Here is a 144,179-nt window from a genome sequence, read left to right on the forward strand (position 1 = left end):
ATTGCTGCTGCTGCTGCTTGTCCTTTGAAGTATACAATATTTTGTAGGCTCTGCCCTTCAATGTGAAAGCAGGACATTAAAAAACAAATTGAAATTGACACTCAAGTTTTTGGGACAATATATCTTAACTGTGAAACTAAACAGATCTATACCTTCTCCTTCCTGCAATCAAACCACCTCACAAAAATAAGAAAACTAGCACAATCCAAACCCGATTAATAAGTCCTTAAAAGTTTAAAACTTTGAGAGGAAAGGGAAGGAAGTTTTGAAAGGAAGAAACACAAGAACAAGGAAGGGGGAAAGCTTTAAAAGAAAAAAAGCGGGGGGCGGGGGGAATCGGTGGGTCTCTCTTTTATTTGGTGACCAGCAAGTGCAAGAAAGTTCCTCTGTAATTTGTTCAGTTGTCTGTCTTTTGCACATCTGCATTCTGGCCAGAAGGGACTTTGAGGTTTTTCTGCAGCACATGAGCATCAGCGGGCTCTATCCTCTTATAGTAGTTCTTCTTTGTCTCAATAATCTCAAAGCCAAGCTTTCTGTAGAAGTCAACTGCAGACTCACCGCTGATCTGGACATGCCGATAGTTGTTGTCAAAACTGCTATCTTGGGCTTCCCTGGTGGCGCAGTGGTTGAGAGCCCACCTGCTAACGTAGGGGACACGGGTTCGTGCCCTGGTCCAGGAGGATCCCCCATGCCGCGGAGCGGCTGGGCCCGTGAGCCATGGCCGCTGAGCCTGCGCGTCCGGAGCCTGTGCAAAAAAAAAAAAGTGCCGTTTTTTTCACAAATGTTTAAGACATGATTTAACACTTTAGCTCCTACTCCTAGCCTTCCGTATGGTGCCAGACATCCTAGTGTCATGACGTAAATAAAGTCTCTTCTGATTCAGTGAAGGATCCACCCTACAGCATACTGCACCTACTGCAATATCATTGAAATAGGCAAGTTTTCCTAGCTCGCCAACCTCCAGCACATACTTATAGAACTTGTCATTGTAGCTGACTGGAAAGTTGACCTGGTTTAATCTCTTCAGCTGTTGAATATTGTGTGATGTCACATCTCCCAGCTCGATCCGGCCTTTCATCTTCCCCGCCAGCTGAGGCCGTTGTTACCCCCGATATCAACGCCGTTGTCGTCGCCGCCCTGAGCTCTCCGCGCCCGGAGCTCGGGCCACTCAACCGGGCAAGCCGGCCTCCTCGCCTAGGGCAGGGAGCTGAGCGGGTGACCGAGGCCGCGAGAGTGCAGCGCGTCTCTGCGTCTCCGGAGGGGGCGGGGGTACCTCCCGCCGCCGCGCTGGTGCAGCCTCTTCTCCACACGTGCACACGGGGCACTCGCCTCCCTCCGGCCACGCCGCCGCGCTGTCCATACATTATCTTAAAGTATCTTCCTTTCAAATTCCCCAATGCTGAGATAGAATAAGAAAATTAACGATGGCAGCGTGTTATTTAATTTGTTAAAAGCTTTCTTCAGATTGCATTTTTGATCTATAATGGCCAAAAATAGTCTCCAAAAAACTAGTTTGGGGAAATTTCGTCCAAGGCTTTCTGCAGTCGTGCAAACATTTTTGTTTCCCTTAAATTTTTCTTTAAAAATACAAATATTAATGCTTTAAAAAGTGAAATACACAAACAACTGTGTATGGTTTTCTTTTGTAAGCAGCAGTTCATACCAAACACCTGCAGACAATGCAAATACAAATACACAAAAAAGTAATTTTATTTTCCACTAAAAACTACAGTTCACTCATACTTGAGGATCTTCTATTGTTTCACTTAACTTTTCAAGTGTATGTCATTCATCTTATCTCAACTAAATCAAATTGCTTTAACATAGGGAGTAGCTCCAAGACTATGAATTAGAACACGAAAATGGACACTTGGCACAACTGGGAGATGATACTTCGTTATGCAAGAATTTATCACATTAATGCCAAGTGGAAAGGACTTCAGGAGTTATAATTTGTCTTCTCTTTCAGTTAAGTGCTTCTGTTGCTCAGATCATTCTTGCACTCTGATATGTCACTGTCTTGTGTGTAGGTGGTAGACACCACCCAGAAACCTTCATGGCATCCAGAAGCTGTTGCTTGTTGTTTTGAGGATGTGGGGTGGGGAGAAGCAATACTGACTTGCTAATTCAAACATTCTACCTTTTGGTTATCATCTATCCTGCTGGTTTCTTAAGGACAGACATCCTTACAGTAGCTCTTCAACATCATGGAGACCTCTCATCCATAAACAACTCTCCCTTCTCTCTAGCCATCTGCCCCATCTGTCTTTATTTTCTTATCCAGCTTGAAGCCCATGGCTGATTCATCTTTTTCGTAACTAATCCAACTCCCCTTCCATTGCACACATCTGACAAAACCCCAGGTTTAGAGAAACATGATCATCTATATCAGAGCAGCTGCGTCATCCTTGAAACCTTTCTTTCCCTCACCTTCAAACTTTAACCCATCAAGTCCTGTCCATTCAAATGCCAAAAGAAGGACTTCCCTGGTGGTCCAGTGGTTAAGAATCTGCCTTCCAATGCAGGGGACATGGGTTTGATCCCTTATCGGGGAACTAAGATCCCACATGTTGCGGGGCAGGTAAGCCCGCTCACCACAACAAGAGAGAAGCCTGAGCACCACAACGAAAGGTCCCACTGCAACGAAAGGTCCCGCCACAACGAAAGGTCCTGCCTCAATGAAAGGTCCCACATGCCTCAACTAAGACCCGACGCAGCCAAAAACAAATAAATAAATATTTTTTTTAAATGCCCAAAGAAACCTGCAATCTACCACATCTTTCTATGACCATTACTGTCCCCATAGTCCAAGCCACCATCGTCTCTTTCCTGAAGTATTGCTTTAACTCCCTAATTGGTCTCTCCACTCTTTCCTTCCCTATAGGCCACTCCCCTCAGGGCAGTGAGATGCTCCTATAAATTGTAAGTTACATCTTACAGCACTTCCTTACCTCTTTTCCATTCAAACAGAAACACAGAATCCTCAACAGGTCTTACAAGAGTACCCATAACGTGGCTATTTCCTACCTTTCCTCCATATGCCATATCCCTTTCTCTCTCCTTCACGCCACTAGAGTCTCATTACCTTTCTTTCAGTTCCTAGATGATGTCAAATGCTTTCTGCCTGGAAAGTTCTCTCCCTAACTTGTTGACTAACTTCTACCCATCCTTTTATTTTGGCAGAAGTACACTTTTTTCAGGACGATTCTCCTTGATCACCCAAAGTAAAATAACTTTCTCTGTTATGCCCTCTCATAGCACCTGGTATCAATATTTTCCTTTATTGTGCTTGTCAGGCTTTGGTTCCTGTGGTTAACTGTTAAATCTGGACACTTCAGAGGACTGGAAACTCCATGAGGGGCAGAAACCCTTTTTGTCTGTTTACTCTTGTAGCCCCAGCACAGTGCCTGAACACATAAATATTTGTGAATGACTGAGTGAAAGGAATAGGCTAGCAACAGGGTGCTGGTAGGGAAAGCTTCTATCCTACAGCCTCCTTCAGCCTGATGTCCTTTCCTTCAGCTCCTAGATTCATCAGGTTTACAGAAAGAATCTGCATTATTATCTTTGTTCCCCTGCTAGGATAGAATTTGGATTCAGATGCTAAGATATAAAAGGAAGGAACAAAATCCAACATGGAAAGAAATATCGAATAGAGAATACTCCCCCGAGTGGCTACACATCTTCACTGTAAGCAGTAATCTCAGTGAGCAGCTATGGAGGCTTGAGTTATTTACATATCTCTAATCCTCTTACCTTCTAACTGAGATCATTCCAATAGCTTTGCCTTTAGACTTCCAATTGCCTTATGCATTCACAAGTCATTTCTTTGTCAAATGCTGTATTGTAATCTCCTAGGGAGATTATAAAAAAAGTATTCATTCTTCTTTATCCTAATATAGTTTATCTGTCTCCATCGAAGTTGTGTTTTAAATTTTTCTGTGCTAATGCCTTCATGAAATTAATAGTAAATTTAAAATGAAATAGAAATTAAAATAATTAAAATTAAAACATCATCTGTAGGTCTGTATGTTGTCTACCACAGCTTGTCTGATTCAATGAGTTCAGACTTGACCACTTAGAGGAAGCATGTACGGTCTGTGGATTTTTTCATATAATTTCTCATCTCTTCTTTCCTTTTCCTCATGTCTGAGCAATTTCATTTCTTTCTAACAATGCAAGAATTAGGATGAAAAGATGTAAAAATGGCAATAATAAGTTTGCTTTCTCTTAGGAAAAATGTATCTCTCATCATACAGATGATGTTTTAAGAGTTGACTAAAGAAAAAAGGACTATTGATATAAAATAAGATTTCAAGTAGATTTAAGGTAGTCATGCATTTATTCATTCAAAAATGTTGAACAACTCTAATGAAATATTCTGTGGGAAAGGTGACATAAAGGTATTTAAAGCCATAATAAACAAAGACTAATTCTTAATGACAAAATCTCTGTGCCATGACCTCCACCCCATTTTAACTATTTTAGATAATTAGCTACATATTTATTTTGTAATTGTCTTTCTTGATTCTAATCAGAACATACACAATTTTGATACATATATTTATTAGGGAGCTATTTATGAGGGGGAGGGAGTCGAGTGGTTGTGATGAGGTAATGTAATGGATAGGCTTTGGGGCTTAGGTACTTGGGCCTATAATGGTCATTGCACCCATTTCAACCTCCCTACTTGACCCCAGATTTTATTCTTGTGTCCCACTCTGAGTACCAGGGGTGGGCCTCATTTTCCAGGAATAAATCCATACCCTTTCCAGTAAATGGCTCTGGAATTCAGGCGTAAATGCCATGTAGATTGGTTCAGGAATGAGTCAATGAGACATTGGAAAAGAAGTATGCTGAGGACTTCTGTGAAAGAATTTGCTTGCTCACAATAGATGTCTACCAGAAGTCATGGGTCCTCTTCTTCTGGACATTGTTGTCCAAATATGTTGGCAGCCTAAGGATGAAGCTTGCAAAAGAGGAGATCAGGTCAAATAACAAGGCAGAAAACAGAGCTGGAGATCTGACTGAACCACGCCTCACCTTTGCCCTTCCTAGACCTTATCAGTATGTTAGCCAAGGAATAGCCTTGACTTTTAAGCAATGTTTTACTTGAGATTTCTGTTTCTGGAAGCCAAAATAAATATTTCAATGTACAGAATCCCAATTTATACATTCTTAATATTGTTTTTATTTTTTAAACTTTAAGGTTGTTTTTCTGATTATAAAAATAATACGGACTCACTGTAGAGAATATAGAAAAGATCGAAAGATACGAAGAGGATAAAAACCATCTATAAGCCTATTAGCCCTAGATAATTGCTATTGATGTTTTGAATTAGTCTTCTCTTTACATAAACAAACTTACATATATATTTTACATATATATGTATTCTGCTAAATATAGATTTTTTTATAATGGTGTGTTTAACCAATTACAGTTTAAATAAATGTCTTATATTGATTGTTTTGGCAGTATACATGTAAAGGGTTCAGTGTTCACCAGTATGCTGGGTAGAACCCCCTGGATTAGGGCCTTACTAGATGGAAGTTATATTGCTGTGATAGTACCAATCCCTTCAGTTCTAAATGTCTTCTAGTTTCCATCATGACTTTCTGACCCATATGTTGACTGGAAGACTAGAAATATGGGGGTTTACTAGCTGTCTGTTGGTTATTGATTCCTAACTTAACTACACAGTGGGCAGAGAATGCGGTTGCTATGATACCAGTCCTTAGACATGTTGAGAAACTTGCTTTATGACCCAGTATGTTCAATTTTTGTAATGTTTCACATATTGTTGAAAGGAAAGTATATTCTGCAGTTGCTGAGTGCGATATTCTATATGTATTCATTAAATCAAGCTTGGTAATTGTGTTGTTCAAATCCTCTAGTCCCTTAAAGATTTTCTGATCACTTTGATCTGTGTGTTAGTTTCCTGTGGCTGCTGTTAACAAATTAGCACAAATGGGTGGCTTTAAACAACAGAAAGGTATTCTCTCCCAGTTCCAGAAACTAGAAGTCTGAAATCAAGGCACTGGCGGGGCTGCCTTCCCTCTGAAGGCTCTAGGGGATAATTCATTCTTTGCCTCCTCTGGCTTTGGGTGGCTGTAGGCATGTGGTGTCGGAGTGTGGCTGCATCACTCCAACCTCTGCCTCCGTGGTCACGCTGCCTTCTCCTCTTCGGTTTCTGTCTCAGATCTCCTCCTCCTTTCTCTAAAGAGGACACTTGCCATTGGTTTTATGTTCCGCCTGGAGAATCCAGGAAGCTCTCCTCATTGCAAGATCTTCAATTACATCTACAAAGACCTTATTTTCAAATAAAGTAACACATAGGTTCCAGGGATTAAGACACTGGAGATATCTTTTTTGGGAGCTACTATTCAACCCACTGCAATGTGATACAGAGATATGTAAAAATCACCTACTCTGATGATAGATTTCTCTTTCTTCATCTACTTCCGTCAACTTTTGCTTCATATATTTTGTGACCATATTTTTAGAGACACATTTATGACTCTCATATCTTGTGTATTGAGTGTTATCTAGGCACACCCACCCACCCACCTCAGAAGTCTATTGATGACAAACTATCAGCGGTTGTCTGAAAAAGACTATAATTGGTCTTTCCTCTTACATTCTTTACTTGCAGGGCATAGACTTCTAAGGTTGCCTTTTTTGCCTCCTCAGCATTTCACTCAGGTGTCTTTTACTTGAAAAAAATTTATTTTCATATTCCCAAAATGTCCCAGGGCCAGAAAATTAGTACGGTTCCAGGCCCAGAGAATCAAAACCGTGTGCTGATTCAAAAAATATATGCCATTAATTAATATGCGGGAGCATTGTCTGAAATTAAATCATTCTAAGTGATTGGTCAAAACATTTCATTTAGTGCAGAATATATTGGGAAAATATGTGTAGGGAAGATGAAACAAATGTGGACACTGAAGTATATCAGAGACAATTTCTCAGTGACTGAAGTGATTCTTCACTTCACACTAATTGCACATCTGTAGAAATAAAGATTCATTATTCTCGTATAATATACTGCTATTGCAGGGCTTCCCTGGTGGCGTAGTGGTTGAGAGTCCGCCTGCCGATGCAGGGGACACGGGTTCGTGCCCCCGTCCGGGAAGTTCCCACATGCCGCGGAGTGGCTGGGCCCGTGAGCCATGGCCGCTGAGCCTGCGCGTCCGGAGCCTGTGCTCCGGCAACGGGAGAGGCCACAACAATGAGAGGCCCGCGTACCGCATAAAATCTTATATATATATATAAATAGATAGATATTGCAGAGGAATCAAAAATTATAATAGAGTTACATAATCTTTCTTCCTTGTCCCTCAAGACTCTCATACATAATCTCAAATTTGTAGTTAGATTTGTGAAACAGCATACGGAGAGTGGCATTTTTAAGTTTAAAATTTCTGGCCTCAGTGTACGGAAGAGTTAAGGAACTTTTTTAAAGTTCTTGAATAGCTCAAACACATTTATTTTTTAAGCCACTCTGCTGTCTCGGTTGTTTTCCTCGATTTTGAGGGTTTGGGTCGTGTGGGCTGAGGCTCAAGAGCAATCCTGCCAAGGGCCGCCCTGGACACTCCCACCCGTTTATTATGGCGAAGCGGAGCTTCTACTGGCCCCCTAGCGCCATGGTCAAGCAAAAGCTGGGGCTGCAAGGCCCTCTGCAGTGCGAAACCCTGTAAATTGGGTGAGCGGGAGAACAACACCGGTGAGAGGGGAAGCCTGGGGCACACCGACCGAGGGGCAGGCTTCAAGCGCGTCTTCAGTCGCCCGCTCATCTCCCCGTAGTCCTGGTAACCAAACTCTGAACGCGCGTGCGCAGCCAAACTCCCTTATCACGTGAGGCCGGGCCGGGGGCGGAGCCGACGAATGCTCCTCCGGACTGGTTGCCCAGTTCCTCTCCGCATGGGACCAGCCGAGGCGGGGCGAACCTCTGCTGTACTGCGTTGGGGTGGCTCACAGCTCCCGCCCCTTTTCGTTTAGCTTTCTCGCGGCTGGTTCCTCGCACCACGTGCCCTCCTGGCCGCTCCCCCAGCTGCCCTTTCCAGCTGCCTGTTGGAAGCTGCTGTAAAATGTCGTGACGGGCGCTGCTGCTTTACGGCTGCCTCTCCCTAAGTGGAGCCCTGGAGCGCCCACCGCCGTCAGCCCTGTCTCTACGAGTCGGCCGGGCAAGATTGAGAGACCCGGCGCGCCGCTGCCCTCCCCGCCGCGCCCTTTCCGGCCCTCGGCGATGTGAGCTCGAGGAGGCTGCGGTGCCCCCCCGGCCTGGGGTTGAGACGGGCGGCAGGTGCCTGTGAGGCGGGCGGGTGCTGGGGGCCTGCAGGATGGAGGAAAGCATGGAAGAGGAGGAGGGGGGCAGCTACGAGGCGATGATGGACGACCAGAACCACAACAACTGGGAGGCCGCCGTGGACGGCTTCCGGCAGCCCCCCCCACCCCCTCCGCCCCCCGCTTCGATCCCAGCCCCTGCCCGAGAGCCTCCGGGGGGTCAGCTGCTGGCGATGCCTGCGGTCTCCGTGGACAGGAAAGGCCCCAAGGAGGGGCTCCCGATGGGGCCACCGCCGGAGCCGAATGGGGTGATCATGATGTTGAAGAGCTGCGACGCGGCTGCCGCCGTGGCCAAGGCGGCCCCCGCCGCCACCCCCACCTCCAGCATCAACATCAACACCTCCACCTCCAAGTTCTGTGAGTACAACCTTTCGTCTGCAGCCTTGGCTTTTCTCCTTCCCACCCGGACGCCGAATCCTTCTCTCTCGGCCATCCCGCTTCCTTTGTTTCAGGCCTGGGTCTCTCCTCCCCTCCCCGCCTCCCTCCCCCGCCTCGTTTGGTGTCCGCGGCCGGCGCCGGAGCGGCCCTGGCTTCTTGTATTACCTGGCCTAAAAGAGCAGCCTGGTTACGCACACAGCCCCAAGTTCTCCTACAAACGCGAGCCGTATCATGACTGGCTATCTCTCAGCATCAGGAAGCTCTTTTCTTCTCCGTTCCCCCTTAAGTTTCACCCTCAAACGTGAAGGGAAAATAAGGCTGTCCGAGTTTCGTTAGGGAGAGGCCTTCAGTTTGTTTTTTGCAACCAGGGGAAAAAGAAATCTGGCCACTTGTGTTTCTGTGCTTTTAGCCAGTCTGCGTTAAATAAGTCAGGAATTAGAAAGTTGACCTATATCTACGCTTCGTTCTTTCCCGTCTCCAGTGCACGCCTTCTGCATCCCGATAGGGAAATGTATGAGTTGCTTCTTGAGTAACAGCAGCGCAGTGGGAGCTGCGACATCCGTTTTGAAGCTAATAATGTATAAAATTACTTTTTCAAAGTCTACACTCATAAGAATAAGCCATTCGGTATGTGTCCAAATCTAAGATTGTGTTCAATGTTGAACTTTTATGTTAGTGATCTGCCCTAACGCTCAACTGCAGGCAGAAAGATTTAAGACCAAAATCTGTTTTGTAACCGAAACTATCTCCAACCAAGGATGTATGCTTCCACAGCTAGGAAGAAAAGTGCGTTTGCTTTAAGTGGTAATTTTGGGGGCTGGTGATGGTGGAAATTGACCGTCATAGCGAGATTTTTCTCTCCTATTAATAACTGCAAGTTTTGAATGGCATCTGGTAAAGAACTGGAGATTTCATTTCTAGTTGCTAATTTTATCAAGCTGTACCAGTAATTGTCCAGTTAGCTGTGCAAAGAAAATATCTGCCTTGGTTCAGATGTATAGTCATAGCCTTACACTTTTTTTTTTTTTTTTTGGAACAAGCACATAATCTTATTTATTTGCCTTCAAGATACTGCTTTAGTCAGAGACATTCATATGTAGGTATGGTTGGTAAGATTTGTCTACGATTTTTTCCGTATTATGTGTACATGAAAATAATGTTTATATTGTATAATTTGTGTGTTGAAGTCTATGTAGTGAAACCAGACCTGGGACACAGTGGCAGGGTGACTTATCTAAATGCTGAAGGAAGCTTGCTTTAGTGTTTCAACCAAGTTCATTTTAAGAGTTCAAAAAACAGCATACAGCTAAGAGCAAAAAATAGTGAAATTAGGAACAAAAGAAAGATTTGCCAAACCAAAAGATTGTTTTTTGAAATTAATAAGCTAAACGGACCTCTGATTTTTTAAATGCAAATACAATAAGTGATAACTGGGAAATAGGTACAAACCTGAGGTGTTTAAAAGAAGAGTTTTATGAATTGCTATCGGTTTATAAATTTGAAAGCCTAGAGGAAATGTGTAAATTCTTAGAAAACTACAAACTATGAAAGTTGGTAACAGAAGAAGTAGATCGCTTGAGCTAATAAATATTTTTTTAATTTAATTTATTTTTATTTTTGGCTGCGTTGGGTCTTTGTTGCTGCGTGTGGAGTTTTCTCTTTGCGGCGAGCGGGGGCTACTCTTCGTTGCGGTGCGCGGGCTTCTCATTGACAGTGGGTTCTCTTGTTGCGGAGCACAGGCTCTAGGTGCGCAGGCTTCAGTACTTGTGGCACACGGGCTCAGTAGTTGTGGCTTGCGGGCTCTAGAGCTCAGGCTCAGTTGTTGTGGCGCATGGGCTTAGTTGCTCCACGGCATGTGGGATCTTCCCGGACCAGCGTTCGAACCCGTGTCCCCTGCATTGGCAGGCGGATTCTTAGACACTGCGCCACCAGGGAAGCCCGAGCTGACTAATAAATATCTAAAAACTGAAATAGTAAAACGTCCCCTTTCAAAAACTCTGGATGAAGATAATCTTATAATTGAGGTGCAATGAGCTTTTAAATAACAATTCCTTTTTAAAAGTTGTTCTGGGAAATAGGAAAAAGAGAGAGAGAGAGAGATGCCAAGCTCATTTTATGAAGTTAGTGAAATCTTGATTCCAAAACTAGGTAAAGTTGATATGAGAAAGTTATACATCTGTTTTCAGTTATTAGCATAAATGTAAAAATCCCACACAAAATACTAGCTCTTCAAACCCAACAATGTGTTAAAAGAATCTTGATCCATAGAGTTTGTTTTAGGAATGTAAGTGTGGTTCAACATCCATTTATCTGTTAATGTAATTTATCTTATTAGTAGACTAAAGGAGAGTATATGGGTTCATCATTCTCTCTACTTTTGTATATGTACTTGAAAATTCCCATTAAAAAGTTTAAAAAAAATAGACTAAAGGGAGAGAATTCATCATTATTTCGATACCATAAAATTATTTGATAAGATGCAGCACCCATATATGATAAAAACTCTTGGCAAGCTTGGAACGCAGGATAACTGAATGATGGTCATTACCAAAAACCTACAGCAAATAATAATAATACTTAACAGAGAAATTTCAGATACATTTACTTTAAGGTCAGTAACAAGGGACTTCCTTGGTGGTCCAGTGGTTAAGACTAAGCGCTTCCACTGCAGTGGGCACAGGTTCAAACCCTGGTTGGGGAGCTAATCCTGCATGTGGCACGGCAAAAAAATAAATAAAAAGATCAGTAACAAGATAAGGATGCCCTCTGTCATTGTTACTGTTTAACATAAGAAAGGTTCTGACGAACACTACAGGGGGAAAAAATTAAAAGTATAAGTATAAGAAGGGAAGCAATAAAACTCATTATTTGCAGATAATATCACTTATCTAGAAGAACCATTAGAATCAAGAGAAGCTATTAGAACTAGTAAGAGTTTAGCAAGGTTACTGGACTTAAGATCACCCTACAAAAGTTAGTAGCATTTACTACACTAGCAATAACCAATTAGTAAAGGTAATCAAAAGTAAACATTGTAGGGCTTCCCTGATGGCACAATGGTTAAGAATCCGCCTGCCAATGCAGGGGACACGGGTTCAAGCCTTGGTCTGGGAAGATCCCACATGCTGTGGAGCAGCTAAGCCCGTGCACCACAACTACTGAGCCTGCACTCTAGAGCCCGCAAGCCACAACTACTGAGCCCACGCGCTGCGGCTACTGAAGCCCGCATGCCTAGAGCCTGTGCTCCACAACAAGAGAAGCCACCGCAATGAGAAGCCCGCGCACCGCAAGGAAGTGTAGCCCCCACTCAACGCAACTAGAGAAAGCCCGCGCGCTGCAACAAAGACCCAACACAGCCAAAAATAAATAAAATAAATAAATTTTTTTTAAAAAGTAAATATTGTATACAATAATAGCAAGAAAACTATAGTCTCTAGGAATTACTCTAAGTGCATAAGATCTTTAAGGAGAGAACTTTAATAAGGAGCTAGAAGAGGACCTAAATAAATGGGAAAACTTTCCATGCTTTTGGGATTGGATTACTTATTGTTGTAAGGAAGTCAGTTTTCTCCATTTTAATCTATAAATTTGATTAAACTGCCGTCAAAATTCCAGTTGGTTTGTCTGACAAACTCAGTAACCTGATCTAAAATTTATATGGCAGGTGGGATAAAGTCTGTGAATAGCTAAATCAGTCTTAAAGTTTTGCTTTCGTGGGGGCTTGCCTTACCAGAGGTTAAGATACTGTTTCAAAACTATAGTAATAAAAACTAGTATAAGTGCAAGAACCTAAAAAATACACTGGGGGAACAAATTGGAGAGCAGAGACTTACCTATATGTTCAGGAACTTAAGATCAAAGGTGGTATCATAAATCATCAGAGAAAGGAGTCATGTTGCTAGGAAGAGTGGCTTACTTTATGGAGAAAAACCTACCACCACAGATGGGATGAACTATGGATAATTAAAGATCTAAATGTGAAAGGAAAAGTTATAAAATTAATGGAAGACAATGTTGAAGAAGCTCTTTCCCTAGGGAAAGTTTTATCTCAAAACTTACAAAGGTGAAAAAGTAATGACTTTGATTATATAAAAATTAAAGGTTTTCATTCAGTGACAGACAGATGAAAGAATTAGGGAAGATATTTGCAGTGCCCAAAATTGCCAAGGGATTTAGCCTTGAATTTATTCAGCTTTTGTTTGTCCCCAAAAGCATTTTACCTTCATTTTCTAAGGATATTTTTGCTGGATATAGAATTCTAGATTGATAATCTTGTTTTGTTTTTGTTTTTCCTTTCAGTACTTTAAAGATGTCTTTCCGTTGTCTTCTGGCCTGCATTATTTCTTTTAATAAATGTCTGAATATTCTTATCTTTGTTCCTCTCTAGTAGTGTGTCCTTTTTTTCTGGCTGCTTTTAAGATTTTCACTTTATCTTTCACTAAATCAAATTTAATTTGATTGTGATATTCCTTGTGGTAGAGTTTTCTGTAGGCTTATTCTTGTTAGTGTCCTTTGAGCTTCTTGGATTTGTGGGGTTCTAGAATTTGTCAAATCTGGAACATTATCATTCATTTTATATTTTTTCAGAATTACTGCCCCATGCCCCTCAGTTGCATATATGTTATGCCACTTGTTATTGTACACTAAATCACTGAGGCTCTGTTCATTATCTTTTTCAGCTTTTTCACCCCCCTCTGCTTCAGTTTAGATAGTTTCTATTGCTGTGTTGTCTCTGGTGTCTCATCTGTTGTTAATTCAGCAAGAGTTCCAACTGTTTTTAACATAGACTGTCATTGAGTCCAGGTTTCAGTCAGTTAACTGAGCGAATTGTTATAACCATATCTGGTTTCTTGAGATACTGCAGTGAATGAAGAATCTTCAGTAAGTGTATTCCTTTTGATAACTTAAGTCTTACCTAAAGTTCTGTTTCAGTCTTTAGAATTCTTAATGTCTTCTGAGAGTCCACAGTGGTGTACCTCAGAGATATTATGGGTTCTGTTCTAGACCACTGCAGTAAAGTGAATATCACAATAAAGTGAATCACACGAATTTTTTCATTTCCCAGTGCGTATAAAAGTTATGTTTACAGTATAGTATAGTCTGTTAAGTGTGCAATAGCATTATGCCTAAAAAAAAATTGAACATATCTTAATTGAAAAATACTTTATTGCTAAAAAATGCTAAATATCATCTGAGCCTTTAGCAAATCATAATCTTTTCGCTGGTAGAGGGTTTGAAATATTGCGAGAATTACCAAAATGTGACAGAGATGCAAAGTGAGCAAATGCTGTTGGAAAAATGGCGCCGATAGACTTGCTAGACTCAGAGTTGCCACAAAACTTCAATTTGTAAAAAGCGCAGTATCTGCAGAGTACAATAAAATGAGGTATGCCTGTAGTTCTTTAGGAATGAAGGCTGGCTCCTGTTTGTTTAGATTTGGTGCTCCTTCCCCTGGGAAATTTGATTTATAATAGTTGGAGGTTTAGAGGCGGTGAGAGCTGCTTGGAGTAAGGCATGAGGAGAATCTGCATTCCCTTGCAAGGCTCCAGTCAGTATTACAGCAAGGGAGCAGGGGCTTCAGTCAAGTAAAGATTAGCCTCATATTGGGTGGGAGGGGTGCTTCTCAGGTAGGGAAGGCTCAGTGAGTTTTGTGAGGTCAGGGTTCTCAGATTGATCAAACTCCACCCCATTTCAGGCCTCAGGGTCTTATCATTTCACAATCAGTGCCCTAACTTTTACTTAAGAGATTGTTTTCATATGGTAATTCTGTAACTTGCAGAATCACTCTTTGATTTTTGGCTATATCAACCCTATACCTATAAGAATTAAGAGGTTCTTTTATGCATTCATGGATGCTCTTCTGTCCTCTGTTTATTGAGTTAATCATTTTCTTAAAGCTTTCACCTGTCCTCAGAATCAGCCCACTCCACAGTCCTTGTCTTTCTTATTTCCATCATAATGCACTTAGCAGTCTGCCATGCTGTTTTCTTCAAGAAGAACTTTATTCCAGGTATCTACAGGTGGTAAGTAATTCTTTGCTGCTACATGCCATGTACTATTAGTATTATGTTATCTAATGGTGGCAATGTCATCATTGCCTTTAAATCCAACTAGATTGGAAAACCAAAGCCAGGTTCCTAGCTTTTAAGAGTCTGTGTCCTGTAACTACTCTGGTACCAAATACTTTAATCAGTCAGTTCAGTGCAAGAAAATACTCTAGGTATCTAAAGCAGCAGGAGATCTAATAGAAATTGGGTCCACTGTAAATTGTCGGAAAGGTCAGAGGTATGAAGTCAGTGAGGCTGCTCGCCTAAAGCTGCATTCCAGAGGACAGGCTGCTGCTTCTGCTGCCACCACCGCCATTCTTACATCGTCACACTTGCCTCGCTCATCCTTGAAGTTGGTGACCAGACACGAACTTGGAGTTCGGCTGCCACAAATTCTGACGTCTCTAACCTTACTTGCCAGAACCACCGGCAGCAATAATCTGTCCTTTGCCTCCCTTTGGCCTTCCAAATCTCATTCAGATGTATCTCATTGATGGAATGTAATTTGGGAAGTGTAATCACTTAGTTCAGTTTTTCATTGCACATTAGTCAGCTTGATAATTACCCCCAAATTTCAGGAGCTTATGGACCAACAAAGGCTTATTTCTTGCTCATGTTGTGTTAGTGGCTGACGGTTGTGGCTTTTCATGTCATCTCATTCTGAAGCGCAGCTCTTTTCTGGGTCCTGTCACTCTTGGCAGAGACAAAGAGAAGAGAGTGGACAGCAACACACAATGGCTTTTAAAGCCTCTGCTCAGATGTAGCATATGTCACATCTGTTTGTATTCCAGATATATTAAACAGGCTAGAATGGTTCCCTGTCTGAATGTGTTGGGGCAGGTGGGACTGGAGCGTGAGGATAAAAGGCACTGAATGGCTAGATGGAAGGGGGGTGGGGTGGGATCTTGCCTTGACTGATGGTACTGTGCCATGATCTCAGGATAATTATGAATCCACTGCACCAAAAGCTTCTCCAGATGAATAAAAGCTTCACAGTATTTTTTAATTGAACTCAATGAAATTATTCTTTTCTTTAAATTAATGACTCAGAAGTATGTTAAAATTGACTTTTGAATTTAGTGAAAGTGTTAACTGACTTTAGTGAATCCTAAATAAAGTCGCTCTACTTGATCAGGTCCTACCTGCGTTTCCAGATTGGTTGATTCTTTTACAAGTGAATCAGTTAATGTATTCAGGCCTTAAAATATGCACTGTTCGCAGCATCCGTGGTGGTTATTTGGTATCTTCTTGCCTTCCAGCTTAGTGGAGTTGTGCTGCAGCAAGCATCACTGTGGTATCGATCGATTGTCCAAATTTCAGGATCTCATTGGGGATCTTGTCTTGCCGTTTTTTGACATGAATTGCACAAAGTGACAGTGATGAAACTGTAAGAGAAAGCCATTGTAATGTTTATGTAAGGCCCAGTCCCAAATCCCTAAAGAAAATGAATGCTGTTCACTTTCTCTTTAAACTGTAACTCTGTAAGCCGCAGACCGTATATAATCACGTTGTGAACTGTTAAATGCTATATAAAAAATGATTGTGGATATTCTTTTATAATATGCCTTGGCAGGGAAAACTGGCCTTCCATTTTCCTTCCTACTTTTGTAGTTGTTTGCCTATTAACCTCTGTAGTTAAGAGTATAGATAAGTAATTTGTAGTTGCAGGTGTGCTGACTAGAATGGCATTTTATCCAAACAGATATTTATTTATCGTCTTCTGTACGCCAAGGTAATATTTGAGACAGAGTTTAGTGTGGTGGTTGATGGACAGATGATTGTGATACATTATAATTAAGTGCTGTGGTAAAGTTATGTATGTACATGGTAGCATAGACGGAAAAAGAATCTTTGAAAATGAATAAAAGTTTGTTAGGAGGACTGAGGTGGCAGGGTTGGGCTTGAAGAGACTTCCTTTGCAGAGGGAGAAGCCTGTGTGGAAGACCCAGAGTTGAAATTATTGTAGGAACATAGGGTGTGAGGAGGGAGTGGCACAAATTAAACCTAGATCGATAGAAAGGTCTAGATGCGAAGGGCATGCTAGGTTAGAGATGGGATTTTCTTCTGCAGGAATAGGGGCCACTGAAGTATATTAAGGGAGTCAACTTGGTAAAATTTGTCTTAGCGTGTTAATATAGATTAGAAAGGAGAGAGAATGGAGGCAGAGAGACTGGTTAGGGGGTTTAATTATTGTAGTCTAGGCAAGAGATGACAGCCTGAACAAATAAAGCATTGGAAGAGAGGTGGTTTCCGACTTTGGAAACATTTGGGGACTACAGTCTTTAAAATTTGGGTGGGAAGAAGGGAGGATAAGGATATGGTAGGCGTATAGGTAGGGGTGTGTATGTGTCTTTTTTAAGTTGTCTGTGGAACATTTGGGTGGAGAGGTCCAGTAGGCAGTGGGTAAGCTGAGCTTTCTCATTTCATGCACTTTAGAATATTGGAAGTGCTGAAACAAAAATTTAGTTTCACCAGATTTGTTTTTACCTTTCTGAGGATTTGAGTTTCACCAAACTCTTTGGTCTTAGAACAGAACAGCACAGAACTTTGCTTTTATATAGGCTTATACTTTAAAAACTTAAAACTGTATGAAAAGATATATAATGAAAATCAGTGATTCCTTCCTTTGTTCCTTCCCATTCCTGGACCTGTGACCCAGAGTCAATTATTTTTAATTCATTTAGTTGTCTCTTCTGGTATTTATCCACACATTTCAATGTGTTAATATTGTTATTAATTAATTAGTTAGTTTTATATTACCTGTTGACCTGTTATTTCCACGATGTTTTAGTTCTCTTATACCTCTACACACCTTACCTCTTTAATTCTTTAAATAACACAATTTTTGGTTCAAAATAAACCATATTTACATTACAACTAAATAATCACTGAAGGGCCAGGAGTGTACTCAGATTACATTTTCTTTCACATCAAACTCTGCTATTAAGTTGCCTTGTTTATACTTGCATAGTTTTTGAAAAACTGATTCTTAAAGTTTTTCAACATCTTTATCACATCCACCATATACCTGTCACTGGTGTTTTTGAAATGCTCAGTTAATCAGTATTTCCTTTTTGTCTGCTTGTGGAGCTGTTAATCTTCTTGTTCCTGTTTATTTCTTAGGGCCCACAGTTGCCACTCATGGACTTCCCAACAGGTGGAATGATTGTTACTTGATGTCTTCCTTTTTATTTATTTATTTATTAAAAGTTTTGTTAAAATATAGTTGATGTACAGTATTATGTTAGCTTCAGGTGTACTGCATAGTGATTTGACATTTGCATACATCATGAAATGTTCATCACAATAAATCTAGTAACCGTCTCTCCCCATACAAAGTTATTACAATATTATTGACCATGTATCTTAAGCTGTATATATGGTACAACATATATACATATGTGATTGTTTTCAGTTGATGATCTCTTAGGTTTGAATGCCTTCTAACAACGATACATTTTTATTCCCCCCATCATGTTGAATGTTTTTGATGTTGTATTTTCCATCTTTTTGTTTTGTATATCCCTTAACTATTTATTGTGGTTTTAGATGATTTTACTACTTTTGTCTTTTAACCTTCCTACTAACTTTATAAGTGGCTGATCTACTACCTTTACTATATGTTCGTCTTTACTAGTGAAATTTTTCCTTTCATAATTTTCATATTTTGAGTTGTGGCCTTTCTGCTTGGAGAACCCCTTTATCATTTCTTGTAAAGCTGGTTTAGTAGCGCTGACCTCTTAGCTTTTGCTTGTCTGTAAAACTCTTTATCTCACGTTCGAATCTGAATGATAACCTTGTCAGGTAGAGTATTTTTGGTTTTAAGTTTTTTCTTTCATCACTTTGCAAATATCATGCCATTCACTTCTGGCCTGCAAAGTTTCTGCTGAGAAGTCAGCTGTGAGTCTTTATGGGAGTTCCCTTGTATGTAACTAGTTGCTTTTCTCTTCTGCTTTTAAGATTCTTTCTTTAATTTTGCAATTTCAATTATTATGTGTCTTAGCGTGGACTTTTTTCAGTTCAACTTGTTTGGGAGTCTCTGTGCTTCTTGGAATTGGATGTCTGTTTCCTTCCCCAGGATAGGGAAGATTTTAGCTACTGTTTCTTCAAACAAGTTCTTTGCGCCTTTCTTCTCCTTCTGAGACCCCGTAAAGTTAGTATGCTTGATGTTGTACCAGAGGTCTCTTAAACTATCCTCATTTTTTAAAATTATTTTTTCTCTTTTTCTGTTCAACTTGGGTGATTTCTACTACTGTCTTCCAGATCACAGTCTGTTACTCTGTGTCATCTAATCTACTGTTGATTCCTTTTAGTGTAATTTTAATTTTAGTTAGTTGTATTCTTCAGCTCTGTTTGGTTCTCAGGATTTTCCAGCTCTTTGTTGACATTCTCACCATGTTCATCCATTCTTCTGGGCTAGGGAGCATCTTTATGATCATTACCTTGATCTCTTTGTTGAGTAGATTGCCTGTCTCCACTTCGTTTAGTTCTTTTTCTGAGGTTTTGTCTTGTTTCTTTGTTTGGGACATGTTCCTCTGTCTGCTCATTTGGCCCAGTTTTCTGTGTTAGGTTGGTTACATTTCCCAATTTTAGAGAAGTGGCCTTATGTAGGAGACATCCAGTGGGTCCCAGTAGCACACTCCCTTCTGGTCACCAGAGCTATATGCTCAAGGGGTGCCCCCGTAGGGCTGCCTGTGCCCTTCTTTCATGGCAGGACTGCTACGGTGGGTGTGCTGGTAGGCGGGGCTGGCCCCCAGCCTGACTGTGAGGCCCTGCCTCATGCAGTGGCTGCCGGGCTGCTGGAGGGCAGGGTAGGCTTCCCAGCTGTCTGCCTGGCCCTGGGGCTGGGGCTGGCCTGTTGGTGGGCGGGTAAGCCCCCAGTGCCAATAAGCTAGGGGGAGGGTTCCAAAATGTCACTTGCCAGTGCTGTGTTATCTTGGTAGAACGAACTGCCCAAAATGGCTACTGCCAGCATCTCCATCCCCAGGGGGAGTTCCAGTTGCCTCCTGAGGAGGCTCTCCAGGATCAGCAAACGGGTCTCACCCAGGCTGCTTTCAATTTACTGCCTCTGTGCTGAGATTTGAAGTGTGTGAGATTTAACGTATGCCCTTTAAGAGCAGAGTCTTTTTCCTACAGCTCTCTGGCTCTCCTGGACATAAGCCCTGCTGGTTTTCAAAGTCAGATGTTCTGGGGGCTCATCTTTCTGATGCAGGAACCCTGGGCAGGGGAGCCTGATGTGGGGCTCAGAAAGAATCCTCGCTCCTTGGGGAGAACCTCTTTGATTGTGATATTCCTCCCATTCGTGGATCGCTGACCTGGAGTTGTGAGTCCTGACAATACCGCGTCTCACCCCCTCTTACTCAGCTCATTGTGGTTCCTTGTTTAGGTATGCAGTTGTGGAATATCTTTTCTGCTAGTTTTTAGGCCGTTGTCATAGATAGTTGCTCTGTAAGTAGCTGTAATTTTGGTGTATCCATGGGAGGAGGAGTGAGTTCAGGGTTTTCCTACTCTGCCGTCTTGGCCACCTCACTTCATGTCTTTCTTTTTACTGGTGTGTTCCCATGTATGTGTGTGTATGTACAGAACATATCTGCTGGCAGTCTGTTGGGAAAATGTGTATGGATAATAATATCAGGTCTTGAATATATAAAAATGCTCACTTGATTGGGTATAGAATTCTTACCTAAATGATTTTTTAAAAAATTTTATTTATTTTTGGCTGCATTGGGTCTTCGTTGCTGTGCATTGCAGCGAGTGGGGACCACTCTTCACTGCGGTGCGCAGGCCTCTCACTGCGTTGGCTTCTCTTGTTGTGGAGCACTGGCTCTAGGCACGCGGGCTTCAGTAGTTGTGGGACATGGGCTCAGTAGTTGTAGCTCCCGGGCTCCAGAGCGCAGGCTCACTAGTTGCAGTGTACGGGCTTAGTTGCTCTGCAGCATGTGGAATCCCCCTGGACCAGGGCTCGGACCCGTGTCCCCTGCATTGGCAGGCGGATTCTCAATTGCTGCGCTACCAGGGGAGCCCCCTAAGTAATTTTTAAAGTGTTGCTTCATTGACTTCAAGCTTGCAGTGTTACAGTGGAGAATTCAGGTGCCATTTTTATTCTTGTTATTTTGCGTGTGGTCTTTTTTTCCCTTTGGAAAATTATTGGGATGTTTTCTTAGGTAAATGAGTCAGTGTTTTTCTCCCTTTACATTTTCTCTCTTCTCCCTTTTCTCTGGAATTATTGGTAGTCAAATGTTGAATTTCCTGTTTTGATCTTCTAAGTCTGTTAACTATTTTTTAGTATATTTTATTACTCTTAATGTTCTAGGAGAGTTTCTAGGTGTTTACTTTTTTCTTTTCGATTTTTTTATGATAAAGGCATTTATGATGAGATAAATGCTTTTATTTATTCATTCATTCATTCATTCATTTATGGCTGTGTTGGGTCTTCATTGCTGCATGCGGGGTTTCTCTAGTTGCAGCGAGCAGGGGCTACTCTTTGTTGTGGTGTGCAGGCTTCTCATTGCGCCGGCTTCTCCCGCTTCAGAGCATGGGCTCTATGATGCGCGGACTTCAGTAGTTGTAGCACATGGGTTTGGCTGCTCTGTGGCATGTGGGATCTTCCTGGACCAGGGCTCGAACCCGTGTCTCCTGCATTGGTAGACGGATTCCCAACCACTGCGCCACCAGGGAAGCCCTTCTTTTGGATTTTTAACAATGGCTATATTTTTAATTTTAAGAGCATTTGGAATTCTCCTTTTTCATTACTGTTACTAATTTTTATCTTCTCAGCATAGTAATTATAGGTTTTTTAAAAAGTTTTCTTTTGTTCTTTTAGTTCTTTGCTTTTATCTTTGCAGTTTTTGTTTGTTTTGATCTCTGATGTCTGAGACTTTGCAAATATTCGTGATCCTTAGCTGTCTATTCGTATTTAAAAGTGAAAAAGGCTAATTGGTAGTTCAGTGTTTACAAGGGACCTTGCCAAGTGTAAGTGTTGGGCTTCACTTCGGGTTAATTGAATGCAAAGCTGCTATTCTTGGGGAACTGCCAAATAGTATGTGAATGTCTTTTCTCTGGGGCTGTTCCGTTTCTCTAGGGAAGGATCTTCTTCCTTTCTGGGAGAATGGTAGGGTTGGGTAGGTGGGGCAGGAAGTAAAGACACTTCTCCTGGCCGATGGCATTCTAGAATTAAAGAAAAGGAGCAGGGTTAGATGTTTGAACATTTCTTATTTTGACTTTTGACTTTACTTAAATCTGCCAGCCCTGTGCTTCCCACACACCCACACACCCACCCGCCACGTATCTGTCCTGGAGTCCCAAGCTTTTACCTTTCAGTTTCTGTGCAGGATAACTCTTCTCTTTTTTACTGTTTAGTCTACAGACTTGCAACCAATCTTCACCCTTCCCACTCCAGCCACCAGCTCTCTGCCTCTAAACCTCGCTCATTGTATCCTGTCCTTAGGTCCTGAATTTCTCAGGGTCCTGCAGGGCAAGATTAGCTCACTATTGGTGTTTCCACCTCAGCACACACTGACTTATGCTGCTACTTCAGAGTTACTTTCCTGGTCTTAATGCCATGGAGAGTTTGACTTGTTTAAGTCTTGCAGGAAAAACAGAATTTTAGAACTACGGCAGATGTGCAGTCAGCATGGTTTGTACATATGTAATCACAATTGAGCAGATACTTTCTAGTTGAGTATTGTGAGATTCTGGATTAGTTGGAGTTGGAGCCATAATGGATGTTTTGATAGCACTTGACCTTTTCATATATGTACTTTCATAACATGTTCATAGTGAGAACTGTGTCACAGGCTCAAATGTGATGTTGTAATTGTAGAATAATGTTGTGCAGTAACTATTCTAAAGTAATGTATTGATAGATTTCAATCTTGCTGGTAGGTCACTGCAGCTACTTTCTAAGATAGTAGTGATGAAGGAAGTTTCTACTGTTCTGTTTTTTCTTCAATTTGAGAAATGTGTCATTTCTAAGCAGTAGAACAACAGTGGAGTGTGTTTTCTATACAAGTTTTACAGTGTTTGGGGGAAAGAAACATGTCATTTGAAAGAAGGCAAAGCAGGTTATATGGTTTCATATAGTTAGTATGTTATAAGCCTTATCTGGACCAAAATGTTACCTAGTTATTTGTTTATATAAATGTAACTTACCCTAAACCCCAAACCCTATAACTTAGAAACTTCCCAAGCACGTGCAATTTAGAACTTAAAACTTAGAAACTCCCCATAGAGCATATAACTTTTAAAAGTTTTTAGCTTACTTCAGAAACAGTTGCTTCATTAGGACTTGACATTAGCTATATCATCTTTTACTGGCGAGTCAAAATATACCCAAGTAGCTGGCACAGCTTTTGTTTTTTTCCTCCTAATATGGAAAAGGATCTTTAAAGGATTTGGTCACCTCTATTACTATTTTTTTCCCAACTTGGCAGTTCTCTTAGGAGCAGCTAAGTGTTACTTTTTCCTTTGCCAGGATCAAATTATTTTCCTTTTGAGAGAAATAAGTAACAGAGATTTTGTTTTTTTTTAAATAAATAGTAAGACTCCATTTATTTGTTAGACTACACAGCCTTCTTCTGATTCTGATTCTCTTCCACTCTGATCTTTTTCTTTATTCCCAAAGGCTTCTCCCCATTCTGCAGGCTTTGTTCTTGGCCTTCAGCTTCTCTCTGTCCATTACTTGAAAGATTTCAGACATCCCCTTGTGCTGGAGGAAGAATAATATTCTACCAGGTGGTAATGTTTTGGACCACACAGATTTACAAGATTGTTATGGGCTTGCTGTGACAACAAGAAGTCGTAATTTTTCTCTTAGAGCACGTACCCTAGCCAGAGTTAAAAGGAAGGCCCAGAGCTTTTTTCTACTAGTCCATCTGTCAGATTATCTAATTGTAATTAGTTACAATTAATCTGAAAGGTCACTATGTTTGAGACACAATTTAGCCTGTTTAATTGGGCTTAATCATTTATTTCATAATTGCCAATACTGTATTCTTCTTAAGGAGCCAGTTCTTAATGAAAGTGGCCTTTTTGGTGGGGAGAAGGGACATGGAAGAGTAGAACTTTAATGCTTTTCGAACATAAAACAGTTCCTAGCTGCCCTTTAATTTTTTTTCTGTGCTACATTTACACCTTTGACTCTCCAGTTCGAGTTTTTCGGAACCAACAACCATGTGCTAGCAATGGAGAACAGAGGAGCACCTGTGACCCTTGGCTGTCCTGAGCTTGAATAGGAGCATCAGGCAGTGGTTCTCAAAGTAGCCGGCATAAGAATCACCTGGAGGGGGCTTCCCTGGTAGCGCAGTGGTTGAGAGTCCGCCTGCGGATGAAGTGGGACACGGGTTCGTGCCCCGGTCCGGGAAGATCCCACATGCCATGGAGCGGCTGGGCCTGTGAGCCATGGCCGCTGAGCCTGCGCGTCTGGAGCCTGTGCTCCGCAACGGGAGAGGCCTGCGTACAGCAAAAAAAGAAAAAAAAAAAGAATCACCTGGAAGGCTCAAATGGATTTCTGTATCATGTGTTACACGCTCCCCACTTTTCTGACTCCCTAAGTCTGGGTTGGGGCCTGGCAGGTTGCATTTACATTAAGTTAACAAGTTTCCAGGTGATGCTGATGCTGCCCTGGTATCAGATTTTGAGAGCCACTGATAGTAGGTAGTGGCCAGTCTTTGCAGTAGACCAAGAATGAATTAATAATACCTGCTATAGTTTCTGAATATATCCTTCCCTTACAAACAAATAACAAGAAAAAAAACTCAAAAGGAATATCTGGTAGGGCTTACCTGGTTTGCTTTAGCCTGTGTGAAACCAAATGCACTTCAATTTTTAATTCCAGATCTACTAATAAGTAGTATGCCTTGGACTTTTTATATTAAACATTTATTTTGACTTCCATTAAATTAATTTACTTCACATACATTATTGAATACCTATCATATGATAGTTTGGAGCTGGGGCTCTAGCGCTGAGTTCCTTCTCCAAGGGGCTTATGTGTAGTTTGAGGAAGATTGATAATAAACATGTAATGTGTCAAGTGTTGATAAGTTACTTGGATAACAAAGTATGAGAGTTGAACATATTTATTCCTGCCTGGTATGAATTACATATCCCTAATAGTTTCTCATTTATTAGCAATCTGATAGTATTTCCTGAACCTTAGATTCCAGCTATTCCATGTGTTTTAGATTTTATTTCACTTTATTTTAGTAAAGGTCAGTTGTAGTACTTTCTCAATAGAACTGAGGCTGTGTGAGCTTGTTATCTTAAGAGTTTCAAGGTTTAAGCCTTGTGGCGTGATGTTATGAGGGCAACCTGAGGGTTTTTACATTTTGTGAACTTGAATGTCTCTAGAGGGCATATGAATTCTCCAGCTCATTGAAATGCTCACTGCTCTTTTTTATTCTTATACCAGGCCTGTTTTACTCACTTATGTTAATGGCCTGGGCCTTGTAGGCATTTGAGTTTAGAATACCTTCTTTAAACAGTTTAAAAAGTAGTGCACTTTTTTCAAGCTGGAAAATCTAACCTAGGTAAAATGTAGTTATTTAATGGTAATTTCATTTTTGTTTAGGTCCCATGTTTCTTATTTTTTTTGGTTAGTCTGAACTTTTTTGTGGGCAAAGTTGAAAGCGATTGATTACATTTCTCTAGCTAGAGGATCTAGTTTTAGAATTCAGGACTGCACGCACGCACACACACATACACACACTTTGAGGCTGTGCATGTCAAATGTTGTATAAACCAAACAGCTGATATATTTTGTTTGTTTTAAGTCAGAGATTGGATTGAGATTAGCAAGAAATTCAATATCTTAACATTTTCTGGATTGTCATTTTAAGTGTTGACCACAGATTGGTATGAAAAACCTTCCTAATCTTTGGCTAAGTGTATGAATACCAACTAGTGCTCGTTCTTCGAACTCCCTGTAGCTCTGCAGATGCTCCTCTGTGTTCTGCTTTCCTTTGCTACTGTGGTGAAGATTGGGTGGCTCCTGAGAAGAAAGTCATGTTAGCCAGTGTCTTAGTCTGTTCATGCTGCTGTACCAGACTATCATAGACTGGGTGGCTTATTTATCTCACGCTTTTGGAGGATGAGAAGTCTAAGATCAAGGCGCTGGCAGATTCAGAGTCTGGTGAGAGAGCCTGCTTCCTGGTTCATAGAAGGCCATCTTCTCACTGGGTTCTCACATGGCAGAAGCGGTGAGGGAGTTTTCCAGAGACTCTAAATCCATTCATGTGAGGGCTCCGCCCCCATGACCTAAAAACCTCCCAAAGGCTCCACCTCCTAATGCCATCACATTGGGGGTTAGTGTTTCAACACATGAGTCTTGGGGGGACACAAACATTCACTCCGTAATAGCTAGCATGTAAGTGAATTGGTTTTCTGTTGTTTTTCAAGCAAAATATATGTGGAAATATAGCTTCTTTTAGGATTTAAGATTTTCTACTGTGACTTGTGCCTTTTTCGTTTTGGTTTGAAAGTCTGTTTTCAAAGATATTTAAAACCAGAGCAGTTTTTGTTTTTTTTTTAATGCCACATGAAAGACCTGAGAGGCATCAGAAATCATTGCTTCTGTGGAACTTCATTCTGTCCTTGCAGCTGCGGGACTTCACATCTTAGGTTCTTTTTCCTCTGTCACATCTTTGACTTGGAGATTTGCCAAAGTGAAACGTGTGCTTGGGAAGCAGGTGTCTCCCCAGCCGCAGCGCAGAGTGGAGTTAATTGAACCGAGTGGTCCAGGAACCCATAGAGTTGGTGTGTTCATTCTTGGCATTCAGTACTTGAAGATTTCTTTCTGAGCTTGTCACTTACCTTCCTTAATTCCCAGCGTTTGGCGTAGAGCAGGTGTATGATGTGGTTTAGGTGATAAACACTTGATAGGAGGTTCAGTAACCTAGAATCACATAGTGAGAAAGTTCTTTGTTTTTCAGTTACTTAAAAAAAAATTTTTTTTTTTTTTAAATCCTTCTGAAAGCAGAAAGGTGGTATTTTGGAGCTAGCGTGTAACACTTCTCAGCATCTGCCGATCTCCTTTATTCACAGGGAAAGCAAGCTTCACTCAGAACCTTTAAAGGCAGTAGGACCTAGCTAGAATTTAATAACACTGTGTTTATTTCTATATTGCACATGACACTACTTTTCTGTTTTTGATCAATTCTTATTTTGTTTTAAGTGCGAGTAGTTTTATGCACAAGGGGGTGATTCTAGGAAGCACCTGCAGGAGTGTGGAGACAGAGACAGGGATGGTAAGGAAGCCATAAAGAAGGCAACACTGCGGCGACGGGAGTGGAATCCCAGTGGGGACTTGGGAGTCAGTGCATACTCACCCAGAGTAAAGGGAGACGCTGGGTACTTACACTGAGTTCTCATTAGTCATTACTTGATGGTGGCTCCTGGGGGTGTTAATTCTCTAGAACTTCCAACTGGCCTCTCCTTCAGGCAGAGCAACCCCGGCAGCCAGAGAGAACACTGGCAAATAATGGTAGGTGTTGACAGTGCCCTTTGTGGATCACTGTAAATGGGTGGGGTACCAACAGTTTCAGCTTCACTCCCAGACGTGCTAAGCTTCTCCTACATCCTCGTCATCTTAGTCAACGGCAACCCCATCCTTCGGTGCTGAAGGCTAAAAACTTTAGAGTCATCCTTGACCCTTCTCTCACATCTCACATCCAAACCATCAGCAAATCTTGTTGGCTCTACCTTGAAATATATTCAAAATCTGACCTCTCCTCTTGCCCTCACTGCTACCACCTACTCCAATCCCCCATCATCTCACAGCCTTCTAACTTAGTTTATTGCTAGTACAGAAGCTGGAATGATCCATAGAAAATCAAAGTCAGATTACATCACTGCTCAGAACCTTCCACATGTCCTCATCTTAGAGTGAAAGGCAAAGTCTTTCCATTGCCCATAAGGCCCTCCAGCATCTGGCCTCCTTCTCCCTTTTGTGTGTGTGCCTGTGTGTGCACACGCATGTACAGTTCTTTCTGTTTTTAGTCTTATATGTAGTCAAAACATTCCTTTCCTCTCCATTTTCTTCCCTGTTTTTTTTTAGTGTGGGTTATGTGATTCATTTGTGAATTCGATTCATTTGCCACAGTTTGCCATTCCATCTTTACCACTACATCCTGGGTGAAATTTTGTGTTTTTTTCCATACAGTGAATGTACTTTTTATAGTGTATAGTTCTGTTGGTTTTGACAGATGCATGGAGTGGTGTATCCACTACTGCGGTTCCATACAAAAGAGTCCATTGTCTTAAAAATTCCTTCCTGCTTCCCCTTTGCAGACAGTCCTTCTTTCCACCTTCCAGTCCCACTGGCAATCACTGATCTGTTTTCCTCCCTATAGTTATGCCTTTATAAATAAATGAGAGTCTTACCATATGTAGCCTCTTTGGTCTGATTCTTTGATTTAGCAGAATACATTTAAGATTATTCTGTGTTGGGCTTCCCTGGCGGCGCAGTGATTGAGAGTCTGCATGCCGATGCAGGGGACACGGGTTCGTGCCCCGGTCCAGGAAGATCCCACATGCTTGCGTACCGCAAAAAAAAAAAAAAAAAAAAAAGATTATTCTGTGTTGTGTAAATCAATAGTTCACTCCTCAAGTGTCCTTTAAGTATATTTAAGCAAAAAAAAGTGAACTGATTTAAAGAAAATATTGAACAAACATGATATAGGTGGCACATAGACATGAGAAACGTCTTGAACCTGAATGACTAAAATTTGGAAATCAGTGTGATAGAAAGATGCTAGGTCAAGGCTTTGCTTTACCTGGTACCTCTGCCAGTGATTAGCTGTGTGCACTTGGGGAAGTCAACCTTCTGCTCTTGAGTTTCTGATAAAAATAAACAGTAAAATGGCTGATCCAGTAGTTGTTAGCTCCTACCATGGTTCATAAGACACAGGGTGTCTTAGGTGCTTTGGGTAGCTCTTTTTAACATTAGCATTTCATTGTTGTGAAGCACCCATCACCCCTGGATTTCACAGTTGTTAGGACAACCTGTTACAAATGCTTTATTAAATCTATCATGAAGGAATAAGAGCCAGCCATTAAGAATGAGGTACGCCTTCAATGTAAAGCTCCAGTTCATCCACATTTTTTTTCTGTTGGGCTTTTCTGAAGGATAGGCTAGGGAGAGCCTGAGTCAGAGCTGTAGTCATGTCCAGGAGGTACTGGTGGTACGATAAATCTCTGTGAGTTTTTAGCACTGTAGCATTTGGAATTTAATTTCCATAGTCCTTTCCCTAGGTAGATTTCCCAGAGCTGTCTGTAAAGATGGATTGGAGGTCATAGTTTCCCAGAACTTTATCGTGGTTCGTGCATAGGCCATCTTGTCACATCGTTGGCAATGTGTATTTGAGGGTCAGTGCATGTTAAGAACTCTCCACTGATAACGGAAAGCGGGAAAGGGAACCAGAGATAATTGCTGTTTTGTTTTTATTTTTAAAGATGAACAGAATCATAGTAATTCTTTTTTAAATCATAATTAATGGCTGCTTAAAATCCCTGGCCAGGTTGGGATTTTTGAAATTGGAAGTGGGATAATGATTGAGTTGTATTTAGGTGACACAGTGTCAGTGTAAAATCGGAGAGTCAGTGGGAGGAGTTCGAGAACGCAGAACTGATTTGTGTTTATCTTACATGTGGCACATGGTAATATTAATTTCACTTTTTACTTTTAGTAATGAATGTTATAACTATTGAAGATTATAAGAGCACATACTGGCCAAAATTGGATGGTGCCATAGATCAGCTTTTAACTCAGAGTCCTGGTGACTATATCCCCATATCCTATGAACAGATATACAGGTAAGTCAAGATTTAATTTGCTTGGGTTTTAGAGGGTATAGTGAAGTTTACAGCAACTTGAATTATGACAGTTTGTATGCATATAATATATGATACCTACATTAAGGCTCTGTAAGTTATTTATATGTTCCGTACTTGTGGATTGGGGGTTTGATTCATACTTTTTGCTTCAGAATTGGTTTTCAAATGAAGATAGTGTTAATCCTACCTCAGCCTGCCACGCCCACCATACATAATGCAGAAATTATAGAGGTCAGTGGAAAAAGACAAAAAATATGTAGTTTTAGCATCACAGGGAGATGTTAGCTTAATCTGTTGATGTTTGTGGCACACAAGTTTAACTATCTTTGGTTATTTTGTTTCCCAGCTCCTGGTAAATGGAAGTAGCAAGTCAGTGAGGACTGGGGTGGGTTGTGAGATCAGCCCAGTCACCAGAGGAGGAAGTGACAACTGTGCTGTTCTGCACAAGTGATGCACAAAGAGCTTACACAGCAAACGTTTTTGTTAGTTAGAAACCTGCTGATTGTCACTCTCTTCCTTATTTTGACATTCATTAAAACGAGAGAGAAACTGGCTTATAAGTAGTTATCGTAGTCAGACTCTCAGATAATCACCCAATATTAGATTATCTAATACTGATAAAACATTTAATAGAATACTCAAAAAGATTATTTGTAGCTGGTGATAATGTCTCTTCCATATGAACACTGATTGGGGCAGGATAACTTTTTGTTTTAAGAGTTGCAATTAGTCACTTTTTGAGGCCTGAATTAATTATTTGACCAGTGGTTACATATTGAGGGTATGCCTTAACCTTAGGTTGAATTAAGTGCTTCAACCTTAAAATCATTAACTTGGTTTTTCTGTCTCCCCTCCTCCCCACAGTTGTGTGTATAAATGTGTATGCCAGCAGCACTCGGAACAGATGTATAGTGATCTGATTAAAAAGATAACTAATCACTTAGAAAGAGTCTCAAAGGAGCTGCAGGTAAAGAACTTATGGTATTGGTTTTAGCTTCTTTGGGATTTTCTGACTGGTTGGAATTAGCTTGTATATTATACCTTTGGAGGCTTGTTCATTTGATTATGATATAAATATATAAATATTTTAGAGATGAATATTGATCAAATGTCTTATCTTTGGAATAGATTAATTTGAAAATTTGACATAAACTGTGGACATTTTTGAATTAAATGTATTTCCGACTTTAATTCTGTTTATTACCATGCAATATTTCTTTTATGTAAAACCTTATTCTGTTAACCTCAGTATTTGGTGACTTTTATATTATAAACGTGTATATTCTAATTTTTTTCTGGAACTTTTTTGAAAATTATTATCTTTGAAGTGTTATTTGCCTACCAGTTTCTAGTGTTTGCTAATATAAACAACTGAAGTCAGCATTTTGTTGATAAACCCTCTACAGATGAACATCATCCCAGCTGTAAAATCTGGGGCAAGTTGCAGGAAATATTTTATTTAAGGAAGCACTTGGCTTCTTGATCCTACTCTGCCCCTCCCTGCCTCAGTAAAGTTTCCAGTGCTTGAAGGTCAGGTACTATCTTTATTCCAGGACCAGATCACATTTTAGTTGTGGTGTAGAAGTTACAAGATGTGCAGAAAAGTCACTCAGCAGTAGATCACCAGGGTCCACACCACAATTAGGAAGTGCTCCAGCAATTCTGAAATATCTACAGTTTCTAGCAAGTGCTGGGTTGCTATTTGGATATTCTCCTCACTTACCTTGTGTTTTTTGTTTTTTTTTTTTTTAAGTATAGCCAGAGCTGTGTTTATCATAGCCAAATATATCTTTTTCCTGTTGTTAGTGTAAATTGTTTTCGTCATCTTTTTGCCATTAAATACAGAACCTTTATTCATTTAATAAATATATTTAGTGCTAGGCATTGTATGTAAACCATAGATGAAACCTGAGATCTGCGCATTGTAGCTTTGAATGATTTGCTTACTAATTCTTTTTTTTTTTTTTTAAATGAATTTATTTATTTATTTTTGTCTGAGCTGGGTCTTTGTTGCTGTGCGCGGGCTTTCTTTAGTTGCGGCGAGCCGGGGCTACTCTTCGTTGTGGCACGCCAAGGGCTTCTCATTGCTGTGGCTTCTCTTGTTGCAGAGCACAGGCTCTAGGCACCGCGGGCTTCAGTAGTTGTGGCTCGCAGGCTTTAAAGCGTAGGCTCAGTAGTTGTGGCTCACGGGCTTAGTTGCTCCGTGGCATGTGGGATCTTCCCGGACCAGGGCTCGAACCCATGTCCCTGGCATTGGCAGGCGGATTCTTAACCACTGTGCCACCAGGGAAGCCCTGCTTACTAATTCTTGACTCTACCCTCTCTCTGAATCCCCACGTTTGATTTACTGCTGAATCCTAGTTATGTTCTATTTCTCTCTTGGCTCCTGTCCACTTGGCCACCACCCAGTCCAGGCCACATCATCTCAAGTGTTTTACTAAAATACTCATCTTAGTTGGTGCTCTGCCTCTAGTCTTAACACATCTAACTAGAATCTTGCGTTTCAGTCAGAGTGACTGCTTCTAAAGTACAGCTCTGATTATCATATTCCTATTAGAATAAATTCTAAATTTCTTAATATGATTTAGGAAGCCTTTCACTTTCTGACTCCTACTTATTTCTGCAGCCTGATGTCTTACCTTTCTGCTCCTGCATACTGAACTTATTTCAGTTCCTTGAACATTTTAGGTACCATCTCACATCTTGGCTTTTGCCATGTTTACTTAACTGCCTGAAACATTGTTCCTTTTCTTCTGCGCTCTTATTTTCTCGGTCAGTGTGAACTTAACATTTAGGCTGCCACTTAGACATCATTTGTTTTGGGAAACATTCTCTGATACCTTGTTCCCCAAGTCAGGTTTGGGAGCCCCTCATCTGTGCTACTGTAACACCCAGTACTTCATGGTAGTTCATTGTGTAATTTCTGGTTTAGCTGTTCCCCTTCCCCACATTCCCCACCCCAGTATTGTGTCCTGAGAGGGCAGAGGAGCATGTCTGTTTTCATTACTGTGCTGTTAGTACCTTGCCCAGTATCTCATACATACTAAGCATCACTTGCTGAATGAAATGTATAGCAAATGAATGTTTAGAAATATTTACTCTCTGTTGGATAGTGAAAGCTTTTCTAGTAGAAATCCGAGTTTGATCTCGTTTTTTAACATGAAGTCTTGGTGGTCTTTGGGGTGCAGGGTGTACCAGAGATTTCATTAGATCGACAAAGAACTCATCTCAAAAAAGATTGTTTTATGAATACTGTTTTCCTATTATTAAAATAATATTAAATATTCTAAAACAGAAAGCGAACCATTTCAATTCAAATTATAAGGATAAAATAATTACTTGTCTTGCTTATAAAAGTTATCTATGAAATGTGAATTGGAAATTTTATGTTTTACACGTATGCTTTGCCATCCCGTGAGTCATTAATTTGACTGATAGAATTGTGATTTGCTAGTTATTTGTCATATTGCAGTTTCTGCTTGTGTAGAATTTTTTCTTGTACTTAATTTTGTAAGCACTATACGACTACATTTCATTCTTACAATTAGAATATTACTGTAAAATGTTTTTTAAAGTTAGAGGGCACTATAGTACTGCGTTATCAAGCTCAGTCTAATTGACAGTTTTGGAAGGCCACTTGGCTACATTCTCTGGCATAAATTTGCTTGATCAATTATCAGTAGTACAAAGGTAACCTGTTACTTGCCCAGGATGGGCTGCACAGGGTACTAATACTTGAGAGTCACTGAGGTTCAGAGAGTAAGTTTCTGAGGTTTTGGAGAGTGAGATCCCTGTCAGTGTCTGTAGAGCTCCTTTATTCTTTATCAGGAATGCATAATAGTTCATCGTACCTTGCTTTACTGATGTACCTCAATTTATTTAACCACTTTTTAATCCATGAATATTTAGGTTGCTTCCAGTCTTTTGCTGTTACTAACAGTGCTACAGAGAATAATCAATCTTGTAAGTTTTATTATGCTTCGCTTCATTGTACTTCACAGATACTGCATTTTTTACAGACTGAAGGTTTGTGGCAACCATGTGCTGAGCAAGTCTTTCGGCATCATTTTTCCAATGGCATTTGCTTGCTTCTTGTCTCTGTGTCACATTTTGGTAATTCTCACAATATTTCAAACTTTTTCATTATTTCTATATTTGTTATTGTGATTTGTGATCAGTGATCTTTGAATTACTGCTGTGACTTGCTGAAGGTTCAGATGACGGTTAGCATTTTTTAGCAATAAAGTATTTTATTTTTTTATTATTATTTTTAGCAGTAAAGTATTTTAAAATTAAGGTATGTACATTGTTTTTTTTAGACATACTGCTATTGCACACTTAATAGACTACGGTATAGTGTAAATATAACGTCTATATGCACTGGGAAACAAAAAATTCATGTGACTCGATTTATTGATATTTGCTTTATTGTGGCAGTCTGCAGTTGAACCTGCAGTATCTCTGAGGTCTGCCTGGCATGTCATTTACTATGTCCATATTTTGTGGTTCACAAAAGTTGTACCAAGTTATATGCTTCCACTGGTTCTATACGTTTCAGAGTGCCTGTTTTCCCTACCATTACTAATATGGCGTATTAGGTAACTAAAGAATTTTTGCTTTATACTAATAATAGAAATAATTCTTATAAAAATAACATAGACGGGCTTCCCTGGTGGCGCAGTGGTTGAGAGTCCGCCTGCCGATGCAGGGGACACGGGTTTGTGCCCCGGTCCGGGAAGATCCCACATGCCGAGGAGCGGCTGGGCCCCTGAGCCACGGCCGCTGAGCCTGCGCGTCCGGAGCCTGTTGCTCCGCAACGGGAGAGGCCACAACAGTGAGAGGCCCGCGTACCACAAAAATAAATAAATAAATAAAAAATAACATAGACAAGGGTGATAGCTCTTTTGATGCTAGTATTTAAAAAACCATATTGATAAATGTGAAGGTAATATACGATGTAAAACCGGGGAATTTAGCTTGTTTTTAGAATCCATACATGTCCTACTTTGAGTTCAGCAATATGGGACTATAAAAAAATCTTACTTTGAAATGATCTTTTTTGTAAAAGAATGTAAACTCGAACCATTGTTAAATAGCAGGGTAAAGTGGATAAAAACATGGGGACCTGGGCTCTGGTCTCAACTCTGCCACTCAGCAACTGTGTGCCTCTTGATTAAACATGCTAATATCATCTTGTGAATTTTCTCAACGTTAAAATGAAGTGGCTTTACTGAAACACCTGGTTGCTTTAAGCTCAGTTCTAAGATATTTTTTCTTTGCTTCCTGCTTGGCAAATGCTTCTTCATTCTTTTCTCAGGCTTAAACTCATTTGTGTCCACCTGTGTAAAATCTTCCTAGAACCCTCACACTCCCCTCAAACAAACAAGCAAACAAACAGGCCATTGGAACTTTTTCTTCTGTGCATTCGTAGCGTCTTGGCAATAACTCTGTATTGTTTTTGCGACCATGTCTGGCCACCTCACAGCCCTGTCCTCCTTTGAGGGCTTGTGTTTTTATCCTTAGTGCCTGGCAGTTACAGCTCAGCAAATGTTGAGTGAATGCTCAGCATCAAATTTGACCAGTGGGAAGAGTAGCATAATTAGCCTTGTATGACCACTAATCTTTGTGTCTCTAGGTGCTTAGGCAATGAATTTATTCATTGTTCAGTTAATCCAGTACATTAATTTATGCAGTGTTGCAAGTATGTGGCATAATCCTGGTGTAATCTCTACTTTATAGAGACCTTAAGGGCAGTTTTCATTGGGGACAGAACAAGAGTGTATGCCAGGCCCCATGAGCCAGAAAAGTTTTATTTGGGTGGAGTGTTTTGTTTGCAGTTGCAGCTCTGATTTTAGTAATGATATATTGTTATTATGAGCTAGAACAGGAGTGTGGGATGAGTTGAATTTGACAGATAATCAGAAATTTAGTGTTGGGGTTGATAAAATCAATGAGTTGAACCTTTAGGGCATCAGCCTCTTATCTCTCAAGGGCATCTTAAAATAGCTACTGGTGTGTGTATAGTTTACATGGCCCAGAGTGACTTACTTTTCTCTATCAAAAGCCATATATCAGTGTTGGAGGGACTGAAGAGTGTATGAAATAATGTTTCCTATTCCCCAGTTACTGATTTAAAAGCTAGAGAATACTGGTTTTTAGAGATTGTAAAAGATTATTTTAATTTGTTGAACCTGAATGCTTTAATATAACAACATAATCTAACTTGCTTCCTCTTTTAAAAAAATAAATATTGTTTTCATTTTGGAAACAATGACTTTTTGACCGGCAACTTAAAAATTTTTCTTGTTAAATTTATTAAACTACTTATATAGCTAAACCTACTTAGTATTCTGCTTACTCTTGTATTTTATTACATGTATATCTTTACTTTTTACTTACTACTAGATTGTTTGAACTGTGACATATATTTTGCGTTAGTTTTTTTTTTAAACCGTTACCTCCGCTTGTGCTTCACTCCTCTGTTCTTTAAATGTGGTAATGAACATCTCTATTTTATTTTCCTTTTTCCATGCCTCCAGAACCTCAAAATGTGAATTTCCAGTTCTGATTTTTTGATATACTAAAATTGGTTTATTAGTTCAGTAAACAATATTCTGGTCAGTTTTGGCAAATTCTGTTGAAACTTTTAGCAATCACTGTACTTTTGGTGAGGGCTCAAACCAGCTTTTCCAAATGCCTATTCGACATTTCAACTTGGATTTCTTCTTACAGATACTTCATATTCATGTCTGAATCTAAATTCCTCTTCTCTCAAATCAGTTTTACTCTCAGACTTGAGATTTTATATTCACCTTTGACTCCTTTTTTCTCCCTTACCTGTTATTTCCGGGTGATAGTCAAGGTTGATAGAATACGGCAATTTCATTTGCTTCTGTCCCCTTTCATTCCCATTGCTGTCATCTTTTTCCTTATTATTGGTTCATGCCTGCACTAGAGCAGTACTCTCCTAACTGGTCTGCCTTTCTGCAGTCTGTTCTTTTGACTGACTAATCCTCTAAAAATGCTCATTTTTGATGGGCGTACTTTCTTGTTCCCAAACCTTAAAGACTCCTCGTTGCTTTTCTCAATCACAGTTGATTTCTTGGACAGTATAAAAACAACTGAGCTGGTTGACTGGTTACAGGGCTACCTAGTGGGGAACTTAATGTAGCTAGCCCTTTCCTGTATAACTATGCAAGGTACTGTGTTAGGTACAGCCGTCGACATATGATTGATAAGGTAGATAATTTTAGACCAGCCCTCCTGCTGAGAACAATTTTTAAAATGGGCCAGGGAGCTAATAAAAAAATGAAGAATTGTAGGACCAAGACCTGGGAAGAGAAGGAAATCCAGAGACGGGAGACTAGCACTTGCGCCATGTCTCTTCTAGAGGCACCTATTTATTCTGGAAGAAGAGGCTACTAGGCTGAGGAATTTAATAGAGCTTTGATGGGTTTATGGGGATAGAGTAATAAAAATTGGAGGTCAGGTCCCACCAAACCTAAAGGATCACATCCCAGGTATAGTAAGAATAATAAGTTACAGACTAGCTTGTTGTAGCTGACACTTGATTCCTGACTGGATTCAGATGGTCTGGATTTGCTGGCTCCTCTAGTTGCTTACCAGAAGCGAAAGTAAATTCTTCCTGGAGAAAGAACATTATCCTAGACATCAAATTGTTTCCATAATTTTTCATAAACAGTGTCTGACGTTCAGTCAGAAATATGTAGTTATATTAGGAGGTGAGATGATCATAAAACCAAGAGAAATACATTTTTTAGACAAGAATTGGGAGAGTGCTTCCCTGGTGGCGCAGTGGTTGAGAGTCCACCTGCCGATGCAGGGGACACGGGTTCGTGCCCCGGTCCGGGAAGATCCCACATGCCACGGGGCGGCTGGGCCCGTGAGCCATGGCCGCTGAGCCTGCGCGTCCAGAGCCTGTGCTCCACAATGGGAGAGGCCACAACAGTGAGAGGCCCGCATACGGCAAAAAAAAAAAAAAAAAAAAAAGAATTGGGAGAATTCATCACCAGTAATCTCTAACTTTAAAGAAATACTGGAATGTTCCTCAGATAGAAAGAAGATGTCCCTAGATGAAAATTTGGAGAATCAGTAGGAATGAAGGAAAACAAGGATAAATATGCAAGTGTAGAATAATAATAGTGATAATGTCTTTTAGGGTATAATATAAATAACCCAAACACATGACAGTTGCATGGAAGATGGAAGAAGATAAAAGGATTTAAAATGTTCTAAGGCCCTTGCATTGTTGAGGAAGAAGTAAAAGTACTCATTTATTTCAGACTATGGGAAGACAAGGATGCAGTCTATAACCTTAGGGTAATCACTAAAAAAAAAAAGTAAAACGTGTAATTAACAAGATAATAGAGAAAATGGAATAATTTGAAAATAAAGGAGTCAAGAAAGGGTAGAGAAAGGTACAGAGAACAGATGGGACAAATAGAAGAATAGTAAGGTGTATCAATTACATGAAATGTTAAAGACAAAATGCTGCATTAAAAAAGTAAATAATTATTGGACTGAATGACATTCTGCAGCCTTACTAAATGCTGCTAACATGAGACACATCTAAAATATAAGGAGACAGAAAGATTGCAAGCAAGTGATGAAAAAAGATACACCATACAAACATTAGCCAAAAAAAGAAAAACAATATAGCTACATTGATACCATAAAAAGTAGACTCACAGCAAGAAGCATTATTGGATATAAAGAGAACCTTTTATTATGACAACGTTCGGTTACTAGGAAGATAATAATTCTAAATTTGTATTGACCCAAAATACCCAGAAAAATCAACAGATCCAAAAGGAGAAACAGACAACTCCACAATCATAGTGAGAAATTAACACATCAGTGGCTTTAGCATTTATCTCAAGAAATTAGAAAAAGAACAACAAATGAAACCCCCAAAAAAGAATTAAGTCACAATCTCTGCTAGTGTACCTTTGGAACAATAAGAAATATTCAGGGAACTATGGTACAAAGCAGAATAAAGAAAGTGCTGTATCAGACTAAAGGTGAAATGATCACAGACAGATGGAGGGATGAAGAGGAAGATGGCGTTAAAAATACGTCATGAAAAATGATATTTGGGGAGGGGGTGTTCTGAGAGAACTTCCATAAGTAAAGGCTTATGGGTAAGAGAGGTTTGGGTAACAAGGAGTGGTCCTATGCGGATAGAATGTGAGGTATTTGAGGGAGATTGGGAGGTGATAAGGATGAAAAAGGCAGGCTGGGGCCAAATTGTAGAAGGCCTTAAAGGCCAGGAGTTACATTTTAGGAAGATCGATACAAGACGGATTGGAGTAGGAAAGAATGAGATGTGATTACAGTAGACTAGATGAATTACAGGTCCACAGTCCCTTATCTGTAATTCAAAAATAGAAAAAAAGCTTTGAAAATGGATTTGTTTCCCTCTAAGTTTGGTGCCCAAACTCATTTGGAGTAAAATTTGATTTAAACTCATGTGAGGAAGGAACTTAGTTGGGAACATTCATGTATTTTCTCCCAGAAATATCAATGGATTGATATTCCCAATCTCTACTGGGTATTTTACATAGTATATGGTATATGTACCATAATACCTTCTAAATCTGAAATCCTCTGAATTATGGCACATCTGGCCCTAGGAATCTTGGATGAGAAATTGTGAACCTGTTGGCAATGAAAAGGGAGAAAGAGATGTCTGGGGCACATTGCAGAGATCAAAGAAACAGGATAGATAAGACAATAATTAAGTTGGAAGAGAGGTGGGATTAGAGGATTTAAAGATCATTTTGGTTTCAGTGGAATTGTTAGAAGTTGGTAGTGGGGACTTGAGAGAGGGAAGGAGAATGATAGTGGTTTTAGAATGTTTATTAGTTCAGCTAACATTTAGTGTCCACGTGCCAGGCATTGTGCTAGATGCAAAGGGTACAGTGATAAATAAGATGGATTTGTTCTTTGTACTGTTTAGGGGAAATGTGCGATGGTCATTTTAATATACTGAAATGTGATGAGTAGTAGGATAGAGATATGAAATGAGTCACAAGTCTTGCTGATTTTCTCCCTTGTAAAATGTCTCAAATTTGTCCCCTGCTACTTCCCTAGTTTAGGTCCTTAGTCGTACTTTCTTGAACAATAGAAAAAGATTTCTAGTTTGTATCTTGATCCTGCACCTTCCCTCAATCCATTTTGTTTATTTTTTAGACGTGTCATGTCATTCATTTTCCCAACCTTCTGCCTCTCCTTTTACCTAAAGAGCAAAGACCATACTCCTTCACAAGAATTTCAAGGCTCTTTACACCTGAGCTCAGCAAGATAGTGTAACAGTATTTTGCTTTTAAAATTTAAATGTGGGAGAGGATGTCTTTTTATCTTTGTGTATTTTCTTAGTTTCTTGTGCCACTATTTCTTTCCTCCCTTCCCTTTCTGCAGAGGGGGCATTCTAGTTGTCTGTTAGGGTTTTCCCAGTTTTTAACTTCTCTATTCCCGGTAGGCTTAACTAATCACTTTCTCTTCTTTGCTGCTGTAGCACTTTATTTGTGTTGCTGCTAGAGTACTTAGTTTAGCACTTGGGATATATTTAGTTACCAGCAGGATGTCACCTTTGCAACACTGGGAGCTGCTTCTTTTTTTTTTTAAATAAATTTATGTATTTTATTTGTTTATTTATTTATTTTTGGCTGCGTTGGGTCTTTGTTGCTGCGCACAGGCTTTCTCTAGTTGCAGTGAGCAGGGACTACTCATCGTTGCGGTGCACAGGTCTCACTGCGGTGGCTTCTCTTGTTGTGGAGCAGGGGCTCTAGGCACGTGGGCTTCAGTAGTTGTAGCATGCAGGCTCGGTAGTTGTGGCTTGTGGGCTCTAGAGCGCAGGCTCAGTAGTTGCGGCTCAGAGGCTTAGTTGCTCCGTGGCCTGTGGGATCTTCCTTGACCAGGGCTTGAACCCGTGTCCCGTGCATTGGCAGGCGGATTCTTAACCACTGCGCCACCAGGGAAGCCCATAGGAGCTTCTTAAGGGCATGAATCCTGACTTACTTGTTTCTCTTGGCCTGTGTGGTATTGAACTAAGTGCTCATTAGGTAAATATGCTGGTCTTAATGCTATTAATCAGATGTTTCCAGTCAGGAGTGTACTTCTCTATCCCATTGAAGTTAGCCTTGGTCAAGTGCTTTGGCCTGTGGATTGTAAGAGAAAGAGAAGTGTGCTTGGTGAGGCGTTTACCCAAAGATCTGAGCCTTTAAGGTCGGCAGTGCAATTTTCCATGTCTCCCTTTCTCTGCCAAGTGTTCTAGGTGGTAGAGGCTCCCTTAACCTGCGTCCCTGGGTGATTATAACATGAAGCAGACCCTCAAGATGGGCATGTAACATGGGAGAAAGAAAACTTTGCTATATATTTTTTTCTTTTTAAACACATTAAAAATTTTTGTTATTTTTTTATTGAGATACAATTCACATACCCTAACATTCACCTTTTTAAAGTGTACAACTCAGTGGTTTTTAGTATGGTCATGAAGTTGTGCAGCCATCATCACTAATTTCAGAACATTTTAGTCACCCCAGAAAGAAGCCAGCACTTAATTAGCAGCCACTCACTAATCTCCCCTCCTGTCAGCCGCTGGCAGTAACTAATCTACTTTGTGGATTTGCCTATTCTGGCCACTTGATAGAAATGGAATTAGTCAATATGTGACCTTTTGTATCTGGCTTAATTTACTTATTAGCATGTTTTCAAGGTTCATTCATGCTTATAGCATGATACTTCATTCTTTTTGGCTGAAAAACATTCCATTGTTTGGTTATACCACATTTTGTTTATCTAAGCTCTGTTTTGTTAAGTCACTGAGATTTTGGGGGGGCATTGACTGGTAAAATCAGTATATGAATTGATAATACTTAGAAGATTCTGTTTTATCTCACTACCATTTGGATAATTGAACTTCATGGATATAACATCCTTCACTCTTAAAACTGTTTTAAATGACACTTAGACAATTTGATTATTTTTGTGTACATCTGAATCCGGAATCCACTAGAGCAGTTGGGAGGCATTTTCTCCCCACGTAATGTTGATAAATTTATTGTATATGTTAATATACTTCATCAAATTGAGAGTATATTTTCACTTTGGCCAAATAAAAATATTCTGGTATTTTGATCTAGTAGCTTTATAGTCAGGAACCCACTAGCAAGTGTGTTTCTTCCAACAGTTTCTTTGTCAGTGGTTTGGAACTTAGACTGTACATTACCACCAAGAAACAGTGTTTAAACAGAGATTTTGGCTCCCAGGCCAGGACAATAACATTGAATTGTTAGGAACAGCACTGATAATACTAACCTGAGTGCAGGGTCCTGAGGAGGAGAGACCACAAAGACAGAAGCAGAAAAGGAAAATGGTGCAGTTTTTATTCTCAAATAAGGCAGAATTTAGAATAGTTTAAATGAGTATTTGTCAGCTATTTTAAAGGAAGTTAACTAATTGCGTTTAAACCATTAATTTAAATGAATTTAGAGTAATTTTAATGTCTTTTAAGCTAAATATATCAAATATATATTGGTTGAGTTAAATATAATTTAACTCTCAAACCAATTAATAATGGAAATTAATAGAAACTAAATCATAATCAGTCAGCATGACTTAACTTTGCTTCAGTCTTCATAGACGCCAGATTACCTGTAAAAGCTTTCTTGCCAAACTGCCAACAAATGAAACCAAGTTTATCTTCCTGTTTAAAATGGGCCAAGGATTGCTTTGCTATTTGTGTTTTGTCCAGTGGGTGGCAGCATAATTCAACTAGTTGTATGCAGTCATTTGAAAGCTTGTATACCTTTTAAAGGCTATAATTTCTATATCTGTTGAGCTACAAAGTGTGTTTAAAAAAATCTTTCATTCTCCGAAGATAATGCTGTTTACTCCTTGCTATAGTGAGGAAGATTTTTAGATAGAACATTGTTATCCTTTCTACATAGATTTCAAGTAAGGTAAATATCACTGCCAACTGGTAACTATCTCTTCACAGAAAGTCTTTCTTTTTTTTTAAAATAAATTTATTTATTTTATTTATTTATTTTTGGCTGCGTTGGGTTTTTGTTGCTGTGCGTGGGCTTTCTCTAGTTGTGGCGAGCGGGGTCTAATCTTCATTATGGTGCGCGGGCTTCTCGTTGCGGTGGTGGCTTCTCTTGTTGCAGAGCACAGGCTCTAGGTGTGCGGGCTTCAGTAGTTGTGTCACGTGGGCTCAGTAGTTGTGGCTCGCGCACTCTAGAGCACAGGCTCAGTAGTTGTGGCGCATGGGCTTAGTCACTCCGCGGCATGTGGGATCTTCGCAGACCAGTGCACGAACCAGTGTCCCCTACATTGGCAGGCGGATTCTTAACCACTGTGCCACCAGGGAAGTCCCCAGAAAGTCCTTCTGAATAAGTATTTGGAGATCTATTTTTAAGTCCAAACTAGAACTTAAAGTAGTTGTTACAGTGAAGTTGTTCTTAGAGAATTTGCCAGTGAGACGCCTTAACCCTCTATCAGTCTACAGGCTTCCATTCAGATCATAATTCTAATAAGTTTACTACCAGCCTTTGAAGGCAGGGTCTGTGTTTTCTTTTCATGTGTCCTTATAGAACTTAACATAATGCCAGGCCCCAAAGAGATCCAGTAAAAGTACTTACTAGTTGACAAAAATAAAAACCATATGCTTGCCTTACAGCTGAGATTATTAAAACCACCTACTTATTCCAGTTAAAACAGCATCCTTAACTCAGGAAATGGAATTTATGATGAGCAGGAGAGTCAAATCACTTAAATAATGAATAATTATTTGCAGTTGTTTATTATCAGAGTGTAGAGTACATTTAGGAGTTGTATTCTTTTTAAAACAAACTTTTTGTTTTGAGACAGTTATGTACTTAAATTGGAAGTTTTGCTCAGTGGTAAAAGAGATGAGGCATATAGGAGATTGAGAGGTCCTCCTATTTCATCTGACTTCGGATATTTTCTCTTATGAAGTAATCTTGAACCTTTTGTAACTGTTCTTTGTTACCTAGCTAGTCAGTTAAAAAGCTGAGATTAGAACCTAGGTTTATCTCATTGTTATGTGAGTAAGCTAAAGGAATACAGGATCACAGAAGCTTGGCTTTAATTTTGTTTAGTGTTCAAGTCCAAATAGTATTTGGAAAAGGAGGAAAGTCTTATCTTAGAAATAAGCGGGGAAGAAATTTCCGTATAATTGTAATAGTAATGATAGTAGCAGTTAACTTTGAAAGTTAAGAGACCTAAGAGAGAAATGTCTTCTACTGTCTTTTAGACTCACCTTGACTTTTTTATTGTTGCTTTTAATTAGAAAATCATCCGTACAGCTTATATTAGGAGCATCAGAGATGTGCATTATAGTTCCTACTAGCTCCCGAGATTCATTTACCTTCTACGTAACCTACGCTTTTTGGATACTTTACTATGGAAACAATATCTACACAGCAGGAATGGGAATGGATGAGAATATAATGCCAGATGTATGTATTTGTCTATTTGGAAAGAAATTCCAGTTTTATGTAGCATCTCTGTCAGCCTTAGGTGTAATTAGTGTTGCTTCTGGAACCTTGATAAATCTGCCTGTTGGCAGAGTGGTATTGCTCTGGAAAGTCATGGAATAAGTTGGTTAGACTAAAAGTATATTACACGCTATTCATTTTTGCTAAAGTTAGTCATGTAGAGGCAAATTTTTTATGAAAAGTAATTTCCAGTTTCATTCAGAAAATAATATTAAGAGAGCATTCAGATCCATTTGTATCGTATCCATAATGCCGAAGTCATACTTGGTAATATAGGAATAAATGTTAAAATGTTAAAAGATTATGAAGGAACTATTTGAAAACTTCTGGCATTTCTGTTTGACTTAAAAAAAACCTTTTCATTTGTCTGCTGTAATTCCCCATCTTTTTATGCACGTTTCCCACCTCTTCTACTGGGTCATAACATACATTAATCATAGTTATTTTAAAGTCTCTGTATGATAGTTCCAACTTGTGGGCATCTCTGTGTCTGGGCCTGTTGACTGCTTAACTCTTGACAGTGGGTGTGTTTTCTTACTTTTTTGGTGTTTCTAACTGAATGCTAGACATTGTATAAAAGCATCAGTAGAGACTGACATAAATAATATTTATGTTTAGTAATGGGCCTGCCACTCTTCTGTTGGGCTGTTGGTGTGAGGAGTTGAATCAGTTGTATTAGTAGTTGACTTGGGTTTGCGTTTTATCATTTCAATAACCAGTTAAGGCCTCAGATTCTCTAGCAGTGGACAGTGACTGCTCTGTTCCTAGTGTGAATCAGGAGGGGGTTTTCAGTGCTCCTGCTCTATCCTCAGCCCTTAGCAGGCCCTGCTTTGTGGTGGGGGCCTTTCTTTGCACTGTTGCCCTCTCCCAGCAGTGAGTGGATGGCTGTTGCTTGTTACTTGGTGCAAGGCTTCGGGGGTGGGGAGCAGGGTTTTTGGTTTGGGTTTTTTTCCCTGGTTCTCTTACTCCTGCCTCAGTCATAGGTAGTCCCCATGCACCTGAACCCTTGGAAGTGGGGCTTTCTCAGTGTTCTCATCTCCCTCTTCCTCACCCCATTTGCAGATAGCCTTTTCCTTCTCAGTTCAAGGTCTAGAACTGGGGTTGGTAAACTTTTGCTGCCAAGGGCCAGATAGTAGTTATCCTCACGGGCCTTGTGGTCTCTATTGCAGCATCTTTAACTCTGCTGTTGCAGCATGAAAGCAGCTGTGGACAATTCATACATGAATGGACGTGACTGTGTTCCAGTCAGACTTTATTTATAAAAACAGGTGGTGGGCCAGATTTGGCCTGCAGGCTCTGGTTTGTTGACCCCTGGTCTAGAGGTCCGGAGGGTTTCTTGCTTTCTCCCTACCCCTTGCACCTCTTGTCCCCTATACCCTGTGGCAACCAAATTTCGCCTTGCATCCATGGGGGGCTTTAGGAGTGAGCAAGTTTCCTGCACTTCCCTCAGCAGCAAGATGCTTCTGTTTTGTAGTAGTGCAGAAACCTGGGCATGAGTGGATTTTCTGCCCCCTCCTCGGTGATTGGTGACCTTTGCTGTGACAGGAGGGCTAGAGAATTCCCTGTCCATCCCCCCACAGTAGACAGTTTTTGCCTCAGGTAAAAGAAGGGTCACCAGGGTTCAGGTGGATCTCTTACCCCTTCCCTTCAACAAATGGCTTTTGCTTTGTAGGTGAGTAGGGGCCGGCGCATAGGCAGTTTTCATTCATGTCTTCCATAGGCAGCTAATCAGCAGCTGTTTACCCGTGATGGGCCCGCAGTGTGCGTGGGTTTCCTTAGGGACTCCTGCCCCACCCTCAAACCTTGACAGGCCTAGCACATCTGTGCCATAGAAGGTGGCTCTTTGATCTCTTTCACTGCCCTCAATTATTCATCTCAAAGGCCCAGTGGAAACCCATGGAAAAGAGCTGGGGAGTAGGTATGGACTGCCCTTGTGTTGAGGCTCCCAGGGATTCTGTACTGCTAGTTCACACTTGGCCTTTAATGGTTGATTTCAGCTTCGGTTGTTCTTGTACCAGCTTTTGTGGCTGCCATCACCAGAGAGAAACAGTTCACGTGTCCTTTCTTTCCTTAGAAGAGCTTGTAACGCTTTGGAATTCAGTTCACCTGGTTGGACATGGCAGTTGTAAAATGTAGTGACCTCAGGTCTCTGATGAGCTCAGAAAATTGATGATGTAGGTTAGTTAACTAGCTTTTTCTTACCATCAGGGCAGGACTGATGTTCTCTGGTGGCTTTCTGCATTCTAAGTGGAGTTAGAACTTCACCATTGCACTTTAATAACTTCATAATCACTGAAGTTGATAATAATCAAGAAGCTGTTAAATTAAAAAGAACAATTCACCTATAGTCTTAACACTAATATTAAAATGTTAGTGTATCATATTTTCATTGATTTCAGTATAGTTTGCAGCTGCAGTGTCACTATTGTCATGCAATAAATGCCTTGTGTAGGGTGGGTAATTACTGCTCTGCTCTTTCTTGGATCCTCTAGACTTCCTTCCCATAGAGCACCTCTCTTTCCTTTGAAGTGGTCTAAGGTACAGGCTTCTAAATGCTTAACAGCTGCTGGGCCAGCTGTTTAAAGAATCCCCTGAAGTTCTCTTTAAAAATATACACTTCTGGAAAGTTTCTGAGTCTGGACTTGTGGCAAAGGAATCTGCATCATTAACAAGCCCTTCAGGTGACTTGGAGAGCAGCATTCTTTGAAATTCACTGGCCTAGGCAAATGTACCATAGTTCCCGAAACTGGTCTCTCTCAAGCAACTAGTGGTGTCATTTTTTGTTTAAATGTAAGATTGTATTGTTGCTGATGACACGCAACACATTTGCACCACTGAAGTGCTAATCTGGAGTAGAAGTACCATGCAAACCTGGATAATGCAGACAGCAGAGCTTGGTTTTAAGTACCTAATGAAGAGGGACTGATGAAGTAGACAATGGTGGGGCCAGGCAGTCATTACAATCACGTTGTTGAAATACATTTGGTCTGTGAGGTGCCAATGATATATATAGCTGAGTGATAATAGCAGATTACAAAATAATTCCATATTTGTTATAAAACATACACACAGAAGAACAGAAGAAAATGTTGATGGTAGTTATCTACCATTCTTGGTAGTGGTTGTTTTCCTATAATTGCATTTTTAATTTTAAAAATTTCAGTGAACATGTGTTACTTCCACAAAGATATATGTTAGTGGCCTTGTTATGTTTATTAGATCCCTCCTTCCCATCTTTTCTTCCTCCTTATTTCATTATAACATATGAAAGTCATTTCTTTATTTAAAGGCAACTACAACGTTTTTGTGAACATAAAAGCAAATATTCTTAAATTTTTTTCATGTTTCATTTTGGTGGGATGGGGATAGGGCGTAGATAGAAGAGGAGGGATATAATTATGAAACTGTGGAACTTATTTCTATTTTACATCTGCAGTGTCCAGTTTGGTTACCATTTAGTCACATGTAACTTTAAAATTAAAATGACATAAAAGTTCACTTTCTTAGTTTGTTTTATTAAATACATTTCAGGTGCTCAGTAGTCACACATGACTAGCGGCTGCCATATTGGACAGTGCAGGTATAGGACATTTCCATCATCACAGGAAGTTCTGTTGGGCAGTACTGACCTAGACCATAGTATATTTGTCTGTTGGCTAGTAAAATTATTTAAACAAGTCATGCTGTTCTAAAAATTAATATATGTCTAATTAGAGTAACTGACCAAGCTTCCTTATCTAGCTTTCAAAGTTAAAAATAATTAAGGAATATACTTAGTAAGCAAATATATATATGTGTGTGTATGTATATATATTTTTTTAAGGGATATTTAGCAGATTGGTTCTATAAAACTCTTAAGTACCAAAATTATTTTGTTTTTATATGATGATACATGATTATCATCTAATTCTACTTCTTTTAAACTTAATTTTTCTTTAAAATTACTCTCTACAAAATAGCATCTGTATGAAGTAATTCATTGCAACATCTTGTGGTAATAAAAGATTAGCAACAAGCTATCAAATGGGGGACTGGTTAAATAAATAGTACATTCAAACATTGTACTTAAAAGAATAGATTTCTTTCAAAAGTGGTTTGAGGACCTCTAAGGGTCCCTGAAGTCTTTTCAGGGGGTCTGTTTTTCTAATACTACTAAGCTCTTATTTTCCCTTTTCACTGTGTGGCTGTTGGGTCTGGGGGTAAAACTGCTTGGTGCCTTAGCATTTTCAGCTCTACAGACTCACAGCAGAAAACAAAAGCATTGCACTTAAGAATGTCCTAGATGAAGCAATGAAAAATATGAATTTTATTGAATTGTGACTTTGCCTGTACTTAGAAAAATATTCTTTGTGAAGAAATGGGAAGCTGTATACTAAAGTAACAGTGATTGTTTTGAAAAATAGCGCTTCTGTGGTTATATGAGTTTTGAGCTAAGCTAGCTATTAAGCTAGTGTTTTCCCCTATAAAACACTCCTTTTATTTGAAAGAATGACTGACAAACTATGGTTATTTAGACTGGCGTTTAATAAACATTTTCTGAAAAATGAAAGAAGTGTGTCACTTCAAGGAAAACAACTGACGGTATTTGTTGCCAGTGAGAAAATTTGAGCTTTGAAGTGAAAATTAGAATTTTGGAAAACCTGTATCTACAATGATGATCTTGATAGCATCCCAGTACTTAAAAAGACTTTTCTGATGAGGTAGATGATGATAACTTTTTTTGATGTTGTATAGTGAAATGTGTCAACATTTAGATGTACATAACTCAGTGAGTCAGTATTTTTCAAATGACAGGTTTGTAATGCTATAAAATGTATCTGTAAAAGACCCATTCAAAGTAGAAGATAGAACAATGGGTTTTAATGTAATAGAGTATCAAGAATTCATTGATAGTTTCAGATTCATATCCCAACTAACCTTTACGAAACTACCACTTGTCAAGTTTCAGAGAAAAATATCTACAATTATTTGAAAAGGCTATTAAAATATGCCTTCCTTTTCTGACTACATATCTGTGTGAAGGTAGATTTTCTTCATTTACTTTAGCCAAAACATCACATCACAACTGATTCAGTACAGAAGCAGATATGAGAATCCAGCTGTCTTCTATTAAGCCACTCTCAAGAGACTTACAAAACTGTAAAAACAATACCACTCTTCTTACTAATTTTTTGGGGGGAAAATATAGTTATTTACATATAACTTAGTTTATAATATAAAATATTTAACTGTATTTTAACATGAAAATTGTTAAAATGTGATGAGCTTATTGTCATTTTAGAATATATTAATACATAGTCTTAAAACCCAGTTTTAGTTTCTAATATGGTAAATACTAATAGATACAACCTACATTATAAATAAAAGCTTTTTGGAATTTCCAGTTATTTTTAAGAGTATAAAGGGTTCCTGATATCAAAATGTTTGAGAAACACTAGAATAAAACAGTCTCCAAGCTACATTGTTAGGAAGAGTGCAGATCAGTATGATTGTAAGTTAGCACTTGTGTGAAAAAGGATATAAATGGGATTCTTATTTTTTTGTATATATGTAAAATTCTTCTGGAAGGTTATAAAGGAATTAAGTGTTGGTTTGTTCAATGCGGAAGGAATGAAAGGTAAATTCTTTACTCTAAACCCTTTTGAACTAATTTGAATTTTAAACCAGATGAATGAATTACTGATTTAAAAAAGAAGAAGAAGAAATTAAAACATTCCTACCAGCTATATTACAAATTTCAGGGAATCTAAGTCTGTTATGAGAAGTTGGAGCATGTTTGGAGTAATGGTTATTTTTCTGGCCAATTGCTTTTTCTTATTTTATTTGAGAAGAAAATGAAGCTTGCTTATTTTAGGGGTAAAAAATTTCATTTAATGTCCAATCCAAATACATTCATGGTAAAATTATGTAAATCAAATAGGTAGCAATTTCCACAATGGGACCCAAAGTATACTGAACTTAAGTTTTAAGGAGGAACAATTCGATTGGTTTTGTTACTAACAGGTATTTCTAGGTTTCTAGTAAAGAGCATGGATTTATTTTAGAAGACTATTATAATTTGTAGTCTGTCATTTAAGAGGTTTTGAATAAGTGCTGCATGTAATGTGGAAGTAAAAAAGCTAAGTAAACGTTCTGACATTTGATTCAGTACAAAAGGTACTTTTTAATACTCATAACCTTTGTGGCTTTGGGAAGTCTTGAAAAGAATAACTAAGGAATTCAATTTTATTTATTCTGTCTGCTATGAAGTGTGGCTTTTGATCAATGTTCATACTTTTAACTTTTAGATAGATAAAGTATCCTTTTATGAAAAAGGAAAATTATTTTAATGCAAAAACTCTTCAGATTTTCTTTTTTCATATCATACTTCTAAAATTTATTTCTTTGAATATTGAAATATCATTTCCAGAGTTCTTCGAAGCAGTTTAGAGAAAGATATTACATGTGATTCTGTTCATTATAGTGAAAAGTTTGCCCATAATGTGGAACTGTTTTCCCCAGTTTTTTTAGTTAACAAAGAATGCCTTTAATAATGTTAATAGGTTTTTCTGAAGTATTAAACAAATAGGTAGTTCATTCATAAAGGAGTTTACTCTTGCTACTTGCATGTGCATGTGTAATAGTTGACATTTTTCTAAGCACACATTATTTTCTTTGATTCTCAGCACATCTTGGAAATAGCACAATTAGTGTTTTTCTTATTTTTTATATGTATGGAAATTGAAATTCAGAGGGCTAAATGAATTGTCATATAACCTTGTTAAATGATAGAATAGCAATTCAGATTTAAGCAAGGCTAGATTAGATTTAAACACTTTAGATTTAAGTAAGACTGTCCTAAGTACAAAAAAAAGCACTTATCTATACCTACTATGCTCGGGTTCTGTGGTCTGCACTAGAGATGTAAAGATAAGACACAGATCTTGCCCTCTAGGGGCTGAAAGTTTAGTGACAGAGACTACCCAGTGGAGAAGTGAGTAAGTGTGGTGGTGCCCTGTTGAAGGGCCGTATATCTCAGTTTTGAAGAAGTGAAACAGATCTTGAAGGATGAGTAGAAGTTAGCCAGGGTGAGTATGGTTGAGGGTGGTGATAAAAGGCGTCAGGTAGAAGATACAGTGAAGGAGGCCTAAGCAGCATACGGACATTGTTTGGGAACTGTTAGTAGTTCCATGTGATGACTGTGCTGGGCTACACGGGAGAATGAGCAGGATGTGAAAGCAGAGAGGTAGATAGTGGCCTAAACTGGAAGTCTGAACTTTCTTCTAAAAGTTTCAGGGTGCTAAAAATTGATTATAAATAGTTGGAAGGACTGAGTTTGAGCAAGGTTAGAGTCTTAATTCTTGGGCTTATTAGCTGTAGGACTGTAATCAGTTGACCAAATATTTCTGAGCCCCAGTTGCCTCAGATGTTAAATGGAAATAATGTTCAATTTATTGCAGTAGGAGGGCTAAGAAAAATAAATGTTTTAAAAAAAAAAGCACCAAGTGTGCACCAAACCTGTATGTAAGAACTCAGTAATGAAAGATGAATTAAAAGTAAGGACAGCCTCACTGTACATATCTAAGCTTCTAAGTAGAACTGAAAAAAATGAATTAAATTTTATTTCAAAATATTATTGGACTATTTGGACATTTCTAAAACAGCTTAGCTGAAATGGTTTTATAATTTCAATGTTTAAATTTAATATTTAGGAGTCTTTCAACGTGGTGTTTCTTTATATACTTGTGTGAAAGCCAGACTTTGTGTATATGATGTGGTTGTCAGATGATGAGGCTGTCATGAGATAGCCCTTGTGTAGAATCAGTTTTGTTTGTGTGATGTTTTGTGCCATGCCCATTCCCCCAACTCCGTGGCCCAGGAATGAATTCATAGCTGGAAGACCTGGATCTGTCATTCTAATTTTAGGCAAATCCTTGCCCATTTGTGTGTTTCTTCAACATTAAAATGGTACTTAATTAATTTAGCTTTAGGGAATAAAATGAAATAGTACATGGATACGTTTTTGTAAAACACAGTATCTTAGTCTGCTTGGGCTGCCATAACAAAATACTACAGACTGAGTGGTTTAAACAACAGATATTTATTTCTCACCATTCTGGAGGCTGGGAAGTCCAAGATTAAGGTGTCAGCTGATTTGGTTCCTGATGAGAGCTCTCTTCCTGGCTTGTAGACAGCCATCCTCTTGCAGTGTGCTCACATGGCCTTTCCTCTGAGTGTGCTTTGGGGGAGGGGAGGGAGAGGAAGGGGAAAAGAATGAGCCCCTTGGTGTCTTTTCTCATAAGGACACTAATCCTGTAGGATAAGGGCTCTACTCTTATGACCTCATTTAGCCTTAATTACTTCCTTACTCTAAATAGAGCTGCACTGGTTAGGGTTTTAACATAGGGATTTGTGTGTGGGGACACACACACTCACATTCATTCCACAACGTGCAGTTAAATTGGAAGTGTTCTCTTTTGATGGCTTTATGACATGGTATTTGGTAACAATGAGTTAAATGCCAGTCATGTATTATATTTATTTTAACTGCTCTCCAGAGCTGCAGATGTATATGGACCATTTGAGTCCTGCTTTCTAGCCAATAGGTTTATAATTGGCTAGCTACAGGAGTGGTACAACCAAGTTAGTATCAACTTAGAATATTACTGTGCCTAAGGTAATTCTAACATGTCAACAGCCATTCTCATAGTATATTAAGCCTATATCACTTCCTTGAATTTCCCCCCCATTGCAAGCCCAAATATAGTTTGATTCCCATAGTAAATGTCTATAGTTTAGTGGTGATTTAAAAAATCATATCATTTATTTTAAGTGTAAATTCACCCTTTTACTTGTTAACAGAGCAAAGCCTTTTAACTGACATGGGAAGCTTACACACATTTTAAAGGCAGCTAAATCAAACCTCAGTTTTGCATAGCAGATATTGGAATAGAGATAGAAATCTTAACTAAACTTCAGGATACAAGCCTCCTCTTTTTCTTTATTGTGAATTTCAGTGTGAACTTTGATTGAGTTCTAAGTCTGTTTGCATTTTAGATTGTGCCGGAAGATCTTTACACCTGGTTTCCTGGAATGATCACATTTATGTTCTTTTTCACAGGCCAGCCCTCCAGATCTCTATATTGAAAGATTTAATATAGCTCTTGGACAGTATATGGGAGCATTGCAGAGCATTGTGCCTCTTTTCATATATATGGTAAGTTAGAGCTGTTTCCCCTTTGCAGATACCTCTGTTTATTGGTCTAAGTGCAGATAGATGCAGAAAGTTAAGCATATTCTATTTTTCTTTTACTATGTATTATGTTAGAAATGGAAATTAATCTATTTCAGCAATGTTCATAGTGTTGGCATAGAAGACTTATTTAGCCTTTCACTGTTTAAAAATTTCATAAATACCGTTGCTGAAACAGACAGTTAGGCATTAATAATCAGCAGTCACCCAATTAACATTTTGTTTCTGCCATATGGAAGATACTGTGCTTGGAAAATAAAGATATATCAGAAAGATTTCTTACCTTCAGAAAATAGAGAGTTAAGACATGTATCTACAAACATGATGTATAATAAATGCCAAGGAAGTAACTCCATAAAAAGTAGAACAGTAAAGTTTGCTTTCATTCTGTTAATCTCTTTCACTTGGAAAATTATGCCATGAGTACGTCTTGTAGTCTGTTGACTTTGTTGAAGTGTCCCCGCCCTGTCCCCCACCCCCCCACCCCCGCCTTTTAAATATATAAGCTATAGGATCTTAATGTTAGTGTTCCTGTTGAACAGGAAGAGCCCTTAGAAACCATTGTCCCACTTTCTCTTTGTTGATTAGATTAGGGAATGGTTGTTTAGGTTGATCCTACAACCTAAACCTAGAGAATGGGTTGTAGCCTAGAGATAAACTATGTGTGTAATACCAATCTTCAAAATGATTTATTCTCCATAAGATATGCTTTACTGAAAAAAACAGAACATTGGGAGGAATTTGTGTCATCAGTGGGAGACTACTATTTAAATAATTTATGGAGGATATTTACCGTAGAAAAATACGCAGTTAAAAATAATGACATGTCAAAAACCCTGCAGAAAGTAGGCATAGAGGGAACTTTCCTTAACATAATAAAGGCCATATATGACAAACCCACAGCCAACATCGTCCTCAATGGTGAAAAACTGAAAGCATTTCCACTAAGATCAGGAACAAGACAAGGTTGCCCACTCTCACCACTCTTATTCAACATAGTTTTGGAAGTTTTAGCCACAGCAATCAGAGAAGAAAAGGAAATAAAAGGAATCCAAATCGGAAAAGAAGAAGTAAAGCTGTCACTGTTTGCAGATGACATGATACTAGACATAGAGAATCCTAAAGATGCTACCAGAAAACTACTAGAGCTAATCAATGAATCTGGTAAAATAGCAGGATACAAAATGAATGCACAAAAATCTCTGGCATTCCTATACACTAATGATGAAAAATCTGAAAGTGAAATCAAGAAAACACTCCCATTTACCATTGCAACAAAAACAATAAAATATCTAGGAATAAACCTACCTAAGGATACAAAAGACCTGTATGCAGAAAATTATAAGACACTGATGAAAGAAATTAAAGATGATACAAATAGATGGAGAGATATACCATGTTCTTGGATTGGAAGAATCAACATTGTGAAAATGACTGTACTACCCAAAGCAATCTACAGATTCAATGCAATCCCTATCAAACTACCACTGGCGTTTTTCACAGAACTAGAACAAAAAAATTCACAATTTGTATGGAAACACAAAAGACCCCGAATAGCCAAAGCAATCTTGAGAATGAAAACCGGAGCTGGAGGAATCAGGCTCCCTGGCTTCAGACTATACTACAAAGCTACAGTAATCAAGACAGTATGGTACTGGCACAGAAAGAGAAGGATCAGTGGAACAGGATAGAAAGCCCAGAGATAAACCCACGCACATATGATCACCTTATCTTTGATAAAGGAGGCAGGAATGTACAGTGGAGAAAGGACAGCCTCTTCAATAAGTGCTGCTGGGAAAACTGGACAGGTACATGTAAAAGTATGAGATTAGATCACTCCCTAACACCATACACAAAAATAGGCTCAAAATGGATTAAAGAACTAAATGTGAGGCCAGAAACTATCAAACTCTTGGAGGAAAACATAGGCAGAACACTCTGTGACATAAATCACAGCAAGATCCTTTTTGACCCACCTCCTAGAGAAATGGAAATAAAAACAAAAATAAACAAATGGGACCTAATGAAACTTCAAAGCTTTTGCACAGCAAAGGAAACCACAAACAAGACCAAAAGACAACCCTCAGAATGGGAGAAAATATTTGCAAATGAAGCAACTGACAAAGGATTAATCTCCAAAATTTATAAGCAGCTCATGCAGCTCAATAACAAAAAAACAAACAACCCAATCCAAAAATGGGCAGAAGACCTAAATAGACATTTCTCCAAAGAAGATATACAGACTGCCAACAAACACATGAAAGAATGCTCAACATCATTAATCATTAGAGAAATGCAAATCAAAACTACAATGAGATACCATCTCACACCAGTCAGAATGGCCATCCTCAAAAAATCTAGAAACAATAAATGCTGGAGAGGGTGTGGAGAAAAGGGAACACTCTTGCACTGCTGGTGGGAATGTGAATTGGTACAGCCACTATGGAGGTTCCTTAAAAAACTACAAATAGAACTACCATATGACCCAGCAATCCCACTACTGGGCATATACCCTGGGAAAACCATAATTCAAAAAGAGTCATGTACCAAAATGTTCATTGCAGCTCTATTTACAATAGCCCGGAGATGGAAACAACCTAAGTGTCCATCATCGGATGAATGGATAAAGAAGATGTGGCACATATATACAATGGAGTATTATTCAGCCATAAAAAGAAACGAAATTGAGCTATTTGTAATGAGATGGATAGACCTAGAGTCTGTCATACAGAGTGAAGTAAGTAAGAAAGAGAAAGACAAATACTGTATGCTAACACACATATATATAGAATTTAAGAGAGAAAAAAAAATGTCATGAAGAACCTAGGGGTAAGACAGGAATAAAGACACAGACCTACTGGAGAATGGACTTGAGGATATGGGGAGGGGCAAGGGTGAGCTGTGACAAAGTGAGAGAGTGGCATGGACATATATACACTACCAAATGTAAAATAGATAGCTAGTGGGAAGCAGCCGCATAGCACAGGGAGATCAGCTCTGTGCTTTGTGACCACCTAGAGGGGTGGGATAGGGAGGGTGGGAGGGAGGGAGACGCAAGAGGGAAGAGATATGGGAACATATGTATATGTATAACTGATTCACTTTGTTATAAAGCAGAAACTAACACACCATTAAATAAATAAATAAATAAATCCACTCATGCTGCAAAAAAATAATAATGACATGTCTGTATGTTATTTTAGAGAGAATCTTTTCAACATACAATGTTAGGTGAAAAAGCAAGATGTAAAACAGTGTGTGTTATAGTTCATTAGCAAGTGTTTTCTTCTTCATTTTAGAGGAGAAAAAAGCATATCCAAAAAAATGTAAGAATATTTTAGAAAGAATATACAAAAGTTTTCGCAGTGCAGGATGGGGCCTTTGGGAATGCGACAGAAGTTCTGCTTGGGAGACTCCTTTTTATTGCATACCCTTTTGCGTGGTTTTATTTTGTAATTATGTGCATGTTTTATATATATATATATTTGGCTGCATTGGGTCTTCATTGCTGCACGTGGGCTTTCTCTAGTTGCGGCGAGAGGGGGCTACTCTTCATTGTGGTGCGTGGGCTTCTCATTGCAGTGGCTTCTCTTGTTGTGGAGCACGTGCTGTAGGCACGTGGCCTTCAGTATTTGCAGCACGTGGGCTCAGTAGTTGTGATTCATGGGCTTAGTTGCTCTACGGCATGTGGGATCTTCCCAGACCACGAAATGAACCTGTGTCCCCTGCATTGGCAGGCATATTCTTAACCACTGCACCACCAGGGAAGTCCCTTATGATTTTTTTAGAGAGAAAAAAACATGTTAAGAATTGAGAGAATCAGTGAGCCAACTTATTGACATTCATTCCTCTTTGTATTTTCCACTCCTGTGCATTGAGTTAATATTTAAACATGAACAAATTCAATCTTTTTTACTTGCCAATCATTCTAATTAGGATACTTTTGGCTGCAAGAAACAGAAAACCTGATTCAAAGTGATTTGTAAATGAGAAAGGTATTATCTCTTGTAATAAAACTCCAGAAATACGGCAGTTTCTGGGTTGGTTGAATCTGTGGTTCAACAGTGTTACCAAAGTCTCAGCTTGTTTTTTGTCTCTTTGCTTTACACATCTGTTTCATCTTGTTCTCCTCATGGTTGTAAGATGATTTTTACTCAAGCCTAGGTTTCCCTTAGTCTGATTGGGTTACCTTGGATCACTTGTCTACCTTTGAACCAAAGACCATCCATCCCTAAGGAATGCCATAAGCTGAATGACTTAGACTAATCATTAAAGTGAAATGTAGGGGAGTCAACCAGTGCATGCCCACTGCATGCTTTCAGCCTAGATCATTGATAAATAGGGTACCTTTCACTAGTGTTTCCTGCTGTTGCCTTTAGCTGATGATGTAGTCATTTAAAAGGGCATATTAAGTGCCTGTCATACAATATGGTCCATTGAATCCCTGTCTAGTTAATGTTGAGTATCTTCCCATGTTCTTTTGTATGATTTATAGCATTTTATCTTTATGTGCTTTTAACCCCATGCTAGGAAGACTATAACTAATAGTGGCAGGGCTTTTGTTTTCTGATGTTGGGTTTTTATGTTTTAATTGATGCCTTTATGAATTGTTTCCTAAAATAATTTATTTTTTAGTGCTTCAGTTCATTAGACTAATCATTTCTCTCTAATTGATGCACTGAAAAATAACTTATTTTCTTTTTCAGAATAAGTTTTACATCGAAACCAAGCTTAACAGAGACTTAAAAGATGACCTTATAAAGCTGTTTACGGAACATGTTGCAGAAAAGCACATTTACAGCCTAATGCGTAAGTAATTAATCTTACGGGGATGACATAACAGTAGCAGTGTTTTGGGGTTTTTTTTTTTGAATCAAAGAGCATTGGCATCTAAACCCCAATGTTGATGTCTTCTGAATCTTGTAGTGATCATAAAGCCCAATTCTATACAGAGAGACACTGAGGAATTGAAAATGTGACATGAAGATCACCCAGTGAGCTGGGAGCAGCCAGGTCATTGGACAGTGCCTTCATATCTGGCATGATACTTGCTGCCTTTTTTTTTCTCTGACATTGGGGGAAATATTAAGGAGTTCACCCGTAAATTTGTTACTGGTAATTCTAGAAGGAGTGTAATGTTAATATCTTTGAAATGGTAGCACAGTATCCTCTCAGTTTACTTATTTGTACTAAAAAAAAAGGTAGATGACAATTAAGCTTGTGAGAAAGTAAATCCTAAGTTAAATAAAGCATATGAGAATTAAACATATGTAAAGCACCTAGCACCTGTTACATGCTCAATAAGTATTTTCTTCCCTCTCAAGCTACTTCTCCCTCAAATTCCCATTTTCTTTTCCTTAAAAGGGGAGTTCAACTGGAAAATTTTACTTTTAAAGACTTTTCCTACAATGAATTTTAAGTGGAGAGGATTTTAGTGAAATGTTATACCTTCTTAACCTTACCTTTTGTTACTGAATGTGATTATTTTTCAGTTAATTCATCCCAAATTAATTTATGTACATTTTACGTATAACTTAACCTGTGAATTTATCATTTCCTTATAGCTATCAAATTTGACATAGGTGGTTATAGTTATGTAGAAGTTGTTTGCAAATGTATATATTTGACCACATAATGAATGTGTGATTGAACATAAAGAGTTAGTGGAAACAACACTTACTGAAAACCAAACGATCGGTCAAAAAGGAGGAGGAAGATGGATTAATAGAGATAGATAGGGTTTGGGGTACATGTTGAAATTAGAGAGAACCTTGAGTAGAATAGCCTCTAAAAACCTAAAATTTAGAATTTCAATTTTTAAACATGACATTTTAAAATATGATTTTTCTGCAATGCCTGGCATTGCAAATGTAATTCACGTTGCATGTTTGAAACTACAGAAATCATTGTTGGCCAAGTGAGATGGTGTTTCCATTTTTTAAAAGGTGGGGATAGAAGAAAACAACTTATATAATTTTACAAGCTGGCTTAGATGAAAATTATGCCAAGTTTCATGGGTATTTGGTTAGTAAATTACAGGTCTTTGAGAGATGAATTAAAAATGAGCCGTTTTGAGTCAGTAGTATCTGTCATATTCATTAAATGATGGAGTTCGTTTATATATGTTTTGTCTAGAGGAAGTATTTGTATCCATTTAACATATTTTAATAATATTTTTGTGTGACCATAGATAACCTAAAAGAAAACTGACTCTGTTGTCATGTTTAGTCAGGATCACATGGTTAGACAGTGTGATCTCTTGCCTTTACCTTTAGTAAGAAAAAGTACCTGCAGTTGTAGCATTTGGGAAAGTGAGTTTCTGACTCTGATCTCAGTTACTAGAATTACTAATAACATGTCTCAGAAAAATTCCAAGAGCCTCATATATGGGTGATTTGGGGGAAAGGGAAATGATTGAGGGAGTTAGAGAATATTTCATTCCCCAAATGTAAATCTTTTGAATCGTGACGTTGATAGGAAGTATTTATAGCTCACTCACTAAGTACCATGAATACTGTTGCTTTTAGAAAGCTTTACTTATTTTCAGAACCTCCATCAATTGAATCATTTCCGTTCGTGTTTCAACAGATACGCACATATCTACTTGTTAGATTGAGCTCTACTGCACTGGATTAAAAAAAAAAATCTTTAGTGTACAACTACTTGGTTTGCCCTCTTGGGCTGTTCTTTTCTTGCCCTTGTTTATTACCCTTCAGTCTTTGGGAGAAATAGTGATAGAAAGTGAAACCTTGACAATCAATAAAGTGTTGTATCATTTTTATAACCCATTTCCTCTCTATTTCAGCTTTACTTTTAGAAGCCCAGTCAACACCATTTCAGGTCACACCTTCAACTATGGCAAATATTGTGAAAGGCCTGTACACTCTCAGACCAGGTAAACATTCATCATTTCTTTAGGGGTTGGACTTGTTTGTTTGTTTATGGCACTTCCAGCCCTATCTGTGAGAGGATAGTGTTTCTATGTGTTTTCTGAGGTCTAATGGTATTTGGATTTGTTATAGCAAAAAAATTGAGTATATACTCATCATTGTGAAATGTAAGCTCAGGACCTCACTTGGAAATCTTTCTATGCTAGTGAAAACCAACTAGTTTGGGGAATACAAAAATAGTTTGTAGGAGACACTTTAGATAAAGTCGAATCTTATGTCTGGCATTAATCTCTTTTGTTGTTGTGAGGTTCTTCTTCACTTCTACCCCACATTGCAAATATGCACGGGTGTACACATTCACAACTCCATCTTGTTAGGCCTATTATATAACTTACAAGGAATCTAGAAGTGTTGGTAAAGTTACAGTCATTTCATAAGGATAGTTTGAAGAGAAAGATAGAATAGCAGAACCAAAAATCAAAGATCACTGTATTCAAAGGCATGGTTTGTAAATTATCTTAATGTATCTGTCTTATAATAAAAACATCTTGGGACTTCCCTGGTGGTGCAATGGTTGGGAATCCGCCTGCCAGTGCAGGGGACACGGGTTTGAGCCCTGGTCCGGGAAGATTCCACATGCTGCAGAGCAACTGGGCCCTTGTGCCACAACTACTGAGCCTGCGTTCTAGAGCCTGCGAGCCACAACTACTGAGCCCTCATGCCACAATTACTGAAGCCCATGCACCTAGAGCCTGTGCTCCACAACAAGAGAGGCCACCGCAATGAGAAGCCCGCTCACTGCAATGAAGAGTAGCTCCTGCTCGACGCAACTAGAGAAAAGCCCGCATACAGCAGTGAAGACCCAACGCAGCCAAAAATAAATAAATTAAAAAAAAAAAAAAACCCATTGTGAATTTAAAGGACTCTCAAGATGCTTTTGTATGTATCTTTCTGTTTTTAACCCAGAGCCTCAAACTTAGCATAGTTGTCTAGCCAATTAAAAAATGTCCGTAGGAGAGAGATTGCAGAAGTTCAGGGTAGAAAATCATTTTTCAGTGTAGAAACTTAAGGTTTGCTTTTTTGACAGCAATTATCTTTTTATGAAATTCTTTTGTCATTTGAGGATTGAATGAAATAAAACGTGATCTAAAGAGCTTAACATAGTACCTGATAATGTAATGAGCATGCTAATATTAACTGTTGTTACTACTATTCAGTTGGGTCCAGTGGTTATTTTATTTTAATTAATTGATGTCTGAATAGTTTACTTACTTAATTTAAAAGATATATCAGAATTTAGCTTGCTAAAATGGAAACCAGTTTAAAACTGATACTAGGGGTAGACTGTGATACCCAGAAGTACCGTCTTTCTCAGGCTACTTTCAGCAGTTAGTAACTTCTAGAGAGTCAAATGTAATGTTACTTAAATTTGGATCAGTTCTTGCTCTGTTCTTCATAATTTTTAGACAAATTATTCCTATAATTATTTATATAAAGTAGCAAAAGTGTTGCATGTGTCCAATAAACTGATATATTTCTTTTTCCAGTTTCTTAGAATTTTGAATTTCATTTTACTAAATGTGATGAAAATAGCTCATGAGTTTTTCTTTTAGTGCTGGCTTATGAATGATTTTTTTCTTTTGGAAGGCATCCAAATACAGTGTGACAGATTTCTAAATTCTCCCTCCCAAGTGGGCAGCTTTATCAGCTCTGGCTTTTATCATAAGTAACAAAATTACAGAATAAAACTAGTCATTAAGGGTAGAAAAACTTATAGATGCTTCTTTATCTAAATGCTATTTTTATCCAGGTTTGAGCTCTTGTAATAGGTTTCATACTACTTGTGAGGAGAATTCTGTATTTGAGAACTGTCCTTTTGAAAAGGTGAATTTTATCACAGACTAACCTTTTGCTGTCCTAGCTGTTTTCTGAGACACTATTAAACATACTTTGACGTTTACTTGTCTTGCGCGGGCCCAAAGCAGATTTATTCACCTGACAGATTATGGTTAAACTATTTTAAAAGTTGAATTTTAAATGTAAAAGTTTCTTTCATTGCAGTAGTTCTTAAGTGCTGATTTTTATATAATGAATGCATCTGAATCACCCAAAAAAGTTTGTTAAACTGTAGATTCCTGGGCCCTAATCCTTGGAGATTCTGATAACATCTATTATTTACATGTGTTTCTACCTAGTGTTTAGAAGCTCAGTCTAGGAATAGTTCCCATCATCCCATGCTGCACTTCTTCATTTAATACATGCACTTTTCATTGTTTCTTTTTCTTTATTTTATGCCTGGTGTTCCATAAAATGTCAAACTGGTTTGACTCCTTGCCAACTCTGACTGATGGGTTAGTGGTTCCCCAGGGCACTGAGTTGAGACTCTTTCTAAAGCCATATTTGAACTGAGCTTGAAGGAGGGACACTATTGAGAACATTTTGACATGAATTTGTACAAAGCGTGAGTGGATTGGCCTTGGTGGTGTTTGTGGTGTTGGTTTTTTTTTTTCCCCCCATCTCTAATTTAGCTATTCTTTTGGGTATTTTTTTTTTAACTTGCCAATGACCCAGCATTGCATAGCATTAAATGTGTTTTTTTCAGATTTAGAATTATTTACTTAGATTACAGTTTTTAAAATGAGCATGCTGGATTAAATAGAGCATTGACATTTTATGGGTTTTATTTATGGGTTTTATATATATACAGCCAAGATGTTTCCAAAAGATAAAATTTGAAAGGGCTCGATTAAAAGAATCCAAAAGGGCGTAGAGATGGGCAGTATTTATATTTAGTGCTCACTGAGTAGGGGAAGAGTATCTGATCTGTTAAAACGCTTTATAATAAAGATACGAATTTATCTTTGTCATGTCTGATGCACATATTTTCCTTAGACTTCTCTTTGTCTTTTTATTTTGATGAATAAATGTTTATTTTTCTGTAGGTTATTCTGTTGATCTTTTATCTTTTCCTTAATAATTTGATAACCATTTAATTCTGTTTTCTTTCACTGTTATATATGTTTAATTTGCTGTAATTTAATGTGAGTCAAAGTAGGTTTATATTTTAAAAGTACTTACCAGTTATCTCTCCCATCTCCCTCTGCATTTTTGAGGTACTTTTTTTATATGTCTGCTTACTACCACATGTACTATTCTATTTTTAGGCCAGTGTATTGTTTTAATTAATGCTTTATAGGGCTAAGTATTTCCACCAAATCCCTTCCCTCCAAGTCCCCGCCTGCTCAGAATTCTTTGGTTATTTCATTCATGTTTTCTTCCATATTTAGAATTTTTGATAAGTTTCCTTCAAAAATTCTCTAGGGCTTTTTGTTAATGTTGTTAAATCATAAAAAATATAAAAATATCCACTTTCTATAAATTCTATTTAGAAAGGAAACTTAACCTCTTTATCAGAAGGGGTTGCACTAGTTTTTTTCCCCATTTTAAGTTTGGTTTAATACATAATCTTGTTCTTTGGGAAGAAAACTTTCCCTTTTCTACTTAATGTAATTTGTCTATACGATCTCCTTAATGAATCTTTTCCTTCCCTCACAGAGTGGGTTCAGATGGCTCCGACTCTATTTTCTAAATTTATTCCAAACATTCTCCCTCGTGCAGTGGAGTCTGAACTTTCTGAATATGCTGCTCAAGATCAGAAACTTCAAAGAGAACTTATACAGAATGGTTTTACAAGGCAAGTTTTCTTTTCCTTTTGTGACAAAGTATGTCCATTTCCTTTGGCTTGGCAGGGGAGGGATGCCAGCGTTCTTAAAATGGGAGATGGCTGTGTGAGAGTCAAGGTGGTGTTGCTGGGAGAGGTGGTGAGCTCCCTCTGTGGAAGTGCTGAAGCTGGGTTTTGATTTTATGGGAGCTGCTTCACTTAAGTGGAGTTTGAAGAAGGGATTTCTCATTGGGTGGGCAGTTAGGCTGGACAGCCTCCAAAGAGCTCTTCCAACTTTGATCTGCTTATACTAGTTTTGAATATTTGGAAAAACCTTGTAGAAATTTTATGATCAGTTATAATGTACATTTATGACTAAACTAGCAAATGATTTTATGACTAAACTAACAAATGATATTGTAACTAAACTGGTGAAGAGCCTTCAGATTCTGTTTTTCATATTTCCATTTTCCCCCTAAATTCTAGTTGCTGCTTCTTAAAAAGTAGGTTATCACTTAAATGTGTCCACAAAATTTGCCTCCCTCGATTTTTTATTTTTTAAAAAATTTTCTCCTGTTTATTTTTTATTTTTGGCTGCGTTGGGTCTTTGTTGCTGCGTGCAGGCTTTCTCTAGTTGTAGCAAGCGGGGGCTACTCTTTGTTGCGGAGTGCGGGCTTCTCATTGCAGTGGCTTCTCTTGTTGCAGAGCATGGGCTCTAGGCGCGCAGGCTTCAGTAGTTGTAGCATGTGGGCTCAGTATTTGTGGCGCACGGGCTTTAGTTGCTCTACGGTATGTGAGATCTTCCTGGATCAGGGATCGAACCCATGTCCCCTGCATTGGCAGGCGGATTCTTAACCACTGTGCCACCAGGGAAGTCCAGCCTCCCTTGATTTTGCTATAAACACTTTGCTAATTTTTCTAAAATTTGCAATTCAGTATCACGGCTTTATCAAAGTGCATATTTTCAACCAAAATTATGTAAAAATTTTGTGATTCCCTATGGGAAAGCACCCTGTTGTGTCACCAAATCATTAAAGGGTACAGTAGTACTTTTTTTTGTTTGTTTATTTTTGTTTTTTTAATATCTTTATTGGAATAAGTAGTACTTTATAGTTTCATAATCCTGGCCCTCTCCTTAGCACTTTTACGTATCTTCTCTTATTTGAATCCCTCGCCATTAAAGGAAGAAAGTTGTAGAAAGGAAGACACCTGGGTTCCTCACTGAGGCATAGTTGTGACCACAAGGAGTAGGTTGGGTATTGACTCACTTATCTGGCTGGGGCAGAGGGTGGACACTGTCTTTCATAGACTCTGAGGCCATGCTCATTCTCAGAATACCAGCCTTGATCAAGATCACTGTTCCTAAGTTTCTAATTTCAGCACAGGTTAGGAAAGAAAGCAGATAATTTGTTCTCTGTTGACCCATGGATTGGCATTTATTCCCTTTTTGCCCTGGTGGCATCTTTATTCATGTGGTAGAGGGAGCACTGAGTAATCCATGGGTCATTACTCCCCTCACTGGCAGCTCACACTGGAAAGGTTCAGTCAGCCATCCCAGGGAAGCTGTGTAGACAGGCCTGCTAACCCTGCCTTTCCTATTTCAAGGAAAGGCCAGTGGGAGATTCTGCATGTAAACAGCTGACTTCTCTCCCTGATGTCCGGTGGTCAGGGGTCTCCTGACATCAATTGTAATATTTCTAACAATTATTTTCATACACTGAATGAGGCCACTTAATGCTATAGTAATTTTACTCGTTCATTTTTGAAGAGCTGATATATTTATTTATAGGGTTTTTTTTTAAAAAGGTATAAAAAGTACATACTGAGAAGTTTTATTCCCACCTGTCTCCTTGTCTCTCCCAGCCTTTAGGCAGCTGTTTTTATTAGTGTCTTATGATTCCCTCCAGTGCTTATTTTATATAGATATAATCGAATATAGTATATATTCTTATTTTTATTCCTTTCTTACACATTTCATTGTGTAGATGTACTATAACTTATTTAACCTGTCCCCCGTAGATGGCAACCTGAATTATTTCCAGTCTTCTGCTGTTACAGAGAGTGCTGCGTGTGTAACTTTGTACCTGTTGTCAGTACGTTTGGAGAATAACTCCCTTAAGTTAGATTGCAAGGTCAAGAGTAAATGCAGCGGTAATTTTGATTAAATTGGCAAATTGCCCCCCATAGGGGATTGTGCCATTTTGCATATCCACTAGCAAAGTTTAAAAGTGCCTGTTCTTCATGGCCTTGCCTGGAGTATGTTGTTACACTTTGAATTTTTGCCAATCTGGCAGGTGAAAAATAATTAGTCAGAGTTGGTTTCGTTTGCATTTCTCTTATTATATGAGTGAGGCTGAGCATATTTTCATATGTTTTATTTCTTTTCCTGTAAACTGTTTCTGGTTTTCTCATTTTTCTATTTGATGGTTAGTCTTCTTTTCCTGGTTTCTAGGAGCTCTTTCTATAGTGAGGAGATTGATTGTTTGCCCAAGATAAGAGTTATTTTTCTCAGTTTCTTTTGACTTCGCTTATGGCGGTTTTTTGTTTTATTTGAAGTCATGCAGACTTTTTTTACTTTATGTAGCTAACTTTATCAGGTTTTTTTCTGTGTGGCTTATGTATTTGGAATTATAGTTAGAAGTTTTTCCTTAGATGTTTTTAAATAAATGCAGAATACATTGAGTATACCTCTTATGTTTTCTCCTAGGCTCACCATAATTTTGAAGTCTTTTATGCTTTTTCTCATGTTTTATTTGAATGTTTGCTTTTAATTTTAGAGATGAGCTTACTGATGCCTTTAACAAATAAACAGCCTTCTGAAAACTTGTATTTCTGTGAAGCAGTGTAGGAAGATAGCTCTTGTAGATTTCTCTGAACATCTTGAATTCACCTTCCAGAAGAATGTGTGGAACTATTTAAACATATCCAGAGAGTTTTTTTTTTTGTTTTTTTTTTTTGCGATACGTGGGCCTATCACTTGTTGTGGCCTCTCCCGTTGCAGAGCACAGACTTCCGGATGCGCAGGCTCAGTGGCCATGGCTCACGGGCCCAGCCGCTCCGTGGCATGTGGGATCTTCCCAGACCGGGGCACGAACTCGTGTCCCCTGCATCGGCAGGCGGACTCTCAACCACTGCACCACCAGGGAAGCCCCAGAGATATTTTTGTAATCCTAATTTTGGAACTGGAATAAGAGAACAGGGTGCAGGACTGTTTGGTGTGTGGTTGCTTGGGATGACTGACTCCATAAATAGTCTCATTTAACATTGCCTTTGAAGGACTAGCCTAGCACTGTTCTGACAAGGCCAAGTTGGTCATATTCAGGGAAACGCCTTGGACTTTTGGTGTAAATATGAACTTTTGTTTCTCTTAGTGGAATTCTTTCATATGAAATTTAAATGCTAGTATTCCAAAACTTGATAAAATTAAAATGTTTTATTTTACAAACTGAATTGAGCCATTTCTAGAATTAAGCTAACAAATTATTATACATTTACTATGAGGATTAAAGGCTGCCTCGTGACTTATTCTGATGGGTGCTTTGCACAGAGTAGGCCCTGCTTTACCTGACATTCTGGACTCATGCTGGACTGGCTCAGACTGGTCAGAAAGGGTGTGCCTGCACCATGTACTTAGCAACTGAAGACAGTTTGCCTGTGCTTCCAGCACTTGTGTATGGACCTTCCATATTCTGCCCTGCCAAACTTGATGCTGCCTTTGACCATTATTTGGCTAGGATTGTTTTGGAAGAAATGATGTCCACTGATGCAAAAATATAGTCTAAGCTATCTAACAAAAATTCTGTTACTGGCTATCCTGATATGAGCAGTCATTTTATGGTTTGTATCTAGCCAATCACATGATTCCTGTTCAGCTTTGCAAACTATTTTTTTATTTAAGGCTGTGTTCCATTTATGTGATATAGGGAGTAAGCAGCGCACAGCTTTAATGTGGATGGCACAGAGAAAGTCTTTGAAATGTTTTGAAATAATATGTGAATATTATCAAATATATCCTCTTTTGCAGTTAATGGACAGATTCTCGTTTGGGCTGGAGTTTATGTGAAACATCTTTAGGTTCATGGAAATATAGCGTGGAGTTATTTCAAAGCTAGAAGTAACGTACAAGCTAAGAGCAATATTTTCTTTTTATGTATTACCTGCATAATTGAATTGCTTATTGGGGGAAGGGCAGGTTGGTGTTTGTTGTCAAAGATTACATTATGGAAGATAAGCTCGTTTGGGAACGTCTAGCATGCAGTCTCTCAGATGGAGCATCCTCATTCAGACCAGCCTATGGGCCTCTTCAGAGGGTCTACCAGATAGCTTTTAAAGGCAAGTAAAATGTTCTTGCTGAGTGATTGTTACCTGGATTTCTGGAACAAAATAGAACCTTGTTAGGAGTATTATTGGTCTTTTAGCTGAGAGGGTCACTCCTAGCTGAGAGGATTGGGGCTTTTTCATTTAGTAGCAGGGGTCTGGTTTTGAGGGCAGCTTATAGCTTTCTAGACTTGTAGCATTATTAGGTAATGTCTCTGGCAGCCTCTCGCATGCATACACCACACTTACATTCTTTGTGCCTCCTGTTGTTTTCACATCTGCATTTTTCTCCTGTTATTTTTGCATGTTCCATTTTTAAAAACATTTTGGGGGGTGGGAATGAAGGCTGTCTGTAGAAGTTGAGGTTCCAGATACAAGGTCCATCCTGTATCTTCCTTTTTGCTCAGCATTAACTTACTTGTTTCAGAATATTTGGTGAATGCTACTGTGATGATACTAGTGTAAGACTCTCAGCAGGCTTTGGCCAGATACTGTGTTAACAATAGAGGTGTTTAAAAGCAGTATTAAGGCGGATCTGTTTAGGGCTCTTTAGGCTGTCTAAAGCTAGTTTGTGCTAAGTTTTCCTCCAAATGCTCAGCCTAGAGAAGAACCCTGCAGAGACCCTTTGGTGTGTTCTCTTCCTGCCGGTCCTTAAGACTCCTCACCCAGCTCAGCAAGAGGTTTCTGTCCTGGTCTTGAGTGTAACCAGAGAAAGAAAGTGGGAAACTTTGGTAATCTGGAGGATTACACAAAAGCATGAAATAATTACTTGGGCTGCATTTTAATCCATCTGTAGAGGCTGTTTATGAATTATTCACTTATTAATTCAGCAGATATTTTGTATTTTCTATTATGTGCTAGATGCTGCTCTAGGTACTGGGTGAGCAAGACAGGCAGAGTTCCTGTTTTTATGGAGCTTATGCTCTGCTGTTGGGAGTTAAGTAACAAACGTGTAAACAGATTATTTCAAGTAATAATAAGTGCTAGGCAGAAAATGAAACAGATTATGGGATAGAGAGTGAGTGACCAAGGCATGCATGAGGGGCTGTTCCAGCTAACTTGGTGATGTAATGCCCCTAAGGAGGAGAATTCCAGCTAAACGTAAGGAGATAGCCATGTGGCTAACTCAGGGGAAGAGTGTTGCAGGCAGAGAAAGTAGTAAGTGCAGAAGTGCTAACATGTCCAAGGGACAGAAAGAGAGCCAGAGTGGCTGAAGTATAATGAACAGGGGTAGAAAATGAGCTTGAAGAGGTAGGCAGGAGCCATATCTCACAGGACTGGGAAAATGATTTTTTATATATATAAATTTATTTTATTTATTTATTTATTTCTGCCTGCATTGGGTCTTCGTTACTGCGTGTGGGCTTTCTCTAGTTGCGGCGAGCGGGGGCTACTCTTCGTTGAGGTGCGTGGGCTTCTCCTTGCAGTGGCTTCTCTTGTTGCGGAACATGGGCTCTAGGTACGCGGGCTTCAGTAGTTGTGTCTCACAGGCTCTAGAGCGCAGGCTCAGTAGTTGTGGCGCACGGGCTTAGCTGCTCCGTGGCATGGGGGATCTTCCCGGACCAGGGCTCGAACCCGTGTCCCTTGCATTGGCAGGCGGATTCTTAACCACTGCGCCACCAGGGAAGCCCTGGGAAAATGCATTTGAATTGATTTTCTTTAACTGTGATGGAAAGCCACTGAAGGGCTTTAATCAGGGGCATGAAATAATCTTATGTATGCTTTTACATAAGATTGCTCTGGCTCTTGTCTGGACTAATACTAAGACTCTTGCAGTGGTGTAGGGGAGAGATGATAGTGGTTTGGATTGGGATTGTAGCCATGGGGCTGAGGAGTGGTTGGTTTTGGATTATGTGCTGGGACAGAATGCTCCAGAGTGAGGGAAAGAGAGGAATCAAGGATGAGCTAGGATTTTGGCCTGAGTAATTGGACGGGTGGTGGTGTGATTTATTGAAGAAGTCTGAGGAAAGAGTGGGGATGGAGTGCATTCTGGCCGTGGTAAATTTGCAGTAGATGGAAGTCGTCCAAGTGACAGTGGCTGTGAGGCAGTTGGACCTACAAGCCAAAGTGTCAGGAGGAAATCAGAACTGGTGATAGAAATCTGGGAGCCATTGGCATATGGATCGTATTTCAAGTCACAGGACTGGTGTGACTGCTGGCCTAGACGAAGGAGAATTTTACATGGTGAAGAAAAAGTGGCCAAGGACGGAGTGTCGGGCAGAGCTCGGAGTGTTTCAGGAAGGAAGAGGTCAACTGTGTAGATGTTGCTAAGAGACCGGGAAAGAAAAAGCTAGTGGATTGGTTATTATTACTCATTACTTAAGCATTTTAGTCATTTGTCTGAGAAACAAAAATAGGATTTACAGATAGCATAGGACTTAATCAGACCTCTATTTTATTATCTCTAAAGTGGAACTAGAAATTCTGTGGGTGTTTAAGATGAGCTGGTTATTCTCTGTAAAGGTTCACGTTCTTCTGTCTGCAAGAAGGATATTCATGTCCATTAAGATTCTGAGATTTTTCAGAAGCTTTAAGCAGTTTCTGGTCCCGTAATACGGCTTTTAGCGGAAGATTTTGAATTTTTCTATTCCATATTTGAAATTTGCCCTGTTGTATGCAGGTCACCAGGGATGTCGATCGTAGAGCCCAGGTTTGTCTTCAAAGATGTTTTAGTCAATCGATTTCTAGGACCCAGGGTAAACCATCTTTATAGATAGTCCTTCCTTTATTTAATAGCTTTCTATATTTAAAAGATAGCACCTTTTAGCTAAGAATATTCAGGTTATAAATGACTCAGCTACTGTTGTAAGTTTAATGTCTGTTTTAAAATAGGTTGTTAGCATTGAAATACCTGCTCTGCTTCCATTGTCAATTTTGCCAATTCATTTCTCCTGCTTTGTTGTGTGAAGCTATCAGTCAGTTCTGTTGACTCCCTCTTCTTTTTTTTAATCCCCAGAGGTGACCAGTCCCGGAAGAGAGCTGGGGATGAGTTGGCTTATAGTAAGTAATGATGTTCCTTACCATCCTTGATGGTTTTGTGATGTAAGGCAGCCACTGGTTATAATGATATCCAGTGTTCTTGATGGTGGTCTCCAAGGGCACTGTGTGCAGTCAGGGTCAGACTGTTCTGTAAGCTGTGGCAGCTCTGAAGCCCAGTCGCTGGTGGCAGTTTTCAGGCAGTTGTCAGGAGGCTGCCAGTTCTTTAGTCTCCACTAGAATGAGATAAAGGGCCCAGACTCAGCTCCTGATGATTTGGTCCCCTTTCACTTCATTCAAAACCACATGGTTTTGAGGTTTTCTCTGGTCTCCTTTTGGGGGATTGGGAGAGGGGTGAGAAATATGTGTCAAATAAACAGATTCCTACCATTATCAAATGCTGTCGGCTGTTGATACTTTAACTCTTCTGATGTTTTTTTCAGACAGCTCATCAGCATGTGCAAGTTCCAGAGGGTACAGATAGTGAATGTATTGAATGTACTTTCCTTCCTGAAAAGAGGACACACTGGAGCTGCAGAGACTGTATTCAGAGCGCAGCGGGGTCCTGCAGACACTCAGGAGCTCTGTCACCAAGCTGTTCTTGGAAAAGGATGTTGGAGTTCTTACTTTGGTTTGTAATTTTAAAAAACAAAAAACTAACAAAAAACAAAACAGTTGCTGCTAGACTTGGGGATGATTTTGAAATGGGACAATCTTCTAATGACTTTATCTACAGATTCCGTGAGGAACAAGCGTCATGAAGAGTGACCATTGCTAAGTGAGATCCAGCAGCCAAAGTCAGCAGCTTCCTCCAAAAATATAAGAGCAGAAGAATCTTTTTTATTTTTTTTTTTAAAGCACTTGTTTTGTTCATTTGCGGACTTGGCACTTTGGCATATTGGTTTCATACAGAAAGATATCTTTTGCTTTAAAATCAAGCAGATCATTACAATACAGTATTTTTCACCCCTAACCAAAACAAACCCCTTTAAAAGAGTTGGTCTTTGTTTAGCATTAGAAAGTCTTCTTACAGGAAGATGCTAACTCTGCTTCCAATATAACTTCTCCCCCCCACCCCCGCCCGCACCATCAGTTCACAACTTTTCTACTCTGTGCCTTCAGCTTTGTGCACTTTGCAGCTCTGTGACCATGTTGTCAAACTCACAAATGCTTCCTGAAAAAGTTGATGGTATCACAGACTAACTTGCCAAGATGTCAGGTGTGACTTCATAGCAGGATGCTAAATAAGTGGGAAAATAGAAACATGTTGCACGTTGGTCAGATTTCCTCCTGCCTCACCGTGGCTTGTTCATGTTAATGTTGGGGACCAACTCTCGTAGACCATTTCCATTCCCTCCGTCACTTAACATGCTCTCACCGACTGCTGGAGTGTTGGCATTACGCTAGTTTAGGGCTGGCCGGTACTTTAGCACTAAAGCTCCCTTTTTAATATTGTTGAGAATTACCCAGTGGTAAAAGCTGATTCCTGTGATGCTCTACGAAGCAGATACGGTAATTAAATTCACACACAGTCAGTGGTGTGGGATTCCTGATCGATTTCATTTTTATGGGTGAGATAAGTACTTAAAAAAAGTTTGCAGGGGCTTCCCTGGTGGCACAGTGGTTGAGAGTCCGCCTGCCATGCAGGGGACACGGGTTCAGGCCCCGGTCTGGGAGGATCCCACATGCTGCAGAGCGGCTGGGCCCGTGAGCCATGGCCGCTGAGCCTGCGCGTCCAGAGCGTGTGCTCTGCAACGGGAGAGGCCACAACAGTGAGAGGCCCGCGTACTGCAAAAAAAAAAAAAAAAAAAAAAAAAGCATTAAAAAGTTTGCAGTCTGCATCTTTTAAAACATCATATTCGAGTATAATAGAGAAAAAGTAGCACTGCTGTTTCAAGGCCCCCTTCCGGCTGTGGCCAAGCTATATTTTCTGTTTCCATACACCCACAGTGCTACTTAGTTCCTTGTAAAAGACTCTGAAGCTTATTCCAAGTTGTTTTTGAAAGGCAAAGTAAAATAGAAAGATGCGGCAAGGGAAAAACAGTTTTGCTTAAATCTAAATTGAGCATGTGCTTGACTCTCTTTGGCTGTGTCAGCTATGTTAGACTAATATTTACGTCTTCAGAGGACTAGGGGCAAAAAAAGGCACATCAGGGGTACCGACCGTCACGCTTCTGATTTTCGGGTTGTTCGTAGAGTTGTCTCTGCCAATTCACTTGGTCCTTTTTTGGGGGAGCAGGCTGGGGGGCGAGTTTGAAGTGTTAGGAGCAATTCAGTCATCTAATAGAAGAAGTCCTCTGCTTGTAACATGAGTATTCAGAGAAGTAAAAGTAAGGTCATCAGATTTATTTTTTTAAGTACTTATCAACCAGGGTTGGTGGACTTTGAGGAGGGCTTTGAATTGGGCTCATTTCACTCTGTGAGCATCTTGGGTTATATTGAGAAACACTGAATTACTGTAAGAATATATACAGGCTCTCACTGTGCCCTGTACAGTTTGACTTGCTACACCAGTAACATTCTGATATCAAGGAAGAATTCAGTTTTATCAAGAAGTTCAAATTTTACTTTACTCAATGGAATGCTTGCTGCAGGCTTATAAATAACACCTGCAACTGAACTCTTGAGCGGTTTTAATAATATTTTTGAAAGGAGTGAAATTGGAATGTGTCTTTAAATGTGGATGAATTTTTCAGTATCCTAGTAATATACCCAAATGCTTTTTCCGGGAAGGGAGTATTCTTTGGCCAACAACGGAACTTTCCCTCTAAAAGCATTGTATTAGGATGTGGATAGGCATTAAAATCTTTGGATGCTTTTTGCATTATTAAGTTAATGGAGAAATATTTTATATTGTCTTTTTATTATTACGTATGTGTTAACAAAGTGGGCAGAGTAAAGTTTGCAGAAGTTAGTTTCTCTGTACATTTTTGCACAGTGGCTGCAGCTTGCTGTGGGTGAGGGCTTAGTGGCACAAAGCTGTGATTGGAAGGCACTGTAGAAAGAATATACACATTCTCCCAGTGCATTCGACCTGCTTCTTACTCATTTTGGCCCCTTGAGGTACATTGCAGTATGAAGAAACTATTCCTTTAAGTCATTGTTGACCTTGCTTATGTAATTGGGATTCTTAACAAAAGTCTTAGTTTGCAACATGAGGGGAATGAGATTTGCCTCCATTTTGTATTGACTAAGCACTGTTTGCCTAAAAGTATTTTCTTCTTGTGTTTACTTGTATTCTTCTTGCCAGTACAGTATATAGTTTCTGCACTCCAGTTAAACACTGGCTTTTTGTGGGGTCCAAATCATCGAAGGCAGAAAATTGTAAAGCAGGTTGATTGTCTCATGAGTCAACACATGCAGTTGGTTTGGCCATACTGACTAGTGTGTGTGTGTGCAGCCTGAAACCAGACGCTCCAAAGAAAGCCAATTCACTCACCTTGGAATGATGACACGTAACATCAGTACATGATCATCGTTTTGAGAGACGGTGCTTATTTTAAAGGTTGGCGTTAAGCTTCAGTAACAGTGTCATCTCATATCCTCTGTTGTCACAGCTGCACCCTAACCCAACTGCTTTGTTTTCTGTGGGGCAGAGAGCGAAACCTGGTGTTGTGATTCTTAATCTACTAGTTCTTAGGTAGAGTTAGTGAGAAGAAACAAAAACCTGGGTGCATGAGTTGTGCATTATTAAATTTTGTGGAAAAGTTACTTTTTTTTCCTGTCCCTTTTGCAAGTTTGAGGAGGTTCCCCTCCCTTTCTTTGGGGCATGGGATGAAAGCCAATTTGTGAGTAAGTGAGATTGCGGAAGGCTGGATGCCCCGTGGTTGTTAACACCTCACGTGCATCTCCAGCACTACAGCCCCATAAAGCTGTCACTCCCCGTGCTACATGCCATGCTTTCTGTCAGGCTGCACATTTGCACACATAAAGAATTCCTCAGGAAGAGTTTGCACATGCATCGCCTCACAATATTCTGTACTGACCGAACAAGGGATTTGAAAGTTTTTCAGCACAAAAGGAGAACTTCAGAGTGGTGGTCTGTGCACATGTAACTAGCAAAGGTAATGGTGATCTGACAAACACGATTGGTTTCTGGAGTGAACCAGAAGGTTGAACCAGATTGGTTAGAAAGTGAACAGGAGCGCTTGTATCATAGTATTTAAATAAGCCTGTTTAATCTCCCAGGGTAGCCCTTCCAGATTTTGTCATCTTCTCATTGAGACTAGCTCTGTTTTCTTTTATGTTTCTTCTGTTTTATTGCAGTTTATTATTCCATGATTATTATGCAAGAGGCATTGCCCTTGAGCGAAAATTCAATTGTCTAAATAAAGTAGCTATTATTAGATAACATTGTTTTATGAATATACACTAATCTGAGATATTAAAAAAAACTTTACAATTAAAAAGCAAAACAGAACCTCTACATGAGCTATCCAGTCATTGTTTCGATGTTTTGGGTTTCTTTCTTTCTTTCTTTTTTTTTTTTTTTTTTATGGTGTCTCTTTGAGCTTCAGAGTATTATGTTTACTTTAACCCAGGTTTAGGCCTCTTAAGGAGACTTGAAAATTTAAGATCGGAGTATGAATCCCTTGACTGACACCTAGAAGAGGTTTATAAGGACCTTTTTGGTTGTGATTGCTGTTTTCAATAAGATTGCATAAGTTGAAGTTCATGTTTATCAGAAGTTAAAATAGAGGTCATAGGAGTTTGTGGAGAAATGGCTTTCCTGTTATTTTCATTACCTTGTTGAAATTTGCCCGTTTCTGGCCACCAGGATATATGAAAGGACCCTTGTTCTTTCCAAAGGAAAGGATTGCTCTTCTGTCCCCACTGTTTATTAACCAAGTCATTGACACTTTGCCACCTCCACTGGCCAAGACCCTATTTTGAACCTCTTTCCAGAGCTAAGTGGCACAAGTACATATACTGTTTCTACTTATGTTGGTGGAGTGGCTGTGGGAGAGTTAAAGAAAATGCTAGTCAGAGGTGCATTCTTCTAGGACCCTAGTATATATTGTACCCCTGCTGATTGGAAATTATCTTCATTTCTGGTTGGATTGCATTGTTTAGAAATGCAATGTTAATGGCTTACAATTCTGGAAAATTTATGGTGTGGCTCTGGGGTGAATTCTGTGGTTTGAAAAATATATATATTTTGTATTGATTCTCACATGTCATTTCAATGTTATGACCATGTACTAAATGCAGTAAGACTGGATATTTTCTTAGAAGGGTATGTTTTGTTAAACAGATGGCAATTGAATTGCTCTCATTAGTCCTGTTTGTCAATATTACAGCTGTGCAATTCAGACGTGATGTGGGGAGCTGTGGCCGGAGACAGGAATGCTTAAGAATAAACGGGAGGCCAAATGCAGACAAGAGGCTTTTGCCACCCACCAGCATAGCCAGAGCAAGGATGAAGCAATGAAGTCTAGTCTCTGGTGGTCCTTGTTTGTCGGAAAGCATAGTGGAGCTTAGAACAGGGTGTTCTGTACGTCAACTCTATTATTAATCCAAGAAAAACAAAGTGGTGGATGAAACTCCTACTGACCGGGGATTCAAAGCCACTGACTTTGGCTCTGACCTTTAACTCTTGATGGATTTTGGATCACTCCTTCTGTATTAGGGTGCATACCATCACTCTAAAACATTGTGGTTAATGAAATAAATCTTGTACAGATGTCCTTGGCCTTGTTATGTTGCTACCTGGTTTATTAGAACTTTGTTTTAATATAGAATATATGGTTTTGCTTACAGTACATTCATGATGCCTCATAAACGATAATGACACTCAGTATTCTACCACGGTCATTTAGCCCTCAGGATGAGTGTCCATCTTCACCTCTGTACCAGTGATAAAAAAAACTCTGTGTGTGTGTGTGTGTGTGTGTGTGTGTGATGATGATGATCAATGATGACCAAATTGGATTTATCTCAGGAATGCAGATTTGTTAATGTTAGGAAATCAATTAATATGACTCATCTATTAACAGATTAATGTTGTATGATCAGATTATCTATGAAAATCCAAAATATCTACAAGGCAAATTAGAAGACTTATGAGTTTATCAAGGTTGCTGGAACAAAATCAATATCCAAATGTTAATTACATTTTCATGCAGCAGCCACAAGTAGTAATGGCTTTACATACTTTAAATGTTATTAAATAGAATTTACAGTAGGAACGAAAAAGTCATCAAGTACCTAAAAATCTTAATAAAATGTATATAAGCCTTTTAATGAGAAAATGATAATTTTTAAAAAGCACCTTTGTTGACCTAAATAAATGGGGAGACTGTGATGGGTAAGAAGATCATCTAGGTCTCAACTCTTTCTCCAAATTTTTTAATAGATTAAAGTAATTCCAGCAAAAAATCCCAATGGTACTTGACAAACTGATCCTAACATATAAATGGAAGAGTAAAGGACCAAGGATATCCAAGATATTCCTAAAAAAGGTGAAGTGTGAGGGGAGCTAGCAGTACCAGAGTATAAAATTTACTGTAAAATACTGTGAGTGATTAAAACACTGTGGAGTTGGCACAGAGGTTGTAAGTAGATGAATGGACAGGAATAAAGAGCTCGGGAACTGACCCACTCACATGCAAGAACCTAATTTTTTTAAAGGTAGTCATTGCAGAGCAGTGGGGAGGAGGATGGATTATTTAATAAATGGGGCTTCAGTAATTCTTCACAAAGGAAAAAAATGAATTGGACTTCAGCCTTGCACCAGGCACAAAAGTCAGTCCCCAAGTGGATTAAAGATTTACTGGATTAAAGTTAAAACTATAAAACTTAGAAGATGATACAGAAGAATATTTTTATGACTTTGGGGAAGGGAGGATAGAAAGTGCAAACCATGAGTTAAAAGATAAATAATTTAGCTGCATTGATAGTAAGTACTTTTGTTTACCAAACATGCCACATAGTGAAAAAATAAGCCCAAACTGGAATAAGATACAGATAATCACAATGTATACATAACTATTAAAAAGCACCAGCATGCAAATCAGTAACAGAGCAAGAACTCAGGAGAGAAGCAGGCAGAAAAAACACAAGTAGGCATATCACAGAAGAAGAAACAGAAATGGCCCATAAACATGAAAAGATGTCCAACCTTATTAGTAAACAGGAAACGCACATTGAAACCATAAATATAATACCATTTCCTAGTCACCAAATTGGCAACAGTTAAGTCAGAAAAGTGGGGAGGGATAAACTAGGAGTTTGGGATTAGCAGATACAAACTACTATATATAAAATAGATAAGCAACAAGGTCCTACTGTGTGGCACAGGGAACTATATTCATTATCCTATAATAAACCATAATGGAAAAGAACATGAACAAGTATATATATATATATATATATATATATATATATCTCCGAATCACTTTGCTGTACATCAGAAGTAATGCAACACTGAAAATCAAGTACAATAAAAAAATAAACGGGGGGAAAAGTCAGAAAATACCAAAAACTGGAGAGATTATGACAACAGGAACTTTCATCTGCTACTCTTGGTGTAAGTCAGTACTACCACTTTGGAAAGCAGCATTAGCTAGTGAAGTTGAACAGGTGTATCTTATAGCTCAGGATTTCTGCTCTTAGAGAAACTCATGTCAGGTGTATATACCCAGGAAACATGCCCAGGAATGGTCACAACAGCATTATTTGCAATAACCAAAAAGGAGGGAAAGAGAGAGCCAGCTGTCCCTCTACAGTGAAATGAATAGATGAAGTATATGTGTGCAGTGGGATTCTGTGGAACCCTAAGTGCAGCGCAGAGCTTTGTGCATCAACAGTGGGTGAGTCTCAGAAATCATGTTGAGTTAAAAAGAAGCAAGTCGGAAGAGTCCAGTCAGCCTATATTGTTTAAGGATTCGTAAGTAGTAAAACTGTAGAGAAAAGAAAGAATTATTAACATTCAAGATCATGGTTTCCTTGGGGGTGGGGTAGAGGGGAGTGAGAATGGAGAGGAACATGGGCTTATAAGCATTTGAGAATAGGGACATTTTGACCATTGTAAACATGTCAGTTTTTGAGTTAATATCTAAATTCAGCACAAAGCCAATCCAAATGCCAAAAGTATTTTAAATATAAATTAAAAATTCATTTGGAAGTATATAAGCTGATGAGAAAATAAAGTCTTCATCGAAAGGGGGGGAAAGAAGAGGAACTTGCTGTACCAAGAAAACATTTTTTAAATTACAATTTTTACACTGGTATAAAAATAGGCAAATTAATAGAAGATGGTTTAAAATAGAAAGACTCAGACGCTTTTAAGAATTTTTAGTACGTTAAAGGTGGCTTTTTGAAATGATTCTGATCATGATGGATTATTCCGTAAAAGGTGCTCATATAACTGGAGAAAATTCACACCATTTGCCAAAAAGAAATTCCAGGTGGACTAAAAATGGAAAAATAAGATAAAAACTAGACGATGATGCAGTTCATATTTTCTTGAGGTGGGAGAAGTTTGTTCTAAGAATGTAAGCAATGGTCTGAAAACAGAACCCTGTGTAAACCACTCACCTGACTGTACTCTGTAGAGCACCACCCCCAGTATTTGTATATACATATATATTTTTAAATTAATGTCTGTGCACTATACTAGTACATGTAAGACAAAAAACAGAAAAGAAAAAAGATGAGGTGAAAATGTTTTAAAATATTTTTTTGTGTGTATTGTGGTAATAAAAAACAACCTTTTACTTTTTTTGAAAAGTTTAGTGAGAGCCATATGATTAAAAATGCTTCATTATTTTTGAAACTCCTAGTTTTAACCCTTAATGATAAAAACAACTTAATGTCTGATTCTAAGGTAAGTTTATTTTAATGCTAGTTTTTAATGGCTATTGTAGCTGAAAAGGCCACCTCCTTAAGATCTGTGGATCCAGATGACTCTGCTTTCTGAAAAGCAGTACTCAGTTTTCAGTTCCATCTACTAGTCTTAAAAAAAGTGTTTGTTGAAATCTTTATAATAAATTTCCATCTTTCTCACTGTCACTAACTTGTTCTGGCTCAGTAATTACAAGTGTGGTATTTTTATTGTTAACAAATGGGTTCAAAACCTACTGAAACTCACTTTTGAATTTTAGTTCCCAAGTTCATGTGTGCACTTATGAGAGTTTTTATAGGTGACAGGTTTTGGTAACACATTTTCATAAAGCTGGAGACATGTCTAGCCATTTTCAAGATGCTCTTAACATGAATTTCTTTAGGAAAAATAGCAGCTTTCTTACTCATAGTTAGTATATTATCTTTACCTTGAAGGGTCAGATAAAGTCTGTTTGTTTGTTTGTTTGTTTTTTAAAGTCTGGGTGTTATTTTTCGTAAGTTTATTTTATTTATTTATTTTTGGCCGTGTTGGGTCTTCGTTGTTGCTCACAGGCCTTCTCTAGTTGCGGAGCGGTGGCTTCTCGTTGCAGAGCATGGACTCTAGGCGTGCGGGCTCTAGAGCGCAGGCTCAGTAGTTGTGGTGCACATGGGCTTAGTTGCTCCACGGTATGTGGGATCTTCCCAAACCAGGAATGGAACCTGTGTCCCCTGCGTTGGCAGGCGGATTCTTAACCACTGCGCCACCAGGGAAGCCCTTTTGTTTGTTTTTTAAATACCTTCTTGATTGCATATTACTGACAGGGACTTGTCACCTCAAGAAAGGTTGGCAAATTGCAGATGTTTGTGTTTTTATCAAAAAAAATATAACAATATTGACAATACTCTTTTAAATGTTGCTATAACCAACAAACCTCTTTTGGGATTTAAAGTTCTCCATCTCATAAAATGTTGTAAAGACACTCTTACGTGAGATAATAAAATCTAAGTCCGGTTGCCTTGTGGGAGCACACAGGCTACAATTTTCTGGAAGAGAAGGACGTCATTGTCAGTCCTCTGCATTGTGGAGTCCCACCACTCCTTTCAGGATACCTTGCTTTTTTTTTAAACCAACCATGGGGAAATGGGGGAATAGAATAGAATGGAGCAAATAGAAAATCCTTTAGAAAATGGCAGTAATAATTGCTATAGACAAGATCTGCTGATGGATGCTAAATTAGTGGATGGACGTTAGTTTAAGGAGAAATAGGATAGTTGCATAAGTTCAAAGTTACCCCACCCCCCAAATGTTTATTAGTTACGTTTTAACACATGTATACAAATTCTTTGATATTCCTGCCTTCAGGAGATGGAGCTTAATTACCCTTCCCCTGGGTGTGGGCTGGACTCAGTGACTGGCTTCTGAGTATGGAAAAGAGAAAATACTACCTTCATCACAGAGACACCTGGGGGCAGCCCCGTGTCACGGTTCACATCCCAGCGGTGAGTCATGTTGGTATCCTACCCCCTGATATGATGCCCTGAGAAGGACACTTCACCTCTGTGGTATTTTCTCCCAAATCCGTAACCTCAGTCTACACATGAGAAAAGTCAGACAAATCCAAATGGGGGACTTTCTCCAGGACACCTGACTGCTCCTCTTCAAAGGTGTCAAGGTCATGAAAAACCAGGGGAGACCAAAAAGCTGTCACAGGTGAAGGTAACTAGAGTCGTAGTGACTAAACACCATGTGGGATCCTGGGATCAAAAAAGGTTGTGAGGGCTTCCCTGGTGGCGCAGTGGTTGAGAGTCCGCCTGCCGATGCAGGGGACACGGGTTCGTGCCCCGGTCTGGGAAGATCCCACATGCCGCAGAGCGGCTGGGACCCGTGAGCCATGGCCGCTGAGCCTGTGTGTCTGCAGCCTGTGCTCCGCAGCAGGAGAGGCCACAACAGTGAGAGGCCCGCGTACTGCAAAAAAAAAAAAAAAAAAAGGATGAGTGGAGAAACTGGAGAAATTCAGATAAAATCTGTGGCTTGGTTAATGGCGTTGCACCGATGATGATTTCTCAGTTTTGATAAGTGTACCTTGGTTATGTGAGGTTTTAACCCTAGGGGAAGCTGGGGGAAGGATTTATAGAAACGCTGTACTGTCTTTGCAACTCTTGCATATGTAAATCTAAAACTTTCCCCAAGAGAGTTGGTTTTTTTTTTTTTTAATCCCATGGGTTTCTCAGAGAATTATAAGGGGGCATGAAATAATAGTTCTTGCAGGAATCTGAGCTTCTAATTCCTCTTTTAGAAGCCATACAGGGAGCCACAGTAATTCCAATGGGCACGTGGCTGTTGGGGCTGGTGGCTCATTTCTAAGCTCTGCCATCAAAAGTCTGTTTTGAGATGAGTCAAAGTGTTCATCTTCAAATTGAAAGGTCTGAGCTTCACAAGCTGTCGTGTGAATCACTTGTGTTTTGTCCATAGCATCCTCTTGCTGTCCTTGATGGTACATGTTGGCTTCCAATCAGGGTTAGAGAATTGGGTTGACATTGGTGTCACTGGCTCGACTTTGGAGAAAATGTCATTGCAACCCATCAGAGGAAGTTCTGATGGAGGGGCAGTTGACATCCTGGGCGCCCGGTCTCCGAGTTGGAGGTCGTCCCCGGGCACCGAAGTGGGTTCGAAGTGGGTTCTCTTCTGGGTTCCTCACACTGTCCGCTCTCAGGCTTTCCAAGGAAAACCTGGTTAGAGTCAGACCCTCCCAAGTTCCCGCAGACCTGGAGTTCTCGAGTCTACCAAAAATCATGCTAAATCACGTGTGAAGTGGGGAATTAGTTCAGAACTACAAGTACAGCAAGAAGATTAAAGGCACCAGACCCATCTGCTAATGTAGGAAAGGAGATCAAAGAGAAGAAAGCAGGCGTTGAAAGGGCTTCCCGCTGTGCAGTGCCATCTTATCGGGGGTGCAAGGGGGCCTTGGAAAGAGAAATGGGAAAATTCAGGTGCAAGGCAGGTGCTCCGGGGAGGGTTGATGTAAAAGCAATTTTAGGGCCCAAGACTGCCAGTCGCATTAGGCCGTCTCGGGCCCGGGACCAGGGTGAGCTCTCGTGGGCAAGAGACATGGGGGACCCGGAGACACAGACTGACTAGAGGGCAAGTGCAGACATGGACCAGGACTCCTGAGAGGCCGTGTGGTGCAGTAGAGACGACGTAAGCTCTGGACTCAGGTGCGTTTAGGGTCAGTAGCTCCCCGTCCTTCATGTTGTGTGTCCCCATGCAGGTCACTTCAGCTCTCTGAGCCTCAGTTTCCTCTACTGTAAAACCAAAGTGCTCTCACCTTCCCTTTTTCCATGGCTTCGATGTTTCTCATCCTCAGGTCTCAGAATAACAACTTCCACTACTGTTACTGCTTCCACTGTTACATTGACCCAGTCTTCACTGCATGCCTGGCACTGTGGGAAGCACTCTATTCCCCTGTGTCAATTGACACCCGTGACAGCTCTGTTTTCCAGTGAGAAAGCTGGACCGCACAGGCGTCAAGTGACCTGTCCAAGGCCAGCCAGCTGTCACAAAGCAGCTGGTCCTTAATGATCACACTGGCAAGAGTTGATGTAAGGGCTTCAAGATGTAACCCTAACACAGGGCCCGGTACAGAGTGGGCGCCCAGCAGGTGCTCCTTTCCTCCTGTGGGAGCTGCCTAGATGGCAGGGGTGTCCAAGGGGTGTGACCCCAGCCACCTCGAGACCGGACAGCATCATTGTCAGGGGTGCTGAGCCCTCAGCCTGCAGGCCGTCTCCGTGTCAGCAGCATTCTCTGCCCCTAAGCTCCGAGTGGCCTCTGGGCCTGCGGACAGAGCTCCGGCCTAGTGCCCCAGCATTCGGGAAGAGGGGACATTTGGGGCACACGGAGAGAAAGGTGCCCGACAGGTCTGTCAAGAGTGGGCGCTCTCAGCAGGGCCAGAGACACTCCCCAAGCTAAAACGACTATCCTGCCACAATTGAGTGGCTAATCATTGCTGTTTGGAGGGAGAGAGATGCAGGCCAAGGTCAAAGGTACTCAGGGAGGCTGAACCCTGTTGTAGGGAAACCTCTTCCCAGGATCTGGATCCAGCTGGGAATTTTGGCTCCACCATTCATTCACCAGGCAAGTCACTGAACCACTCTGACCTCCAGGCTCATCTGTAAAACAAAGAAATTGGCTCACGGTGGCCCACCGTTGCTTGGGTTTGCTCGGCCTCCATTCTCCTGCTGTCATTCAGAGAATTGCCCCTCCCCATTCAGCAGTGTTTGGACAGGGTACGTGAAGGTGTCCCGCCTTCCTCCGCCTTTGGATGGGCATGTTGCCTGAGCCAATCAGCTTTCTCCCCTGAAGATGGAATTGTGAATAGAGCCATTTGAAGCCTGAAGGGGCAGGAGCTGGCCCTTCCCAAGGGTGGAGACCCCAGGGACCAGGCTGGCGAGTTCCTAGAGCTGCTGGGCTCTTGTTCTCCCGAAGGCTGGCCCTGCCTTCCACTGGGTGACCACCCTTCGTTCACCGTAAGGGGTGAAGGTCAGTGTTTGCTGCTTGCAGCCCAAGTGCCCTAAGGCCTCCAGAAGATCTCTCGGGCGCTCTTGCTTTCTGTGTGATCACTTCCCTGTAAATGGGGTCTTTGTTACCCACTTTGGAGCTTTTCTGAAACAAAGTGGCGAACAAATAAATTAGTACATTTAAAAGATGGAGACGGGGCTTCTGTGGTGGCGCAGTGGTTGAGAGTCCACCTGCCGATGCAGGGAACGCGGGTTCGTGCCCCGGTCCGGGAGGATCCCACATGCCGCGGAGCGGCTGGGCCCGTGAGCCATGGCCGCTGAGCCTACGCGTCCGGAGCCTGTGCTCCGCAACGGGAGAGGCCACAACAGTGAGAGGCCCGTACCGCAAAAAAAAAAACAAAAAAAGATGGAGACGATTTCTTCCTCCTCTGCATTTCCTCTCTGGAGGGAAATGGGAGATGTCTCAGTTGATTCCAAATCCAAGGTTCCCAGGGTGGAGTAACCAGGCACACAGTCCCTAAGAGCCCCCATCCTTGGTCACCCACCCGCAGAGAAACCCCGGTGTAGGCTCACCCCAGACACTCACTGCATGTGTCATAGCCCTGGTCAGCACTGTTTAATAAACTGCAAAACACTTCCAGCCGCGCTCTCCTCCGGCTGACCGTTTGTAAATTGCTTTTGCCCTGGTGCCTGACAGAGTGAAAAGCGCATTTTCAATCTCCAGGCAGCGGTAGGTGTATTTCTTTTTCTTTTCTTTTTTTTTCTGAATTTTATTTAATTTATTTTTTGTATATAGCAGGTTCTTATTAGTTATCTATTTTATACATATTAGTGTGTATATTTCTATCACAGCATTTCTGAGCTCACAGGGACAACCTGACATCCTGGGCTGGGTCCCGGGCGCTGGGTCCCCTGGGCTTCAGAGTACAGGTGATGTTCTGGGAGAGTGGGAGCCAGGTCGGCGGGGCTTGGAGAGGGCGGATGACAGGCACCGTTTGTTGACCGTTGTCCCCATACACAGCGGGCTCTAATGGTGCTCATTCTCTGCCAGGCGAGAATCAGGAAGGAAACCCCACTGGCCCCGAGCCTCGGTGGATCCAGCTGGGAATTTTGGCTCCACCATTCATTCACACCAGGCAAGTCACTGAACCACTCTGACCTCCAGGCTCATCTGTAAAACAGAAATTGGCTCACGGTGGGCCACCGTTGTTTGGGTTTGCTCGGCCTCCATTCCCCTTCTGCTGTGTGTCCTGAGCAGCATGCTGAATTGAAGGCCTTGGTGTCTGTTCTCGAAATGAGGCCCATTGAGGAATAAAGCCCCCTTTAGCGAGCCCTTGCTTTGTGCCAAGCACTGTGCCAGGCACTTTGCACACTTTGTGTCACGTGTCCTCACTCTGCTACCATTACTACCCCTGTTGTCCACATGAGGCTCAGACCTGGGTCCCGACCGGGGCTGTCTGGCTCCGCAGTGGCTTCCATCATGTGGTGGCCCTGGGGAGCCAGCTGGCGATAAATCCAAGTGCCCCCACTTCCCCACAGGGCCATCACCTTCCGACGCTGCCCCATCCACACACCTGGACACTGCCGGCGCCTGCTGTGGCGGTATCATGGTGTCCGCTCACGTAGCAAGTGATGTTGGAGGGCTGCTTTGGGCTGTATCCCTTTGTCCCCTTCCCCAGGGCAAACACAGAGGTGTGAGAACTGGTGCTGTGCCGGCTACCCTTGGGATTTCCTCCCGACGTTCAGCGCACAGTGCTTGTTAGGGAGGAGCATGGTTCCAGGAAGGCAGATACATTTCAGCTCTGCCACTTAGAGCTGTGACTCCGCTCTGCGTTTCCCCACCTGTAGGTACACTGGGCTTGTACTAGAAATGGGGCTAGTAATTGTCCTGGGGAAAATGAAAGTAGCTACAATGAGAGTGAATGTAAGTGACTTTTTTTCTTTAAGGGAAAGCAGTTATTACACAGTAAGTGCTGGAAATGGCCGCAGTTACTATCATGCTGTCTGGCCAGAGCCCATTACTCAAGTTGCCATTTAACTTTCTCTTCTTTGGGCTAAAATTAGATTCCTGTTTTCTTTTAACTCAATAAACAGCCACTGAGCAGCCTCTACAGATTAGATCAGACGATCTCCATGGTAACCGGAAGCGCCTCCTCCATCTTAGTACCTCCATACCTAGGCGTCCAGGGCTTCGGGAGCAGGAAGGAAGGCCTTGGGTAGGAACAGTAGCTTGCGCTCATTGAGCTTGATTGTCGTCAGGCCGTGGGTGAAGCACGTTACATACACTGTGGCATTTAATCCCCAGGGCAGTCCAGGAGGGAGCTACGAACATTTTCAGCCCCATTCTACAGATGGGGTAAATGGGGTTCAGAGAAATTCAGTAACTTATTCAAAGTCCCTCAGCTGCTAGGGGACAGAGCTATGGTCCAACCTGGGTCTGTCCCCAAAGGCGGAGCTCTCAGTCCTGGGCCACACTGCAGACCCCAGTTTGGGAAGGAGGCTCAGAGCCTCCTCAGCATTTTAGGACCCTCACTAGAAACCAATCATTTACCCCCAAAATGCTGCCCAGATTGGCTCATTTGTCAGCTGGGACGCTATTAACTGCAGTGGCCATCTTGGCAGTCTCACTGTGGTCTAACTGATCCTGATGGGCAGCTAAAGATGTGATTAATGAAACAGCGCAGGAGTGAGCACTTAACTGCAGGGTGGGCGGCCTCTTCCCAAGCAAGGAGTCTGGTGGGGGCCAGGAACCGGGAAGGAAGTGATGGGGCTCGGCCCCCACGCGGGAGGTTTGGGAGGCTTAGGGCTGGGAGCAGAGCTGGAGCTCCCGTCTGCCCCTCCTCCCCTTTGTCTGCTCAGAAACAGGGAGAGATGAGGGTGGGCATCGGGGAACCAGCAAGGACCTGAGAGCAAACGCAACTGAACAGCTGCATCATCTCTCGCCCCTCCCCGCCCCCCGCCCTCAGCTTCCCCGGGGAGCAGGAACCCCGGCTAGTCCCAATTTTTGGTTGAGGAGCTGAGACGCAGAGAAGTACCCAGGGGCACACAGCTGTCGGGTGGCAGAGCCCCACCTGAGCCATTCCCTGCACTGTCAGCTCTGCTGCTCGGTGGCTGCCCCACGGCAGCGGAACCCAGCCCAGTGGATGTGCCCCTTCCCGAAGACGCCCCGGGCTGAGACTCCACCTGCCAGGCTGAAAGAGCTGCCAGAGCCCGAGTCCCCTTAGGTCCAGAACCTTCCATCCACCTGCCTCCCGAAGAACCAAGGCCTGGCCACCACCCCTCGCCCCGCTCAGCAATGGCAGCGTTTCTCAGAGCTGTTCCCCAGGCCTCCTCCTGACATTACTTTACTGGGGGCCCCTGGCCAGCTGGCTGCCCCTCTTCTTCTCACTGGTGAGAAGAGAGCGTTCCTGAACTTCGGTGAGCAGAGCTGTCGCCCAGGGGGATTGTTACCCGCTACCCGCCACCCCGGAGATTCTGATTCTGTAGGTCTGGAGCAGGGCCCAGAAACCTGCATTTCAGCCTCACGCTCCAGGTGACTCAGATGCGCATGGGGCCCAGCCCACGCGGCGACACAGGCTAGACTAAGTCTAAGGTTCTGACTTCTATGAAGTCTTCTAACTGAAGACTAATTCTTAAGTCATCTTTCAACTTTTCTCACCTAGGGCTAAAATTAGAATCCCAGATTTAGTTGGTCTTTTTATTCAGTTCTGTCACTGTGCCCTGGGCACCCACGCTGGTGCCAGGACCTGGGGTGGGGGGCTGATGGGCACCTTGTGTTGTAGGTTTACACACAGAGCCCTTGGTGGCAGCTGGGAGGAGCTGAGCATTTCAGTGAGGGCCCAGCATGCAGGGTGCGTTTTCTGGAATTCGTGATGGTTTTCTCCCTGAGCGTTCTCAGCCTCCCCGGATTGGGGTCCCCCCTCTCCAGCAAGCCCTGTGAGCTCTGCTGCTGCTTAGCCCCGGGGGGCCCGTTGTCTGCTGGCCCAGTTAGGGTGGAGTGATTCCCCCAGCTAGCTGGGGACGGATGGGACAGGATGGGAGGAAGCTTTGGTTTGGACTCCCGCCTCCAGAGCCCTGTGCCGTCAAAGGCTTTATTAATGTAGATTAATGGGCATAAACAGGATTCTTGATTTCCTCAAATAAATGGATTTTGAACGGTTGCTCTGGCAACCAGGCCTGGCTGCATTCATTATCCAGGGGAAGGAGTGAGCTTGGTAGGATCTCTGTTCTTGCCCTTGTATTTTGCAATCTGTGGGTCTGGGGTGGGCAGAGTAATCAGTCCAGCCTGGACGAGGTAATACAGAATCTTGCAACCACTAAATTTGTTAAGGTCAACGCGTTCTCTACGCAATGCCTGCGACAGCAAGGAGACTGCTTCCCTCTGCGCCGGAGGCAAAGAACTTACCTCTTGGATGTGGCAGACCCAAAGCCGTCAACCAAGAGATGTTTAAACTCTCATCCCTGGATGTTACTCACGCGGCCTTGGTGAATATATTCTGGGATGGCGAGAGGCGGGTTGTTATTCAAGGGGGTCCATTGGCCTCTTGGTATGAGGGGAAATAAGACAGGTCTGGTGTGGACTCTATGACCTCCGAGTTCTGGACTAGTGGGCTAGGGCCCTTGAATACCAGCAGCAGTTCTGACATTTGAAGACAACAGGGGGATTGTCTCTGGAGCACTGACCCTGAGAGGATTTGAGGCCACCTGGCAGAGGGGAGGGCCCTGGCCGGGAGTCAGGATGCCTGAGCAGAGTCTCCCTCTGTGCTGCCCCACCCTTGGGGCTCCCTGTGGTGAGGCTCTTGAGAGGCACGTAGAGCAGGAGCTGGGGAGTGTGGACGGCATCTCCGGACAAGCCAGGCAGGACCCTGGGAGCGCTGGGAAGGGGACCTTTGGCAAGCAGAGCCCAGGTGGGTGTCAAGCCGCCATACCAGCTGCTAGAATTCTCTCTGTAGACACACTGCTGACCCAGCATGGATGATAAGACCAGGCCAAAGTCAAAGACCCATCAGGTGGAAACCAATCTTCCAGGGGCAGGTGGACTTTCACCCTTATCACAGCTGCCGCCATTTCTTGAGCACCACGTTACATACGCTGTCTTTTTGTCTGCGTGTCTTTGGCTCATCCTGGCTGTAGCTCTGTGAGGCTCAGAGAGGTTGGGCACTGGTCCAAGGTGGCACAGCCAGCAAGCATGGTACAATCTCAGGTGGTCTGGCTGCAGAATCTGCACCCATCAAGGTAGTTGTTCATTCAGCAGTTCTTTGGTGAGTGTCTTATTTTTTGCCAGGTACTGTCCTCGAAACCCATGGGAGTCCCAGAGCCTCTGAGCGTATGTCTGGGACTCTAACGTCAGTCCCATTCCACCCTTTTCATCCTATTCCCTAGAGAGGTTGGCAGTGTCCCTCTGCTGGCATCACTCATGCACCACACAGAGAGGTGAATGGCCCTGCCGCGGTTTATGGAACACAGCAGATGAATGGTCTTCAAAGGCCTCCTGTCAGGCTCAGATGGGAAAATTGCTAGGGAAGACCTCATTGCCACCCCCAGCTGCCCTCTGAGCCAGGCTGCCAGACAGGTGGAAAACCAGTAGAGGCAGGTCTGGTCCCTGCAGAGGCCGGTGGATGGGCTTCTCATCTGTTCTGGTGGAGATTCTAAGTCTCCCCCAGGCAGTATGTGGGCTCTTGCTTGTGGGGCTGTTAAGGACTCTCGTTGGCTTAGCCTGACTCTTGCTTAACCCTCCCCAGAACAGCCTCCCACTCGCCTACCTCAGGAAGACACACAGCAATGCCTGATCTGTGTCAGGAGACAGACGACCCCCAGAGCAGACTGCACAACTCGTGCCCCTCCCTCCCTCTGTCCCTTCCTCCCTCCCACCCCTCCTTTTTTTCTTTTTATTTAGAAAAAAATATAAAGGAAAGTACAGAGTAATTAGATCAAGGTTCTAGAGCAGTGCTGCCCAATAGAACTTTATGTGAAGGTGGGAAGATTCTAGATTTGCACTATCCAATATGGTAGCCACTGGTCATGTGTAGCTTTTGAGCCTTTGAAATGTGGTTACTGCAAATGAAGAACTGAATTTTTAATTTTATTTAATTTTAGTGAATTGAAAGTCAAATGTCAGTAACCAGATGTGGCTGGTGGCTACCGTATTGTGCAGCACGGCTCTAGAAGCAAGGAGAGTACTGATAACTGGAGGGCCCCATGTTCTAGGAGATTCTGAGCCATGCTCAGTATTTTAAGACCCTGTTGGACACAACTTGTTTGTACCCAGTAAGGCTTCACAGGCTGAGGTCACATCAGTTCAGTGCCTTTGAACAGATGGTAGGAGGGCAAGGGAGTTGGTAGCCAGGGTTCAAACACAGGCCCCACTACTTCTTACCTGTGTGAACTTGGACTTATTACTTGGCCTCTCTGAGCAGATTTCCTCATCTGTAAATTGAGGATGGGGGTGGGGGCGGGTATTACTAGCATCTGTTCCTAAGTGTTGTTTTGAAGATTAAAAGAAATAATTTGGAAAAGTACACTTGAACACTGGAAGGGGCCAGGCTCACAGGAGGTATAGACGTACTTCTCCAGAGTCGTCCTGGCCACAGCTCAGGCAAGGAGTGCTAAGAGGACACTCAGTGCTCCAGGTACCTTGCAGGCATTCCTGCTCTTACTCCTCCCCATAGCCCTAAGGCATAGCTACTATCTTTGGATCCACTTGGCAGATAGGCACAAAGAAAAATAGGCACAGAGAGGTTAAGTAACTTGTCCTAGGTCACACAGCTGGGAAGTGGTGGAGCTGGGCTTCCAGCCCAGGTTTGGTTGACCCCTGAGACTGCTCCACTAACCGTTATGCCAAGCAGTCTGTGATTGAGGGGCTGCTTCAAAGTATATTCTCAGGGGCGGTGGTTCTCAAAGCATGCTCCCCAGACTAGCAGCATCAGCCTCTTGGGCTTTACCCTAGAACAACAGAATCAGAAACTCTGGGGGCGTGGCCAGCAATTGGCATTTTAAGAAGCCCTCCAGGTGAGGCTGGGGTACTAGAGCTTGAAAAAAGTAGTCGCTCAAGGGGCCTTCAAAATCCTGCCTTTGAACCCAGCCGGAGCTCGCGCAGCTCTGGCTCTCTCCCCTGACCCCACATGACTCCCTCTCCCAGCCCAGCAGCCTCCCTCTGGCCCTGGCTGCTCCCTGATCTATGTCTTTTCCAGACCTACTCATGGGCCTGAGAGCAGGCCAGGAAGTAAGTGGTCAGTGAGTGCTGGCCCTGCCTCTGTCCGCACTGCTGCTGGCGCAGCTCCTGGTTGGGTCTCATTGATCTGCAATCTGCAGGTGTTGCTTCTTGGACTGTTATCCTGCCAGTAATTAGTCTCATGAAAAGCGGTGTGGGCAGGGATGCAACTCGTGGGTTGTTTTGAAAGGGGCACATCTCCCTGGCTGATGGCTTGTTGTGACTGACTGTCAGCTTCAGATGATAGAAATCAGGTCCCAGTGAGAGCATCTATCACGGCTTGGAGCTCCCAGGTCCCCAGGAGGAGAAGAGGGGAGGGAGAAGATGGAGAAATATAGGCCCCAGACAGCTGTGGAGCTGGAAAACAGGGAACCCAGACCTCACCCCCAGCCAATGAAACCACACCCTCTGGGGCTGGCACCTGGGCACTGACGGTTTTTAAAAGCTCCTCAGATGATTCTTTTTTTTTCCCCCTTAGCTTTATCTAGATATAATTGACATACAACGTTGTGTAAGTTTAAGGTGTACAGTGTGATGGTCTGATGCATGTACATATTACAAAGTGAGTACCACAATAAGGGTAGTTAACAAGTCCATCACTTCACATACTATTTGTTGTGGTGGTGGCAAGAACACTTAAGACCTACTCTCTCAGCAACTTTCAAGTGTACAATACAGTATTGTTAACTATAGTCACCATGCTGTACACTAGATTCCCAGAACGTATCCATCTTATAACTGGAAGTTTGTACCCTTTGACCGACATCTCCTTTCCCCCATCTCTCGGCCCCTGGCATCCACCAATCTATACCCAGTTTCTACGAGCTCAGTTTTTTTAGATTCCACATGTAAGTATCATACAGTAGTTTTCATTCTCTGTCTGACTTATCTGACTTGCTTCACTTAGCATAATGCCCTCAAGGCCCGTCAATGTTATGGCAAATGGCAGAATGTCCTGCTTTTTTTATGGCTAACATTTTCTTTATCCATTCATCCGTCAGTGATGGATACTTAGGTTGTTTCCATGTCTTGGCTATTGTGATTAATGCTGCAGTGAATATGGGGGTGCAGATATCTCTTCAAGATCATGATTTCATGATTCTAATGTGTAACCAAGGCTGAAAATCATTGCTCTAAATGAGCATTCCTCAAACTTGAAGACAAGTCGGACTATCCCGGAGACCTTGTTTAAAAATGCAGACCCTGATTCAGTGAGTCTGGAGTGGGGCCCAAGAATCTGAATTCTAAGAAAACTCACCAATCAATTTGCCAAATGACCGATTTGTCTACATCATCAGATTTCCTGTTTGATTTGGTAAAGGCAATATTTAGTAGCTTATTACAGGAGAGTTTGCTTTTGCTTAAGATATTTCATCAGCAGAAAGACTATCACCAGCATTGCGTTTGAGATTTTTAGCATTCATGCTCATTTTTCATGTAAGGTATTTTCAGTTCCTTCGGATGATTTGGTATTTGGCAAAATGATTCTCGGTGAATGGACTGCCTTTGGTGTCCATGGAAGAGTCTCTCAGCCAGCCTTGGGGTCTTCGGCTGAGCCCCCGATTGTTCTAAAACCCCCCAGATTTATCAGCCTCTGCCTTCACTTCTTATACGTTGGAGGGCTCGGCTGCTAAAAGTGTTTGAAAACAGAACCTTTTTAATCTAAATGCTGCATTTGACAGTTGAGAAGCATGAGGCTCAGAGAAGTTAAGCAACTTGCCCAAGGTTGCACAGCCAGGCCATCAGACCAGAGAGGTGCTGCAGGCCCTACATTATCAACTCAGAGGCAAAGCCTGGCCCGTGGCTAAGCAGGCAGACTGCCCAGACCAAGGGTGGGGCCTGGGAGGAGTTTGGACGCAGCACCCTCACTCCCCCTACTCCCCTAGTGGCATTGACTGTCTGCCTCTGAGGCTTTCCTTCTCCATCTCCCTCCGCAGTAGTGGCCAGAAAGGGGGATCAAAGGCTTTTTCTTAAACTTGAACACATTATGGCCTTTGGAGGTCAGGGAACAGAGGCCTGCGTCTGCTGCTCCTCTGCTGCCTGTTCCCTAAAGGAGAAGATCCTCCTGCAGTGATGAAGGACCATGTGCTGGACTGAAGGCGGCAACTCCCTCCTGTGGGGCTGGGCTGCCCCACCTCATCATGAGGGAGCCTCCTTAGCTGGGGAGGGGCTGCTGAAACTCCACCCCAGGGCCAGCGCCACAGACTGGCCAGACAAGCCCCGTCCTGGAAATCAGGAGAAGGATTAGATCCTGCAGCCTTCTCTGTGCACCTGAAGATCCCCAGTGCTACTTGTGCCCTGGGAGGGAGGGTACCAGGCCCCAGGATCAGCCCATCAGACAGCTGGGGAGCAGGACATACCTTCGGGAGTTCCTGTGGTCCAGGCCTCTGCCTCCGGGTGGGTCAGTAACTTTCATGTCCATCGCATAGATGAGGCAGCTGAACCCCAGAGCTGATCAGCACTGGAGGGAGACAGACTCATACCTGGTCTCCTGCCCTCTGATTCGGGGATGGAGGGCTGGGGCTGGACTGGTGTCTCCTGGTGTCTTTCACATCTTGTCATCCCTTCGCCCTCCCTGGTTGCCAGTGGATAGCAGAGTGATGAGCAGGTGTCAAGGACTAAAGGAAGCCAGGAAACTGGAGTGGAAATGAGCAGGAACCTTCTGCCGGGCTTTTGGGGATGGAGCAGCCTCTGGCGTGCGGGGCTGGGCCTGTACCTCCCGTGGCTGAGCTCAGACCGATAGGGTGGGGAGGCTCCCGGGATGGGCTTCAGCTGAGGGCCCCCGGCCTCCTGGGGAGGCGGCAGGGCCAGGCATGTTCCCAGCCCAGCTGTGGGAGGCTAGGGGCCTCTCCGGCAGATGCTCCATCTGGGCACGAGAACTCAAAGGGGTGTATGAAGACCCACACCAGGCAAGTCTGCCCGATGCCCTGTGCCCTCCGAGAGCTGACAAGGAGCATGGGGACCCCCGTCAGGCCACCGCGACCTGTGTGTCAGAGTGTCAGAGGAGCATCGGGGCGTGGCGACAGTGGCTGCTCATTGCCACCCCAGGGAGATGCCCTCGCCCACCCTCAGGACCTCCTCCACCGCACCTGCCCGGCCAGGCTCTACTGCACCATGCTTTAGAGTGGGTGCGCTGGGCTGAAAGCCCACTGCCACCACGTCCTCGCAGGGCAATCTCCCCAAGCTCTCTAGGTCTCCTTTCCCTCATTGTGGGGGAGGACAGCGTTAGGACCTGCCGCACAGAGATAAGCTGAGCATTAAGTGAGGAAGGCTCAGGATGGTGCCTAGGCACAGCAGCTGGGAGTGGCTCTTTTGTCCTCGTGCTACAGGAGGAAGCGGAGATCTTAGAGGCAGCCCCGGGGAGGGAAGGGAGGAGGGCTGCCAGCTCAGCTACATCGCAAGGACTGAGGGACTCAGCTAGAGGAGGGAGGCCTGCATCCCCTGTTTCCTGGCCTGCTCTTCCACCTTTCCCCCACCGGGCATACCCTCTGGAGGCCGCAGGGTCCCTGTTTCCAGCTGGGCCAGGCATAGGCACCAGGGCTTTGAGAGCAGGTGGCCTGGGAGCTCAGCGGACCTGCCTCAGCATTGGGCAGATTCTCGTCAAGAGCGCTAGTGGTTGGAGCTGGGCCTCTCATGCCCTGTAACTAGAAGGGGGACTTGTGCCTCGAGGAGGAGGGGAGGGGTGGGTGCTGCAAGCAGCCAGCCTGGGTGGTGGCGAGAACGCTCTCCCAGCCCTAATTTGAAAAATTGAGCAGAAAAAGAGTCAGACTTCTCGTGTGACTCGGATGCACCATTATCCCCATCACGCTGAGAAGGCACCAACCTCTGCCTGGCGAGTTCCCAAGGCAGCAGCTTCAGAGTGATGGGCGTGTTGAGGGAGGGGAGAAGGGAGCCCCTCCCTGGCCGCCGGAAGGAGGCGCTGTGACAGGGTGGGAGGTGGGGGGGGCGAGGGGGGGTGTCTCATCCAGGTGGTGCCTTCCCTTCTCTGCCCGAGGCTCGTCCTGGCCCTTCCTGGGTCTCACTTCAGCCAGGCTCAGGATCCTGACCTCAGGGAGCCCCCGCCCCAAGACAGAAAGAAGGCGTTGCTTTGACACGTCAATAGCCTCGATTTCAGAAACGCTTAGTAGAAGCTGAACGTAGGCATTAAAAGTGACAAGGTAGCCCTTACGGGGAAGGACCCCACCAGATGTCCACTCTATACTTTTTTCACTACGCATTAAGTGAAAAAAGCAGTTTATAAAATGGTGTGTGGTATATCTTATCTGCTCAGGAGCCACAGGTTGGGTGGCTTATACAACAGATAGTTATGTTCTCACAGTCCTGGAGGCTAGAAGTCCAAGGTCAAGGTGCTGGCAGAGTTGGTTGCTTTGAGGACTCTCTTCCTGGCTTGCAGATGGCTGTCTTGTCACATGATCCTCACACGGTCATGCACGTTTGGGGCTGGGGGGAGAGGGAGAGAGAGAGAGACGGTCCTCTCTGGTGTCTCTTCCTATAAGGACACTAATCCTATCAGAGCAGACTCCCCTCCATGACCTCATTTAACCTTAATTAGGGCTTCAGAGGTTCACCTCCAAACACAGCCACACTGGGGGCCAGGGTTGCAGCATGTGAACTTGGTGGGTGGGGGGACCCAAACATCTAGCTCGTAACAAGGAGCAAACCCTGGGCTCCCACCAGCTCCTCTGTTTGCATGTGGGGTCACTTGGGTGTAGTGACGTGAACTCTTTGAGGTCCTCAGTTTCCCCTCCTGTACTCTGAGGGAGATTGTACCTTTGCCTCTCACTTTCTGGGACTGTTACAAAGATGAAGAAGATGACCTCGAGACTGTGAGAGAGCCTTGGGAATGGTGAGGTGCCTTGGAATGGGAGGTAAGGAGAGCTGGGAGTGGTGTTAGGGAACCCCTAAGGGCCCCCTCAGGTCGGGAGGAGGTGTTTCCCAGAGATGCCCAGAGCCCCAGGTCTCAGCTGCAGCATCTGCACCGACCAGGAGCACGTCCACAAATGCTTGTAGGCTGACCTGGTGCCGTCACTCAGGGGAGTGGAAGTGAGTGTGGGCAGGAGGGAGGGTTGCCATGGTGACAAGGCACCTGGAGCCCCTACTCCCCACCTGCTCTAGCCGGCTTTTTTCTCCCTTTTTGAATTCTCAGGGTGAGATGGAAATTTGACTTGTTCTACCAGTAGGTAGCTGATTAAAAGCATTAAACACTAGCAAACTGAACAAAACAGGCCCAGTTTGGCCCACAATTCAGCAATTTCTGACCTAGGTTATCCGAGTTGCTGGTGGGACTGGGCTTGGGAAGGATAAGGGAGCTGGAGGGAGGCAGGCGTGGGGAGCTACTTGTATCCAGTGGGTAGAGACCCAAGATGTAGCCAGACATCCTCCAACGCACAGAACAGCCCCTGGCCACGCACAGCAAAGAATTAACCAGTCCCAAATGTCATAGTGCCGAGGTGGAGAAACCCTGTTGTGTATTGTGCTGGATAATTCTTGTTCGGGGCTGTCCTGTGCATTGTAGGACATACACATACACACACACACACGCACACATGCACGCACGCACGCAGGCATGCACGCACGAGTTAGGGAGCCAGGCAGAAGAGGACTGTCCCTTAACATTTAGCCTGATGCCACCTCTTCATCTGAAACACATTCAGGCCAGTTCCAAGCTGCCCGCTCCGTGTTCAGAAGGCAGTTCTCTGATGGAAGATGTTTGTATAAGTGTAGCCATCCCTGCTTTTTCCCAGTGTCTCTGGAGGAAGAGCACAGCCTAAATACTGGTTATTATCATGTTGACAAGATTGTATCTGAAATGTTTTACCCCAGGTATGATCACCTGGGCTCTTCAAGAGAGACACAAGCTCATTTCATTTATGCCTAACGCTTCCCATTCGGAACCCAGTGTCCTTCCCCCTCCCCGCTCCCCACCAGGAGGTTGGTGCCTCCTCTTTGAGAGAGGGGCGGGCAGAAGCACAGGCGCACAGGCCCGGCTGGCTCAGCTGTCTTGGGCTCTGAGTCCCTAACAGCTTCCAGGGCTACTTCTCCATGAACCTGAGCTCTTGGAGCGTGTCTGCCATTTATTATTTGATTAGTCTCTCCAAGGGCATCTTAATTTGTCCTTCCCAGTCACGTACTCCAGCCAGATGGTTTGAGAAATTACATCCCTGGGCCTGCTATATAATAAGACAATTATTCCAGCAGCGTGCTGCATCACAGCAATAAGTCCTGAGCTTGGTCATGGCCTTAATTCCCTTCTGGGCTGAGAATGCACGGACATTCTGAGAAGCTGCAGCTTTCAGATGACTGGTGTATGGCGGTGAAATTCAGGCAGGGCCTTGACTTTGGGGGCGAGGCTTCTTCCCTTCGACTTGCTGTGGTCTCTGGAGTCATGGGAACAGTGTGGGGAGCCATGGCCTTTGGAGCCCACAGAATGGAGCTGGAATCATAGTTCCACACTAAGTGCGTGCCCCTGGGAAAATGATTTAAACTCTCTGGGCCCCGGTCTACTCACCTGTGAAATGCATGTTGTTGTAACAGGTCCTAAAAATGAGCTGTTTATTGCCTGCTCAACATCTCTTTTCCCTTCTTTGGTAAGAGCTCCTTGATTTACTTTTGGGGAATTACCTCCCCACCGTGTGAAATCTCCGAGGGACACAAGTCAAGGTGTCCTGCACTCCCCTGGCCATAGTGAACACGTGACCAAACCGGACCGAAATGACTCCAGGTGGGGACACCCTCAGGATGACCCAAACCCTGACGAGACCACTGCGAGAGCTGCTTCCTAGACCCCTGGATCTGCCTGGGTTCCAGGTCTTCTTTTGATCCCATGTGTCCAGCCTTCCATGAGCTAACCAATCTCCTTCCAATAGACTCCTTTGTGCTTTCATTCTTCAGGGTTAATTTCTCTTGCTTGTAACCAGAGAACGCTGTCACCCACAGGCTTGCTGGGAGATGAGAGAGCCGGCCTCAGAGCCTGGCGTTGGTGGGTACTCAGCCAGGGGACACTCAGTCTCTGCCCAGGAGAGCAGAGTTTCTGGAAGTGGAGGAGACAGCCTGAGACGTGAGGAGCACCCCACGGGTGAGGCTCCGTCTGCTGCGAGGCTGTTTCCCTGCCTGATTCTGCTGCTTTCCTTAGATCCTTTTCTGACTCCCTCTGACTCCTTAGGGTGAGGGGAAAGCTCAGGGGAGGGTTTGAAGAGGGACCACGGATCCTGAGGTGTCCCTCCCCCCTGCTCTGGAGGGGGCAGTGGGCTCCAGGGGCTGGGGTTCCCATCCGCCTCCCCCCAGGCTGCTGAGCCTTCACGGGGTGGGGAGAAAGGTACCGCCAGGAGCAGAAGCTGTGATGATTTTAAACTGCATCTTCATATGAGGAGATGAGTTGCCTGAAGCCCCATCAATTTGCCTAAACCTCGGAGAAGCAGGATTTGCTGGGTCCCCCTGGACAGCAATCACCGGATCCAGACATTGTCAGCGAGAAACAAATGTTCACTGAGTTGCATTAAATGTGCAAAACCACTTCAGCATCACCCACCACCTTTTCTTAAAAAAAAAATCTATCTTGTGAGAAATTTAAATTGCACAGAAAAGTAAGTACAAAAAGAATATACCAACGAACATATTGCCACCACTTTAATAGCTGTCAACATCTTATCCTATTTTCTTCCATGCTTTTTAAAAAAATAGTGAACGTTAGCAATGACGCCGTCTTGTTGGGTCCCATCTCTCCCATTTTTCACTCTTCCACGCCTCGGTTATGTCGAGCGAGATTGCTGTGGACCCTTCTGCACTGTAGTAAGCATACACTTGTGTGTCCGTAAGCAGGGTCAGTGCTTTTTGTGTGTGCATTTTAAGAAATGAAATACGTGGTGTTGTTCTGTCCATGCCGTTTGTCTTCTTGCTTCTCTCACCCAACATTTTGTTTTTGAAATCTGTACTGGTGTGTGTGACAGGTAACACACATGCTTCCTTTTCATTTCTGTGAGGTATTCACTGTATAGATAGAGTGCTTTGTGCAGCCCTCATGCTGTAATTTCCCCAGATTCTGTGTCCCTGTGCCTGTTCTTGTCTCTCTGAGCATGTGTGTGAGTTTCCCCCAGAAGGGTTCAGGGTGTGCTTCTCCAGCTTTATGAGATCCTGTTTTATTCCCTCCCTCCCAGCTCTCCCCTGCTGCTCCCTCCTCCAATCTCACAGGAGCTTCTTGGGGTCAAATCCAAGGGCCACTGAGCAGCCTCCCCTTCTCTGATGATCCCCGGCCACGCCAACCTTCCTGGCTTCTCTCCCCCTCACACCCACTCCTGCTTTTCCTGCTTCCTCTCCAATCTCTTGCTCTTGCAGAGCAAGGCAGGTGTGGCTGAGATGTGTCTTGTCTGGCCAGCATGATTTTCTTGAAAAGTTTAGAACCTGAACCCCCAGACTTCTGTTCCAACCTCCATCTAGGATAACTTCCTCCATGGCAGAGACTGGAAAGCTAAGGTCTGAATTTCCCAAACTCCCTGCGGGTGTGGCTCCAGAAGCGATTCCGATCGACTGTCAGATGCACTTGCTGACGCTTGGATTCAGAACTGCATTAAGCATCTGTTTGCCGCAGCGGATTCCAGCAGGCACGGTGTAGCTCTGCAGCCAGCAGCTGCGGGGGGCCGCTTCTGGCCCCCGACCACTGGTGGTGTAGACCTCCAGCCAGCAACCCCTTCTTGCAGCTGCAGCTTCCTGACTGTAGTAGAAGCAGAATTTCCCTTCCCTTCGTGGACCAGTTCTGTGCATTCTGGGGAATCTCTTCTCAGACTAGAGATCAATTATTCTTTCATCCGTTCCGATGACTCTGTCAGCACTCGATTCCTGGCATTAAATTCATGGCTGCTTCAGCTAGCTATAATGCTTACTGTTATCTGCAACTGAACCCTGACTAACAGAACCCTAGAGAAGCGGGGGTTTGACACCTGACTTATCCTATACTTTCCCTAAGAGCACATTCTGACTTCAGTTTCATTCATTTATTTATTGAATCACCCAAAAAGATGTATTAAGCATCTGCTAGGTACTTATCACTGTGCTGAACGTGGAAGACACAAAACTGAAATAGTACAGGACCGACCAGCACCTGTTCCAGTCTTTGGGAACCCCATTCCCCTGTCTTTTAAACTAGAAACTATGCATATAACTGTGACTTCTCTTTTTACTCCCCTCATATGCCTGTAGTCCCTCTGTAAGATCTGGCTTTGTGGTGCCCTTCCTTAAACTGTTGAATTTATTCCACATGACCCGAGGCCCTACCCCATCCAGGCATATCCCTGTGCAGATGAAATGATAGACAAGCCACCGAGAAGGAGGTTGTTAGCTGAGAAGGTCACCTATGTTCTTGAGGTTTTCAAAGAGCAGAATTAGCATCCGCCCCCTCCCCCCACAAAGCCCAGGGATTTAAGTCCGAGAGAGATGATAAATTGCTGCTTTTTCCCCAAGACAAAGGGCCTTATCAGCCCATCTGACATAAACAGCTGCTTCCCCTGCAACTGAATTGGAATTACATCTGGGAAGGTTTAAATCAAACAGACCATTTCTTTTTGTATAAATGGATGCTCTAACTGTTGAGATCTGTCAGGCTCCAAGAGAGGGAGTGGAAAAAACACAGACTATCTTTGACTTTAAATAAGTCAGGGCTGCTGCAGAGTCATACACGCTTTCTTGTCTTTTTCCTTTTTGAGTGGGAAGGGAGCTTATGAATTATTTAACCTAGACTTCAAGATAAAGAATATTGCCAGAGATAAAGAGGAGCCCTTCATAATGATGCAAAGATCAATTCTAAGAAGACATAGTCCTAAATGTACCCAATAACAGAGCTTCAAAATATAAGAAGCAAACTTGACAGAACTAAAAGGAGAAACAAATGAATCTACTATTCTAGTTGGAAATTTTATTACCCCCTTCTCAGTAACTGATAGAGCAAATGGACAAAGGATACAGAAGATCTGAACAAAGCTATCAACCAATTTGTAGGACTCCCTACCCAACAAGTAGAACATACATTCTTTTCTCCTGCAAATGGAACATTCACCAAGTTAGACCCTATACTGGACTACAAAACATGTCTCAATACATTTTAAAAGGTTAAAACCATATAAAGAATGCTACCTAACCAAAATGAAAGGACACTTGAAATAAAAAAACAAGGTATCTAGAAAATCTCCAAATATTGGGAAACGAGGCAACACATCTTTTAAAAATCCATTGATCAAAGAAGAAATCATAAGGAAACCCAGAAAGTATCACAAATTGAATGAATGGTCACGTTCCTTTTCATTTTCAAAAGTAGAATGACCAACTTTCCTGTGTCCTGAGAAACTCCTAGTCCCAGGCAAACCTAGACAGGTGATCATCCACTGAAATGTTTAGGTTCAGACTATAGGTTATGTGTCACCTTAGATACAGGGCTTTTCTCTCTCTGTCCTTTTTTCTCAGCATTATTGAGGTATAATTGACAAATAAAAATTCTATGTATTTAAGGTGTATGAATTGATGCTTTGATAATGTATACAGTGTGAAATAATTACCACGATCAAGCTAATTAACATACCCATCCCCTTACATAGTTACCTCTTTTGGTGGGGTGGTGAGAACTCAAGATTTCTCTCTCAGCAAATTTTAGATATATAATACAGTATTGTTACCTATAGTCACATTGCTGTACATTAGATAGCCAGACTTATTCATCTTATAACTGAAAGCTGGTATTCTTTGACCAACATCTCCCCGTTTCTTCTACTCCCACCCCCAACCCTTGGCAGCCATCATTCTACTCTCAGCTTCTACGACTCTGACTCTTTTATATTCTACATATAAGTGAAAGCACACAGCGTTTGCATTTCTGCATCTGGCTTATTTCAATTAGCATAATGTCTTCCAGGTTTATCCATGTTGTCACAAATGGCAAGATTTCCTTCTTTTTTTTAGGCTAAATAATAGTCCATATAATATATAATATTCCATACTCCTCTCTCTCTTATCTCTATATCTCTCTCCCATTTTCTTCATCCATTCATCTGCTGGTGAACTTTGAGGTTATTTCCGTATCTTGGCTATCATGAATGTTGCTGCAGTGAATATGGTGGTGCAGAACCTCTTTGAGATCCTGATTTCATTTCTTCTGGCTATTTACCCAGAAGTGGGATTGCTAGATCATAAGGTAGCTCTATTTTCAATTTTTCGAGGAACCTCCATACTGTTTTTCGTAATGGCTGCACCAATTTAACTCCTGCCAACAGTGCACAAGGCTTCCCTTTCCTCCTCATCCTCACCAACACTTTTTTGCCTTTTTGAGAACAGGCATTCTGACAGGTATAGAGTGATATCTCACTGTGATATTTTTTAAAGATTTATTTATTATGTATTTATTTTTAAATTTTATTTTTGGCCTTAAATTTTTTTTTTTTTTTTTTTTTTTTTTTTTTTTTGTGCGGTACATGCACCTCTCACTGTTGTGGCCTCTCCCGTTGCGGAGCAACAGGCTCCGGACGCGCAGGCTCAGCAACCATGGCTCACGGGCCCAGCCGCTCCGCGGCATGTGGGATATTCCCGGACCGGGGCACGACCCCGTGTCCCCTGCATCGGCAGGCGGACTCCCAACCACTGCGCCACCAGGGAAGCCCCTTGGCCTTAAATTTATATAAAACATAAATTTTATATTTTGGGTCTTAGTTGCGGCACGCAGGATCTTCGTTGAGGCGTGCGGGACCTTTTGTTGCGGCGTGCAGGCTCTTCCTTGCGGCACGGGCTTCTCTCTAGTTGTGGCATGCAGGCTCCAGAGTGTGTGGGCTCTGTAGTTTGCCGCATGCAGGCTCGCTAGTTGAGGCGCGAGAGCTCTCAGTAGTCGTGGTGTGTGGGCTTAGCTGACCCACTGCATGTGGGATTTTAGTTCCCTGACCCGGGATCGAACCAGCCTGCCCTGCATTGTAAGGCGGATTCTTTACCACTGGACCACCAGGGAAGTCCGTATCTCACTGATTTTGATTTGCATTTCCTTGATGATTAGTTATGCTGAGCACCTTTTCATATACCTGTTGGCCGTTTGTATGACTTCTTTGGAGAAATGACTATTCATACTTTTTGACTATTTTTTATTTGGATTATTTTTTTAAATGTTTTGCTGTGGAGCTGTATGGATTCCGTATATATTTTGGATAGTAACCTCTTATTAGATATATGCTTTGCAAGTATCTCCTCCCATTCCACAGGATGCCTGGTACTCTATTGAATATTTTCTTTGCTGTGCAGAAACTTTTTGGCTTGACACAATCCCATTAGTCTATTTTTGCTTTTGTTACCTCTTCTTTTTGGTGTCATATCCAAAAAAATCATTGCCCAGACCAGTATCAAGAAGCTTTTCCTCTATGCTTCCTTTTAGTAATTTTATAATTTCAGGTCTTATGTTTAAGGCTTTAATCCATTTTGAGTTGATTTTTGCATACGGTGTGAGATAAGGGTCCAATTTCATTCTTTTGCACGTGGACATCCAGTTTTCCCAACACCATTTATTGAAGAGATAATCTTTTCCCCATTGTGTATTCTTGGCGCCCTTGTTGAAGATTTGTTGACTACTGGTGCCTGGATTTATTTCTGAGCTTTCTATTCTGTTCCGTTAGTCTATGTGTCTTTTACCAGTACCACACTGTTTTGATAAGTCTTCTCTCTTTTTACAGAGGTGGCTTCACTGGTATAATGAAAAGATTTGGTTTCCAATCCAAGCTCTCCTATTTATTAACTGTGTAACCTTGGGCAAATTACTTCACCTCACTGGCCCTCAATTTTGTCATCTTCCAAATAGTGGCTAATATTACGTACTTTGCAAGGTGTTTTTGAGAAGTAAATGAAATAATGTGACTCCAGTGCCCAGCACACAGGAGTTTAGTAAACAGTGTCTATGATTACTATTATATCAGCTTCCTAAATACAGATGTTTTGCTTGTTCGGCTATAAGCCAGGAAGGGGCCTTAGAGATGGGTCATTCGTCCAAATGCCCCATTTGACATTATCATTATCATCGTCACCATCAAAATAGCTAATATTCATCGAGCATTTGCTACGAGCCTCTCACTGTGCTAATTGCCTTGTACGTGTCTTGCGAGGAAAGTAAGTCCCAGAGAAGGGCGGTGATTTCCCATGGTCACACAGCAAGTCAGAAGTAGCTGTGGTGTCAGCTCCCCAGTTTCTTTAGTGCAGGGAATCTTTCTACACTATCTTGGAGGGACTCCTAGCTTTGGGGAGCATCAGAAAGCAGAGGGCTGAGGGGGCCGTGCAGGTTCCCAAAGCCTTTGTGTGGGCCCCATCCCTTTCTGATCTCCTGCTGCATGTTCAGAAATGACTGTCTCTTTGGGCCCCCATCTCTACCATACCCAGCCAAAGCCTGGGGGTACTCAGGAGTGAGAGGGAGTGCATTGGTCCTGGGAGTTGCTGTCACCACAGGAGATTCTTTTCTGCTCCCCGATTCAGTGCGGCTGATTTGTAAGCCAGCTCTGAGCCCCCTGCTCCCCTCTGAGCAATGGCCCTATTGCTCAGAGCTTCCTTCTCGCTATAGGGAGGGCAGAAGGCACAGACCCCACTGACCTGCAGCTGGCTCTGTTGTGACCTCCCTGTTTCCGCCCATCGGAGGCTTGTCACAGAGTTTCCATGCCGGCCGAGTGAAGGCAATTGTTTCCATCCTTACCGTGGAGGGGAAAAAAGAGCCTGAGTGAGGCCACTCTGACCCAACGGGGAGCTGGGGCCCGCGCGATTTTCTGCTTGTATTTCCTCCCTGAAAGAGTAGCAGGGTGAGATGCAGAGCTTGTTTCCCTGGTAAGAACATGCTGACCGCCCTCATGCTTTGCTGGATGGCAAAATGCTTCTTCATTTCCTTTTTTGCCCAGAACTGGCTGATCCCCACGACTCAGATGCTCCAATTGCTCCCAGAGTACAGAAGCCCCTATAACAGCATGGCTGGCAGAGGGTCCACACCCATGCCTTTATCTTCCATCTGCACAGGAGAGTGCCCAGCAAACCTGTTCATAAACCCACGCGAATCTTCACCTGGTTGGGTGACGCCACCTCAAACACAGCATGTCCCAAAGTGAAACAATCATCTTCCCCTAAGTGCACTTCTCTTTCCATCACACAAGCCAGATCCCCTGGAATCTGCCTGCTATCCTTCCCCTCCCCTCGGCCATCATCTTTTTTCGCAATAGGATTGAGTACATGTCATGTATGTGATGTGTATTGGGTACATATCTAGTACACGATTGTGATATTGTGACATAACTGTTGATCAGGAAGATATCCATTATATAGCATGATCGAAAGGCATCAACATTACCTAGTAGAAATAGGAGCTCAATTGATAAATTCAGGAGAAACTCCGTGGTCCAGCCAGATCTTGAGGAGAGTAGGATTCGGAGGAGGAAGAAAAGAGAAAGGGTGTGTGTTGGGCGGTGGGGTGGGGAGGGTGGAGTCGGCAAGAAAAAAGCAGGCTGGGCCTCAGCCCCAATATGCATTGGAATCTAATGCATTTGAGTTTCTGGGACTGTTTGGGTGGGAGCTGAGACAAAGTCCGGCAGTTAAGAACAAACTGCTCAGCTGCCAGGTGTCAAGATGGTCAATTAGGAAAATGAACCAAACTGAAAGTACCAATCAACGTTCATTCACTAACTGTGATGACAGCTCAAGCCAGAAAGGTGCTGGGTGAGTGCAGACTGGGGGTTGAGGGAGACGTCTTACCACTGAGCAGCCTTGAACAAAAGGACCCAGGGGAGCTGGATGGAGAGAATGCGCCGGCTGAAAGCCCTCCCCTGCCACTAAGGCGGCCTCTGAATGGAGGTACCTTATGAGTAAGCGCGTAACGTGTATTAATTCATGCTAAAATGTAGGAATTTGCACCAAAACTTCCTGTGGTTGTGACTTGTTGAATCTTGTTTTATTTTATTTTTTAGTATGGCTCCCCAAACTCCGGGGGATGGGAGAAAAAATATGATCATTATTTGTAATGATACTGGGAAATATCTAAATGTAAGGTCACTATGGCCTTGAAACATAATAATCAAATTGTTTCTTTGCCTTTTTGGGGTTGATTCTTGATTTGCACAGTATAAGTCAATATGGTGGAAGGCATATCAGATATGGAGGTTGTTTTGTAAACTTTCTGGGTGGAAGTTTTAAAATTATTTTACTAGGCAAATGGGGTAGACTGATACCAAAACCCCCTCAACCTCAATGGCTTAATACAGTAAAATTTCACTTCTTGCTCGTGTCACAGTCCAATGAGGTCTCGTACTGGTTATTGGGAAGTGGGCAGCGGGGCTTAGTCTGGTCTGTTCTGTTATTTAGGGACCCAGGTTTCTTCCATGATGTGGGTCTTAAATCTTCTCAGGTCTTGTCCTCTTTACATTCAGCTGGCAGAAAGGAAATGAAACCTCATGAAGGAGGAATTTTAGAGCTCAGACCTGGAAGTGGTGTTCAACAGTTCTTCCCGGATTCCATTGGCCAGCACATAGTATATTTATTTTGGTCTTCCTCCAGCGTTCCTGGTACATAACCCCTAAAACCCTTGTAATTTCCTAACTGATAAGAGCTATAGGGGCATCTTTTGTTACAGTGTTTCACTTTTGTTCCCATTTCCTGAAATAGCTCCAGAGCAATGAAGGTAAAATGGGTGTCTTTTATTATTCATAACAATTCTCTTTCAATCACACTTGAGTTCACATTAATGAGATGACTTTTGGAAAAGCCCTAAAGATGAGGGCTGGTTGCCAGGGGAATCAACTATGTGATTAGAGGGCTGAAACTTTCAGCCCCACCTCCTGGGAGGGGAAAGGGGCTGGAGATCAACTTAATCACCAGTAGTCAATGATTTAATCAACTACCACGTGTTCATAATGAAGTCTCCGTAAAAATCCCCGGTTGGGGGATATGTGGAGGTGCTGGGGGTGGGCTGGCGGTGTGCCTGGAGAGGGCATGGAAGCTCGAAGCCTTTCCCCCCATGCCTTGCCATATTCATGGCTTCCGTCTGGCTGTTCCTGAGTTACAATAGACCTGTATAATGTTCCTTTCATAACAGACCTGTAATCTAGTAAGTAAACTGTTTCCCTGAGTTCTGTGGGCTGCTCTAGCAAATGATCAAACCCAAGGTGGGGATGGTGGGAACCTCTGACTTATAGCCAGTCAGTCCGAAGCACAGGTGATAACATGGACTTATGATTGGCGTCTGAAGCGTGGGGACGGTCTTGTGGGGCTGAGCCTTTAACCTGTGGGATCTGAGGCTAACTTCAGGTAGACAGTGTCAGAATGGAGTTAAATTGTAGGACGCGTAGCTGGCTTCACAGAATTGCATGGAGTGGGAAAATACCCACGTGCATCTGGTCACAGAAGTGTGAGCATGGCAGAAGCAGCATGTGAGAGTAAAGGAGAAACAGAATTTTCTTCCTATACAAAACCAAATTCATATATGAAACTCCAGTGGAGAAAATTAGAGGAGGATTTAAAAACAACCCTCAGGAGCTAATATTTTCTGTTGTTCTCTCCCTTTCATTTTTATCATTTTTTTAAGTGTATAAAAACATTTAAAAAAATGACACTGGGTGCTCTGTACCTTACGGCTGTTTGGTGTTTCCCTGGGGAGAGGCTTGAGTTTCTGTATTCAGATTCTCAGTTGGATCTCAAGTGATGCCCTAGGGCAGGGCAGGCCCACAGCTACACACTTTGCAGTCAATTCCAGGAAGCTGAGCCAAGAGTCAAAACAGAAATTTGCAAACCCTGCAGGAAACAGTTATTTAAGCACAAATTCTGTTTGTTTAGTGAGGAGATTAACAGTACTTATGCGGGGCTTCCCTGGTGGCGCTGTGGTTAAGACTCCTCCTGCCAGTGCAGGGGACACGGGTTCGAGCCCTGGTCCGCGAAGATCCCACATGCCGCAGAGCAACTGAGCCCGTGTGCCACAACTGCTGAGCCCACGTGCACCGCAATGAAGAGTAGCCCCCGCTCACCGCAACTAGAGAAAGCCTGCACGCAGCAATGAAGACCCCATGCAGCCAAAAATAAATAAATTAATTAAAACAAAAACAAAGAAACACAGTACTTATGGGGAAGGTGGATTATTTTTAACAGGGTGGTACAAATGTAGAAGGACACATGAAAAGGAGGAGGGTCATTGAGTAACCTGTCTGGCGCTTGCTGTGAGCCTGTTGCACAGAGCCGGTGGCCAGCCCTGAGGCTGACGGTGCTGCAGGGTCCCCACTAATCCTCTGGGACTGTTCTTACGGAGCTGGACCAGAAGCATCTGTGGGGCTGAGTCCTGCCCAGCTCTGAGCGTGCTGTAAGGAGAGCTGTGTCTCGAGTTCCTGTTGGAGAACTGGAAGCCCATCTTGCTTTTCGATGGGGAGCTGAAACAGCATCCTCTGGAGAGAGAGCTCAAATCCCTTTGGGAGGGCAGACAGTCAAGTCTCCTCGATGCTGCACGGAAGCCCCTTGTTCCGAAGGTCAGTTTGCCATGGTTCTTTTGCGCCACACCCACCGACACTCCGGCTGGGGGGATCCTGAAGGGGCCCCAGTGGAAGGACTTCAGGGATGGAGAAGAGTTCTTTGTAGAGGAGCTGACACCGAGTCAGTGTCCCTACGATCGGCTGTGTCTCTTCCTGTCCTGAGCGACAGGGGCTTTTAAGGATATACCTCTTGACATCACAGAAGGCCCTGAATTGCTGTGTCAAAAAGGGAATTTGCCTTTTTGTCCTGAAAGAAGCTTACCTTTACAATGAGCAACACAGCACTTAAAAACCATTGCAGGGCTTCCCTGGTGGCGCAGTGGTTGAGAGTCCACCCGCCGATGCAGGAGACACGGGTTCGTGCCCCGGTCCGGGAAGATCCCACATGCTGCGGAGTGGCTGGGCCCGTGAGCCATGGCTGCTGAGCCTGCGCGTCCGGAGCCTGTGCTCCGCGACGGGAGAGGCCACAACAGTGAGAGGCCCGTGTACAGCAAAAAAAAAAAAAGAATCATGAGGCGATTAATAACTTAGCACCTCGTATGTCCAGGAGAGAGAGGGAACACCCTCCTGGGCGCTGCTGTTTCCCCTGTGGACCCCGATAGAGGCCATGGGATAAACATCAGGTCATGGAGCTCCACCTGCTACCTTGAGTGTATTTGGAGGAAACCTAGCATTTGAGGAACCCAAGATGGGCAAAGAGTGGGCATGTGTGCTCTAGGTGCCCCGGGGTAACATGTGGAACAATCCGGAAGGTTGCTACATAGTCCCCGCCCCTTTGATGCCCCTCCCCCCTCAGCCCCAGCCACGCTAGGTTGTGGGAAGGACTGAAGGGCTGGTTGTGGGAGTTAGTGGCTCTCCCGCCCTGCTTGGGTTCTCCTCCCCTCTCACCTGTACCTCTGCAGCAGGCTCCCAGTGGGCACCCCAGGTCCTACCTATCCCCCTTCAATTTTCCCTCCGTACTCCATACTCTGGAACGAGCTTCACGCCCCTACTTAAGACCTGTCAATGGGTGCCAGTGCCTAGAGAATAAAGCTCCAACCCCTTAGCCTGGCTTGCAGGTTCCTTCCAGATCTGGCCCTGCCTCCCCAGCCTGCCTTTTCTGTACAAACTCTGCTCAGCCACCTGTACCACTGGCACTTCTGGGTTGGGTGACTCTGATCTTCCAGGTCTTTGTGTTTCTTTCTCTCTCAGTCTTTCTCATCTTCCAAGTCTCATTCCAAGCATGTCCTGACCCATCCCCTCAGGTTGGAACTAGCCACTTCCTCCTGTGGGCAGGGCCAGGGTGCATCTGGCTTCAGGAAGAGTGGGATCCAGGTGCTTGGACACTGTCAGACTCTCTCTTGCTCCAAGTTCTTAGCTACTCTCTGCCACTCAGCTCCATTCAGTTGGGGTTTTATTTCACTTAGTGGGAAACAGGCTTGCCCAGGATTCCCTGTGATGGTGTTCATTCAGGACACACTACCCCAAGATATGCCTCCTTGACATACTGAATATCTTAAGCTGAAGGAATTAAAAAAAAAAAAAGACAGAAGCAGGAAGGTCACTCTGACCCCTTCCACCTTCATTCTTCTTCCCTGAAACAAATAAATCTCCCAAGTGGAAGGTACCCTCCCTGCACCAGGAGTAAGGAGACATTCTTATCGCCAGACACAGGAATTTGGGGCTGAGAAATCTGTACAAACAAACCTTGTTAAACCACCCCTTATCTTCCTAGCTACGTCGTCATGGCTCATCAGCCCTAACCCAAGCCTTTTTTCTTGTCAGTTGTTCACAAATTTATTGTTTCTTTGTCTAAAAGGTATAAAAGCTTCTTGCTCTGGACACTTCTTTGGGTCTTCATTCTCTTGTGAAGTCTCCCACGTACGTGTAAAAATTCAGTAAAATGTGTACGTTTTTGTCCTGTTGATCTTTGTCAGTTTAATTTTTAGACCCAGCCAGGGACCCTAAGAGGGTTGAGGCAAATTTTTTCTTCCCCTACACCTGTCTTTCTTCTGGGCCCCTCACCGCCGCGGCCTCCCCGCTGCGGAGCACAGGCTCCCGACACGCAGGCTCAGCGGCCATGGCTCACGGGCCCAGCCGCTCCGCGGCATGAACCCGTGTCCCCCGCATCGGCAGGCGGACTCTCAACCACTGCACCACCAGGGAAGCCCCTGTCTTACTTCTTAAGGGCTCAATCTTAAGAGGGCTCCTTCCCTTTCTCAATTTCAATTTGAAAAGTCTTAGGAAAGAATTCCAATTGGCCTTGCTTGGGTCAGCAGGCCACCTCCGACTCAGTCAACCATGGTCAGTGGGAAGGGTTATTATTATTATTCATAATGTCATCTAAATCTATGTAGCTTTTTAATTAGTCGACCACTAACTTATTTCTAATGACCTTGATACCAACTAACACAGTGAGTTCATTGGAACTTGACTGAAACTTCTCGCATCTTTGTATCTTTTCCACATGACCTGCCATCAGGTTAATTCACAGACAACCGATTTGCTGAATGGCCCCTGTCAATCCACCACACTGACTGAAAAATTAAAATAAAAAGATAAAACATGGTAGTTTTAATTTACTGATTTTCTTTCTGTCTTCACGGAAGTATTTTAAGGAATATTCAGTTTGTTTTTGCTTCACTCCCTGTTAGCAAAGCCAGAGCCTGAAGAACAGAGACTAATGATGAGGGAAGAAAGCTGGAGACCCCAGAGGAAAAGACGAAAACATGAGGAATCATGAATATATTTATAAGAACATATTCCTAAGACTATTGCCTTAAGATGATCTATTCATTGAATAAAATTAACTCATTCAAAAATATATTCAAGGAAAATATATGCAAAAGGAATAGTCTTGAATAAAAGAATTCTGCTTGCTATATTCTTATGAATAAATATATGTCAATGACAAGTGTATTTGTAGGAAACTTCATATCCAAGATAATCTTATTAATGTATTTACTTGGACCCCTTGTAACAGGGAAGAGGCAAATCGGAGGTGTTGGATCTGTTTCTTTTACTTTAACCTTTGCCTTCTGCTGCTTTGTTCACGAAAAGGATACTGTCTATACATAATGGGCTGCCTCAGGGAACCCTGCCCCTCTGCCTGAATGTTAAACCAAAGCGCCTCTGTTCAGGGAAACATCCGGACCCTGTTCCACCTGGGGATGACTATAAGAAAAAAGAAATGAACACATCCCCTCTCCAAGGCTGGCCATTCCAGGGGATATTTGCAAAACTTATGGCCTTTTTACTTTACTTCCTCATCTCCTCCCCCTCTCTGTGCTGTAAAAGAAACTGGCATCCAAACCCCAGAAGATGGTTATTCTGAGACATTAGTCTGCCATCTTCTGGGTCTGCCGGTTTTCCAGATAAAGTCATATTCCTTGTCTCAACACCTCATCTCCGATTTATCGGCACATTGGCCTGCCGTGTGGCAAGCAGAGTGAGCTTGGACTCCGGAACACCCTCAGCCTCTCCCCTTCTCTGCCCCAAGCCTTGTTGATTGCTACTTTGTTTCTTTAACCTAAAGGACCTCAGTGCCATGAACTTTTCCTCCTAGAGGTACCTTCTTTTTATCATATAAACACTACTTTTCCCACTGTGTTTCTTCCTGGCTCCAGGTCAGACTGAGTGTTAAGTAAATAAGTGAGATCATGGGACAACCATCTCCTTTAACTCACACCCCATTCTTCCACTAATCGTCATCATCGTCCTCATAATTATTATTAATGTTGTCTAACAGGTGTTCATTTTCTTGGTAACTACCCCTCACAGTGAGTCAGGCAGGGCTTGCAGCCAGAAAACCCCCCTCCCACCTTTTTCTCTGAAATTGCCACCAGCCTGAGGAAAAGATTCTCTACCCTAGAACTGGGGCCCTTGGAAACTAATATGCCACTCCACATTTGTGTTCCCTTATCTTTGAGTGGGAAGAAACAAAACCGAGATCTGACCTCATTTGAAAATGAGTGTTTGTGCTTCTGGTATTTTAAATTGTTTAGGAAGCATTGGTTTTTTTTTAATTTTTATAATTGTTTCTTGGCTGCATTGGGTCTTCGTTGCTGTGCGCGGGCTTTTTCTAGTTGTGGCCAGCTGCGGTGTGCGGGCTTAGTTGCTCCGCGGCATGTGGGATCTTCCCGGACCAGGGCTTGAACAAGTGTCCCCTGCATTGGCAGGCAGATTCCTAACCACTGCACCACCAGAGAAGTCCCAGAAGCATTGGTCTTTTTACACAGTTTGGCAATAGTCTTAAAATGTGTAGAATGTGCTCGATACCAGTTTTATGTTAACCCCAGCAACGCCATGTCTTGATGGCTCGCATCTGTGTGTGCCCACCATACTTACACATTTTCCTCTTTATTAAGTCACATCATGGCACCGTTGGAGCTCTCCAGGGCACGTTCTATGACTTAATTAGATTTTTATTTAACCACAGAAAAGAAAAGCATATTATGTTTCCAGGCAGTGTTTTCACCTGAACTTGAGCGTATTTCCCACTGTGGTCTAGAATCAGTGTGCTTTCATCCACGCTCTCAACCTGCTTACGTTATTCTGATTTTTGTTGCTCAAGGTACACGTCAAAATTAGCCTTTAAATACTGGTTTACTCTTTGTCATAATTACATTGCTCTTCACCCCTGAGGCTTTACTTCTTGATTGTGTGCTAAAAAGCACCAAGGCTTCAGGAAATAAAAATACATCTAGTTAATATTTTTAAAAGAATCCCATGATAGTAGAAGGAGTTATGCGTGGATTGAATTAGACGGAGGTGGCTGACTGTTTGGGCAGGTGGCTGACACTGGCACTGAGATGCTCCAGCTGGGTGGATCTGGCCTTGAGCAGATGGGCTGGGCTCTTAAGGGAAGATGGAGAGAATTTTAGAAACCAAGCTTTGAGTTTCTGCCCCTCTCACACTCTTCATCTGTAAACTGTGGATAGTCGGAGCTAATATTTACTGAGTGCTTACTCTGTGCCAGGTGCTATTCTAAGCACTTTAGTCATTCAATCTTCTGAGATGGGTACAAAAATTACTGTGTCCATTTTAGAGACAGGAAAACTGAGGCCACCTAGAAATTAAGTAACAGCCCATAGTCACATATCTGGTCTGTAGTGGAGCCTCTATTTGACCTCAGCAGTCTGGCTCCATAATCTACACTTTTAACCCCAAACTGTACAGAATGAGAGCAGTTATCCTTTCAATTTATGAAGGAATTAAATGAGGGACTTTTTGTAAAAAATTAATTAATTAACTTTATTTATTTGTGGCTGCATTGGGTCTTCGTTGCTGCAGGCAGGCTTTCTCTAGTTTCTTTTTAAATGTCTCAGGGAAAGCAAAGCCCACCTGCTCTCTGCTCTAGGTCGGACTCTTCCCCAGTAGTGTCTGTTTCAGCTCAAAGGCCATTTTCAGTGAAAAAAAAAAAAAAGGAAGGTGAACAGACATTGTACAAATCAATTCTTTCTCCTGTAAGATAAATGCTCTGCCTTCGAGGAATCGAAGGAAAAAGGCAAAGGTTGAATTTATAAAGCCGACAAGATCCTGTCTCACTCTATCTCCAGGGAAAACTTTTTTCTTGTCTCATCCCCACTGGCTGGAACTAACATCGTGTCTTAACGGTCTGCTCCTGCTTCAACTGATTTGGGAAGTTGTCAGTCTCCTTCATCTGGATGTAACTTAACCAGAACCTACCAAATGCTGTGGGGAGCAGAAGGATGAATCATCATCCCTGGCTGGTCTCACAGGGGCAATCAGCCCAACAAATGAAACCCAGGGGAAGGAGAAAGCAGAGCGTTCAAGTGAGAGCAGGAGCCAGAACTGGAGGGGCAGCCAGAGCTGGAGGAGTTGGGGAGAGGAAGAGGCCGGGGTGGGCTTGAAATGGGGAGAAGTGGTCCATTTTTTCTTGGTTTTATAAAATAAACAGGATTTTAAAAGATAAACATGGTTGAGGTTGCCCTTACTTATGGGGTGGGGTAGGGGGGGAGCAGGGCACAGCCCAGGCAAAGGCGATGCGTTGGGAGTGAACAAACTTGGCCTCTGAGCACAGCTCGTTTTCTCTATTTTTATTATTGTGTCTGCACAGCCAGAGTGGTTTTCAATTTTGAATGAATAGAAGAGACAGATCAGAAAGTTCTGGAAAACCAGATGAATTGGCTCCTCTTTCAGGTGGTCATTAGTGTCATGAGAACACCCTCCACCCAGAGGAAAAAGCACTGAGTGTGAGTTCCAGAGAGCTGGGGCATGGCCTCGCTGTGCTACTGAGTGGCTGGGTGTCCTTCAGCTTGGCCTCAGTCTCCTCACCTGTAAAAACCCCTTTTACCCTGAGTTCCATGCTTGTCGTTTTTCCTGGGCTCCTTGGGAAGCACCTGGGTACCCTGGATGGATTTTGCGGTACCAGAGCTTTGTTGAGTGGAGCCGGTGACCCAGGGACATGGTGCCCTCAGCAGTGAGACACAAAATGCTGCCTGGGATCTGCAGCAGGGTGAGACATTTCCATTCAAAAGACCAGGACAAAGCCAGGGGAAACTCTAAACAGTTCAGGTCTCTTCAGGGCCTGATTATTGACCTGAGCTATATAGAGGGGTTTTCCTAAATGGTACTGGTGTATCTGCGCAGATGCAGAATGAGGGATGTGATTCTGAGAACCCAACTGAAGGCAAGATGGAGAAGCTACTAGCCCAGTGCTTCTTAAACTGAAACGTGCACACCGATCACCTGGGATCTTGTTAAAATGCAATTCTGGGGCTTCCCTGGTGGCGCAGTGGTTGAGTCCGCCTGCCGATGCAGGGGACACGGGTTCGTGCCCCGGTCCGGGAAGATGCCACATGCCGCGGAGCGGCTGGGCCCGTGAGCCATGGCCGCTGAGCCTGCGCGTCCGGAGCCTGTGCTCCGCAACGGGAGAGGCCACAACAGTGAGAGGCTTGCGTATCGCAAAAAAAAAAAAAAAAAAAAAAAAGCAGGTCTGATTCGGGAGGTCTGGGGCGGGGCCTGAGATTCTAATTCTAACAAATCCCAAGTGATGCTGCTACTGCTGGTCCATGGACCATACTTTGAGCAGCAAAAGCCTCTAAAATATTTAAGCCCATGTCTGACAGATCAGTAAAGAGAACTGAAAAAAATAAAACGAAGAAATGAAAGCAAGAAAGTCTCAAGTCCTAATATTTTCCCAGGATTGTCAACTGCTTGAGCATTTGATTTATGACAGGACAGTTTCTAGGAAAACACCTTATTGCCTTGTGTCCTGTGCGTTTTCTGTTTTTTGGTAATGAGGAGACTTGCATAAGAAATATCGCAGGGACCTCTCCAACTGTGTTTAATTTTGTGGGTTTGATTTAAGGGAAAAAGGCCCAGGATATCCCTTAAGTGTGTTTTTGAAACTTGTGATGTGAGAGGGAAGTAGCTGGGAGAACAGTAGACAGACTATTACGATTGTTAAAAAATCTTGCATGCAAAAGCATCATCGTAACCAGCAGAGACTTCACATGGCCGGAAAACACATGAAGAGTGAGAATGAATACGTAATTCTTTTCCTTTTTTTTTTTTTTAAAATAATTTTATTTATTGATTTATTTATTTATTTTGGCTGCATTGGGTTCTTGTTGCTGCGCTCAGGCTTTGTCTAGTCGCGGCGAGCGGGGGCTAGTCTTCGGTGCAGCACGTGGGCCTCTCACCGCGGTGGCCTCTCCTGTTGCGGAGCATGGGCTCCAGGCGCGTGGGCTTCAGTAGTTGCGGCTCGTGGGCTTCAGTAGTTGCGGCTCGTGGGCTCAGTAGTTGTGGCTCACAGGCTCCAGGGCGCAGGCTCAGCAGTTGTGGTGCACGGGCTTAGCTGCTCCGTGGCATGTGGGATCCTCCAGGGCTCGAACCCATGTCCCTTGCATTGGCAGGCGGATTCTTAACCACTGCGCCACCAGGGAAGGCCCTGAATATGTAGTTCTTTTGATTGGATCTGGTGAATCATGAGAATCAAAATGCAACTTAACTAAACTCTGAAGCCTGCAGCAATTACACAGGCTGACTTTCCTCATGCTCATGTCTTGAGAGCTGAAATGTTGTGAGGGGTACACATGGACTAAATTATTTCCTTCAGAGAATCTTCCCTCAGGGAAGTTCGACTCCAGGGGCCTAAGGTTATTTCCTAGATTTGTAAGAAGGCCAGTGTGTGGAGAGGAAAACAAAAGTGAAGCTGTGAAAGGATGTCCAGGTGCATTGGCTAGAAGGTAGACCATCTTTCATTAAGGAGGAACCAGCGACAAGTGGTGTCATCCAGATGTGTGGACAGATAATGTCATCCAGGTGTGTGCAGACAAGTGAGTGATGGCATCCAGGCGTGTGGATAGTTGACGTGACTCTCTCAGGACCACAGACTTGGGCTCCTGGACTATCAGAGCTTGTGGAGACCTTTGGGATTGTCTAGTTCTCCTTCCCCAACCTGCTCTACCGATGAGGACACAGAGATCCCGAGTTGGGTAGGGCTTGCTCTGGGTGACTCCGGTAGTTACTTTCCGTGTGGGATTTGCAGCCGGTGTCCTGAGTCATGGTCCAGGAGCATGAGGCTTGCCTTCCTCTTATACCTCTTCAAGCTGTCTGCTTCTCCTCATCCCAGCTCGCTCCTACAAAATCCTGGCTGGTGACGATCCCAGCCTGTCCTTTGGACTCCACCTGGTCCAGGGCTCCACTGGCTTAGATTTTGGCCTCAGACGTTATTCGTCATGGGGTTATGAGCTTCAGTGATGTACCCCACGGGTGCCTCATTTCAACAACATATTAAAATAGAGATCCCTCTGCTGAGCCCAGAGCCAAGTGGAAAGCAGTACCTTACTTAGGCCGATGCGTGCACTTTACACAGCTCCTGCCGGCTGAGCCAGTGTTCCCCCAACCACACCCCTGCCCCAGGAGAATTTGTCTTTCCCAGCGGCCATCGTGAGGCCCTGGTTGGCAATGGGCTGTAGGAAGGGGAACATGCAGGAAAAACCAGGTTGGGGTGTTTGGGGGTTTTCCCAACATCCATGGAAAATGCTGCATTTCCTTTCCACCCTCACCCGGCCATTGTAAGAACTCATGCTGTAGTTAATAAGCTGTTATAATTCATGAAGCAAAAGAGAGTCCCCTGCAGTGCTAATAAGTTTAAATTGGGTCACATCTTGTGACTTCTAAATTTTCCTTTGCTGAATGGCCCCTTGGAGAAATCTCCCTAAGAAGGCATTCGGGAACATGTTTATTTTATTTTATTTTAATTTCTCTGAATTTGAATCTTGAGTTTTTGCAAAATAACTAATGAATATAGAGCAATATGAGAATATGTTGGTCAGCTAGAAAACATCACCACTCACAATATGCTTTACTCTCAACCCAAATATAAGTATATGGAATCTTTTTTCCAGCATCATTGAGATATAGTTGACATATAGCCCTGTGTAAGTTTAAGGTGCACAACTAGTTGATTTGATATACTTATATATCGCAAAATGATTACCACTATAGTGTTAGCTAACACCTCCATCACGTCACATAATTACCCTTTCTTTTTTGTGGTGAGGACAAATTTAAGATGTAGCCTCTTATCAACTGTCAAGTATATAATACAGTATTATTAACTATAATCCCCATGCCGTACATCAGACACCCAGAATTTATTCATCTTATAGCTGGAAGTTTGTACTCTTTGACCGACATCTGCAACATCTTTATTATCTTTATTATAGTGAGGTTTGTAATAACAAAAAGTGGCAAACAACCTAAATGTCCATCAGTACTTTTCTCCGGGTGCAGATATATGCATGTAAACGCACAGAGAAAGGACACGTGTAACCTCTGAGGGAGAGAGTGGGGTTTTCGGCTTCTCTGTTTTATGTCTGTTAAACAGGAGAATGTGTTCAGATGCTACTTATGTCATTAAAAGTAACTTGAGGGGCTTCCCTGGTGGCGCAGTGGTTGAGAGTCCGCCTGCCGATGCAGGGGACACGGGTTCGTGCCCCGGTCCGGGAAGATCCCACATGCCGTGGAGCGGCTGGGCCCGTGAGCCATGGCCGCTAAGCCTGCGCGTCCAGAGCCTGTGCTCCGCAACGGGAGAGGCCACAACAGTGAGAGGCCCGCATACCGCAAAAAAAAAAAAAAAAAGTAACTTGAAAAAGATGTGATATAGAGAAACCACCGAGCTAGTACAATACAATTGTCTTCCAGTGTCTTTCATGTAAGGAGAGTGTGAGGGCTGAAATCCACGGTTGCACTTCTGTGGCAGGAAAACAGGCTGCATTTGGCAGCCGCTTCGTGCCCCCTGGCTGGCATCCCAGTCAACTTTGGGGAAGTAGGGAGCCAGGATTACGCATGGCAGATTGTAGGACAGTGGTTCTCACACTTGAGCGTGCATCAGAAGAACCCGCAGTACTTGTGATAGCTTCTTTTTCCCAGGTCTCACCATCAGCAATTCTGATTTAATGGCTCTGTCTTTCGGTCCATCAATCTGCATTTTTTATTTGTGTTTTGGCCCTGCCTCCGGGCTTGCGGGATCTCAGTTCCCCGACCAGGGATCAAACCCTGGCCCACGGCAGTGAAAGTGCTGAGTCCTAACCACTGGGTAACCAGGGAATTCCCTCAGTCTGCATTTTTAATAAGGGCCAGAGTTGATTCTGATGAAGGTAGTCTTTGGGAGGAGAATAATACATTTCTGTTCTTCCCCCTTTGCTGAGACACTGCTCACGATGTCCTCACAGATGAAAGCCAGGGCTGTTTCCCTGGTGACAGGGACCCACTTGCTAAGATAAAACACAGGGAAGACACACTCATCCTAGACATTCTAACTGCCAGACTGCCATCCCTAAAAGCTGTGTGTGTGTGCGCACACACACACACACGTGAACAATGCTTGAAAAACTTGAAAAACACTGCGAGGACCATAGCAGTTCTGTGCTTTGTCTAAAGAAAACCCAGGAAGGGGCCGTCACGTTAGATAGCAACACCAGAATGAACTTAGGTGTGTGTACATAATAATTCGGAGGTGGACGCAATGAGGTGCAGTTTGGCTCATCACTGTGCTTTGTCAGGAGACATATATTAATGGAAACCCAAATGAGGGGCTTCCATAAGGTCATGGTTTCCATGTAAATGTGACCACAAAGAGCCCTTCACCGCTAAATGGCACCATGCACATGCAAGATGATTTTACCATCCATAAAAGCCGTTTCTAGTCAATAATGAAACGAGATAGGAAGCAAAATGGGAAAGCAAATTGTCTTGTCCCTGCCTTAGGAAAAGAATGTAACAGAAATGGCTTTCAAGTGTTTTGTTTTGGTCTCCATGTTTATCTATCTATCTATCTATCTATCACTTATCTACCTATCTATCTATGCACTTGTATATATTTTCTACTTCTAATAGACTAAGGTTAGGTATGCCATCCATGCTGCTAATATCTGGCTATTGGTAAGAGTCCAATCAAAAGTTGAAAAATAAAATGGGCTGAGATCCTGACTTGGGCAGGTTGGTCAAGCCGTATGTCTTTTAAGGGGGTTTTTGTACAGAGTGTCACTAAAGAAGGTGGCCTGACTGTGTCCTGGATCTTCAGGAATTGAGTGAAGTCCAGGGATGGTTGCAGTGAGACTGCCTGTGGCGAGAGACCCTAGATAAGTGAAGGGCAGGTACTACAGCTGCCCTAGAGTGTCTCAGAGAGTTCAGGTCCAGTAACTCAGCCAGCCTGGACCTCCCCCCAGCCCTGGATAATCACATCAAAAATAGGCAGCCCTGGCAGCATCAGTCCTGGACCTCTTGGGATATTGTTAAAGACATACATTTGGGCTTCCCTGGTGGCACAGTGGTTGAGAGTCCGCCTGCCGAGGCAGGGGACACGGGTTCGTGCCCCGGTCCGGGAAGATCCCACATGCCGCAGAGCGGCTGGGCCCGTGAGCCATGGCCGCTGAGCCCGTGAGCCATGGCCGCTGAGCCTGCGCATCCGGAGCCTGTGCTCTGCAACGGGAGAGGCCACAACGGTGAGAGGCCCGCGTACCATAAAAAAAAAAAAAAAAGACATACATTTCAAAGACATACACGATCAAAGGGAGGAGGAAGGAGCTGTGCCATGCAGCACCCTCACCCAGGTGCTCCACACCAGGGCCTGCTAGGGACGCAGAGGTTACTGGGAGTACCTCCCCTGGGAAGAAATGATGCTGAGCGGTGGCTGGGGAAAGAAGGGGGATGGATTCCTGACACAAAGCTTCAGCCTGAAGAACATTTTGGTAATTAGAAAGACACAGTGAACACTCACTTCTTGTTCATTTCCTGCCACCTGAACACTTATTCATAATGGGCCCTAAGTTGTTGTGTATGTTTGACATAAACATAAGAAAGGGGACAGGTTTAAGCAACCTGTGCAATGTTGATATGGTTGAGTAACAAATGTTGTGAACACTTTGAAGACTCTTGTGTGTTAAAATAAATATGATCTATAAGGGTAAACACAGTTCTAATTCACTAAAGCAATTAGTAAATTTCCCAGTGAGCGTTCATGTCCCCCTTTCACAGCAGGTGGTGGTAGTAGCATTTATCATGATCATACAGCATAGTGATTTTTGTAGACGTCTCTCTTACTAGGCTGCAAAATTCTAGACAATGTTGTCCTTTTCTTGGGGTCTCTGATTCTTCTTGCAATGTCTCACCCTTGGCTTTGTATGCCTAGTAAACAAGGATGAAATGAAGGAAAGCCTTTAGACTAAAAACTAGCTAATTCTTCTCATTGCAAAGACTATCTTCCAGAGTAACATTCAAGTGAAAGAGTTGGAATTGCACGCCAGAAACCTCTTGACAAGAGGTGGTGACATAAGGCAGGACAAAGGGTTCCCCCAAAGTAGCCCCCATTCCTGTGAGCCAGCTGTGTGCCAGCTTGTTCACACGTATTGGATCTTCTCAGCGTTCTTCAGAGAAGGGCATTATTATGAACTTCTTATATTTTCCAAAACTGGGATTCTTCTGCGAATAGGACAACTCACGCTTAGTAGCGGCGGCGCCGTTACCCAAGCCCGAGAGCTGTATGCTCTTCCTTATTTGGACTTTGTGACCATTTCTGTCCTGCTGTTGGCAATCAACTTGTGCTTATCGTAGGGATTTCTTTTTGTCTTAAACGTCATCTTTCTCCATTTGCCCTGTTGCTATTTTAAGAAGCAATAAGAGGACAATCTGAGAAAATGCAGAGTTTTTGAGACACAGCTCTGGGGTCTTGCTGTCTGAAGAGAGCCAACTATGAAGGCTGGTAGCACTCCCAAGCAGAGTACTTTGGGAATTTTAAAAGTGCTGTCTTGGTGTAGGGCACTGCTTCGCAGCCAGGGGTGATTTTGCCTCCTATCCCCACCACGGGGGATATTTGGTAATGCTAGAAACATTTTTGGTTGTTGCAACTAGGTGTGTGTACAACTGGCATCTGGAGGGAAGAGGCCTGGGATGCTGCTAAACATCTCATAATGTAAAGGACAACCTCCCACGACACAGGATTTATCCTGTCCAAAATGTCACTAGTGCCGAGGGTGAGAAACTGTGGTATAAGGTGTTGCCATATTTCTTATATCTTTGGAAGCTGTTTTCTGGGGGGAGTTTTTCTCATAAAGTGGGGCACAGTTATTACATATATTAGGGTAAACTAAATTAATATGCTCTAAAATGTCCATAATACTTTTACATCCTTAATTCTCTCGTCTTAATCTGACATTTTCATTCAAAATGATGGAGAAGCAGGGTAGCAAATTAAGAGAGCGTATGGGTCTCCTCAGAGCTTTTGGTCTTTTTTTTTTTTTTTTTTTTGCGGTACACGGGCCTCTCACTGCTGTGGCCTCTCCCGCTGCGGAGCACAGGCTCTGGACGCGCAGGCTCAGCGGCCATGGCTCACGGGCCCAGCCGCTCCGCGGCATGTGGGATCTTCCCGGACCGGGGCACGAACCCGTGTCCCCTGCATCAGCAGGCGGACTCTCAACCACTGCGCCACCAGGGAAGCCCCAGCTTTTGGTCTTTAAAATTGCTGTTGAAGACTGATAATAGGGTAGAGTGAACATTTGTTATAACTCATGGCTGGTTGTCATCTGCTTTTGTTTGGGGAAATTCCTCATCATCTTCCATCAAAGTGGAAGTCAGAACCCAAATTCCCAGCATATTTTGCAATTAGAACTCAGGTATGGGATCCAGGCTCTGCCCCTCAGATACACCTGAGTGAAACTTTCATTTAGAAATGAGGGACCTGGACCTCCCTCATGGTCCAGCGGCTTAGACTCTGTGCTCGCAATGCAGGGGAAGCAATCCCTGGTCGGGGAACTGGAGCCCGCATGCCTCAACTAAAAGATCCTGCACCCTGAAACGAGGATCCCACGTGCTGCAACTAAGACCCAGAGCAGCCAAATAAATAAATAAATATTAAAAAGAAAAAAGAAGAAATGCGAGACCTGAGGACACCTAAGGAAATGGGGGCCCCATTTTGTTGGACACAGTGGCTGCAGAGGTGCCTGGCTTTGGGGAACAGTGATGGCTGCAAGATTGAGTTCCTGATGCAAAATGGCATTGGTGGAGGTGACAGCACTGACAGCATCTTTGCATGTGGGGTGGAGATTTCTTCATCAAGGATGGTTTTGGAAGCTGCGTCTTGAGGCTGATCCCCCAGTCCTCTCGGCAGTTACAGGGCTGAGCTGCCATTCTCTTCTACTTAAACCAACCAGAGTGGGTTCTGTTGTTTGCAAGGAAGAGCTCTAACTGATGCACAAGGTTTATCAGTGGTGAAGTCCTTTAAAACCTAGAGTCCTTTAAAAAGTCTCCTTTCATCTAGTAACGTTGTGCATATTCAGTTCAGAAGCAAAGACTGAAGGTCCTCCTTTCTTTCCAGGCTCTAGGTGCAGGGCTTTAGAGCTTCTGGGAGCAGGTTAAAGACCGGGCTGGGGGAGACCACATCAGGCAGCTCTTCTCTGAGGGAACTGGAAGGCTTCACATTCTGGGCCTAGAAGAGGTTAAAAGAGAACAGGAAGGATTGAGGGCACCTGCCCCACTCCAGCCAAGAGCAAGCAGATTAACATTTGGCTTGCTATGACGGAAGATTGGCTTAGAGAATACTTTTATGTTTTATTTTAACATATTGATCACCTTTTCAATGTGTGTTGGAGGTGGGAAGCTTTGTGTTTGAAAACAACTTTTGTGTTTATTTCTTTAAGTGTTTAGATACTGAAGAAACTTGTCCAGAGATGGGTGTAGGAATGGACCAGCCAGGATTGATGCAAATGTGCCCATCAGTATGGAGTGCTTGTGTGCACCTCTTTATTCTGAATGCCCTGACTGCTAACTCAAGGTATCATTTCCTTATTTCTAGCTGAGTGGGTAATTCATGTATAAACCATTATGAAAAAAAAAAGGAAAAGGAAATTAGAGAAACAGCTCTAATGAAATATGTAAGTCTGAAAAGAATTGGAAATCAAGACTCCCAGAGATTGCTAATTTACTAAAGCCACAGGGCTTTTCAGTTTTAACATTGGGTTTTTTAGCGTAGCAGCATCCTGAGATTATTTTCATAGTTCCTTCTGCTAGCTGACTCTGTTTCTAGAAAATTCTGGCCCAGACTGTGAGCTCTGTGAGGGCAGGGAGTGTGTCATACTCATCTTTCACTCAATGCACCTTGTTCAGGACTTGTCACATATAGATGAATCACAAATAACTGTTGAATTAGCAGGTTTTATCATTCCCTTTTCTCGTGTGGCAGGGAAGTTTCCTACCACACCCCAACTCCTCATGTTACTCTGGGGGGTTACCCACTCCTTTCCTGGGGAGATAACCTAACTTCTGGATCGTTGAAGGTAGAGAAAAGACAAGACTTTGTTAGTCTGGTTACAAACTTATGTAATTAGCAGGAATCTACACTGTAAAAGGAAAGTGTATTTGACTTGTAGATGTTCCACTCTGAGACCTTGCCAGCAAGGATCACCACTGGTATCTAGTGATTCCCTGGGACCTGTCCAGAGTCTGCGCGAAATGAGTATGGCCTGATAGATGACGAGTGAGAAAAATAACGGGCTGCCTTACCCCATCCTCTGAACTCTACGTGTGTGTGAGATCATCTAACAGTAAGTTTTCTTTCTAGCAAGTTTCTGTGCCTTCTCACCCTTCCAGAGCTAAGAGCATGGTCAAGAGCTCTCACACAAGGTTGACTAGAGAAAGCCCAGAGGTGGCCTAGGTATCCAGGCCCAAGAGTGGCGACCCACAATGGGGCCCAGATTAAAATGAGACAGATGCAAGATGTATGCCCTGCATGCTACTTCGGAGATGACTCTGGGTTAGAGAACACAAGGCCGTCTGGAGCTCCCTTCTGGTTTTTTTGTTTTTTTTTTTGGCAGCACAGCGTGGCACGCGGGATCTCAGTTCCCCAACCAGGGATTGAACCCGCCCCCCACTGCAGTGGAAGGGTGGAGTCTTAAGCACTGGACCACCAGGGAATTCCCTCCCTTTTGATTCTTGATGGGGTGAGAAGAAAAGTCCAACCAAAGAAAGATGATTTCGGGTCAGAATAATAGCATTGAAGCCTCCACTCTGTGTTTGGGCAAAGCTGAACTGAAGAGTTAAAAAACGAGTAGTGTGTGTGTGACAGAGCTGGAAGCAATAATTAGTATGTCTGGAGTATGAGATGAAGAAAAGCATTTTCCCAAAGTCGTCTAATGGAAGCGTATGGGGTTTTCTTTGTGTTCATATGTGAGGTCGTGTCCGTTCTCACACTGCCTGTCACGGGCTCTCCTCTCCCGTAGGTGGCCAGCCTGCCACACTGAGTTGGCTCAGTCTGAGAAGCCAGGGGGTGCCTGGCTCTTGCAACACACACAGGGCAGGCTTAGAAGACAAAACTCATGTCTGGGGGAGGATTTGTTCTGTTATTGTCTGGACTTAAGTTTCAAAAACTGCTCTCTCCTCCCTAGTAATTGAAAAGATGACCTCTAGTGGTTTCTCATAAGTTTGGGATAATTGCCGTGTATCAGCATGCACTTGGCTGTCATAAAATCTTCAGAGCCCTTAAGCAGTTTTCTCAGACTCCTAACTGCAGTCTTCACCTCTGTTGTCTCTGTCTTCTGTTCTCTACGTCCTGTTGCCTATTGTCATCGTAAAGCATAATACGACCTCCTGAAGTTCATACAGCCCAAGGTCTTGTCTCCTACATGGGATATAAGCAAGGGACATTTGGGTGAGGCATAAAGATCTGTTTATTTATTTTTAAATTTTTATTTTTGACTGTGTTGGGTCTTTGCTGCTGTGTGCGGGCTTTCTCTAGTTACGGAGAGCGGGGACTGCTCTTCGTTGCGGTGCGCGGGCTTCTCACTGCAGTGGCTTCTCTTGTTGCGGAGCACGGACTCTAGGTGCACGGGCTCAGTAGTTGTGGTGCACGGGCTTAGTTGCTCCGCCGGCATGTGGGATCTTCCCTGACCAGGGCTCGAACCCATGTCCCTTGCATTGGCAGGCAGATTCTTAATCACTGCACCACCAGGGAAGTTCCTAAAGATCTGTTTCGCTTAAACACAATAAAGGTAGAGTTGTAACCAAATTTATTAGAGCTTCCTGTAATAAACCACAGTGGGGGAGGGGTTCCCTTTATTTATTCAACCCCATCAGAACCTACTTGTATTTTTCAGTGCATCTGTCATGGATTCAGAGGCAGTAAAGTACAGTAGTGGAGTGTTTGCTTCCAGAGTCAGGCAAATCTAAGTTGAGATTCCAGCCCCACTGCTTATTAGTTGTGCCATTATGGTTAGTTACTTAGCCTTGAAGTACCACTTTCCTCATTTGTAAAATGAACGTAATAATCGTTTTGAGGGGAATTTCCTGGCAGTCCAGTGGTTAGGACTCCACGCTTTCACTGCCGAGGGCATGGGTTCGATCCCTGGTTGGGGAGCTAAGATCCCACAAGCCCTGTGGCACAGCCAAAAACAACACAATAGTTTTGAGGGGATCAAATGGGATGATGTGTGTGAAGTAATTAGCACAGTGCCTGGCATGTAAAATGCCCTCAATAAATGGGGGCTATTTTTATCCATTCAATCAAAAGGGACATTTATTTGGTATCTGCTGGGTTCAGGCATGTTGTAATGTAGGTACAAAAATGCTTCAAGGCATTGGCCCTTTGCCTGTAAAGAGTTTACATCATGGCTGGTGGAGGCTCCAGAGGAAACACTTTCAGAATTTCAAAGGTAGAATGTAATAAAGGACAGAAATATCATGAAAGGGAAAAGGCTTTGAAGACAGGGTAATCTTTGAGTTGGGCACCGTAGGATGTGAAGAATGTAAGTTGCGTGGGGATGAAGCAACCAGTATTCTAGAGAAAGGGAATAAACCCCAAGAGAGATGTTGGATGGTGAGGACATATCTGTGTCCAACAGTCTAGTGTGGCCTGAATATAGGGATTGAGACAGAGATGGGGAGACAGACCAAAAAAAACAAAAAAACAAACAAACAAAAAAAAAACAGGGCGGATCAGAAGAGGGGGGCATGTGATTGGAAATGCCATGCTAAAGGCTCTGGTCTTTGTTTGTTGGGCTATTGAAGACTTTGGGGGTAGGGGAGGTAATACAATCCCATAGTTTGTTATTTACTATGTGAGGTACTATCTTTCCTTTATTTGTCCTAAAAGTTTTTTGTTTATTCATGATCTCTCAGGTTTCTGGAGCACTATTAATAAAGGAAAGTCTGAACATTAGTATGGTTTAATTGGGATGTCCTAGCTGAGAGGCACCCTAGCCTTAACTCCAATGAGGACCAGAGAGAATAGAGATCTAAAATGGGCTATTCTATTCTGAGATGTTCACTTTCTTTCCATCTTGCAAAAGCTCACAGCACTGAAACCCTTACCAGATTTTATCAGGAGCTTGGCAAATGATCAACTTTCTTCTCTGGAGGGTACCCCAATATTGAACTTTCAAATACTGACATTTACATGGCCTCTAGTTGTTGATAAGTTTGTCATGTTACTATTTTTAGTATTATATAATCAATGATATTGACTAGAGTGATGGGTCTAGTTATAGACCTAACTGCATCCCGAATCCTTTTCAACTATGTTACCACAATTTCCTCTGTTAAAGACTTTTTTTAAGTATTCTTTTTTTAAAAAAAATTATTTATTTTATTCTTGGCTGCATTGGGTCTTCGTTGCTGCATGCGGGCTTTCTCTAGTTGCGGCGAGTGGGGGCTACTCTTCGTTGTGGTGCACGGGCTTCTCATTGCAGTGGCTTCTCTTGTTGCAGAGCACGGGCTCTAGGCACGCGGGCTTCAGTAGTTGCAGCTCGCTGGCTCGGTAGTTGTGGCTCACGGGCTCTAGAGCGCAGGTTCAGTTACTGTGGCGCATGGGCTTAGTTGCTCCGCAGCATGTGGGATCTTCCCAGCCCAGGGCAAGAACCATGTCCCCTGCATTGGCAGGCGGATTCTTAACCACTGTGCCACTGTTAAAGATATTTTGAAGCAAAAGAGTGCCTCTGCTCTTGGGTATATATAACCCTGTTGGTGAACATGATGAGAAAAATCACTGGGTAAGGGATTAGGCAGGCACAGATTGTATTTTATTTTGCGTTTTTTTTTAATATAATACTTGCTTTAGCTAAAGTGATTATAACCCAGAACATGTGGGTTTAGAATAAATACAGTTGCATAAAATTGGATTGCTTTTGTTCCAATGTTGACTTTTCTCCCTGTATGAGTGAATCACTTAAATTTGGAGAGTAGAATCATTTTACTTCTTTCCAGCCCAACTGGAATATCTGCAGACAGAAGACAAAGTACAAGGGCTTATGAGAGACGGACAATGAAGCTCCATCCTCTGGGAAAAGGAAAGAAAATGTGAAGGGAGGAGATAGCTTCAAAGGAGGGAGGCTACAAAGTCTCCTTCCTGCCTTTCCCAACTTGGTCCAGGTTAAATTTACATTTCAGTGATGACTTAATACTACTACTAAAGATTGTATGTAACTTTTAAGTTTCTCAGATGTTTGTTATCCTGGTAGAAATCCTGCATATATATGTGTGTATGTGCATGCGTGTGTGTGTGTGTGTGTGTGTATGTGTGTGTGTTGTGTGGTGAGGAGGCCTAAGGGTGTTTATTTAAGGAAGCAGAGGGTAGGGTCTCAGAACTGACAATCCTTACTGGTATTGTCAGGCAGATACGGATTAGAGCTTGGTAGCCGAGAAAGAGGGAGAGAAGAAGGGAGTAGCAGAGGAGTGGCGAGCAGGTATTGCAGTGAGCCTGTCTAAGGTAAATGGCACGGAGGCTGCATTTTCTGACCCAGGGAGATAAAAGACAGCGCCGTCCTTGGCACTATGTGCGGTGACCCGTAGCAGGATCACAAGTCACCACCCTCCGACCCCCAGAGACCCCGGCCCATCTTCCTCCACTCCGCCCTACAGCTCTTGAAGTCTGCAGCTCCGGCCCAGGATGCAGGCGGCGAGGCAGCTCTTTGAACCAGGCCAGGGACCAGGTTCCTTCTCCAAATGCACAGGACACAGAGCGGGGCTGCACTCCCCAGTCGTCCGCTGGCAGGCACTCACGCGCGGCGCAGCCCGGGCCGTGGGAGCTGTCCGTGGTGCTGAACACTTCCTTGGGCTTGGTCGGACCCGCGACTCTCGGATCGCGTCGCCAGCCTAGGCGGAGGGAAGGCTCAGTGGGTTCCGCGGAGCGCGAGCGCCCGAAGGCCTGCGGCGAAGATTTAGATCCCTGACAGAACCCCCTATGCGACTCTGTTAGCGCAAGCCAGGACTCCATGCAGGATCCAGCGCTTGAGGGCGAGTCCCTCATCTTTCTCCTACATCCCGTCTCAACTCCCACCCACTTCCTCCCCTGCGCCTTCCTTGTTCAAACAGCACCAGGTCCTGCCGAGAGCGCGGGACTTCACGCGCCTCCTCTCCCTTGTCCACTGCGCTCTCCTCCAGAGCGGGACTCTCCCAGGGCGCAGCAAGTTCCCGCAGCAGATGTTCTCCCTCGCCCCTCCGGCCCAGGTTTCCGGCCGCTCCTTCCTCTTCTGCTTCTATTCTCCCCACACTATCCACCTCTCCAGTTCTCTAAGCACCGAGTCGGGAGGTGCGTGCTCCGCCCCTTTTTTTCCGTACAAGGACACGATGGAGTGGGGGGCGGGGCGGAGGGGAGGCGCCGCGAGCCCACTGGGAACGCTTGAATCTCTTCAGTTCCGCGGAGAAGCGGAGAAGGCTGCACGGCCGTCTTGGGTGGAGGACCTCTAGGGACCATCAGAATTCTCCCCCTCGTTCCCCGGAGCGCTTTTCCATCCGCCAAGCCCCAGTCACCAGGTAGGACTGTGCTCCTGGATCTGGCCTGTGGGGACTGTAAGGGCTCTAAATAGAGTAGAAGGCATTGAAATAACCTGTGCACATCTAACTCACAGACTTAATTTTACAGAGGTAGGGGTGACGGCACTTTAAATTTTGTTGTTATTTATTGTGGCCAGTCATTCCAGAGGAATATTTGGGTCACTGAAGTGTGTGTGTGTGTGTTGAGGGGCGCAGTTGGTGTATGAGGGGGCGGAGAGAGAATGGGAAGTGACGGACTTTGATTCTCTTTGGACAGGTGGCCATGGCCTCATTGGCGACTCAGGGTCCCGGGGCCCCTGACTTCTTTTCTGGGCTGCTGCGGGCGGCTTCAACTCCGGCCAACCAGAGCTCAGGAGCCTTGGTGGGCAATGGGTCGGCGGCTGGTCCGGGCGCGCAGGCCATCGCGCCATTCCAGAGCCTGCAGCTGGTGCATCAGCTGAAGGGGCTGATTGTGCTGCTCTACAGCATCGTGGTGGTCGTGGGGCTGGTGGGCAACTGCCTGCTGGTGCTGGTGATCGCACGGGTGCCTCGGCTGCACAACGTGACCAACTTCCTCATCGGCAACCTGGCCTTGTCGGACGTGCTCATGTGCACCGCCTGCGTGCCGCTCACGCTGGCCTACGCTTTCGAGCCACGCGGCTGGGTGTTCGGCGGCGGCCTGTGCCACCTGGTCTTCTTCCTGCAGCCCGTCACCGTCTATGTGTCTGTGTTCACGCTCGCCACCATCGCGGTGGACCGCTACGTCGTGCTGGTGCACCCTCTGCGCCGGCGCATCTCGCTGCGCCTCAGCGCCTACGCGGTGCTGGCCATCTGGGCGCTGTCCGCGGTGCTGGCGCTGCCGGCCGCCGTGCACACCTACCACGTCGAGCTCAAGCCACACCGCGTGCGCCTCTGCGAGGAGTTCTGGGGGTCCCAGGAGCGCCAGCGCCAGCTCTACGCTTGGGGGCTGCTGCTCGTCACCTACCTGCTCCCCCTGCTGGTCATCCTCTTGTCTTACGTCCGGGTGTCGGTGAAGCTCCGCAACCGCGTGGTGCCGGGCTGCGTGACCCCGAGCCAAGCGGACTGGGATCGCGCGCGACGCCGCCGCACCTTCTGCCTGCTGGTGGTGGTGGTGGTGGTGTTCGCCGTCTGCTGGCTGCCCCTGCACGTCTTCAATCTGCTGCGGGATCTCGACCCGCGCGCCATAGACCCCTATGCCTTCGGGTTAGTGCAGCTGCTCTGCCACTGGCTCGCCATGAGCTCGGTCTGCTACAACCCCTTCATCTACGCCTGGCTGCACGACAGCTTCCGTGAGGAGCTACGCAAGCTGTTGTTCACCTGGCCCCGCAAGATCGCGCCGCACGGCCAGAGCATGACAGTCAGCGTGCTCATCTGATGCCGCTGCGCCAGGCCTTGGGGAACTCCATGTCCGCTTGTCTCCGAGGATGCCCACCCGAGGCCGGACTGGAGAGTTTATTCCAGAGCTAAGCTAATACTAAGCCAATAAGGGGCACAGCTTCCAGCCCAGCCTTCTTGTCCCGCTGTCTTTCCTTGTCCTGTGTCTTTGTAAAATGCTAAGTGGGCTTTGTTGAGAGTCTTGTGCTTTGCTTGCAGGAGGCCGGGGAGAGGAAAAGAGGATTTATTATTTCCTCCGTTTGCCCTTGAAGGCCAAACAAAGCTCCTTCTCCTGGTTCAGAACAGTATTTCAGGACCGTAGCTGCCTTCCTTGTTCCTCTTCTGCTTGCTCAATGGGGAGATGAAGGAGCAATGACCAGGGGGTTTAAAATGGCTTTGTTGGGGTTGGTAGAGCTTCTCAGGTTGCCTTTTAAAAGGGGCTCAGCCGAGATACAATTGCTTAGTCAATTTGAACCCATTAATTTCTGGGATTCCAGGGAAATATGTACTACAACTCTACATCTAGGATTTCAGCATTTCCTGAATAAGACCTTTATATGCCAAAGGGGTTTTAATTTTAAATCCACTTGAATTTATAGTACAAAAACACTTACAAACCACCTTTCAAGAGGTTTTGCTACTGTTTTCCCTCCTCCTTACCCCCCAATTTCTATTTGAAAATGATGAGCTGAATTAGTTGATGAAGATATAGATAAATAGGGATAAAGAGGAAAAGGTTCAAATCGTTTAAGGGGATATGTAACTGCATAGGACAGACACCCTATCCGCGTGTATGTTTGTATATACACACCCAGTGTTTGCCACAGGCAGGCACTCAAATATTTGGTTTTCTGGATACGCAGTGTACGCTGTGTGCCGTAGCGTAATGCTCTTTCCTGATCTCGCAGCGGATCAACAGCCGTCAACTGACTGCTCAGCGCCTGCTCTGTGCTGACACACTTGGAACACGATCGACTCAGAATATAAGGAAGGGGAGAAGCTTACTTAAATCCAGAACAGAAGAGTGAAGTGCCACCTACAGGGTGCACAGATCAAACACTTAGTTCCTTTCCGGGTGAAGGGAAGAGGTGATGACTGTAGGACCATGATACCAGGCTGCTAATCCTTACCTTAACATCCCAGGAGCTCTTTAAATGAGGACAAGGGTTTCCACATTGATGCTGGAATAATGACAGTGGCAGTGAAGGCAGGAGTCTTGGGAAATGATACATGATATGCAGCTGTCAGATTAGCCCTTGTGGCATATAGGCCATGGAGTGGTGTCTGCAGCCATTCAGCTACCAACTGGAAGATTCCAGTACTACTCCAGCACTAAACAGCAGAACCAGTGTTTTCCCACCTCTCCCCTTCTGTTACTCTCAATGAGCTCATTCACTCATTAAAGTGTGCCCCGAAAGGAAGGGAAAGAGGGGGTGATTTGGGGATGACAAGGATTATACCCTTTTACTCTGATGTCAGTAAGCACAATGGAAGAGTGGCTCCATTCATCGTTGGGCTCGTTAGCAATATGAGTCTTTAGTACTTATATGACTAGACTTTTCACAGCATGGGGAAGGGCAGGAAAAGGCTGGAGAAAGGAAAAGGCAGGTGAACTTGGGAGATGCCGTTACCTCTGGCAATGGCGCTAAAACTAACTTCAGCTTCGTCTGTGGATTTAGAGAACAAAGAGCCTGTGCTCTAATAATGTGACCCACGCACAGCATGATGTCACTCCCCCACCCCAAATGAGCTCATCTCCCAGCATCCCAGGGACTGGTTCCTGTGCTTCCAGCAGCTCTACTGTTTGGGAGACTCAAGGCTAGACATTTCCTGTTTCCTCAGATCATTCTTTGGATGGGTATGTGTGGAGATGGGAGGGATTGGGGGAAGGGGTGGAAGTAGTTGGGGGAGGAATCTGATTAATTGTGGTCTCTTCACTGGAGGGTTTAAGTCACTGGTTCTCAGCCCTGGCTGCTCCTAGAATTACCTGGGGAGCTTTCAAAAAACATCAGTGCCTAGGTCCTATCCCCAGAGAGTCCAGTTGATTTGAGATGGGGACTGGGTATCAGCATTTTTCAAAGCACTTCAGGTGATTTTAACATGCATCCAAGGTTAAATGCCTTAAGAATTATTCTCTTTCTAATGAACCTCAGAAACATCTGAATGAAGCTTTGGGAATACTCTATTAGCCTTTAGACAATACCTGGTGGAGCACATAGAGGTAAATCCTATCACAGAATATATAGGTATCCATTCAACAGTTTCCTTACACATCTCTGTGTAAGGCTCTGTATGAGTCCAATCAGTTTTTTTTTTTTAAAGTATTGTCATTCAATTTTAGGTCAATGACGTTATAAAGTTATACACCATGAATTATTCCAAATCCTGGTTGCTGGCATGTTAAAAAAATTGAAATGTTCCCTGATAGTTTGATTTAAGTCAACTGTGAGAGGAAAGCGTTCCCATTAATTACTAGAAAAGCTCCCACCAGTTTCTATCATGCCTACAGCTTAAGTTAAAAAAAATTTTTTTTAACATTTATGTGGACTTTATGGAGAGCCTAAAGAGGCTGGAGAATTGTGTTCATAAACATCTTTACAAATTATGCAGATTGGCAACTGAACAGCAACTAATTAATTCTTACCCTATCTGAAATCTATTGGAGACGTGTCTGACTACAAAACAAACTGATCAAACAAATCTCTCAGAAGAGTCCTAGAGGAATCCACAGAGGGTTGAGGTAGAACTTTTAATTTAATATGGTAGTTCATTTTAGTTAATACCAAGTATCCAGCCCTTTTCCTGCAAGGAGTCGTAAGGCTGGGAATGGAGCCAGCCTGGTACTTGGCACTAGCCCTTTCTGAGGCTGATGGGAGGTTCTGTACTCCTCTTTGCAAGTGTCGTCTCCAAGTCTTACTTTTGGCAGTCAACCAATAGATTTATTTCACTAAATCGGCTGGGGGCTGTTTCAATATGTGTTGGCCACAGTTACCTGGAAATAGCAACTGTGAGAGACGCTAAGGTAACTATTCCAATTGATGTAACGTTTCTGAATTTTTGTTCTTGTGGATTTTCAGTCTGCTCTTCTACTGGGGGTGCTAAGTTCTAGGTTTATTTTCTCAGGTAGGCTAGTTCACCACCTCTGTCCTGTGGCTTGCATTCCTGAACACCTAGTAGTCTGACAAATATAAGTAAGGCACGGAGCTGGCGTCAAGGGGACCCAGGCAAGAGTGTGGCTAGATCTGGGAGTGAACCAGGGTCCATCCCCCGCAGATGAGAGGTTAGGAGCACCTTTATTCCCCAAGGCAAGTCCCTGATTGATTTCCCTTCAGGCACTGGTGTCTGTTATGTGCATAGGATGTATCTGGGGCTGACTTCACTGTGTGAAGCTCTTCAGGCTGGGGCTTGTAGTGTGTTTCACACATTGTGGGTTCTTAATAAACATTAAATCAGTAGAACAGTCTCCAGCCGTGGGATTAATAAACTAAGCCAGCTACACACACAGTGTAACCACACAACCTCAGGATGGCCAGGATCAAAGCAAGGATAAATCATGCCAAGGAAAACATGCTACTCAATCTAAATTTGTCAGTTCAAGCTAATTCCAAGAATGAACTGTTCATTTAGGGCCTGTGACCCCCTGGCCCCAATCTAAGTAGTGACAGCATTTCTGTACATGGCGCCAAGCTCCGTGTTCTCCAAGACTGCAGGTGTCTAAATCCGATGGTCCATCAGAGGGAGAGTAGAGAATTTCATGCTTAATTTCTATATCATCATAAATCTGAATCATTATTTAAATATTAGCATTTAATCACCCACTTCCACCTATGACTTGAGAAATTTTAAAACGTTCAACACGTGGGTCTGTAAACAAAATTTAATCATCTACATTCCAAAACCTTCATGATAGCATCATAAACAGAATTTTCTGGTACATCTAAACTAAGACTTAAAAATGGATTTGTGCATACCTTTCCAGGGATTTTTTTTGCAAAGTGAGAGAAGACAGTATACAGACGTTGAAAATGTAAAATATTTATTTGGATGGATGAAAGTTGCAATCTTGATTTGTTAGAAGACTGTACATTCCCAGTCAGTCTTTGGAAGTAGAAAGCCTTATTTTGAAAATTGAATGTGTACACTTCTAACAGGTTTTGAATTGTCCTTCTCTGTTTTCCAAGTCAATTCCTCTTCATTTCCCACTGTGTTTCTATTCTGCCTTTTTTTAGTTCTATTTTTCCTTATCATCTATAAATACCTCTGATCTGAAGCTCCCTCCACCCCAGTGAAGGGGAGGTGGTGGGATTCAAGCATCTATTTTCCGGTGAATCATGTTGGGGAGACACCCTGGCTAATCCCCTTGCGGAGGGCAGGCTGCAACAAATGTGGCAAGGGCAGCTGCTTGTTGAATTTCCTGCCCACTGTGGGGTCTTGGAGCTCATACGATTAATGTTTCACAGACAAGCGCCAGGCAGAGGTGGATAACGGGAGTTTGCACAGAATCTCCGCAGGGCCCCTGACATGATAAATCTCACGCAGAGCTTTCAAGAGGCCCTAACAACGAAAGGTCAGATGTGTTTCATTTTTATGTTTGGGGCTATAGCGAGGAAACCTGAGCCAGAAAAAGCAAAGGACAGTCTCCTCTTTATATATATATATATATATTTTTTTTTTTTTTAATTTTTATTTATTTTTCATTCTTGGCTGTCTTGGGTCTTCTTTGCTGTGCGCGGGCTTTCTCTAGTTGCGGCGAGCGGGGGCTACTCTTCGTTGTGGTGCGTGGGCTTCTCATTGCAGTGGCTTCTCTTGTTGCGGAACACGGACTCTAGGTGCAGGGGCTTCAGTAGCTGTGGCACGTGGGCTCAGTAGTTGTGGCTCGTGGGCTCTGGAGCGCAGGCTCAGTAGTTGTGGCACACGGGTTGGGTGGCTCCACGGCATGTGGGATCTTCCCGGACCAGGGCTCGAACCCGTGTCCTCTGCATTGGCAGGAAGATGCTTAATCAGTGCGCCACCAGGGAAGCCCGAGAATGATTTTATCTGACCTGCACCACAGCACCTGGAGGTGAGTAGGGCAGGTGTTATCCTCATTTGTGAAGGCGGCAAGGGAAGTGACTTACTTACCTGGTCCCAAGGCGAGCAGTGGGGACCTGGGATTCAGATCCAGATCCCCTGGTTCCAAGTTAAGCCCTCACCTGCCACGCCACGCTGCCCTTATGGTTTAGAAGGCCTGGTGAAGGATCACCCCTCCCTTTGCCTCTGCCTTCAGCCAGCCACAGCACTTCTCGGAATCACTGCACAGCTCTTAGAAAACACAGGGGCCCGGTCCCTTCTTGAGACCTACTGTATTAGAGCCTCTTGGTGTGGAACCGTATATTTAAAAAATGGTGTTTGGGAATCAATCAAAGAAAAGTGTTGCTCTAGTAGACGTGTTAAAAAGAAAAAATCTTGCTAGGAAACACATCCCTCTGTTGTTGAACTGAAATTCGTAGTCAATCGGCCGATATCGGGGAGGATGCTTCTCAGGCGCCTTGAACGTGTAAGGTACTGTCTCCTTTGATTATTTTCTCCGTCCAACTTCCAGCAAGAAATGAGGACTCCATCAGGGTGAAGGCAGCCCCGCAGGGGCCTCAGTGCACCCGTGTTCTCTCCAAGTCCCACGGAGCTCCAGGTGGGCCTGGGGAGGTGCCCACGGCAGGCGCTCAGGTCCTGCCGCCCTGGGTATGCCAAGCAGCAGGCGTGGTGGCAGTCGTGTCCTTCCGTGAGATTCCCACTCTGTGCCAAGGTCACCACAGCCCTGCAAGGCTGGCATTGCTTGTCCCAGTTTTACAGGTGAAGAAAGTAAAGCTCAGAGAAGTCATTTACCCAAAGTCGGTGAGTGGCACTGGGATTGAATCCAGGTCTGTCTGGTTCCAAAGCCCCTTCCTGTCACATTGTCCCACACCACACAAGTGACATGATAATGACAAGTAACAGTATGATGATAATAACTATTGCTACATTTTATGGAAAGTTTGCTTCGTGCCAGGTAGCCTAGAATTTTATAGCTAGATAGTAACACCGTGAGACGGGAACCATGAAAATCCCCACCTCCTGATGGAAGGAGCTACAGAGTGTTCATGGCCATTTGCAATCTACCTACACCGCGTTTTATAGGGCAGGAAAGTAAGTCACAGAGAGGCTAGGTAGCTTGTCCAAGATCACACGGCTTGTCAGTCAGTCACAAAGCTGAGTCTCAAACTCAGGCGGACTGCTCCAAAGCGCAGGTTCCATCCTCACTGAACTGTGCTCGCTCTCAAGAAGCAGGTGTTTCCCGACAGGGTGATAGGTTGTCCTGAACATGCTCTCCCTCTGCCCCCGTTAGCGCTGTGTTTGCCATATTCTCTTTTTTTCAATTTTTATTGGAGTCTAGTAGTTGGTTTACAATGTTGTGTTAGTTTCAGGTGTACAGCAAAGTGAATCAGTTATACATATACATATAGCCACTCTTTTTAGATTCTTTTCCCATATAGACCATTAGAGTATTGAGTAGAGTTTCCTGTGCTATACAGTAGGTCTTTTTTAGTTATCTATTTTATGTATAATAGTGTGTATATGTCAATCCCAATCTCCCAGTTTATCCCTCCCCCACTTGCCCCCAGTAACCATAAGTTTGTTTTCTACATCTGTGACTCTGTTTCTGCTTTATAAATGAGTTCATTTGCACCATTTTTTTTAAGATTCCACATATAAGCGATATCATATGATATTTGTCTTTCTCTGTCTGACTTACTTCACTCAGTATGACAATCTCTAGGTCCATCCATGTTGCTCCAAGTTCGCAGTATTCTTTGACACTCAGATAACTGTTCTCTTGTTGTGCAGAGGCTGGCTTTGAGACAAAGCCCAAACCCACAGTGGGTCTTCCAAGCAAACTCATGCCCTCTTTGGATGCTGACCAAGTGAGGTCTGAAATTTTATCATGGGATGGAATTCCCTTCCTTCCTTCCTCCCTCCCTCCCTCCCTTCCTCCCTGCCTCCCTCCCTGCCTCCCTCCCTCCCTTCCTCCCTCCCTCCCTTCCTTCCTCCCTCCCTCCCTCCCTCCCTTCCTCCCTCCCTCCCTCCCTTCCTTCCTTCCTCCCTCCCTGCCTCCCTCCCTGCCTCCCTCCCTCCCTTCCTTCCTTCCTCCCTCCCTCCCTCCCTCCCTCCCTTCCTTCCTCCCTCCCTGCCTCCCTCCCTGCCTCCCTCCCTCCCTCCCTTCCTCCCTCCCTCCCTCCCTCCCTCCCTTCCTTCCTCCCTCCCTCCCTCCCTACCTTCCTTCCTCCCTCCCTCCCTGCCTCCCTCTGTTCCTTCCTCCCTCCCTCCCTCCTCCCTGCCTCCCTCCCTCCCTCCCTCCCTTCCTTCCTCCCTCCCTTCCTTCCTCCCTCCCTCCCTCCCTCCCTCCCTTCCTCCCTCCCTCCCTCCCTCCCTCCTCCCTCCCTCCCTCCCTTCCTCCCTCCTTCCCTTCTCCTCTCCCTCCCTCCCTTTCATCCTTCCCACCTGCCTGCAAACATCTATTGCCCATATTTTTGTTCTTTTGATGCTGGTGATTTTCCACTTGGATGCAAGGAGGGAGGACGCTTTGGTTTCTTGAATGAATGCCCTACTAAATAGAAAAGTGCAAGAGCAATTTGTCAGGCCATTACTACTCAGGTGCTCATTATGCTAATCAAGAGGTAATGACACTCTGGGACTGTAGCTGAAGGCTGAATAAAAAACAGCCTTCCTGGATTAAGAGAGGAAAGATCGTGGCAAGGAAGTATTTGTTCATTTCTCATGCTTATTGTCAAGGCAGTTCAGACCTGTGTCTTAATGAATCCATTCATTAAGGGTGATTTTGTTTTGAGTGCATTTAATACTCACAAAGCATACTCATCACCCTTTCCCCCAGTCAGCACACTTGCTCAGAGAACAGTAGCTTGCTATGCTCTCTTTCAACAGCAAACCAGACTCAGTGAACAGGCCAAGTGCCTGATACCCACAGCAGATGAAAGAGACCTTAAAGGGGGCAGGCATAGCCTTCCACATCATGGGAACAAGGCTTGTCTCCGGATTTGATTGCAACCTCTCACTCTGGGACAGTCCAAGAACTGCCCACATTACAGAACTCTGGCTACAGCTGTGCCAGCTGTGACTTGGAAAAGATTGAGGGTTGCCCACTGGCTGGTAGTGCTGCAAAAGAAAATACCCTATTCCAGTGGGCGAGAGACTCTGAAACACATGTAGAGTCCAAGACCGTGAGAAGGACCCCGAGGGAGCATCTGGGCTCATCCCTGCATTTAACAGTTAAGGTAACTGAAGTCCAGAGAGGGTGTGGGGTTTTCCCAGGCCACACAGCCTGTGTTGGTGGCACAGCAGGGATATACTTCAGTGATTTTTTTTCAATTCTGTTAAAAAAGATTTTTTCTGATTTTATAAATAATACAAAAATCTTATTGTTAAAACAAATAATACAAAAAAGTATAAAGAAGAAATGGAAAAATATTAGTGATTTCTTAAGCTCTATAAGCATGTCACTGAGTTTATGCAGAATCAGGCTTATTTCAGACACATTAAGAATAAAGTAGCCAATGGGAATAGAGCAAATGGCAGGCAATTGAATAGCTAATATCCACTGATTAAAAAAAAACGATTTATTTATTTGGTTGCGCTGGGTCTTAGTTGCAGCATGCATGTGGGATCTTGTTCCCTGACCAGGGATTGAACCTGTGTCCCCTGCATTGGGAGCATGGAGTGTTATCCACTGCACCACCAGGGAAGTCCTAATATCCACTGATTGATGGGTTTTTTTCCTAAAGAATTTATTGAAAACACACACTCACTCACCCAGCCTTTACAATAACAGCAGATCAGTTGGGATCAGTTCCAGGTAAAGTTTATTTAAGGCAAAGATGTTGTTTTATATCCCATGGCACTATTTGGGGGCATCTTGGAGCCCTGCACTGACGTAGGATTCTGGTAGGTGTAGAGAAAGGTAAGGGCATAGAAGGACTCACATATGTTGAGTTCCCACTATGCAAGTGTTCTGTGAAGTGTTTACTATTAATTATTATCTTTACAATAACCTTTGAAAGGTGGGTATTTGTGCATGTGTTTAATATAGACTAAGTATTTGTGTCCCTCTCCCCAATTCGTATGTGGAAATCTAATCCCCATTGTGATGGTATTTGGAGATGGGACCTTTAGGGGATAATTAGGTAATGATGGTGGAGCCCTCCTGATGGGATTAGTGCCCTTATAAGAGAGGTCCCAGAGAGATTTCTTTCCTCTTCTGCCATGTGAGAAGATGATCATCTATGAATCATGATGCTGGCTCACCAAATATTCCAGCCCCTTGATCTTGGACTTGCCAGCCTCCAGAACTGTGAGAAATAAGTTTATAAGCCACCTATGATATTTTGTTATAGAAAAATGAATGGACTAAGACAGTGTTTAATATGAAGAAACTTAGGTACCAAAAGGGAGTTTAACTTACCCAAGAAGTACAACAAGAAGTTCATAGAAGGAATAGTCTGGTTGGGGGCCAGTAGTCTGAATGCTGCTTTCAATCTCTGTGTCCCTCAGCTCAAGCTTAAAATTATAAGGAGAGGACATCTGATGGACTTGGTTTTGTTCCCTGATCAGAGAGGGCAAGGAACCTGAGTGTAGTCCTATCAGTCTGGAACCATGGAGAAGGAGCTAAAGGAAGTGAGAGTGCCCTCAGAAAGGGGGAGTGGAGGCTGGGCAGTCCCAAACACAAATGTCCCTAGAATAATCTTCTTACTACGAAGAGAAGAGTGTCTTGCCCCTGTCAGATGTTTTATTCACTCATTCATTCACATACTCACCTGCTTATTTTTTTTTTTGACACTGGCTAGGTTCTCTGGGTGGTGTGAGATGAAACATGGTCTCTGTCTTTGGGAACATACAATTGTCCTTGGATAAGTGGACAATCATGAAAACCATGATAAAACCATAGAGGAAGGGGTACAGGCCCCCAAACTAGAGTCATCATATCCCAATTCTAACATAAGTCAACCTCCTTTGGATTTAAATAAAATTGACATGGACATCTATCCCACATTCTGGCCAGTGGGCTCTCCAAGATTTCTGAGAATTCCTAGGGCATGTGTTCTAATGACCACTTGGTGTATATGGTTCTGAATTCCTACCCCAAGAGAACTCCTAGTTTTCCTTGAGCCTTATCTCCTGTGGATGTATTATTCTCTCTGTTTAGGGCCAGCCCTATGTGGACCTCAGCACCTTTTTATTGATTTACCCTCAAGCCTCTCACCTAAGGAGGACTTATACCCTAATACTATAAAGTACTTAAAACATCACAAAATCTCTCAGCAATCCCCCAAATGAAAATTTCCTATTGGTCTCATTTTCCCCCTTGGGCTCCAGTCTCCAAACTATTGGTCAGCTCCTTTCCATCAAGATTACCCTCACATCTCATTATTTCTCTCTTCTGGGGAATCTCCTCCACTTAGTCCTTTAGCTGTCTGTATTAGTTTGCTAGGGCTGTGTATTAGTCAGCTCAGGCTGCCATAACAAAATACCATAGACTGGGTGGCTTAAACAACAGGAATTTATTTCTCACAGTTATAGAGGTTGCAAGTCCAAGATCAAGGTGTCAGCAGATTTGATTTCTCCTGACGCCTCTCTCCTTGGCTTGCAGATGGCCGCCTTCTTACTTGTCCTCACATGACCTTTTCTTTGTGTGTGCACATCCTTGGTGTCTCTTCCTGTTCTTTTAAGGACACTAGTCATATTGGATTAGGATCGCACACTTATGACCTCATTTAATTACCTCTTAAGGCCCTATCTCTGAATACAGTCACATTGGAGGTTAGGGCTTAACATATGAATTTGGGAGGGAGACACAATTCAGTCCATAACACTCCCCAATTCCTACTTACCTTGGAGCTCATCTTAACATATTCAAAGATAGTGTCACAGGTTAAGTTCCCTGAGAAACACACTCTGATACAGAGATTAGCATGCAGTCTGTTTATTAAGGAGTGCTTTGAGGATCAACAACCTGTGGGAGGAAAGGGAAGGGAAAGGAAGGGAAGGAGGTAATTGGTCAGAAGGAGAAGTTGAGCTGCAAGGCAGTCTCAGTGGAGGCCTTAGCCAACCATATGGGAATATCTAGGATGTCTGGTCTTGGAGACAGGAAGCATGGAAACCTACCCTGTGTCAGTCAGTCATTGGATGTAGGCTGCCATGGGAAGGAGGCATGACCTTGAATGAATTGGCTCTTTTGAGGCAATCCCTGAAGGGGCTGGTGGTTCCTGCATCCAATCAGGCCATTTAACACCACCTGTGAGTCCACATAGATTCTAACCAGGGGCAACTTCTCTTTCCACCCAAAGTGGATGGTCAGGTATACTGCCTGAAGCTCTATTCATAACTCACTATTGTCTTTCAAGACCATTACTAAGAGGGGCTATAATGCAATCACCATCTATTTTTTTTTTTTTTTTTTTTTTTTCGGTACGCGGCCTCTCACTGTTGTGGCCTCTCCCGTTGCGGAGCACAGGCTCCGGACGTGCAGGCTCAGTGGCCATGGCTCACAGGCCTAGCTGCTCTGCGGCATGTGGGATCTTCCCGGACCGGGGCACGAACCTGTGTCCCGTGCATTGGCAGGCGGACTCTCAACCACTGCGCCACCAGGGAAGCCCCACCATCTATTTTTGACTTCTGCAAACATACTGAACTGACCCATTGATGAACAAATGACCATAGGCGTGAGCTGAAGGAAAGGTGCTGATGTAGCTGTGGTGGATGACATGGGGGGCCTGGCTACTTGCTCATAAAGCTTGGGTCCTCTGGCTCTGCTTGGCACTAATCAAAATGTATCAGTTTTATCTTGCTCATTTGGTCCAATTAGCTCGTTAGATCCATTTGGCATAATGTCATTGATAGTGAGCCAGTATGATGTTTTGTTGGATGTTCATCTAGTTCAACATTTTTGGACTACATTATGTTGGAAAGCAGGAAAGTTAACATAATCCTGAGAAAAGACTTTAAAATGTATATTAAATGCAAACTGTTTCTGATTTTTTGTTCTGAAAGGGAAGGAAAAGAATGTATTTGCCTGATCGAAGGCTATAAACCGTATTAATCTTTTCTAGCAAAGATACCATATCCAGTACAACAGCTGCAATTTAAACCACTGCTTGGTTGATTTTACAGTATTCCAGTGTCATTCCAGGATCCACCTAGATTTTATAGGGCCCAGACTGGTGAATAAAATGGAGATAACGAATACTCAC

General features: G+C 43.1%; 2 protein-coding genes and 1 pseudogene across 2 annotated transcripts; 2 read left to right on the forward strand and 1 right to left on the reverse strand.

Annotated features, from left to right (window-relative positions):
* Positions 1–393: 393 nt before the first annotated feature.
* Positions 394–1,078, reverse strand: LOC132439271 (N-alpha-acetyltransferase 50-like; annotated as a pseudogene).
* A 7,019-nt stretch (positions 1,079–8,097) lies between these two features.
* CACUL1 (CDK2 associated cullin domain 1) lies at positions 8,098–80,222 on the forward strand. Its single transcript, XM_060033992.1, has 10 exons — positions 8,098–8,704; positions 29,457–29,583; positions 30,469–30,571; positions 53,248–53,343; positions 58,086–58,188; positions 60,185–60,274; positions 63,825–63,963; positions 71,204–71,247; positions 71,667–71,854; positions 76,524–80,222. Exons 1-9 carry the CDS (start codon positions 8,344–8,346, stop codon positions 71,705–71,707), a joined length of 1,104 nt encoding a protein of 367 aa, XP_059889975.1. The 5' UTR covers positions 8,098–8,343; the 3' UTR covers positions 71,708–71,854; positions 76,524–80,222.
* A 50,570-nt stretch (positions 80,223–130,792) lies between these two features.
* On the forward strand, positions 130,793–131,905 carry PRLHR (prolactin releasing hormone receptor). The gene has a single exon (XM_060033536.1). The coding sequence runs from the start codon at positions 130,793–130,795 to the stop codon at positions 131,903–131,905; it is 1,113 nt and encodes a 370-aa protein (XP_059889519.1).
* Positions 131,906–144,179: the final 12,274 nt, after the last annotated feature.

Source organism: Delphinus delphis, chromosome 16 (genome assembly GCF_949987515.2).
Source record: "Delphinus delphis chromosome 16, mDelDel1.2, whole genome shotgun sequence".
NCBI classification, from domain to species: Eukaryota; Metazoa; Chordata; class Mammalia; order Artiodactyla; family Delphinidae; genus Delphinus; species Delphinus delphis.

Excerpts from the sequence above, each read along its gene's own strand:
- CACUL1 (XM_060033992.1), top strand. The coding sequence starts at position 8,344 with ATGGAGGAAAGCATGGAAGAGGAGGAGGGGGGCAGCTACGAGGCGATG. Across the intron at positions 8,705-29,456 it reads CACCTCCACCTCCAAGTTCT|TAATGAATGTTATAACTATT; the intron begins GTGAGTACAACC and ends TTTTACTTTTAG. Across the intron at positions 60,275-63,824 it reads CCTGTACACTCTCAGACCAG|AGTGGGTTCAGATGGCTCCG; the intron begins GTAAACATTCAT and ends CTTCCCTCACAG.
- PRLHR (XM_060033536.1), top strand. The coding sequence starts at position 130,793 with ATGGCCTCATTGGCGACTCAGGGTCCCGGGGCCCCTGACTTCTTTTCT.